The sequence below is a fragment of the Notolepis coatsorum genome (genome assembly GCF_963971535.1).
Source record: "Notolepis coatsorum genome assembly, chromosome: 1".
In the NCBI taxonomy this organism is placed as follows: Eukaryota; Metazoa; Chordata; class Actinopteri; order Aulopiformes; family Paralepididae; genus Notolepis; species Notolepis coatsorum.
Window position 1 is genome coordinate 89,779,382 of NC_140165.1, and position 144,179 is coordinate 89,923,560.

At 42.8% G+C, this 144,179-nt stretch overlaps 2 protein-coding genes across 2 annotated transcripts in view; both read left to right on the forward strand.

Annotated features, from left to right (window-relative positions):
* The first annotated feature begins 400 nt into the window (after positions 1–400).
* Positions 401–75,689, forward strand: LOC311244195 (uncharacterized protein). The gene is made up of 5 exons (XM_084333602.1): positions 401–564; positions 10,001–10,224; positions 16,904–17,038; positions 69,179–69,289; positions 72,472–75,689. Exons 2-5 carry the CDS (start codon positions 10,092–10,094, stop codon positions 73,134–73,136), a joined length of 1,044 nt encoding a protein of 347 aa, XP_084189728.1. The 5' UTR covers positions 401–564; positions 10,001–10,091; the 3' UTR covers positions 73,137–75,689.
* Positions 75,690–94,889: 19,200 nt separating this feature from the next.
* Positions 94,890–144,179, forward strand: part of LOC311241809 (uncharacterized protein) — a gene marked incomplete at both ends in the record, with an annotated part of 69,912 nt that continues 20,622 nt past the window's right edge. The window contains 2 exons of the mRNA XM_084330727.1: positions 94,890–95,004; positions 129,605–129,739. Of these exons, the coding sequence (XP_084186853.1) occupies positions 94,890–95,004; positions 129,605–129,739 (250 nt within the window). The remainder of the gene's footprint in view (positions 95,005–129,604; positions 129,740–144,179) is intronic.

The following is a 144,179-nucleotide window of genomic DNA, read 5'->3' on the forward strand; positions in this document are numbered from 1 at the left end:
TCCTGCCAGAGTCTTCAGGGTATTCTTGTTTATCAGAGAGGAGATCCGGTACAAGAATCGAGTTCGTTGGTTGACTTTTTTTATTACATTGGATGCCATTTTGTCACAGGAGAGATTAGCCTCTAGGATGGAATAACCTAACGTCATAACCTAACGTTTCTCTTAGTGCTCTGGTGTGCATTTTTGCTGACTGCAAAGTTACATAACCACTAAAGGTCAGTTGTTATTCAAAACGTTTATCGTGCCTTTATTTTTAAGGCTAAATCGTTAAACCGGAAGTGATCCCGTGGCCAGGTGTTGCTGCCTTGACGGAGCTCATTGGGGGAAAACAAATGCCGATCAAGTAACCAGGAAGTCCACTATATACGAGCCATTTTGATTTTCTCCGATCGATGTTTTGACACAACATACGGACTGTGGCTTTGTTTTCCAGCTACTTTTACTTGCGGGATTGCTGCAGAAAAACACACTGGCCTACCAGATATCACGGAGAATAGTTATGTTACTGATATTGTTTTGAGATTCTACACCACGTGGCCCTTCTCAAGTGTTGCCGTTGAGTTGGTAAGAAAAGATCAGAGTCTGAAACACAGAAATATATCTACTAACCTCTTTGCTAATGATCACACTCCTACACAGCTGTTCTAGCTGATATCCATAATTATAGATATAAAACAGTAGATGCGACATTACATCATATACATCCTGGGTATTGTTGACAATTTCTGGCGTGGTCAGCGGGTTGTGTCTTAATTGATATCCTTACCTCCATCTCGAAAGTCATGGAAAAAATTGTATACGAACAGGTCGAAAAATACCTTGCGGAAAAAAATCTAATCTACGAATTCCAATCTGGCTTCAGAACATCCCACTCCACTGACACATGCCTTCTCTATTTAAACGACCACATCAAACAAGAGGTGGACGCGGGCAAATACTGCGGCATGGTCATGCTGGACCTACAAAAGGCCTTCGACACTGTCAATCACACCATTCTGATTGACAAGCTAAAAGCAATTGGTTTTGATAGTCTATCAGTGAGCTGGATGCAATCCTACCTGGAGGGGAGAGAGCAGATGGTGGAGGTAAACGGTACCCTATCCCCCCCCCTCACAGTAAACTGTGGTGTTCCACAAGGAAGCATACTAGGTCCGCTACTGTTCCTAATTTATGCAAATGACATGTCGTCAGCTTGTGACTGCAACTTGTTCCTGTTTGCGGACGACTCAGCCCTGCTGGTCTCTGACAAGAACAAATTACAGGTTGAAAAAACCCTCAGCTCAGAACTAAGCAAAATCTGCATATGGCTCGCTGATAACAAACTATCATTACACATGGGCAAAACAGAGTCCATTCTCTTCGGTTCAAATAACAAACTCAGCAAGACCGACGGCTTCTCAGTTACAGTGGGTGACAATATTGTCACAAGGAAAGAAGATATTACCTACCTGGGTTCCATCCTAGAGGCAAATCTTTCCTGTGACAAAATGGCATCCAATGTAATAAAAAAAGTCAACCAACGAACTCGTTTCTTGTACCGGATCTCCTCACTGGTAAACAAGAATACCCTGAAGACTCTAGCAGGAGCACTCATTCAAGGGTACTACGACTATGCTTGCACCTCATGGTACCAAAGCACCTCAAAGGCGCTAAAAACAAAATTACAAACATCTCAAAACAAACTGGTCAGACTACTGCTTGACCTTACTCCTAGAACCCACCTCACCCCTGCCCACTTTGACAACCTAGGATGGCTTAGAGTAGACGACAGAGTACAGCAACTTGCAATGGGCCTGGTCTACAAGATACACTACACGACCAAGGTACCCATGTACATGACTAAATACTTCCCAAAGGTCAGTGAATACCACGATCACAACACCAGAGGGAGCTCCACAAATCATGTTAAACCCAGATTCGGCTCAAACAAGGGACTAAACACGTTTCGCAATTATGCCACATCAATGTGGAACGCCCTACCCAAAGCTGTAAAGGAATGTGAATCACTACCCACTTTCAAAAACACTCTCAAAAAACACCTAAGGGAGACTGCAACTCGAAACTGGCCCCTGTAAATGTCCGAACACAACCCCCGCCAACACCCCCCCCCCCACACTCCTACCCCCCCCCCCCCCCCCCAACCACCTCCAATGTACAGTCCCACCCCCACCTACCCAATCCAATGTACAGTTTCTACGCCTAATGTATATACTCTTTTCTTTCTGGACTCTTTTTGTATCACAAATACAGTACTGTAATTGCAAATCTGGTATGTCATAAATGTATAGATGTAGCAGTACTGTCTATCTGTATGTCATGTATGTCATATATGTTACGATGAATTGGAAATGGGGGACCCTGGTGGAAACAAGACGAAAGTCTTTCTCTGGTCTGCATCCCCTTAACAATTGTATGTATTGAGCTGTACTGCACTGTACCCATTCTGCAATCTGTTAATAAAGTTTTCATTCATTCATTCATTCAATTGTCCAACCAGAACACTCCAGACCTGCATGGTAAAGAAAGAGGACCGATAAAGCGCACATTTCAACTGTTTGTGTGCTTTGTTAACCTCTTCCACCCGGAGCCTAAAATAAATGGAAAAGTAAATGGAATATTGCTCCACTTCTACAAGGTCAATTTACTTATTGAATGAATAAATGAAAACTTTATTTAACAGATTGCAGAATGGGTACAATACAGTATGGCAGGGGATGCAGACCAGAGAAAGACGTTTGTCTTGTTTACATCAGGTTCCCCCATTTTCAATTCATAGTGACATTTATGACATACACAAGTTATACATGACATTTATGGCCTAGGGACATACATGACATACAGGTATTTAGTACTGTTACATTTGTGACATACGATATGCAAATATACAGTACTGTACCCATAGATCCTGACAGTGCGCCTTGCTGCCGCCGGCTTGTCGTCTCACATGACAGCGCGAGATGCATCCAGCTGCAGCCCTGCAGAACCATACTGGGCTCCCCCCACTGCCACACTGCGCCCTGTTCCCGCACGTTACGAAATCTAAGAGGATAGCCTACAGTGGGGGCGGGGCCCCCTAAGCTCCGGGGCCCCAGTGCGGGGGCCTCCGCTACGCCACTGGTTCCACATTGATGTGGCATAATTGGGAAAACGTGTTTAGTCCCTTGTTTGAGCCGAATCTGGGTTTAACATGATTTGTTGAGCTTCCTCTGGTGTTGTGGTCGTGGTATTCACTGACCTTTGGGAAGTATTTTGACATGTACATGGGTACCTTAGTCGTATAGTGTATCTTGTAGACCAGGCCCATTGCAAGTTGCTGTACTCTGTCGTCTACTCTAAGCCATCCTAGGTTGTCAAAGTGGGCAGGGGTGAGGTGGGTTCTAGGGGTAAGGTCAAGTAGAAGTCTGACCAGTTTGTTTTGTGATGTTTGCAATTAGGGCTGTCTTAAATACTTCGAAGCTTCGAAGCTTCGTTCGATGGCACAAGCTTAGAACATTAAAAAAAAATCGAAGTTTAAAAAAAAAACGAAAAAAAAAATAAAAAAGAAAAATAATTTTTTTTTCATTTTTTTTTTTTTTTTTTTTTTAACTTCGGTGTGTGTGTGTGTGTGTGTGTGCATGGAGCCATTGGGTGGGGCCGGGGTACAAATACACTGGAGGAAAGTAACCCAGCTCAGCACTGCCCAAATTATATCATCACTATTGCCTGTTTGAAGGATATCATCCTCAAACACATATACACCACCTACACGCCTATTCTCAGTCCTTGCCCCACAGAACTACCCACCCCAGTTAGGACAGCCGAATCCCATCCAATCTTTCGCCGTCGACTAAAGACGTACTTCTTCAACCATTATCTAAAAAAAAATAAAAGAAATAAAATAAAATAAAATCTAACCCTAACTAACCTTAAGGCGCTCCCATAGTCCAGCAGACTGTACACAGAGCAGACTCCGCGGATGTCCGCGCGGCTCTTTGAGCTTTCATAGTCGAGCAGATCTCAGCGGACGTCCGCGGTCTATTTCCTACATTTCTCGCACCAGTTTTACTACATTTCCCACAATTCTGTCTGTTCTACTGTACTGGCAGATCAGAGGGAACATTATCAGCGGGAGAGAGCGAGAGGGAGAGAGAGAGAGAGAGAGAGAGACAAAGAGAGAGAGAGAGAGAGCGCGCTTCACGGGCTCATCTCTCTCCTCGCGCCACCAATCGCTCGCGCGGCGTCACATTAAATGCAGTTCGATGTCAACCAAAACGCCGAGCAGCGTTTTGTGTGACACCAAGTCAGCGGCGCGGATGTCCGCACCTCAGAAAATAGGAGCGTCGCACCTGTGGGTCTGCTGTCCGCTGAGATCAAAGCTCAAGAGTCCGCGCGGACGTCCGCGGAGTCTGCTCTGTGTACAGTCTGCTGGACTATGGGAGCGCCTTTACTGTCATGCACTTGTCCTAATAAACTAACCTACACTGTAACACGCAACACTTTGATGAATATTGTTACTCAGCTGATGAGTTGTATCCTTCCTGATGACCTGTTGTACAGAACTTGTAAGTCGCTTTGGATAAAAGCGTCAGCTAAATGACTAAATGTAAATGTGAATGTAAATGCATTGTAGAATTCCACACATAAGAAAGAAAGATACTGGGATGAATAAACAAAATAGGAATTAAAATGTAGAAATGCATGCAATACATAAATAAATATGAATCTCCATATATGAAATAGAACATTTAGATAAGGTGCTACTGAGATGTTTTGGTGAGTTCTTTGTTTTTTTGTGGAAGTAGCCCTTCTTCAAAATGCATGAACATTCACTGATAATTGGTCTGTAGTGGAGTCTACAAGGTCTACATTGCCGGACCATGTAGAATCCGGACCTTGTAGACTGACATAATTCTGTGCATAGTTTAGTCTACACAGGCCATATTTCAAATAATCAAAATCTTACTTCATTCATCTTAAACATTCTTTATTTGGGGGATTGGTAGTTCCCATGAAATCTGAAGTTGTTCAAACGACAACAGCGATCCACCTTGAATTAAATCACACAGCCGAGTGAAACCTTGTTGCACAGTCACGAAAGGGGCTACTTAATTCATTAATCCAATCCACTTTATTTATAGAGCACATTTAAAAACAACAAAGTTTACCAAAGTGCTGTACAAGTCCCACAACATAAGATAAAAAAATATATATATATATATATATATATATATATATATATATATATATATATATATATATATAAAAAAGAAAATTAATAAAAAAAAATTTAATTCGAAGCTTTGAATTAAAATCGAAGCTCGGCCCCGAAGCTTCGATTGTCAAAAAAAAATTCGAAGGTCAGCCCTATTTGCAATCTTGTTTTTAGCGCCTTTGAGGTGCTTTGGTACCATGAGGTGCAAGCATAGTCGTAGTACCCTTGAATGAGTGCTCCTGCCAGAGTCTTCAGGGTATTCTTGTTTACCAGAGAGGAGATCCGGTACAAGAATCTAGTTCGTTGGTTTTCTTTTTTTATTACCTTGGATGCCATTTTGTCACAGGAAAGATTTGCCTCTAGGATAGGGCTGCACGATTTTGGGAAATAATCTAATTGCGATTTTTCGGACAGATATTGCGATTGCGATTACATTTGCGATTATAATTAAAAAAAAATTAAGCAGCCCCACAGAGGTTTATTGTAAAATGCGGCTTGCATCTGGCCTACGTGGTGGGTCTTTTCGGGACACCGAGCCTGAAAATGTTTCTTTTTACCTGGGAATCGATACTGGTACCCAACGGTACCCTTTTTTCTGTACTTTACTCTCCCTCTCTGAAGTCTAAACTTCACAACACACAATCTAAAACCCCTTACCTCCCTCTCCCAAACCGATCTAGTATCTCAATGGAACTTCCTGGTTAAACAAAAAAGAAAAAAAGAAAAAAAACGTTATTTTTTCTTTGTTGCGATTTGTGCATCATTTCAAATCGCAAATTCGATTTAAAATCGATTAATCGTGCAGCCCTACTCTAGGATGGAACCTAGGTATGTAATTTCCTCTTTCCTTGTGACAATATTGTCACCCACTGTAACTGAGAAGCCGTCGGTCTTGCTGAGTTTGTTATTTAGATCCGAAGAGAATGGACTCTGTTTTACCCAGGTGTAATGATAGTTTGTTATCAGCGAGCCAGGTGCAGATTCTGCCGAGTACAGAGCTGAGGGTTTTTTCAACCTGTAACTTGTTCTTGTCAGAGACCAGCAGGGCTCAGTCGTCCGCGAACAAGAACAAGTTGCAGTGACAAGCTGACGACATGTAATTTGCATAAATTAGGAACAGTAGCGGCCCAAGTATGCTTCCTTGTGGAACACCACAGCTCACTGTGAGAGGGGGGGATAGAGTACCGTTTACTAGGCTTGGGCGGTATGATGGTATTACGGTATACCAGGGTATTTAGAAATCCAGACGGTATTGAAAATCAATACCATCAAAATCACAGATGCGTTTTGACAGGGACGGCATTGGTTGTAGTGCACACACAGCACGCGCCAGCAGAGGGCGAGACCAGTCCTCACTAGTGGAGCGAGCACACGCAGAGCTGGTTGTCTACACACAGGAGGACGCAATCGATAGGGGAAAACTCGCTTCAGTGGTGGAAATTAAATGAGACACGCTTACCGTTGCTGGTGCTGCGGGCTAACTGGCTACCGTTCTGAGAGCTAACGTTACTAGTACTAGGGTGCTGCGCTGCGGGCTTCTGGTTACCTTCTGAGAGCTAACTATAGTAGCACTAGGATGCTGCAGGCTTCTGGCTACCTTCTGAGAGCTAACGATAGTAGCACTAGGATGCTGCGGGCTTCTGGCTACCTTCTGAGAGCTAACGATAGTAGCACTAGGATGCTGCAGGCTTCTGGCTACCTTCTGAGAGCTAACGATAGTAGCACTAGGACGCTGCAGGCTTCTGGCTACCTTCTGAGAGCTAACGATAGTATCACTAGGATGCTGCAGGCTTCTAGCTACCTTTCTGAGAGCTAACGTTACTAGTACTAGGATGCTGCAGGCTTCTGGCTAGCTTCTGAGAGCTAACGATAGTAGCACTAGGATGCTGCAGGCTTCTGGCTACCTTCTGAGAGCTAACGATAGTAGCACTAGGATGCTGCAGGCTTCTGGCTACCTTCTGAGAGCTAACGATAGTAGCACTAGGATGCTGCGGGCTAACTGGCCATCGTTCCGTGATTTGTTTACTTGGTAACACGGGTTGCCCCCCCCCCCCGCTGATGAAAATGAAAGTCATACCGTCATATACCGTATACCGGGGTATTATGTCAGCAAGGTATGACGGTATGAAAAAAATGATACCGCCCAAGCCGACCGTTTACCTCCACCATCTGTTCTCTCCCCTCAAGGTAGGATTGCATCCAGCTCACTGATAAACTATCAAAACCAATTGCCTTTAGCTTGTCAATCAGAATGGAGTGATTGACAGTGTCGAAGGCCTTTTGTAGGTCCAGCATGATGATGCCACAGTATTTGCCCGCGTCCACCTCTTGTTTGATGTGGTCGTTCAAATAGAGAAGGCATGTGTCAGTGGAGTGGGATGTTCTGAAGCCAGATTGGAATTCGTAGATTCGATTTCTTTCCGCCAGGTACTTTTCGACCTGTTTGTAGACTATTTTCTCCATGACTTTCGAGGTGGAGGTAAGAATAGAAACAGGGCGGTAGTTGCCTGGGTCTAATTTGCTGCCCTTTTTGTGCAGAGGGGTCACTCGCAATTTTGAAGTCCTTGGGGACGTGTCCTTGTTTTATGGAGAGGTTTATTATGTGTGATGACTGGGGTGATGGCGGCTGCTGAGTCTCTGATGAATTTGGAGGGGATGTTGTCATGGCCAGTGGCCTTGTTAGGTTGGAGGGCGCTCAGTTATTTTAGTACCTCATCGGTTGTTACCATTTCTAGTTTGTAGGGCTGTCTTAAATACTTCGAAGCTTCGAAGCTTCGTTCGATGGCACAAGCTTCGAACATAAAAAAATAAATCAAAGTTTAATTATTTTTTTTACATTTTTTTTGCCTCCAAAATCTTGCGCCTCCATTCCAATGAAGCGAAAGTAAGCGGCGCCTTTTTGCCTCCATTCCAATTAAACGAAAGTAAGCGGCACCTCGACTCCAGTTCTCTACAACAAGCATGTGGAGATTATCTGTGTTGAAAACAACAAGGACATGTCGACGAAGAAGCGAAGCAATGCCGTTTGTTATTTAAGACTGTCGGACAGATTTGTGTTCAAAACGTGCTTAATTAAGTCGAATTCTGCCTTTGTCTCTATCAACCACATATAAATATTTATATAATTGTTTGCTTGATAGACGAAGGTTGCAACATAATTATGTAATGTCATGTCGTTGGCTGTGAGAGCAGCCCCACTGCACCCAGGCAGCGTCACAGTCACGAAAGGGGCTACTTAATTAATTAATCCAATCCACTTTATTTATAGAGCACATTTAAAAACAACAAAGTTTACCAAAGTGCTGTACAAGTCCCACAACATAAGATACATTTTTTTTTTTAAATATTATTATTATTTTTTCCCCCCCGAAGCTTCGAATTAAAATCGAAGCTCGGCCCCGAAGCTTCGATTGCCAAAAAAAGCTTTGAAGGTCAGCCCTACTAGTTTGAAGTCGTCTTTGCGGACACCTAGGTTTTTGTAGTATGCTACTATGTGTTCTACCCCATAGTGCCCTGAGTGGGAGGGTAGTTTGTTTACCAGTGTTGTGGCTATGTTTGCGAAGAAGATGTTTAAGTAATTGGCTACATCCAGCTTGTCTGTGATGAGCATGTTGTCCGTCTTTATGTCTATGTTTGAGAATCTGGTTTTAAGTTTTTTACTGCAGCCTAGTTGATTATTGAGTAATTTCCAAAGTTCACATGGTTTGTTTTTGTTTTCCTCAGTTTTGTCATTGATGACATTTTTTTTGCGGTTTTGATAATGGTGTTTACATCATTTCTTAGTCTGTTTCTTTGGAATTTTTTGTTCAACCACGTGGGCTTGGAGTTCACTGTTTGAGCTTTTGATATTCTTGGTATCTAGGGACATCTATGGACCTCAGTGAATGTATTCCCAGTGTCAGAAATATTGTGTCTATTACTAGGCTTGCTTAAATTGTGATGAAACAAAGGAATTATGATTTTTCTTTGCATCTTTGACAGTGAATAACACCATGCTAATAATGACCGAAAATGAAAAACTGATCTTGTTCCGTACCTTCTTGAGATCATGTGTACAAAAAATCGAAGGAAATGAATAAAGGGAAGATGATTAAACAGAAGGTTCTGTAGATACAGTACTGAATTATCCCATCCGGACCAATGCAATTTTTTTTATCTACTTTTTTCCCTAATTTCTGAGGGTCTGCATGGGAGGGACACAGTCGCCCTCGTTGCTTCCTGATTCTGCTGCGCAGGCGCACCAACCGACCTGTAGGAGTCGCTGTCCACAACGTCCGATCCCCACCCACCAGCTTCCCACCCCCTAATACTGCCAATTGTATTAGTATGAACGACCAGCCAAGCTGGTAGTAATGCAGAGAGCTGGGCTCGAACCCAGCATCTCCTGCATTAGTGGCGAGCGCCTTGCCCACTGCACCACTTAGCCGCCCCCGGACCAATGCAATTTGAAACATTATTATAGAATAGCAGGCTTATAAATTACCTTATTATAGCCAATTTGCACATTTATATATACATATATTATCTTTCAAATGCCCGAGTTCAATTTGGATTTAGTATCACCAGGCGTGCATAAGAACAGATAATGAAATCTACTGTAAATACAGTAGCTTTTTTATTTTGATTAGGGTGCAACCGTTTTGAAACTGGGTGTCGGGTGTCAAAGCAGTATGCGGGGGGGGGGGATACAGGGTGGGGGATGCATAGCTTCACAGTCCTATATACACTTAAAGTATAGATACAAATACAATATAATATAAAAAAGTACAAACCTTTACAAAAGTTTACCTTAGTATCCTCTCTCCATAGTTCTCTACCTGAACTCACCTGGTGTAACTCACGCTGACCGGGGGCAGGAAGTCCTACAGGAAGACACTCTGGACTCCAGCTCCAGTAGAAGATGACTTCTTTAGAACCCAGGGACCAAGACGTCCTACTGAACATCAAAAAAGAAGAAACTTTAGACTCTCCAGACCCACCTATGGACATTTATACTGGATTGAAGGAGGAGCCCACAGATTATCAGGATATATGTAAGTTCACATTCCTTCTTTTTCGATAACATCTCTTTCTGCAATCTTGTATAATTGTTTTGTTCATCATTGTATACAAGGCTTTATCTTCCATTTTCAATACGTTTTTTTCATACTTGACTCAAATATGCTCTATGTTTTATGTTGATGCGTGTCCATGTCCAAAATCAGGGACCATGATGGAAATAAATAAGTGCTTGCACTTTCTCATGTTTTTATCCCTTGGATGCTGTCTTTTACTCCACTATAAAAATCAATCAATAAACCAAGACAATCGACTCTCCTGGCCAGTAGTGTAAGATGTGAAGAAAAATATAAACCTTGATAGAATAAAACAAATGGCAACCAGTGTGCATTAGAGAAACAGACGGCTGTTACATCAACAAGCTGATTCTAACAATATATCAGTCAGATCATGACGCAGATGTTTATGCAGTTTGTAGCCTACATTCGTTCTTCATAAACTAAATAACTTCAATACACTGTTAATAGAAAGTGAAAGTATTCCTGCAGGCTGAGAAAGCGTGATTTAGGCTGCTTTCCAACACGACTACCAGGGGCATATTGTGTGGTTACTGGACTTGAGTTATATTAGAAGAATAACAAAAGCTTAAATTAAAAAGATATTTGCCTAATTCTCTTTATTTTTACATTCATCCAGCTCATTAATATCTGTAACAGACTCATGTCTCTGTGTGCATTAATATCTGTAACAGACGCATGTCTCTGTGTGCATTCATATCTAACAGACGCATGTCTCTGTGTGCATTCATATCTGTAACAGACGCATGTCTCTGTGTGCATTAATATCTAACAGACGCATGTCTCTGTGTGCATTAATATCTGTAACAGGACGCATGTCTCTGTGAGAATTAATATCTGTAACAGGACGCATGTCTCTGTGTGCATTCATATCTGTAACAGACGCATGTCTCTGGGTGCATTAATATCTGTAACAGACGCATGTCTCTGTGTGCATTAATATCTAACAGACGCATGTCTCTGTGTGCATTAATATCTAACAGACGCATGTCTGTGTGCATTAATATCTGTAACAGATGCATGTCTCTGTGTGAATTAATATCTGTAACAGACGCATGTCTCTGTGCATTCATATCTAACAGACGCATGTCTCTGTGTGCATTAAGGGTCCGATTGACAGGCACACATGTTTGGATGACTGCTCTTTTTGGTCAATGCATGCAAAATTCACAGAATATTACCTTGAAAATGAAATTAAAATTAAATGTTTTATTTATTTAGGCTGTGCCATTCTCTTACATGGTTCACTAATGAACAAGTCCCTAATCTCGAGTCTTGACTCAAGTCTGAAGTCGCCAGGGTATGAGTTTCGAGTCATGTCAAGTTTATTTGCATGCGAGTCGAGTCCCCATCTCTGTATTTTACCAGAATAAAATCTAGTCAGCTGAACCACAAGTTGGTGAGTTGGGTTTTTCTGGGTGCTCAAGATGATTACTACAGCTCTCCACCCTGCAATTCAATCCAATGAGGCAAACAAAGAATGTTACCAAAAACACATTATAAATAAATAAATAAATAGATAAATATAGATAAATAGATAAATAGATAAATAAATAAATACAAATAATGATGATAATTTATTTATTTTTCTTGACTTGGGCAATTTTGAGATTTTGTTTTTTTAAATTGTTATACTGTTGGAATTCATTTCCATCCAGGAAGTTGCAGGCAACATGAGAACCGATAGACCCTCAACCAGTGTTAATTTTGTTGACTAAATTGATGACGAAAGATGTTCGTCAACGAAGGTTTTTTTCATGACGACAACGAGACGTGACGTCACGTTATTGAATACCATGTGACGCTAACGAGACTAAATAGTTTATTAAATATCGTTGACCACAACTGACGACACAAAAATTTAATTTATAAAAACCAGGACGAAATTTCTCTTCATGTATGTTGATATTGTTGACTAAAACAAGACGAGACAAACTAATTATAACTTTTCTTAATGCCATCGTCCCGACAGAACAGTGTGACGGCTGACGGGAGCTCTGTGTTATTAGCATTAGCTGGAGCTATTTGAAAAGCTAGTTTTAGCTTAACGTTACTTTGGCTAAAGTTGGGACTATTCATAATTCAGCTGCAGACCTGCAAGCAAAGTACAGCAAGTTGGCAAAGGAGTATTCCAAGCTAAATAACTTTTTCACCAGTAATGTTACATTGTTTGTATTTCCATCTAGATCGCGTTAGCTAGTGGCTAAGCTAGCTCACGCTAATGTGGCTAACTGCACACAATTAATGACATAATGCAGACAGCCATACCGGTGACAATGTTTAGCTTTTAGTGCCAAATGATAAGAGTCTGAGGCGGAGTTTCAAAAGAGAATGTTGAATATTTATTTTGCATTAAAAATCACAACAGTGCCTCTGCTAGGAGCTAACTGAACCGGAGCCGACTGGATAGGAAGTGCGCAACAACGTATAATGTCCGTGTGGAACCAATGTGCCAACAACTTTTCCGTGGGTGAAGCATAGTTGAGCATAGTTGTCATTTAATGATACTAATACTAATACAATCACCTGTTGTTGAATAAATACCATTACTTTCTAGTTATTACTAAAAAACAGTATATATAAAACAGTAGCTGTAAAAAAGAAAAGAAAAAAAGTTGTATAATTTATATAATATAATTTTTTTTTATGTATGCACTGGTATCAGATCAGTATAACCAGACCTAGACCACCTCTAACTCTAACCCCTAACCAGACTTAGACCACCTCTAACTTTAACCCCTAAGTTAGGGTTGTGACTTAGAGGTGGTCTAGGTCCGGATAGGGGTTAAGAGTTGGTCTAGCCCTTTACATCCATCTATCTAAATAATAATAATAAATTATAATGAATGCTTAACTACCCCTAAGTTACCCTAACCAGACCTAGACCACCTCTAACTCTAACCACTAACCAGACCTCTTCCATGTGGCACTTTAACACTGACCTCAGAATGTGATTTTATATGTTTTTATGCAAGCAGATTGCAATCAGTGTGTACTACTACTAGTACTACTGTGTGTTCTGTTTACTTAGTTTACAGTATCCTGTTATAGAATAAACCGTTGCCAGACACAGCAGAGAGAGAGAGGACAGACATGACAGAGAGGACAGACACAGCAGAGAGAGGACAGACAATCATGGCAGAGAGAAAGGAAAGACACAGAAGACAGACAGACAGAGTTCAGTGTCGTCTCTCTGGTCAGAAACAACGTCACCACATCCGTAATGCTCTCTTTGATGCATACATTGGACCATGTCTACACCAACATATACTGTAGGTGCAACAATACATTGGACCATGTCTACACCAACATATACTGTAGGAGCAACAATACATTGGACCATGTCTACACCAACATATACTGTAGGAGCAACAATACATTGGACCATGTCTACACCAACATATACTGTAGGAGCAACAATACATTGGACCATGTCTACACCAACATATACTGTAGGAGCAACAATACATTGGACCATGTCTACACCAACATATACTGTAGGAGCAACAATACATTGGACCATGTCTACACCAACATATACTTCCTGTGTATCACTTGTGCCGCCGATTCAGATTCCCCTAGGTTAAAAAATAAATACGCAATTTAAATCAGAAAATGTTCCATGTTGACTATTTCTGACTTCTGACAAGTTTTTTTCCATTAACACTTTGACTGCCGGGAGCCGTCTTTAGACGTCTTTGCTGGCCATGCTAAAGTTGCCGGGGGACGCTGTACGTTGTCTTTATATCAATATTTCAAAAATCTGCGATCGGATTCATAATGTCCCTCCGCTGGCCTGAGATCCACCAGCAGGACCCACTGAGCTCTCTGGCGGTTCAGGAGCGCCATCTGGTGGCCGATCGGCGCAAGCGCTTAACAGGAAGCGCATTAGAGGTTTTGCTAGACGTCCGTATTGCTTCCGGCCACTCGGTACATGTCCCGTGACTCTAGCTCGTCACTCTACATAGCGATCGATTGCCAATAACTCGATAAACAACATGATTTGGACGTATATACCATTATACAAGCTGGAGATGGACCGGGTAATAATATATCCCATAATGATAAAATTTCTACTCGACGATGATCGCCCAACGGCGCGCGGAGACTGGGGTGAGTTTCAGCGTGTAACGTTACCGTCTTCGATAATAACTGATATTATCAACATTTGACCCACATTAGATGATTGGTATAACGCTGCCCACGGAATTATAAACGCCCCCTCGCCCATCCGGTCAACATCAGATGACGTGTAGTAACTTCTAGAAGTACGTCTAGTTGGAATTTTTTATATCGCGCTGATTGCCATCAAACTGTATTTCATCATCAATATAATGCATTTGGGGCTATATATCACGTTCTGGAGAAAGCTGCAGAAAGAGATGAAAACATACTTATACATTAGACCATACTTTACTATGAATATGTGAATGAAAAAGTTTAACGTTGCTACACAATGAACAATACATATAGGACTTTGAATGGGCCCTAATAATGGCAATGTAGCAATAGAATTTAAAAAGTTATAGCCCTGCAAAGAAGGGGACTTTCTCCATAGACAAATAGCGCTGGCAATCTATGGTATATCATTAATTTAACCTTAGGCAACCAAAGTGTTAACTAAAAATAGACAAAAATGTCATCCGTTTTCGTCGACTAAATCTAGACTAAAACAAAAAAGACAAAATTGAGACAAAAACTGACTAAGACTAAAATGCTCAGACATTTAGTTGACTAAAACTGACTAAACGAAAAATAAATGAAGATGACTAAATATGATGAAAACGAAAAAGGAGCACTTGACACATGACTAAGACTAAAACTAAAATAGCTGCAAAAATGAACACTGCCCTCAACACAATCTTTTCCAGAATCGATGGTATGATCAGGGATGCGTTCTTCATGGGATGGGATTGCACTTGCCAACTCGCTATAAGTACCCACCTGGGCTACTTTACATATCAATAGCGCCGGTCGTCAGGTGTGTTAAAGACGTTCTCAGATACATTCACACCTAACTTGTGAATGAAATGTGTTACATTATATTCGTAGAGGCAATTAGGCACTGTCTTTAGTCTGTGCTTAAGCGAGGGAACATTTATGCGCGGGAGCGAGCGAACGCGCCGGGAGCGAGCGTGCACGTGGCGTCATTAGCGTGCGTGCAATCAGAGTTGATATGAGGAACGCACCTCTGGGTATGATACATAGAGATAGAGGGTGTACTCCCGTTCCGTAACACATGACGAACAACTTCCTCAAATTAAATGAGGACAAAACTGAAATCCTACTAGTCGGTCCTATAACAAAAAGAGAAATATTACAGAGCAATATGGGGCAACTTACTCCTTGGATCAAACCCGAAGTTACAAGTCTTGGTGTTATAATAGACTCAGACCTAAGCTTTAAATCACACATCAACAAGGTGACAAAAACATAATTTTTCCACCTTAGAAATATAGCTAAGGTAGGGCCGTTTATGAATAAAAAAGAAGCTGAAAAACAGATCCATGCCTTTACCTCAAGCCGACTTGACTAAATGGTAAATGGCTGCTTTTTTATATAGCGCTTTTATCCAAAGCGCTTTACAATTTGTTACTCACATTTTACCCATTCACTCACACATTCACTCACAAATTCACTCACACATTCACTCACACATTCACACACCGACGGCGGAGGCAACCATGCAAGGTGCCAACCTGCTCATCGGGAGCAATTAGGGGTTAAGTGTCTTGCTCAAGAACAGTGTCTTGCTCAAGTGCTTGCATTTTATCATGTTTTTATCCCTTGGATGCGATGTCTCTCATCCACAATAATGGGTCTGTGTTCCAACCACCACTGAATCACAAATGAAGAAGAATCAGTGTTGTCTTCTGGGTAGAAAACTGGACTTTTCTGAATTTGCCTCTGAAGCTGCTGTCCTTGTGGAGCACATTGGCAGCACTGGGTAGATAGGAACTGGCCTGTCTAGCTTTTCAATCTTTGCTATAATGTCAAATGAGGGGAAAAACTGGAATTATCCTTTAGGTAAACATATGGAAGTATTTGATATTTATGTGGAATAGGCTAATTTGACTATTATATATTCAGTATTATTTATATAGATATTTTTCACTGAGGCGGACAACAGAGTCTTTGATTATGGAATAGAGTTTACTGACAGAATGTTGCAACATGGAGAGACCTGGTTACAGCAACATGAAGAGACCTGGGTTACAGGCCCTGGATCTCTAAAGAACGGTGAGCTAACAAAGTATTTATACAGGAGAGTAGAGAAAACAAGTGGAGCATTCACATACATAATGAATTGTAGATATGATGTGTACAGAGATATCTGTATAATGACATACTTACTGTATGAGACAATTTAATTAATTTATAAAAATAATTTGCTTTTGTATATTTTTCAGCAAAGCAACTACATTATCTTTCATGAATGTACTTTAGACCGTTGCTCTCAGGCACAGAGGACTGGGCTTTTCTGATAGTAAGGATTACACTTTATTTTATTTATTTATATGGAGGCTGCCCGGGAATCGATATATGCAGGAAAAACCCTGGACCACTGGAGTATGAATACATAGTTAATAATACTGGCACAATATAAATACTTAGTGTCTGTCTTCCTCTGTCCCAGATCCACCCAGCGACCTACTGATGATTAAAAAGGAAGAGGCTCAGGACCCGCTAGACCCACCCAAGGAGGAGCCCACAGACCATCAGGATATTTCCACTGTGCTGAAGGAGGAGCCCACAGACCATCAGGATATCAGTATGTTACTTTCTCTTTCATATCTTTATTTTCTCTCATTCTCCTTCCTTTGCTCCAGTATATTTGTATATAACTTTCTCTCCTATAATCTTTTTTGTATCAAACTGTGTTCTCATGCAACAACTTAGCATGCTTACTTACTTAAAAAAAAAAAACGCTGTACCTGCTGTGAGAAAATGTAGGTTTATTGATTGAAATTCCTCTACTGACAACATTGCTTTAAGAAAAACAACAATGGTAGGGCGGCTGGGTGGCGCAGCGGAGATTGCGCTCATCACTAATGCAAGAGACTCCGGTCTCGAATCCAGGTGTCAGCATTGCCTCCGGCTTGGGCCAGCCGTCATACTAACTCGCTTGGCTGAGTTAGCGGGAGGGAAGTCGTGGGTGGTAATCTGGCGTTGTGGACAGCGACTCCTACAGGTCAGGTCTGGCCGCCTGCACAGCAAAAGACAGGAAGTGGTGAAGGCAGCGTGACCTCCCACGCATTACACTTCACCAATGAGAGTCCGCGCTGCCAGGTGAAAAGAGAGCCGCTGGCTGTCTCCGCATGTGTCGGAGGAAGCATGTGGTAGACCTCAGGGCTCCCTAGACCGACCAGTAGGGGGCACATGCGCACAACGACCAGGTAGGGGAGGGGGGAATTGGCATAACGACTCAATTTGAATGAGAGGAAAAAGCACAGAAAAATCAGGCGGAGAAAAAGGGGGTTAAAAAAAAACAACAACAATGAGTTATAATCTCATCCAGAAAAAGCGGAAAATACATATTTGTTGCAGCTTTTATTTTGAAAGATTCTGACCGAAACTCTTTTTGTTGTTGTCACTAGCTTGACACACGCCATTGAGCTCCTGTCCGCTTCAAAGTTTGTTAGACCCTCCACATGGACGGTTGTGTTACTTTTTCATCAAGGGGAAGCATGAGGACAGATTTTCATGAGGGGAAACTGAGTGAGTGAGTGACTGTGGATCTATAAGGTCATGCAATGTCAACTGGCAGCCCGGGCAAAGCTTACCATCTGGCCCACACAATATTAATATATTGCCAATTGGCAAGTCAATTTAGTAAAATGCATAACAATTCTATGATACGAGAATTAAACGTTCTCTGTTTATAGATAGATAGATATAAGTTTCAGTCTTTGTTTTTGTATAATTGAATGTTGGAGAGAGAGAAATTTGACTTTTCAGCACCTCTCCACTGTCCAGTTCAGCACCACGGACAGTAGGGATGGGTACTGTAACTGAGGGGTACAATTCCCTGACTGTATTGAATAAGTATGGTATCATTAAACCACTACTGAGTTATGTACATTACTACTGGCCATACAGTACACATGTATATGAGATGAACACCCACACAATAACACGGCTTAACAAGAAAGTACTGTTTATAATATTTATTAGAAGAGCACCAAGATAAGGCGGTTAGGTGGCCGAGCGGAGATTGCGTTCGTCACCAACCCCGGAGCTGTGAGCTGGATTCGCCTGTTCGAATCCAGCTCACAGCTCCGGGGTTGTCACCAGCTTGGCTGGCCGTCTGCACTAATACAATTGGCTGTATTAGAGGGTGGGAGAAGCTGGCGGGGTGGGTCCGGGTCGTTGTAAACAGCGACTCCTACAGTTCGGTCGGGGCGCCTGCTAAGCGCGGATAGGACTCGAGGGGGATAGTGTGGTCCTCCCACACGCTACGCCCCCTCGATAAGAATCCGCGCTGCCAGGTGAAAAGAAGCGGTGATTGGCTGGACGTGTGTCGGAGGAAGCACGTGGTAGCCTCCACTCTCCCAGGTGATCTGACTGTGGGGGGTAAGTGCGCAGCGACCAGGAAGGGACTGGGAATTGGCATACGACTAACATTGGGATGGGAGAAAATCGGAGGAAAAATGGAGGGGGAAAAAGACCAAAAAAAAAATAAAAAGAAGAGCACCAAGATTATCTTACATTTATTAAGAATGAGAGTTGCGCTTGTAAGGCGAAGAATGTGCATGAATAGGTCAAGAGCGTAAGTCCATGAGCATATTACGAAGGGGATAATTAATACCACCTGTAGCATAAGAATTATATAAGGTACACTCGTAGGTCAGCTGGAGATACTAGGGGGGTTCCCTCCGGTTGTAAGCCAGCAGGGGAGAGGATTTGTCGGTAGCAAAAGTCTGGATCAACGAGGAATAAGGAGACTCCAGGTACAGGAGACGGTGCAATAATCCCTTGATCCGTAGACAAAGCAACAGCTATTCTCCGGTATGCACTGCCGCATGGATGAAAGCTAGCCAGCCTCAGAGTCCTAGAGGCGGGCTCGACGGTGCTCCTCACAGGGTAAATCCCACACGGTAGTGGGGGTAGACGATTCTCTGCTCCAGCAGCCACAGGACCAAAGCAATATAATCCAGCCGAAAAGGGCTCTGTAGTCGTCGGTGTAGGTTATCCAGTGTACATATCCACACGGTTCTCGTCTAGGGCTCCTCGGATGACGGCACAAGGTTAGGCCGCCCAGCCTGGATAAGCACACTAGCTCGGTACGATGAAACGTTGGTAATGCTGGTCACTGTAGAACGGTAGCCGCACGATACACTATACATAATAGACTATTACTTAATAATAGAATAGGTCGAACTCGACGATACAGCGTTAAACTCTGACACTTCAGCTATCAATTCGCACGCGGTCTCAAGGCTCTATTTCGGGGCAAAACGGGCCCACTTCACAGCACGTTGTATCGTGGTGAAGGCTTCTGCTTTTAGTTACCAAGTGCATCTGTATCCACCTGCGCCGTATTTATACGTAAGGTGAATAATCTAGTACCAGCCTTATTTCTGTCTCGTATTACTGCGCAAATCTGGGCATGTTGAGACATGTCTTAGCGGTGACTTTGAACTAGACATTGGGGGTATGGCCGTGGCGCCTAGGGGATCGCTGTCCAATAGGAGAACGAATATTATGGTCTGGCCTGTACTAGGTAAAGGGATATTCCGTGTATATGTACAAAGAATATACAAGGGATATCAGACGATATACAAATACTATACAATATATCTCAAGTAATAAATATATATATTCGGTTTAATCTGACCCTTTGTAACAGGTACCGAATTCGGTACTTTTGAGGCACCGAACCGAAACACGTCGGTACTACCGAGTATCGAATCAAGTGAGAAACCGTTTTTTTTTTTTTTTTTTTAACTTTTTTCTTTTCATGTCAACGTTCACACGCACAATATATGCTTACCTAGGATTTGACTTGATTCAACAACAAAGCAGTCGGAGCAATGACAAGCCGAAAACTGTCGAAATTGTAGTTATTTGAAGTTTGGATTTTTTTTTTACGACTGAGGTAGGTAAATTAAATTTCTTGAGACTAAAGTACCGAAAAAAGGTACCGTTGGGTACCGGTATCGATTCACAGGTACCGGTACCGGTATCGGTTTAAATGTGAAAGGTACCCATCCCTAACGGACAGTGGATTAGACGTTGCCCCTTGAAAACTCCTCTTGTGAGCCACGCGTTGTTAGTGTGTGAGTAGCCAGACAAAGACGGATGTTAAGGACATTGGTAAATGCATTTGAAGAAGAAATCCAAGCCCTACATCTAAAAAAGAAATGCAAGAAAAGCTTTCCAAAGAAATAAAACGTGAAGATAAAACAAGATAAGATGGAAGGCAGAAGTTTACCTCTGGAGAGATTCTGATGGACGACACCTCAGTTAGAGCAGATGGACTGAGCCTGAAAAGGCTACATCCCAATTCAATGTCCAAGCAACAGACCTGTGGACTGAGCCCTCATGGACTTAACAAGACGTATTTTTGAGTTCTCAACAAGGAAACTATAAAAGAAGGAAGGGTGATCACTTCACTGTGTAGTACATGAACGCTCATTTGTGCCAAGTGTGGAAACTTTCACTTCGGCTGACACTGAGTTGAATGGGATCCCCATCTCGCTGTTTTATCCATCACTATCATAGACTAAATGAATGCACCAAAACAACAGATTTAAACGATCCCGGAGAATTATGTCATTCAGCTTGTCTTGTCCATTTGCCAGTAATTGCCATTTCTCACATAAACAGTGTTACACATGAAGCAGTGAAATATGATATACAATGTACTTATTGAGAGTATTGCTTGTTTTTTTTATTATGTTAGTGTGCCAATTAATTTGTGGCATAGCATGAACTTGACAGTTCTCATTCAAATTGTTATACAATGTATTAAAGGAGCTCCCGTCTTATACGGAGCTACTGAGAAATCGTGATCCCGTAGTTAGACTGGCTGACGCGCCGTTATATTCCTGGTCTCATACCAAACAGTCCTTGTCCCAATGACACAATGCATGCAGCTTACTTGGAAAATGATATTTATTTGCTTCACCGTGCAAACAGAATATCCTTGTTTTTGTTCCTTATACTGATTAAATGATAATGAATACGATATCTAATTGGATACAAACATTTCGACCTGAGACCTGCGTCGTACATGCGGTCAAAAACCATTGCCCTTTTCCGGGTCAAAACTCCTCCTACAAATAAAAATAAATAAATAAAAGAAGCGCCACCTTCTGGTCACATAAATCCACTGCACATTAATCCATTTTGGCCGTTACACAATGTGTGCCGTTTCAGTATGCAGCTCTTCAGTTGATTTTACAGGAAAAGGACAAATTATGTTGTGCATTTCTTGTAACTATAATTTCAGTGATTTCTTTTGTTATGTGAAAATAAAAGCTATAATTCAACTATGTAAACCTAGTCTTTCCTGATGTTTTTTAACTCCATAAGCCAATCCTTATTTCCTGGTGACATTGGACCTACATACAGACGGATGGGGAGGGCCAGACGTTTCTAATTAAAAGCTCAGTGGTGGCGAGCCTACAATTGGCCCTTCCCACATTCCTGTACATAGGTCCATCATCACCAGAAAACGAGGATAAGCCATTATCAGCAGCCACAGAAGTTAATATTGTGTGAAAACTAGACTATTAGTCCAAACTAGACTTACTACACAACAATAAAAATATGATAATAATTAGGGATGCACCGAATGGGAAATTTTTGGCCGAAACCGCTACCGAAAATAGGAAACAGTTGGCTGAAAACCGAATGCCGAAAGGCCGAAAATGATTAATATAAATATATATATATAATGTATTTTTGTGCTTTTTTTTGGCTACCTGATTATGGCAAAGGACATGATTATGGCAAAACTTAACTTAAATAATATTAATAATCACTTATGGGCCCATAAAACATTTATTCAGCACTTTTGAATGCATACACTAATTCCAGACTGATTGCTGAAAGATTGTACAATTTAAACATTTTCTCTTTGCATACAACAAAATGTGCATTAAAGTCAAGTGCATTTTCTTTTCTCTGTAGGATAACTACAACAAAGTGCATTCAAAACAAAGCCAAGGTGCTTCAAAACTGCATAAAGATCTGCATAAAGACACACACACGCGAGAGGTGTTGATGTACTTGATGTTTGTTTGTTGTGTTGCATATTTGAAATAAACTTCAATCAAATCAAATCAAACCCCCCCTCTTAAAAACAAAAACCTGTGTTTAACTTAGCCATCTATAAAACATCATGCTAAAACTGTGAAACAAATGTCCTACTCCCCTAAAGAAAGAAATACATAGCAAACATGACTCAGTTATGCAATAGTGCTGCTGCTTTTTATTTTGTTAAAATCTTTTAGTTAACACTTTGACTGCCATGAAACGTGTTTAGACGTCATTGCTGGCCATGCTCAAGTTGCCGGAGGACGCTGTACAGCGTCCTTATATCAATATTTCAAAAATCTGCGATCGGATTCATATGTCCCCTCCGCTGGCCTGAGATCCACCAGCAGGACCCACTGAGCTCTCTGGCGGTTCAGGAGCGCCATCTGGTGGCCGATCGGCGCAATCGCTTAACAGGATGTGCCATAGAGGTTGTGCTAGATGTCCGTAGTACTTCCGGGCACTCGCTATAGGTCCCGGGACTCTGGCTCGTCACGCTACACAGTGATCGATTGCCAATAACTCGATAAACAACATGATTTGGACGTATATATTATATAAGCTGGAGATGGACCGGGTAAATTTACATCCCATAATGATAAGACTTCTACTCTACGATGATCGCCCAACGGCGCGCGGAGACTGGGGTGAGTTTCAGCGTGTAACATTACCGTCTTCGATACTAACTGCTATTATCAACATTTGACCCACATTAGATGATTGGTATAACGCTGCCCACGGAATTATAAACGCCCCCTAGCCCATCCGGTCAACATCAGATGACGTGTAGTAACTTCTAGAAGTACGTCTAGTTGGAATTTTTTATATCGCGCTGATTGCCATAAAACTGTATTGCATCATCAATATAATGCATTTGGGGCTATAGATCACGTTCTGGAGAAAGCTGCAGAAAGAGATGAAAACATACTTATACATTAGACCATACTTTACTATGAATATGTGAATGAAAAAGTTTAACGTTGCTACACAATGAACAATACATATAGGACTTTGAATGGGCCCTAATAATGGCAATGTAGCAATAGAATTTAAAAAGTTATAGCCATGCAAAGAAGGGGTACTTCTCCATAGACAAATAGAGCCGGCAACCTATGGTATATCATGAATTTAACCCAAGGCAACCAAAGTGTTAATAAGACTAAAAGACTACAGAGGGGGCGGAGCTGAGCGATCATGGAGTAGACGTGTTTCACATGAGCTCCCTTCTACCGTGCTGAATATACGTTTCTCCCCATTAGTCTTTATTTTATTTTTATTTGTTTTTTATCTGTTTGCTAGGTCGTCGTATTTAGTATACATTCATCGACTTTTTTCGACTTTCTACGATGACAGGTGGAAACCAGAGCCATGACTGCACCAACCAGCAAACCATCACCGCCAGGCCTGGCCGCACCGTCGCCCGTTGTCGGGGAGTTAAGCGAAGCTGTGCTCTTGGTCATGACCAAGCTACACGCAGACTCTGAGACACGCATCGCTGAAGCACAGAAGAAAGTGTTGGCGGATTTTTGTGTCAGCCTCCGTCGTGAGATATCAGAAGAAATACGGCTGGCGGTAGTACCGCTGACAGACAAGATGGAGACGATGCACGCTGTCTCCTCGGCTAATGCTAACGAACTAGCCACGCTAACGACGGAGGTATCATTACAGTGCGAGAAGATGGCGGGTCTCGAATCCGCCCTGCTGGCTAGGCAGGCTGAAGTCAACAAACTACAGTCGGCAATGGAGGAGATGCAGTCCCGGGATAGACGCCACAACGTCAGGATTGTTGGAGTACCGGAGACCAGCGTCGAAGGCCGTCTCTCTGAGACCGTGCCCGAACTGCTGCAGAAAATACTAGGGACGGACGTCCTCCCTTCGCCCCCTATCTGTGAGTCGGCCTACAGAGCGGGCAGGTTTTCTCCCGGCGTGAACAAAGAGCCGAGGCCCATCATAGTCAAGCTGAACAGACTCCAGCAAAGAGAACTCATCATGCGGTCGGCTCGTACCAGAAGGGGTAATCTGAGGCTTGGCGATCACAAAGTGGCCATTTTCGAAGACTTTACACCGGAGGTTCAAGCACAGAGAGGCGAATACAAGGTGGTCCTGACTAAGCTATGGAAACTAGGCCTGAGGCCCACGTTATTCGCTCCCGCGAAATTATCTGTGTTGGAGAAGGTCGGTGGTCAGCGTTTGTTTTGGTCGTTGGCTAAAGCGAAGGAATATCTCGCGGAGATACCCGAGTCTGTTGCTTGATATCTATGGCGGGTGAGTGACTTGGCGGTTTGGGCCTATATACATTGATTAGGCCGACTATTCACAAATACTTGCTGTCATGCCCAGACATGCTAACTGCCCAATGCCCATCCAACTAGCGGGGCTTCCCAATGACTTCCGTTACTTGCTAAAGCTGACCTCATGGTCATACTTGTGTATCGCCTCTTTGGAAGCTAACGAGCTAGCTGAACAATGTACATAATAGGCTAACGTGCTATCCGGATTCATCACTAGCTTACGCGCTAGCCTCGGGATAGCCAGTGGGCTTCGTCTATAGTCTGCGCTGAGACATTCGAGACCCGTTAATGGTTACGTATTTTGGTTGCTGTTGCTGTTCAAAGGGACATTGGTTTGCACAATTCAAGAGTGATCGAATCCCTAACTAACTTCTGGTATGCTTTTATTTTTATATCCAGGTTGTTTTGAGCTTTGGGATCCATAGTAGAAGCCAAGGTCGGTTGAATATGCATATATACAATATATGATAACAGGTTGGGTCGGGTATGGCTTGCACTTCATGGCTATATGGTTATATGGCCTGCACTTTAGCCATGACCCTCTTTTCCTTTCTTTTTTCTTTCTTATTGTCGCTGTTTTTATGTCATCTGTATGCGCGATTTAAATGTGATCCGATTCTACCTTGGACTAACTGCTGAATTGCCTTAATTTTGTTTTGAATTTTCCGTGATCCATTTATGCTATAACGTTGCGACATTAATATGCAGACTCCAAGGTAGATGGTTACAGGGTTGATGCTGAGTAATTATATAATAATTATTGTCGCTGTTTTAATGGCATTTGAGTGAGCAATTTAACTGTGATTCGATCCTACCTTGGACTAACTGCTCCGACCGATATCTTTATTGAAACAATGTATGATAACAGGTGGTGTCAGGTGTTGCTTATTACCATCCCCGGATTGATTAATTAATGAATGTGTTTAATTCTATTCTTACATAGGTTATGTCATTTCAGCCGTTGTGCCTGATCAGAGGGACAGCTAAAGGGGTGCACTTTGACCATAACCCTTTTTTTCCCTTCCTTCCTTTTTTTTTTTTTTTTTTTTTGTCATTGTTTAATTGACACTGTTCACACAATTTTGCACAATTAACCTGTGACCCGATCCTGCCTTAGACTATCGGCTGGGGTGCTTTAATTTAATTTTGTTTTGAATTTTCCTATACCCTTTTAGGCTATAACAATGCGACGTTGAAGCGCAGATTCGGAAATAGTTGGCTGCAGGTTGATGTGGAGTTATTATTTAATAATGGCTATTTTTACCATTATGGTTGTCTCATGTTGGGGCCAGGGCTCAGGTGGGTTTCGACCGATATCTTTATTGAATTTAATTTTTATTATTATTTGTGTTTATTGGACTAGTGGGGGTTTACTCAGGGGTTTATCTAGAGGGGGGTTGGAGTGGGGAGCGTCTTATTGATCCATGTCTCTAGTGGGAAGTGATAGGAAGATGACCATCCTCAGTGGATGGGGCATAGGGTGGGGATTGGAGAGTGGGTATAGGGGGCCTTATAATAGGACGGGGGGGTTAGGGTTTAGAGTAGAAGGAGGGGGGGTTGTAGCTGGGGTGGTATTTTTATGTGTTTTATGTACTGTTGTCTTATATGTGTGTAATTGTTCCTCTGAACTCCTGGGATTGACCGTCCGGGCCCGCCGGCATCAGCACCTCTGTACTCAGCCTGGCTGCACTGGTATGTTCTCTACGCATTTATACAAGCTCGACCATGGCTAAATTGAATATTTTAATTTGGAACGCAGGAGGGCTTAACGCCCCACACAAGCGTGCCAGTGTCCTTTGGCTATTGAAGAGGAGAAATATTGACCTTGCTCTCCTTAGTGAGACGCATTTATTGGTAGGTGACGTGTCAAGACTGGCAAATCGGCAATATCACGTTATCTCCTCATCCTCAGCCGATGATAAGACGAAAGGAGTAGTCATAGTTACAAGACGTAACCTTGATATCAAAATCTTGGATGTATGGTCGGACACGGAGGGAAGGATTACTATAGCAAAAGTTGAATTCTTGCATAGGAAGATGGCTATAATAGCATTGTATGCTCCTAACACATTTGATTCAGCGTTCTATAATACAATCACGAAGAATATGTTGGAACTTAATGGATACGCTCTCATTGTGGGTGGGATGCGGAGATGGATAGGTCCGGGCCCTCTGAAACGAGCGACCAAAAACGGGCCTCTAAGGCCCTTAGGATGTGGGCCAAAGACACGGGGCTCACAGACCTTTGGCGCTTATGCAACCCCACCCTCAAAGATTACTCTCACCTGTCAGCCAGACACAAAAGCTTCTCTCGAATTGACTATGCATTCGCGTCCCCTAATATGTTTGATAGTTTCGATGTCTCATTGGTTCCCTTGGCTCTCTCAGACCACAAGGGGATTTTCCTTACGGCAACCTTTGGCAGGCTCTCCGCAAGAGCTCCCAGATGGCATTTTAATTCGACCTTGCTAAAGAACGATGACTTCTGTTCTGAGTTCAGGAGTAAACTAGCTGAATTTTTGCAGATCAACGTTGGCACACTAGAAGACCCTAGGGTCCTGTGGAACGCATTGAAAGGATTTATCAGGGGTCATGTCACACTATTTGCCTCCAATTTGCGAAAATCCCGGTCAAAAAAGCTAGAAGGACTGGAATCATTATATGCGGACCTATACGCATCCTTGCAAACTAACTATAATGAACGACTAAACACACAACGTAAGATAGTCAAAAAAGAAATAAACTCCATACTTAAACAACAGTCTGAGTTCTTGATACATAGGACAAGACAAAATTACTATTTTCACGGCTCCAGACCTAGCCATCTATTGGCAATGAAAATACGCTCAAATGATCATTTCTCGGATATCCCCTCGATTAGGACGAGCCAGGGTGCAGTCACTACTGATTCGAAAAAGATCAATGACACTTTTAAAGAGTTTTACTCACAGTTATATAGCTCAGAGGGTAATCTTGATGACTCTAAATTTGAATCGTTCATTGGCGGGCTTGAGATACCCCACATTTCTGAGGAAGAGGCCAAGGAACTGGGGAGACCGATTACTCTCGTAGAATTGAGGGAGACGATTGTTGAAATGCAGAGGGGTAAGGCACCAGGCTGGGATGCTATTCCACCCGAAGTGTATTTAGCTTTCTGGGACCAACTGGGTCCATTGATGCTCGATATGATCAATTACGCTATTGAACAAGGGGAGTTCTCAAGAGATGTCAAAACGGCGTTGATTTCTTTACTTCTCAAGAAGGACAAAGATCCCAATGATTGTGGTAGCTATAGACCCTTGAGTCTTCTCGGGGCCGATTTAAAGGTGTTTGCCAAGGTGCTGGCCCGTCGCCTGCAGAGATTTATGTCTGTATTGGTACACTGCGATCAAACTGGTTTTATCCCGGGGCGTCTGGCTGCAGATAATCTTAGGAGGCTGTTGCATGTAATCGATAACAGTAAAGACAATACAACTCCATCCACAGTTCTGTCTTTGGATGCCATGAAGGCGTTTGACAGACTTGAGTGGTCATACCTGTGGAAGGTACTTGAGGTCATGGGTCTTGGAAAGAGTTTTATTCATATGATTAAAGTCCTGTATGCCTCGCCGTCTGCGATGATACTGACAGGCAAAAACTGTTCCACACTCTTTCCAGTCTCCAGATCTTCTAGACAGGGTTGCCCTCTGAGCCCGGGACTGTTCGCGCTTTCCCTCGAACCTTTGGCCCAATTTATTAGGCAATCGGAGGACATCGTCCCCATAATGGTCAACAATACTCCACACAAAATTGCTCTCTATGCGGATGACCTGCTGATTTTCATGGACGACCCCTCCCGGTCGGCCACAAAATTATTGAGGATAATCGACGACTTTGGTAAATTGTCAGGTTTTAAGATTAACTGGAACAAATCAGCCTGCCTACCTCTTAATGAACTGGCCAAGGCGGTACGACTACCAGCTGATATCCCCATAGTAGAACATTTTAAATACTTGGGCATAGAGATATTCCCCACGCTGAACCAAACTACTAAGTACAACTTCACGGGTACTTATGATAAAATACGCCAGGATCTAGACAGGTGGTCGTCCCTTCCTAACTCCTTACAAGCCCGGGCTTCCATAATCAAAATGAACATCCTGCCTAGGATAAATTTTATTAGCTCAATGCTCCCCCTGCCCCCTCCAATAGACCACTGGCGCAAGGTACAATCGATGGTATCTAAGTTTATCTGGAATAACAAACGCCCGAGAATCAAAAGGGCTACTACTCAACGTAGAAAACAAGATGGGGGCCTCGCAATCCCTGATTTTAAACTTTATTTCTGGTCCTTTTCACTGAGACCTCTGATGTGCTGGCTAGACCCTGTAGAGGCTGTATCGTGGCGCTCCTTAGAAGCGGCGGCGGTATCTCCGCTAAGATTGCAGGATGTAGTGTACTCCACTGTCTCTATTTCGAAATGCCGGCTGAGGTATGGACCGATCATAACTCACGTGATCCAAACGTGGCGTAATGTACAGAGGTCGTGTGGGGTTAAATGCCCTTGGCACCTGGACTCTCCAATTTTTAATAACCAGCAATTACTTGTTGGACACAAGCCGGTTAATATTCCTCAATGGCAAAGGAGGGGAGTGCATACTCTGGAGGATATTTATGATAAGAACGGCCTCCGTGCGTTTCAGGACTTAAGAGAATTTTATGATCTTCCCGGCGAGTCCTTCTTTCTTTACCTTCAACTAAGGTCAGCACTGAGGGCGCATGGCGTACCGTGGGCTCAGGCCTTGCACCCACACCCCTTCCTCAGGCTCATAGTGGACAGGACGACATCCAGAGGGTTTGTCTCCGACTTTTATACGCTCTTAATTCAATCCACGTATAAAAATGTATCATTGGATACAATCTGGCGTGTGGATATCCCGGAGTTGGACCCCGAGTTTGACTGGGATGATGTTTGGGCAAATGTGGCATTATCTTCCCGCAACCCCAATCACCAGCAAATTCATTTTAATTATATTCATAGGACCTATCTTACACCTAGGAAGCTATATGCTATGGGACTGATAACCGACTCTCGGTGCACTTTGTGCTCTCAAAAGGCCACTGGCACTTATATGCATATGTATTGGGATTGCCCACCAGTGGCCCGCTTCTGGAGGTCAATAACGGACAAACTTTCAGATCTGTGTGGCTTAACTATCCCATTCACAGCTGTTACGCTACTCCTGAACGATATAACGACACTACCCGCGTCCGTACAACTGAAAAGGGTTGTCCTAGCGGGCGTCACAGCAGCGAAGAAGCTAATAGCAATGAGATGGAAGGAGCCTGAGAAGCTTACAATGATTAACTGGTCCCTAACTCTATTGGATGTGATTTATCTTGAGATATCCACAGCCCGGGTGATTGGGGTGGGGCAGGCTGGAATTGACCTATGGTTCGCAGCAGCTGAGAAGGTAAAGACCGCAGTGTGCGGCTGAGCGGGGTTGAGGTGTGTGTTCGGGTGAGTCCGGCGGTCTCTTGGGAGGGGGAGGAGGAAATGTTTTGTCTGTCTTGTCTTTTGTCTTGTCATCTTGAGCTTAGCTGGGGATATTATGGGGGGGCAGCTATTTAACTATTTCTTCACTGTTTGGCCACTTTTACACGGTCTCTGTGAGTCTATGGAACACCTCTACAGGTTTTTGTATTTTCATGAAGGTTCATTGCTCTGTTTTCGGGTCGTGTTCTCAAAAAATGGTCCTTGTGGTGGATTGGAGATGTACGTTTTATTAATATAGGGTCACACGGCCGGGAATCGGGGCTGAACACTGGGAAAGACCATTTATTAGATAGTACCCCTTGGAATTAAAATTTAGAAGGTTGAACTCTGTTTTCTTTTCTCTTGTCTGTATAATTGTTAGTCTGTATTATTATTATTGTTTTTGTTATTTTCTTGTGAAGTTCTATGTACTGTGATTGTGGTTAATGTGTTGTCTTGTTTCATGTGAATAATAATAAAAAATTTGATCAAAAAAAAAAAAGACTAAAAGACTACAATATGACTACAACGATTTGATGACGGCGTCCTGTCCTCGCATTTCCATTTCCGGTTTAACGTTAAATTTTCAACAACAGATTGCTGCTAATTAAACACTTCATGGAAACGGAGTAACGTTAACGTTATGTCGAGTTCATACGTGTAGTGTAGTATGAACTTGACATAATGTTAACATTACTCCGTGTCCACTGTTGCTGCCACCGTTGCGTCGCAGATGGATGGTACACTGTTAGCTCCATAGCTAATCCGCTCCTAGAGACTACCGATAGCAGTACCGTTAACGTCGGAGCTTATCAATACTCAGTTTTTTTCTAATTTAGTTTAGAACCGGGTTTCGGGGGGCATCCCTACTCCCAAGAGGAGTTAGTTATCACAGGCTGTAGAATGCAGGAAAAGCTGCCAAGCTGCTCACGTTACACGTTGCCCATGCTATGTCTGTAGTCGCGTTTTGATTACGTCATCACAACAACAAGTTATTTGACATTCGGTCACAAAAGCCGAAAGAGCCTTTTTAACAATTTTCGGTGGCCGAATTTTCGGTGCATCCCTAATAATAATTGAACAGCAAGGTAATTGACCATGGAGCTACCCTTATGAACACTGGGGTGACAGTGTGAAAACTAGACTATTAGTCTTAGGTAGTGTTGTGGAAATTATTCTAAGAGAAGAAACGACGAGCTAAGTAACTCGGATTGAGTCGAGTTGTAAAAAATGAACATAGATTTATTCTCTGATCACAGAAAAAGTGCTCAGTTACTAATCAGAGACCAAGTGTACACAAGCATCTGACCAGGAAATTGCAACGATATTGTGTAATGAAGAAACTCTGTATGATTCCATGTGGCAAATAAAACTCTGAATCTGAATCTGAATTTGAAAGAATCTATATTGTATCGTATCGTGATGAAACTGGTGATTCCCACCCCTACTGGTGAGCTATCGTTAACTAGCAGCTACGCTGTGTGTTCTCTAAAAGTAATGCAGGCTACTGATGAGCTAATGTTAACTAGCAGCTATGCTGTGTGTTCTCTAAAAGTAATGAAGGCTACTGGTGAGCTAACATTAACTAGCAGCTACGCTCTGTGTTTTCAAAGTAATGCAGGTTACTGGTGAGCTGGTTAACTAGCAGCTATGCTATGTGTTCTCTAAAAGTAATGAAGGCTACTGGTGAGCTAATGTTAACTATCAGCTACACTGTGTTCTCTAAAAGTAATGAAAGCTACTGGTGAGCTGGTTAACTAGCAGCTACGCTGTGTGTTCTCTAAAAGTAATGCAGGCTACTGGTGAGCTGGTTAACTAGCAGCTACGCTGTGTGTTCTCTAAAAGTAATGCAGGCTACTGGTGAGCTAACATTAACTAGCAGCTACACTGTTCTCTAAATGTAATGCAGGCTACTGGTGAGCTAACGTTAACTAGCAGCTACACTGTGTGTTCTCTAAAAGTAATGCAGGCTACTGGTGAGCTAACGTTAACTAGCAGCTACACTGTTTTCTCTAAAAGTAATGAAAGCTATTGGTGAGCTAACGTTAACTAGCAGCTACGCTGTGTGTTCTCTAAAAGTAATGCAGGCTACTGGTGAGCTGGTTAAAGGAAAACTCCAACATTTTGGGAAATTAGCTTATTTAACATCTTCCCTGGAGTTAGACAAGAAGATACATACCTTTTTTGTCTCTGTGCATGCATTAGGCTTAGGGAACAGCCGCTCCGTTAGCGTGGCTTAGCTTCATCACTGGAAGTGGGTCAGACTTGTACCCTGACGTTCCCTACAGTGCCCTACAGTCACGAAATACACTCCAAATACAACTCCAAAACGTTCCTGTAAACATGTTGTGACCTGTGTATTTACCACGTGGAGAAATACAAAATAATTGAATTCGACAAGCAAATATACTCAGATTTTTTTTTTGCCTAACCACTCCTCTCTGGGCGCAGTGATTTCAGTGCTACTTTCTAACGTGACGCCGTGTTTGTTTACATTCTCATTTCATTCAAATGATCCGAACCGATTGAAGTTTATGGATACCATGACTAGAGCTGCCGCGGTATTGATGTTTTCCTTACCGCACAAATTTGCTAAATATTTCCTACCGCGGACGGTATTACCGCACAGATTCCTACTCTTTATAGCATATAGCCTGGCTGCCTCTAGTCTAATGGCTACTGCATAGTACCTACTCGACTCGACCCGCTTTAGGTACCTGGTACTTCGTTCCTTTTCCACTGCAGGTACTACTCAATTTGTCTCCGTGTGGGGACGCTTGTGTACACTGAAAGCTCCGTGAGCATAGCTATGTCCGAGGGCTTGCAGCAAGCCAGAGTTTAACACAGTTTCAATCAATCAATCAATCAATCAATCAATCAATCAATCAATCAATCAATCAATCAATCAATAACAACATTAACCAGACTCGTTTTGTCTATTCTGCTAAAGCTAACATCACCTCTCATTGTGTCTATTCTACCAAGCAACCCGGGTTTAACGTTACCTCTCGTGTCTATCTGCTGACGTTAGCAACAACAATAACAAGCTTAACACATCAGCGATATTTTTGTGACACTACTCTCCGCTCTGTGGTAAATTGGGTTGATGTCGGTTTTGTTTCATCAATAAATGAGGCAGAATACACAGTGAATCCATCCTTTTTTGTTTATTGCACTTGGTCCTGTTGCAAACAAATCCTGAATGAATCCTTACTTAGCGAGCCAGTAAAGATGGCGGCTTTCTGCTTTTGTGCAGGACGCTCCAACGTGTGACGCGTCTCTCTTCTGACCAATCAGTGGTCTGCAGTGTTCACGTGACTTTTCTGGTACCACTTCTACCCAATAGGGTAACTTAGAACCTTGACAGAGGAGTAGGGTATATCTGCAGAGCCGCAAGCCCAACGAGAGCAGGGAACTTTATTATTATTATAAAAAACAGCGGTGATGCGGTATTCAGCCTAACTCTGCGGTGGGCGTGATGTAACAGCGATACCGCGGTAATGCGGTTATCGCGGCAGCTCTAACCATGACTTAAAATCCTCTTACCTTGACGATTAAAAGCCTCCCCAATTTAGAAAACAGTATTCCCATGGCTGGTCTTGATATACTGCACGCTAACGGAGCTAACCAGCAACCGGACACTAAAGCAGATAACTAGGGTAACTTCCGGTCGGGGGGTTCCAAAATAAAAGAGCGACGTCTATAGCAGCGTAAATACGTTTATTTTGTACATTATCTAACGTTAACACGAACCTAAACTAACTTTAGGTTAGTTGTAACCAGGCATGCGTTTTTCATGGGACGGGATGCAACCCCAGATAAGTACTCGCTATTTGCATATCAATAGCGCCGGTCGTCAGGTGTGTTAAATACGTTCTCAGATACATTCACACCTAACTTGTTGTGAAGACATGTGTTACATTCCATTCGTAGAGGCAATTAGGCACTGTCTTTAGTCTGTGCTCAAGCGAGGGGACATTAAATGCGCATTCGCGGGAGCGCGCGTGCACGTGGTGCGTGCAACCACAGATGATTTCAATAACGCACCACCGGTTGTAATGTTAGTTTAGGTTCGTGTTAATTAGATAATGTACAAAATAAACGTATTTACGCTGCTATAGACGTCGCTCTTTTATTTTGGAACCCCCCGACCGGAAGTAAACAAACACGGCATCACGTTAGAAAGTAGCACTGAAATCACTGCGCCCAGAGAGGAGTGTTTAGGCAAAAAATTGTTCCGAGTATATTTGCTTAGAAAACTACTACTACTACTAATTATTTTTTATTTCTCCATGTGGTAAATACACAGGTCACAACATGTTTACAGGAATGTTTTGGAGTTGTATTTGGAGTGTATTTCGTGACTGTAGGGCACTGTAGGGAACGTCAGGGTACAAGTCTGACCCACTTCCAGTGATGAAGCTAAGCTACGCTAACGGAGCGGCTGTTCCCTAAGCCTAATGCATGCACAGAGACAAAAAAGGTATGTATCTTCTTGTCTAACTCCAGGGAAGATGTTAAATAAGCTAATTTCCCAAAATGTTGGAGTTTTCCTTTAACTAGCAGCTACGCTGTGTGTTCTCTAAAAGTAATGCAGGCTACTGGTGAGCTAACGTTAATTAGCAGCTACACTGTAGGGTGACCATATTTTGATTTCCAAAAAAGAGGACATGCTGGCTTCAGCCTCAAGATACTTAATGTTACTCAAAGTTTACTCAAAGATGCCTTATTGTCTTAACCTCTTAAGCCCAGAGCCCTATTTTCTGAAAATCCGCCTAAAATACATAAGTAAATGGAATATTGCTCCACTTTTACAAGGTCCATTTGCATGTTCTTGGTATCTAGAGACAGCTATGGACCTCAGTGAATGTATTCCCAGTGTCAGAAAAAAATATTGTGTCTATTACTAGGCTTGCTTAAATTGTGATGAAACAAAGGAGAATATGAATTATGATTTTTCTTTGCATCTTTGACAGTGAATAACACCATGCTAAAAATGTTCAGACATAAGAAACTGCCACTGAGCTCGTTCAGTACCTTGTTGAGATCACGTGTACAAAAACCTAAGGAAATGAATAAAGCGAAGATAATTAAACAGAAGGTTTTGTAGATACAGTACTGAATTCTGCCATCTGGACCCATGCAATTTGAAATATTATTATAGAATATAGAATGAGGCCTATAAATGACCTTATTATAGCCAACTTGCACACTATGGATCGGGCCAAATATCCTCTTACAGTTACATTTGGATTTAGTATCACCAGGCGTGCATGAAGAACAGAATGAAATCTATGTACAGTAGGTTTTTTATTCTTGCGACGGCTCAGCCATTTTTAAACTGATTTCAAATCGGATTGTTGCTAAATGTTCAAAATAGGGGAGACAAACTAACTGCGCTCCAATATATGGCAATAACATTCAGTTTTGTGGTATATAATCATTTTTTTTTAACAAATGTTTTTTATTTTCCCTTTTTTTTTTTTACATGAAACAAGACAAACAATACAGTAACAGTAATAATCAACAATAAATCACAGGACAATAACAGAAATAATAATAACAATGACAGTCCAGTAATTAAATCAGAATGAAAATAGACTAAAAGACATAAAAATAATAAATACAATACCATGTGCTCTCGCCCCCCCCCCCCCCCCCCCCCCCCCTACAGGACCCCCACGTGGGCTATACATCCACTACTTCATTCAACATCAGAAAACTCCAAATGTATATGCGTACCTTTATCCTATCCACCACAGCTACCCAGACTGCTATGCTGGCTTCATTAACACCTAAAATTCGTGCAGTAGATATCTCTAGATAAATCACATCGAGATAGGTGAGAATCCATACCTTCGGGCACATTTTATCCGGTTGAATGCAGCGTGATGCTATCAACTTTTTGGCAGCTCTAAGACCCGCCAAAATGATTCTCTTTACATGTACAGAGGTCAATAACTGAGAAACATCATTCAACAACAGTACAGAAGGCAGTGTCGGTATGGTCAGATATAAAATCTCTGATAATTGAGTGGTGACATTTTCCCAAAAAGTCTCAACAGGAGGGCATTCCCAATACATATGCCTATATGTACCAATAGCATCGTTTGAACACAAGGAGCATCGAGAGTCAGGTCTGAGACCCATTAGGTACAATCGTCTAGGGGTCAGGTAAGTCCTATGAACAAAGTTAAGATTAATCTGTTGGTGATCTGGGTTGCGTGATGATAGCATCCCAATCAAAATCTACTTCCAGCTCTGGGATATCCTTCCTCCAAACCGAGTCTAGGGGAAGGACCTTATATGAGGACGTAAGTAAGTGGCGATAAAAGTCAGAGACGAAGCCTCTCGACGTATCCTTGTTATAAAAGAATTTGTGAAACCTGTGGTGCTCAAGTGGAACATTCCATGGGACGCCGTGAGCCTTCAGAGCTGCTCTTATTTGTAAATAGAAGAAAAAAGAGGAACTAGTGAGGTCAAATTTGTAGGATATATCTCGAAAACTGCGGAGACCATAGTCATCGAAGATATCCCCCAATGTATGTATGCCTTGCTTTTCCCAACCAGGGTATCTGATAGGTTGTTGTTCAATAAGGAGTAAATTGTTATTAAATAGGGGAGAATGCCTGTGCCATTTATGGTGGTTAGTACACGTTTTCTGTGTGTCACGCCACATCCGGATCACATGTGTAATAAGAGGGCCAAATCTTAAGTTGCATTGCTTAATTGATATGTTGGTGTACACTATATCCTGCAATCTATGTGGGGCCACTATCTTCTCCTCTAATGGTCTCCAGGATACCGCTGCTTGAGAATCAAACCAGGTGATCAGTGGTCTTAAAGAGAACGCTTTAAAGTAATATTTGAAGTCTGGAAAGGCTAAACCCCGTCGGTTTTATTTCTCTGTGCAGTGGATCTTTCTAATCGTGGGCGTTTGTTGTTCCAAATGAATTTATATGCAGCAGAGTGCAGTTTTTGCCAGTAACCAACCAGCAGGTGGGAGTAACGGCAACATGGAGCTGATGAAGTTAATTCTGGGCAAAACATTAATCTTAACTGTTGACGCTCGGGCCTGTAATGACTTCACCGTCTGGCTTATAGTGGGGAATATTTCAACTCCAAGACATTTAAAGTGTTCTACCATGGGTATATTTGCTGGGAGGGTGGTAGCCTTCGCAGTCACATTGAGTGGAAGGAAGGCCGATTTTGGCCAGTTGATCTTAAATCCCGATAGATTGCCAAAATCATCTATTACTTTGAGAAGATGAGGTAGGGAGGTGGCGGGGTTCTGCATGAACAAGAGTACATCATCTGCATATAAGCTGATGTGATGCTGTGTGCCCTTAATTGAGATCGGTGCTATGGTCTGGGATTGTCTTATGTACTGTGCTAAGGGTTCAAGGGATAGAGCAAATAGTCCGGGACTAAGAGGACAACCCTGTCTGGACGAGCGCGACATAGGGAAGAGTGGAGAGCAGAGTTTACCTGTTAAAATCATGGCCGATGGACCTGTATAATATAGTACTTTGATCATATGGATGAACCCTTCGCCTAACCCCATCCTTCTAAGTACTGCCCATAAATAAGACCATTCCAACCTGTCAAAGGCCTTTATCGCGTCTAAGGATATGACAGCCGTAGGGGTCGCGGTATCCTTGCTGGCATCTATCACATGCAGTAACCGTCTAATATTATCCGTGATCAGGCGGCCTCTTATGAAGCCTGTCTGATCAGGGTGAACTAGAGATGTCATATGCTTTTGAAGTCTGATGGCTAGTACCTTAGCGTACAGCTTGAGATCGGTTCCAAGGAGGCTTAAGGGTCTATAGCTGCCGCATTCTGTGGGGTCCTTATCTTTCTTAAGTAGGACGGATATGAGTGCCATATTGACATCCCTGGAAAAGTTTCCCTCTTTGATTGAGTGTAAAATCATATCAAGTAATAGGGGTCCAATTACATCCCAGCATGAGAGGTACAGTTCGGGCGGAATACCGTCCCAGCCAGGGGCCTTACCACTTTGCAAGTCAGAAATCGCCTCCCTAAGTTCCTCTAGTGTAATAGGTGCATCTAACCGTTTAGCGTCATCCTCTGAGAGTTGTGGTAAGTTAATTCGATCAAGGAATTCCTCCAGCTTATTATGATCGAAGATCACTTCTGACTCGTACAGGTTGGAATAAAATGAACGAAAAGTCTCGTTGATTTTTTTGGTGTCGGTGGTGACCATCCCCTGTTGGTCCTTGATGGCAGGGATATCCGCAAATTGTTCACTGGCCCGTATCTTCATAGCTAGTAGGTGACTAGGTTTAGAGCCATGAAAGTAATAATGTTGTCTTGTTCTGTGTATTTGAAATTCAGATTGTTGTCTTAAGATGGAGTTAATCTCCTTTTTCAACATTTTAATTTGAAATTCCAGTCGACAAGAGTAGTTGCGTTGTAAAGAGGAGAACAACGTGGAGTGAAGCCCTTCCAGTTCTACCAATTTGGAGAGACGTTCCTTGCAGAGGTTAGAGGCAAAGAGAGTAGTGTTACTCCTGATAAAACCCTTAACCGAGTTCCATAAAATTCTGGGGTCTTTTACCGATCCAGCATTAAACTGCAGGTATTCAATGAGTTTTTCTTTAAATTGCAGGTTGAATTCCTTGTTCTTCAGCAGTGTCGAGTTAAAGCGCCATCTTGGGGCTCGGGATGTCATTCTACTGAGTGAACCCTTTAGAAGTAAATGTTTGTGGTCTGACAATGCAATGGGCCCCAATTCAACGTCAAAGCTATCAAATAGTCTAGGGGACGCAAAAACATAATCTATTCTAGAAAAGGTTTTGTGTCTTGCTGAGAAAAAGGAAAAATCTCGCGCTGTTGGATTGAGCGATTGCCACAAATCAATTACCCCTGTGTCCTTGGACCAGGCCTGTAGTGCCGTAGAGGCCTGTCTCTGGTCATAGGTTGTGGTGTGACTGGATTTATCAATCAAGGGATCCCAGATGGCATTAAAATCCGCACCAATTATAAATGAATACTCAGGGATATCTAGCATCGCTGTAGTGAGTAAAGCATAGAAGTTAGCGTCATAAACATTAGGAGCGTAAGCCGCTACCAGAGCGATTTTCCTGTTAAAGTAATCTATCTTGGCAATAGTAACTCGACCATCTGCATCAGACCATATGTCTAATAATTTAATATTCAACTTCCGTTTAGCTACTATAGCTACACCACGGGCCTTGGTGCCAAAGGAGGAGGAGCTTATGTTATGATAGACTTTATCTGCAAGCTTTGTATTGTCAGCCATTAAAAGATGCGTTTCACTTAAAAGAGCCACATCAACCTGTTGTCTTTTCATCCATGTTAATACGCTTGTGCGTTTATGATGAATATTAAGACCCCCTGTATTCCAAATCAAGATATTTAAATTAGCCATAGTCTAAACAGGTTGCAGTATGCCTGAGTGTAATTCGTCTGGAGTAGCACTCCATAATAGATATATATCCATCTGTTAAGGTCCTGTTGAGATCCGAGCATGAGCATAAAAACAAACATAAAAAACAAAAGAACACACAATCCCCCATTCCCACCCCCCTCCCCCCCTTCAAAATACTTATTCAGTATCCCCATATCGAGCATATCAACCATAACAACCCTATGTAAATTACCATAGGGCCTAAAACTCTCAAACCTACCATAAGTAGATTATTCTCTCAGTGGCTGCTTGCCACACTCCCTTAAAAAAAAGAGATAAAATGCCTCAAAAAGTAGAGTAAATTCACTTAAACCTTATAAGAACATGGCTAAGTTTAAACAAGAAGAAGACAAAAAAACCTAGAATTGGAATTATTGCAAAAGAAGGGGGGGGGGGGGGGGGGGTTATAATACGTGTGCAGTACGTCCACTAGGCCGGAAGAGGGCGATGCTCCGCTGTGAAGTCCGTTGTTTCCTATGATTCACATAGAGTAGAGGTCACAGAATATTCCAGAATTGTCATAGTGCAATTAGACCGCCGAGTCAGAAGAGGCACTGTGCAACAGTTCGTCTGATTTTTTTATCGAACTAGTAGGTCAACAACACATGAATCGCGGATGATGACGCTGGCCGTGAATGCGATTATATTTGAAATTTATTTGAAGGATAAACCCCTTGAGATATGCTATCTCGTTTTCGAGGGGGTCCTTAACATAGGATACAAAACATACAATACAATACATAACAAAACAAAAAACAAGACAACAAATGCACTTATACACTGACAGACGCTCTCCCAAGCTCACTCCCACAATCCACACTGATTCCTCCCAAGAGGATCACCAATATATATTATATATATGTTCCCTTATAAAACACAAACAAAATTATAATTTGATCTGAAAACGACATTTAAGCCCTAACACAGTAAATCAATAACAAGTGCAAGTAGTCTGTAGATGAGTGAACAAAGATATCTTGAATAACCTGTAAGAAGTAAGAGATCTGAGTGAACTAGGCAGTTTGTTCCAATCAGCTGGTGCTTTATATTTAAAGGCAAGTCGACCGATAGCTTTGATGGTTCGAGGTATACTAAAGAAAGGAAGATCCGTGTGTCTTAAATTATAAGTTGAGCTATATGGTGTTAAGAACTGCTTTAGATAGGGGGGATAATTAAAATAAATACATTTGTAAACAAAAAGCAACCAATAAAAATGTCTTCTGAATTGGGGAGAAAGCCAGTTTAACAACTCAAACATAAGACAGTGATGGGTTCTATAAGGACACCTCAATATAAATCTGCAAACACTATTATAAGTAACATTTAAAGGACGGAGATTTGTTAGTGTGGTGTTTTGATAGACTATGTCTGCGTAATCCATTATTGGAAGTACCAGCTGTATAATGATTCTTTTCCTAACCTGAAGAGAAAAACAGTTAATAGAACGATACAATATTCTCAGGCTACAATTTGTTTTCTTCATCACAGCATCAATATGTGACTTGAAGGTGAGTTGAGAATCAAGCCAAAGACCCAGATACTTATATTCATCGACATTTTCAAGAGGAGCATCATCTAAAAACGTAATCGACAACTGATTTGATATTTGCACCAGATTTGATCTAGTACCAAACAGCATACTATAGGACTTCTTCTTATTTAATAAAAGTTTGTTAATAGATAACCATTTCTGGACAGCATCAAAATGAGTCTGTAAAGAGTACTGAATTTGTTGAATATCAGACTTAGAAGAATAAATCACTGTATCGTCAGCATACAATTGAGTAAGACAGTCAGATGGTATCAGGGTGAGATCATTAACAAATATAGAAAATAATAATGGTCCTAAAGATGATCCTTGAGGAACACCTTTATCCATAATCAAACAATCAGACTGTTTACCCTGATATGATACACACTGACGTCTCTGGTGGAGATAGGAATTGAACCAAAGTAAAGAATTATTAGAGACACCAATAGCACACAGTTTGTCAAGAAGAAGATAATGATCAACCAAATCAAAAGCCTTTGTGAGATCTATAAATATTGCACCAGTAACCATGTTATTGTCCATTGCTGAGTGAACATCATTGGTCAACTTCAGAAGGGCTGTAGTTGTGGAGTAGTTTGGCCTGAAACCAGATTGGCATGGTGATAAAATATGAGAATCATTAACATAATGGGATAATTGATTAAAAATTAGTTTTTCAAATACTTTTGCTATACTATTAATAATTGAAATTGGTCTATAATTATTGAGATCAGAGGGATCACCACCTTTATGCAATGGAATGACTTTTGCACATTTCCAGCTTAATGGAGTTTCATTAGTTGTTAAAGATAAATTAAATAAATCAGACAAAGGATATGATAATATATGAGATGCAAGTTTGATGAATTTGATCTCCATCCCATCTGAACCACAGCTAGTACCCAATCTTAATTCATCAATGACCTTCTGAACATCAAGCGGACGGATACTTCTAAAGGAAAAAGAGCTGTTGCATCTGGTGTTATTAAGAGGCACATCGGAATATGAGGAGTCATTAAATTTGAGTCTGCAGACAGAATTAAAGTGCTGATTAAAGGCAAGTGCAATTGAGGAGGGTTCATTGACAACTTCATTATTAATTCTAATATGAGTGGGATTTATAGATGACTTCTTAGTAATGCTGTTGATTCTCTTCCAAAACTGTTTTGGATTGCTAAATTCATTGCTTAAACAATCTTTGAAATAGTTGGATTTAGCATTTCTTGTTTTAGTTGTACATAAGTTCCGTATTTGTTTATATGCAATGAAGTCGGCAGAATCCTTTGTCAGACGATGCTTTTCCCAAGCTTTATCTCTTTGTTTATACAGATTTATAAGTTCACTATTAATCCAGGGCAAGTGTCTACCCTTTACTTTGAGCATCTTCCAGGGAGCATGATGGTCAATAACATTAGTAAGCTCAGTGTAGAAGAAATTCCATGCATCTTCAACAAATGGAATCAATTTAAACCTGTCCCAATTTATAGATGTTATATCTTGAATAAAGTGCTCAATATTCAAATTCCTACATTGTCTTATCCTGATAAATTTTGGTGGTAGACGTGGTAACTTTATCTTCCAAATGCAGAAGATGATAGAATGGTCGCTGAAACTATCAGGTAACACACCAGAGTTTGAAATTCTGTCCGGGTGTGAGACGAGAATCCAATCTAGCAGGGACTTGGATCTAGTATCAACTCTAGTAGGCTCACTAATGAGTTGAGTTAAATTGACACTGCCAAATAGGTTTCGAGCATTACTAGATGATCGATCTAGCCAGTTGATGTTAAAGTCACCCAAGATAATAATTTCATTTGGACGATCTAAAGAGTTAATGGTGGATAATATATCATTTGTAGATTCAGAGGGAGAATCAGGAGGTCTATAAATATTTCCTATGGTCAACTGCTTATTTTCATGAAAAGAAATTTTTATAAATAGACACTCAAAGTTTATAGGGTTTACCCTTGGCCTGAGGAGCTCAGATGTCAGATTTGATTTTACATATGTAGCCACTCCTCCACCTCTAGTACCCCTATCAGCTCTGTACAGAACATAGTTGTCAAGTTCAACTTCATTGTCAGAGATTGCACTATGCAACCATGTCTCAGACACAGTAATTACACTGGGATTATTGTAGACAAGCCAAGCTCTAAGTAGATCGATTTTGGGGTACAGACTCCTTATATTCAGGTGAATAACATTTAAACCTTTAGAAGTATTCATCATACCAGAGTTGTATTAAAAGAAAAAGAAACAAAAACAACAGGATATATAATCATGTGCAAGGAGGAACAATTGATAATGAGCAGGGAGCAGGAGAGCGACATACATTCAAGTACACACACACAACATAACATAAATACATAACACAAAACTAAATCCCAGCATGTCCCAGCAGTACCTGGCATGTCTATGGGAATTCACTATAAACTCAAAGCTCTGTCTGTATTCTTAGAGAAAGAAAAGGAAAAGAAAGTTTGTAGCCTGAAATTTACAGGCGGCATCAAAGACTTTAAATATATGCCGTGTGTGTGACTAGCAGAACGTATCTAAAACATTGATGGATCCCTGAGGTCCAATAAAAATATGTACACACACACAGAACAATAATAAAATAAAATAAAAACGCTACACGGACCCACGGAGGTATTAAGCCAAGTCATGACGAGGCGTAAGTGACATGCATAAAAGTCATAGATCATTTAAATAAAGCTATCGCTTATCTCCCCAGCATATAGTGGACGTATAAAAAACATCATGCAATAGTTATACAAAGAACCAACCGAACCCCCTTATATCAGATGTCGCGAAACAATTAAATAAAGTATCTAGGCGATACACAACGTCACACAGTTAATCTATTTATAAGAACGGATTTATAGAGAATAATATGACGCCGCTCGGTGTTTTAGCCATAACGAAGTGCTAACTGCTCAAAAACAGGCTATCGCCTATTATGGTATGGTGGGGTCGATGTCGTGGCCCCATCCTCCTGTTTCTTCAAGAAGGTTGTGGCATCCTCAGGCGAGGAAATCGGTATTCTCACGGCGTCTTTGGTAATGAACAGCCTCGCAGGGTATTGGAGGGGCGGCTTGAGACCTAGATTGTAGAGTGGGCCCATGACAGCTCTGTAGCGGGAACGTTGCTCCACGACTTCAGGATAGTAGTCTTCAAAGATTTGGACTGGTTTCCCTTCGTATTCCAGCTTTCCCCTCTTCTGTGCCTCCCGAATAATTGTTTCTTTTATTCCATAATGATGTAAGCTAGCAATAACTGCTCTAGGCCTGGAGCTATTTGTTGCTTTGGCACCGGCTCTGTAACACCGGTCCAATTCGGGTGTCGTAGGGAGGATCTCATCCCCCAGAATATCAACCAGTACCTTTGCAAACAAGACATTGGGTTGGTCACTATTCACAGACTCCTCCAGTCCTATTATGCGAATATTGGATCGACGGATACGGGATTCGACGTCGGTTAGTTTAGCCTTTCTAGAGCCATACATCTAGCCCCTATCTCGTCCACCGTGTCAGTCCAAGTATTCAAGCCGGCTTCCACAGAGGTCAGACGCACGGCATGTTCACCAACCGCAGTCCAGAGGCTGTCGAGTTTGGTTTCGATAGAGGCAGCGGACGCTCTGAATTCTTTGGTTAAGTCGTTTGCCTGGTTGGTTAAGGATTGTGTTAAGGATTGCCTGAGCTCTTCAATTAGCCTAGCAATGGCGATCATATCAGAGGGAGCGTCGTCTTTCTTGGATTCACTTCTCGTTGTTTTCTTCGTTGCCATTGTGGTTCTTTCAGTCAAAATAGTTAGTAGGAAACTTAAGGTGATGTATACATAAAGGTTTAACCGAGTTGAGAGTATAAAAAGAGGCTTTTTCTATTTTTATTTTATTTTTTTAAGATTAATTTTTTTAGTGTTTATCGCTTTTCCTGGTCAGACATGACCGACAGATACAGTGAGGGTGGCGCGGGAGAGAGAGCAGGGGAAGACATTCGGCAAATAACGGTGGGTCCGGGAATCGAACTCAGGTCGGCCGATCCGCGACGCAGCGCGGTACATGGTGTGCTACTGGAGCGCCCCTATAAAAAGAGGCTTTTAAAGTTAAATATAAAAAAAAGGGAGTAGCAGCGTAGCAGAGTGTGACTTTTACATCCTCGACCCGGAACCGGCTATCTATCCTGTCTCAAGATGCACAATTGTGGTATATAATCCCAAATAATAAGATAAATGAAGAAATTTAATACACTAGTAATTTGTTTGAAGGCAGCTAGAGGCCGTTGAGAAGTGTAGTTTAAAAAAATTCCAACGCTCATTGAGACCTCTGGATGTCCTCTTCTCAAAATGCCTACATTCAGCGACGGTCGCTTTTTCAAAATGGCGTATCCCAGCGATCACAACACATTTCAAAAACGAAAATCTCACTAATAACACTTTAACCTAAACAAACGTATTGCTAAAAATATACACTATGACTGCTGTTGTGACATGGTTATGATGTTTACTCTTGAATATGTTTGAAAACAAATATGCTAATTATGTCAGACAGTCTGGAGAGCTTGATTTATGACATGTCATTTTGGGACCGGTACCCTCGGTTCTCGAGTTACATGCTGATATGTCTGGTGTGTAACTTTTTCAGCGCACGCGTCAGATTACCCTCCCGGACTCCCGAGGCTCCAGAACTGTCAATCTTCCGCCGATTGCGAAAATGATTGGTCAGCGTTGTAGCGAATTAGTGTAGCTTTCCAATGATATCGCACGTGGGGGTGTGCGAATCAGGGATCTAGGTGAACATTTACGAGCGAATACAGGAACACACAGTGTTCACTAACACAGTCTCTGGAGCGTAACAGTAAGAAGCATTTTGTATAAAAGTATTCTGTACTTCTGTATGACAACTATTAAAGAAACTTGAACTTGAGGAAGTGAAACAAATTTTGAATTAATTGACTTGGATGAGGAAATGGAGAAATAGAGTTTTTTTCTTGGCACACTGTTTACCCGGATCTCTCTAGAATACTAATTTCTGAACGGATTAAAAAAAATATATAATTTCATGGTGGACTAATAGTCGACTATCGGCTAATTCTGGCGACTACAAATCGACTATACAAATCCTTAGTCGGGGACAGCCCTACTATGCCTTTTCTTTTTTTTGAAATTCTTTTTTTATTGATTTTCACCATGGTCCATACAAACAATATCTTGACTTCGCCTTCATTTGTCTCCGCCTTCTGCAGTACAAATTGCATCAATTGTTAATAATAAATAATAAAGAGTTGCGGTGCAGAAGTACCAGTACATACATGATGTCAATAACATCCTATACTTATTTTCTTTTCTTTCTAGACAAATAAAAACAATAACAAAAAATATTAGATAACAAAATAATATGTTATGGTACATCTCCAATACATCTGCATCTACCATAAAGCAAACAAATAACAAAATAATATGTTGGGGTGCATCTTCCTGATACTCTACTCCCTTTACACAAGGTTCACTTAACAATTATCCCGAATGGTCATTTCTATATACCTTAAACAAATGAAGATCGTAATGGTGTAATGTACATTATCCATCTTTCCCATTTCTTCTGAAACTTATCCTGTTGCAACCTAAAAGAAAAAGTAATTCTTTCCATCTTAAAAATATCATAAATAATATCAATCCAATCATCCACTGTAGGAATTTCTGTTCTTAACCACTTTCTAGTAATGGCTTTCCTGCTAGCCGCGCTAAATATCTGAAATATATATCTATCCCCATTTTCTGATGGCCTGGCGCTCAAATATAGACTCTGCAACTTAAATGGGATGTCCCCCTGGAATACTTTTTCAAAAATTGTATGGACCTCCCTCCAGAAAGCCATCAGCAATGGACAAGACCAGAATATGTGGTAATGATTTGCCTCTGAGAGGCCACACTGTCTCCAGCAGTTGGAAGATTTGGTATGGAGACTCCCTTGAGCTGGAGTACTAAAGAACCTAATCAGGGATTTCCAACAAAATTCTCTCCATACTGGTGAACTTGATGTTTTCCATTGTATTTCACATAAATCCTCCCATTCCTCTTCTGTTATATTTAGGTTTCCCTCCCTTTCCCATTTCTGTTTTACATACAATGAATTACCTTTCGTCTGTTGTAATCCCTTATAGAGTCTTGAGATGTTTTTTTGGTTTGAGTTCGAGACAAGCCTCTCTGAAGACTTTTAATAAAATATTTTCAGAAAGTGTTTGTTTACTTTGCTTCAGTAGTTGCTTAACACTTTGATCGCCAGGCTTAAATTCATAATTTACCATCCTCCGCCAGCCCTATTTAATATGGAGAAGGTCCCCTTCTTTGCAGGGCTATAACTTTTTAAATTGTATTACTAAATTGACATTACTATGGCCCATTCAACGTCCTATATCTATTGTTCAGGGTGTAGCAACGTTATACTTTTTCATTCACATATTCATACTAAAATACGGTCTAAAGTATAAGTATGTTTTAATCGTTTTCTGCAGCTTTCTCCAGAACGTGATTTATAGCCCCAAATGTATTATATTGATGATTGTATACAGTTTGATAGCGATCGGCGCGAGATAAAAAATGTCAACTGGACATGCTTCTAGAAGTTACTACGTATGATCTGATGTTGACCGGATTGGGGGGGGGTCGTTTATAATTCCGTGGCCAACGTTATATGATTCATCTAGTGTGGGTGATATGATCATTAGAGCAGTTAGTATCGAACACGTTGAAAAATAACGTTGAATCTTACCGTAGCTTCCTCGCGATGAGCGTGGAACAGAAATGTTCCTATTATGGGATGTAGAAATGTGCGATCCATTTCCAGGTTGTATAATAGTATATACGTCCAAATCATGTTGTTTATCGAGTTATTTGTAACGGATTGCTATCCGTTGTGATCAGCTCGAGTCCTGAGACTATTACCGAGTGATCGGACCGAATTGAAATGAGCACCAGCTTTCATTTCCTGTTTCCGCCCTGGGCGATCCGCCGATCGGCCACCAGATGGCGCTCTTGAACCGTTGGAGAGTTGAGAGGGGCTCAACAGTACATCTCATGTCTCCGGGGGAGAAATATGATTTCGATCACAGATTTTTGTAATATTGATATCAAAGACTTGGTACGGCGTCTTTGGCAGAATGAGCATGGCGAGGAAAGACGTCGTACGGCGGTTTTGGCGACCATAGTGTTAATATAGTGCCGAACTTGAAGATATCTTCATTTTTCAAACCATGCTGCAACTTCAGATCTTGAAAGCTCTTCATTGACCCCTGATGTAAAAAGGTACAATATGCTGTTAGAGTCTCCCACCCTTTAAACCGTACGTCCATTCTTTTGGGTACGAACTCTGGGTCATACGCACACCATCCCAAAACCTTTATGGCTTCTTTAAAAAAAATTGGGGCTGTTACCTTACTCCACAACTTAAGTGGTAAACTAATCCATGGATTTCCCAACTCCCTTAAATCATTCAACAAAGCCTTATCCCCAATTGCCGCTTGAATTGGATACTCTTCTGTTACCGCCATCTCAATCTCCTTCCACCTGGCAAAATATTCTGGATTACACCAACACGTCATTGGACTCTTAACCCTTTCTGCCACGCTTATATCCATCAATGTTTGATCACTGCCAGCTCTATTTGTCTATGGAGATGTTCACCTACTTTGCAGGGCTATAACTTTTTAAATTGTATTGCTAAATTGACATTACTATGGCCCATTCAACATCGATTAGCTATTGTTCAGGGTGTAGGAACGTTTTACTTTTTCATTCACACATTCATACTAAAATACCGTCCAGAGTATAAATATGTTTTTATCGTTTTCTGCAGTAATTCATAGAACGTGAGTTATAGCCATTTATGCATATATTAGATCATCAAATGCAGTTTGATAGCGATTGACGCCAGATTAAAAATTTCAATTGTACAAGGTCCTAAACGTCATGACTCATCATCTGCTGGTGCCCGGAGTGGGGGGGGGGGGGGTGTTATAAGTCCGTGGCCGACGTTAAATCATTTATGTAGTATGGGTGATGTATAGATCAGAGCAGTTGGTATGGATAATAATAATCAAACACGCTGAAACTCACCGAAGCTTCCTCGTAGCAATGGGGGATGCTACTGGAGCAAAAAGATCGTTATTATGGGATGTCGATCTAGTTGGTCCAGTTCCAGGTTGTATAATACTAATATACGTCCAATCATGTTGTTTTTATCGAGTTATGGCAACGGATCCATGTCCAGTGTGTCGAGATGGAGTCCCGTGAGCAATAGCGAGTGGATCGGACGAAATATGGGTGAGCACCACTTCCGGCCGCTCACTTCCGGTTTTGGCAACTCGCCGATCGGCCACCACTGCCACCAGGTGGCGGTCTTGAACCGTTGGAGAGTTGAGAGGAGATCTACAGCACCCGTCAAGTCTCTGTGGGTGAAATATGATTGCCATGACAGAAATTTGAAATTTTGATCTCAAAGACGCTGTAAAACGTCAGATTACGCATGGCGGAGAATGACGTCTTAACACATCATTGGCGATTAAAGGGTTAATTGAGCTGCAATATAATAGTCCTTCAAACATGGAAGTGCAACCCCTCCCCTGCTCTTTGCTAGTTGTAGACTTTTGTATCTAATTCTAGGTCTCCGCCCTTGCCAGATGTACCTTGAAATAAGTTTGTCCCATTCCTGAAATTTTTGGTCAGGTAGGTCTAGAGGGAGGGCCTGGAACAAATAGAGTAATCTCGGCAAAATATTCATTTTTACCGATTCAATTCGCGATCCAAAATTCAGAAGAGGTATTGCATCCCATCTCCTTATGTCTTCTTTAATCTTTTGATTCAAGGGGAGGAAGTTAATGGCGAACAATTTTGACAAATCTTTTGGTATATTTACTCCCAAATATCTCATGGATTCTGCTTCCCATTGTAATAAAAATTTCGTCTTTATATTTCTTGAAGGGCTATATTTAAAACTAAGAATTAGCGTTTTCGTTACATTCAATTTATACCCTGAGAATGACCCATATTGTTCTAAAAGCAAAAATAACTGTTTAAGTGAATGTTATGGGCTTGATAAATACACTAATACATCGTCCGCGAATAAGGACATTTTTTGTTCTCCCCCCTTCATATCTATCCCTTTAATATTTGTATTCTGTATAATCCACTGACTCAGTGGTTCAATAAAAATTGCGAACAATAAGGGACTAATTGGACAACCCTGCCTAGTCCCGCGTTCTAGTCCGAAGGAACTAGACACTGTCCCATTTATCTTAATTCTTGCCCTTGGTTTATCATAAAGAGCCTGTATTGTTTTAATAAAACTGCTATGAAAGCCAAATGTATCCAAAACCCTGTATAAAAATGACCAATTCACACATGCTATGCTTATATACTTGTATGCCTATACCTACTATGTTACTGCTGGAATCCTATACTACTATGTAGGGGTGTAACGGTACACAAAAACCACGGTATGGATATGTGTACCTTTACACCCCTACTACTACAGGGCTCCAGACTAGCTTTTTACATTGGTTGCACCAGTGCACCTAACGTTTTCATTTAGGTGCACCAGCACATAATTTAGGTGCACCCAAATATTTCCACCGTGCCTTTTGCCGCTGCAATAATACATTTTAAGCATTACCTTTACCGTTACCTTTTTTGTCAGTTCCCATACACATTAGTAATTTCTTAACATGTTATGTAAATGATTGTAAACAGGAATAAGACGGGTACAAGCACCGCAACATTTTTCTTTACAAAAAATCTATCTATAGTTCTCTTCATTTTAATTCAATTACAAGTTTGTAGCTACTAAGTGAACTTGTGGTGTTGCTCAATGAGGAGTGAGTGTGAAAACAAAATAAACTTTTTGGCCAAGGTGGCTGGTAGATAAAATAAAAAAATAATAAATACCAGCCAGGCAGATCTTTTACCAGCCAAAAATGATAAATAGCTTTTTAGTATATCGCCATGTGTTATTATTACTATATACTCTCATGCCATTTTCAATTAATATCATAAACAACATAAGGAATATTAGCATAATTTTGAGTGGACTGAAGGAATAAGTCAGCGTTAATAGTTTAAAATGCAGATAATTTATTCAAACATATATATTTAGTGTAGGGCTGTCCCGAATACCATTTTACAGGCTTTGAATACTCCTTGGTGTTTCCAAACACTCTTTCTCAAAAACACTGTTAAAAACAATAAGATTAACATTTAACACTATAATCGCCAAGGACGCCTTAACACGTCATTCCCCGCCATGCTAATTCTGCCAATGACGCCGTAACACGTCATTGAGATCAATATTTCAAAAATCTGTGATCGCAATCATATTTCTCCCGCGGAGACTTGAGATCTACTGTTGATCCCCTCTCAACGGTTCAAGAGCGCCATCTGGTGGCCGATCGGCGGATCGCCCAAACCGGAAACCGGAAACGGAAACTGGTGCTCATCCAAATTCGGTCCGACCACTCGCTATAGGTCCCGGGACTCGAGCGCGACACAATGGATAGCGATCCGTTACCAATAACTCGATAAACAACATGATTTGGACGTATATACTATTATACAACCTGGAGATGGATCGCATATTTCAACATCCCATAATAGGAATCTTTTTGCTCATCGCCCAACGGCCCGAGGAGACTGGGGTAAGTTTCAGCATTTATTTTTACCGTGTTCGATACAAACTGCTGTAGTGGCTAAGTTGTATTGACACACCAGGAGACGTCGTTCCAATTTTAACAGGTGCTTGTAATTTATTCAAGAAATAGAAGTTAACAGAAGATTTTGAAGCATTGGTTTAAGAGTACAGAACAGAATTAATACAGAAGTAATACAGAACAGGAGTAATACAGAACCAAATTGATATGAAACCCGGCGCCGGTCAGAAAGGGAGGAAGAAGAGGAAGGTCCCTCCCCTTACATTGACCTTTATAGACATTCTAGAACAGTTGATCACATGACAGCATGACCGGCGTCTCCTCCCCCGTAACATCACACGATCTCATCTATTCTGACCCAAAACCGGGATGTCATCATGTCCCCCCCCCCGTCCTGGTAAAGATCAATACATCCCACAGAGGTCTGTCAACATACCACCAGAGATCTGTTAATATATTACAGAGCTCCGTGGTAGAGTGCAGATCGATAGCAATGATGTAATTCTGATCTAATATCATATAGAAACGTATACATTTTCCACTACATTCCCCCTGTTGGGGCTGCCACCAGTCCCACCTATAGACAACTAAGAAAATGTAAACGTAAGTAATTTGAGTAAAAGTTAAAAAAAAAATAATAATTATTATAATAATAATACATTAAAATGTTAAATTAAATAAATTTGACCCCAACTAAGAACTTCCTGGAATAGAGTATTATCCTAAAAAAGAAAGAAAATAAATACATAGCATAACCTCACTACCATCCTACTTCCACATTTCCATCTTGATCTTGCTCCCGCCATCTTTTATGACCTATACAAGCCATAATCACTCTGTCCCACCAAGGATCTGTCCCTGGTGGGCTCATAGACACTTACTGAATCTTTCTACACTTCCAGCAGTCTGCTGAAACACTTTCCTTTACCGACTTTGCTCCTCCCCTCACTTACCGTGCACCGAGACACACGTTGTTGATTGAGAGTGAATATCACCGCTTCAGACTAATTCACAGACCCACCAATATGTGCATGTCCGTATCAAGAACGAATGTCTCAGCACCTACAATTGTGTTAAGAAACTTCCCGTCTCATCACATTTATTATATAGATTATTATATATCTATAGGAGAAAAAAAATTAAAACTCCGTGTGAGAAGGGTAAAACTCAACTCATTGTAATCTTGTCGGTAATTCCCACTTCCAACCCACTCTGATTACCTATGGTGTATGACTGAATACATTTCCTGAGTCTAACCATGGTTCAGCCAACATTCAATACACTGGGTTATGTCAAAAGAAAAAAGGGTCATAGAAACATAGTTATCTTATATGAATGCAACGACAACAACCGTGAACACATTATAATCGCCTGACTATAACAACACTTTTTATTAATGTCCCACTCTGTCTCTCGTCCAGTCCACCGTCCACGACTCAGCCTGCCATCTTCTTGCCATGCGCTTTCCTGATGCCCCCCATCCCAGTACCAACCAGGCTCGAATCCTGCCTAGCTTCTGAGATAGGATGAGACCGGGCGTGTCCAGGTTGTTATGGCCGTAAGCCAGTCCTCTGTAAGCGAGAAAAGTCTGTTGGGATCTTCATCCTTCAGCTCCGGGAACCCCCTGCGACGTCCACTGTCATTCCAGCACGTCTCAGCATGGCCCAATGCAACCTCCAAGAGGAAAGTTCAATTCAATTAGAATTTCCCACAATATCTAAATTTGGTTCTTAACCAACACCCATGACAGACAACATTTGACCAGCATCTTCCCCCATTTACTATACCCATACAAACAGTAGTTCTATTAAACCCCCACATGTAGTGTTCTGTCCATATGCCCAGACTATTGTCCTAATGACTTACCCATGGCACTAAGACCTCTGGATGTATAACTAATAGCTCTCATCATGCTCACAGCATGTGTTTATTCAATCAGTGTCACAGGGCTCCCAATTATCTTGGCATGATGATAATGGGAATTATGCTCGATTCTGGACTACATCCCTGTGAATGATTAATTAATATTTTTTTGAAATGGCTATATTAGATTATACAATGCATTTGAAAGAAGAATATTGACCCAAAACTCTTCAAATTGTATATTCCCCGGAACCCATCCAAAACACATGAATTTCACAACTGGCAGATAATGTATATACAGGAATTTGTGGATACTGCCAGTGGAGGCTTTACATATATTATGCACACATTGGATGTAATTTCCTCATATTGCCCCCACAGTACCTGCTAACATCTGCCCACTTCCCCATACTGACTCCATCATATTCCTATATCAGAGCTGTCATGACCATTCTTATCAGTCCTCAGACTGGAGTACCCCAAGGCTGTGTCTTCTGCTCCTCTGTGTACACTAATGACTTAATTAGTCACCAGGACTATTGCAAAATGATCAATTTGTGGATAATGTGGCCCTGATTGGCCCTCTTTCCGAGGACTAAGACTAGTTATAGAGCTGTAATTGACCACCTTTTAACTGATGCTTCTGAAAACTCATCGATTTCTAATACCAAAAATATGGTCATTTCATCCTTGCATCATGGTGCCATTGAAGATCATGCAGTATCACATTTTATGACATCATATCTAGGCTTTTGTTGCTCTTTTGTGCCAAATAACTCCCCTCGAGGAACAAATACATTTACATCTCATCATTTACATACATAGTGATATGTTCATGTGGTGAACATGCTAGCAAAGTTGCCCTAAATGGGTTGGCACAGGTGTTATCGCATTGCACTTAGCTTCAAGGTGCTGGCCTTCGTGTCAACGGCAGACGACTCAAACTACCGTCCATCTCATTCCCCCTGTTGGGGCCCCTCAGAACCTCCACAGTCTCTGTCTCCTCCCTTCTGCTTGTCCTGCTCCATCTTCCTGACAGGCTGACACAGAACAAATATGCTTATACCATTGGCTTACACCCCACAGGGTAATCTTGTTGACCAATAACTCTTATAACAACAACTGCCCTTGTCTCTGTCTCGAAACGTCCGTTGGTGATGCTGAGTCGTGGTTCCTGTGGCCTGGACTGTCGTCAGAGCAGGTTGCATCACTGGCCTCCATACTTTTTATGTCACTCACTCCTTCAAAAGGTTGACAGAATGACAGTCATTAAAAATCAATCAAGACTCAAGAGGTTTTGTCCTAGTGACTCATTCTGGGCTCGCTTTGCAATTGCTCATGCAAAAGTCCTTTGCAGCGCGGACCTTAAGCTGCGATGCTGTGTTAAATTAGCGTTTTTGTTAGTTTGCTGGGATATCTTATAGCCAGTAGTAAGCATTTTAGTAAGCATTTACAGGTTAGTTTATTTGTTTGCACCGGTTTTTCTTGGTCCTAGCATGACCCATTTCCTAATTATTACTAATTCTTACGGGGTACCCCTCTTTACAGTGTTTTCAGCCCTGTACAACCTGTGAAGTAAGACATGGTTAATAAATTACAGATGCCAGAATAATCTCTGCTTTCTCCACCGCCCATCAACTCATTGGGAGAAAACAATTAACTTCTCATGGCCCATTCATTCCGTCTGTCATGGTCAGTCAAATACACTTTTGTCAGTCTATTAATTAATTAATCACACTCCTGGTCATCTCTGGTTCACCTGAAATAGATATAAACAGTAGTTAATCAAATGTTCCATATTCCTTCAGCCTCACCTACTGTATATTCATAACATTATATCCATTCACATTCTCCCCCCCACAAAATGACCCCATCAATAGGTCAAATTGTGTAATGTGACAAGTCCCTCTGACGCTTCTAATCCCAATTTGGAAAATCGACTCCCCCCAACACACCCTCATCAAACTAACTGCATATGGATTCAGAACTACAGCTAGATAAAAACTATCTATGTAATAGACAGCAATGTATTGTGTTCAATGGTACCCTGTGGTACAACTCTAGGAATTAATGAATGACCTTTATTTATATAGCACCCTTCACAGCACGAATGCACAGGGTGCTTTACACTACAGCCTAATATAAAAAACACAATAAAACAAAATCAGAAATAAATGACAACAACAGACAGCCGTTAAAAACAGTGAAACCAGATAGAAAAAGTAGAATAAAAGAATTTGGATAAAATCATGAGTCACTAATTAAAACACAACTAGGAACAGCGAGGACAAGAAGAAATGCCTATGTGTGACCAAAAGCCTGTCTGAACAAATGTGTTTTCAGTTGTTTTCTAAAAGAGTTTTCAGAGGGGGCCGTTCACCGGTCCAGGGGGAGAGCGTTCCAGAGCCTTGGTGCTGTCACCTCGAAGGCTCGAACACCCCTTGTTTTCAGCCTGGACCTGGGGACCACCAGGAGGTGCTTAACCCCGACAGTGTGGAATTCCACAGGGAAACTACCTGGGGCCAGTCTTCTGCGTCATTTATACAAATGCTTTGCCATGGGTATTTAGAAAATACATGTATGGTTTTGTACGCCGATGATACTACAACGTATGCATCATCATACAAGACAGAATAACTTAATGAAGTCCTTCAGAGATAATTGAACTTAGTGTCCACTTGGGTGTCTGAAAACAGGCTGAAGTTAAACATTCTCAAAAACAAAGAGCCTAATATTGGGATCCAAGCATGCTATAAGAAAAACGTGAAGCCAAATATATCTTTAGACGGAACTGCTATTGAGCAAGTTAGTTCTTTCTCACCTTGACTACTGTCCAGCTGTCCGGTCTAACACCTCAAGATAAGAGCTCAATAAAATCCAGCTCACTCAGAACAGAGCGGCCCGTCTGGCCCTAAACTGCTCAATGAGAAACAGTGTGGAGGTAATGCACACCAAGCTGTTGTGGTTGAAGGTGGAAGACAGACTGGATTGCAGCCTGATCTTGTTCATGAGGAATATATATCTTGCAAGGGAACCTATCTAATACTAGGCATGCCTACAGGGAAACGTTCACACTGCTACTACCAAACCCCAATGCAGCAAAGAAAACTGTGTTATATAGAGCCATGTCATATTGGAATAAACTGCCAGTACACCAGTAAGATAAGCTTTTAAAAATAATCTGAAAAGAGCATTTGAGAGAAAACTAAATTATTTTACATTAAAGAAAAACACAGATACAAATACAGTAAATTACCTACTATCAAAATATTAACCATTACATAAAGGTTGTAATCTGTAAATGTAATTGATTTTACTGTAACTTGACCATACGCATTTGTCAATCATTGATGCCAGACATTCACCGCCTTCATGCAGCTTTTCCTACAGCGCTCTGCATCTGTCAACAAGTTCTCAACCAGTCAATCAATCATTCATGAGCCAAGTTTGCCAGTTAGTGGGAGGGGGGGGTTCCAATTCTGGTCAATGGGCCAATCCCACGTTGCACTATGGTTCTGCAAAATGGTAACTCTATTTGATCTGTCCCCCTGATAACCGATAACTGTTTGTTTGTGTACTTCCAGATCCATCATAAGATGATTCATCGTTAGGTGTGTTCGTTGACGCGTCTGTGCCTCGTGAAGGCTACTCGTCCGATCCAAAAATAGAGTTGTCCTTTAATGTTTCTTCAAATATATATTTTATTAAATAATCTCATCTACCTATGTCAACACAGTCCCTCCAACCCCTGAATACTATAAGGCTTGGTATTCCCGGTATTTTTTGTTGATCGGCCCTTTAATACAAATAGAGAGAGAGAGAGAGAGAGAGAGAGAGAGAGAGAGAGAGAGAGAGAGAGAGAGAGAGAGAGAGAGAGAGAGAGAGAGAGAGAGAGAGAGAGAGAGAGAGAGAGAGAGAGAGAGAGAGAGAGAGAGAGAGAGAGAGAGAGAGAGAGAGAGAGAGAGAGAGAGAGAGAGACGGGGGGACGGACGCTGGCCTGCCATAATCAGAGCCAGGTCGATAAAACGACCTACACTCAAACTGTCTGTGACCCGTCCCTCCACAGTTCCAACAGTGGTGACGGGAAAATGGTTGACCCCTCCTCGTATCCCACGAACCAGACTGCCTATTTGGTATCTGTGGCCTCACATGGGCACCGGGCCCTTGCTGTCGCCCAAAGTCGGAACCAGATTGGTAGAGCGCTCCACAGACAGATTCCCTATGCCCTTGCTTCCCGCAGTTCCAACAGTGGAAACGGGAAAATGGTTGACCCCTCCCCTTTCCCTGTGTACCCTGCGAGCCATAGGTCATCTGTCGCCCGGGGGCCTGAGACCGTGGATTATTCATTATTGGTGGCCGACCAGCTACGTGGTTGTGAATAATAGCGTCATCACACGGGCAAAGGTCAGAGGCGCCCATGGGAGGCAAACCTATGTCACAATTCCCAGCGCGCTTCTGCCAGTGTTCAATTATTGACAGAATCAAATCCCCTAAAATTCGTTTCAACTCCATAAACATCACATCTACAAATTCAGCAGCCACCTTGTCTGGTTCCTGCCGTACCTGCATGCGCTCGTCCCAGCGGACACCTATTGAAATAATTAGATCTCTCAACAAAGGGTTAAATTCAGTCAACATGTCCTCTGCCGTGAACTTAGCCGCCATCTTGTTTATTTCAGCTGGTGGGCCGGCCCTATTCAGCTCAAACAGTTATGACAAGTTTGTGTGTGTGTGTGTAGTTACTACTATATTTGTGTTGTATCAGTTCTTTGTGTGTATGTTGTTATCAATGTATGGTGCGAACTTGTGTGTGTCTGTGTTGTATTAGTTCTTTGTGTGTATGCTGTTAAATGTGGTGTGTGTCTAGTTACCTTTGTGTGTGTGTCATCAATGTATGTGTCTAACCACCAGGTGTCAGTGAGACCCAGTTAGCACCCGACCTCTAGCTTACAAACAAAACAAACAAAAAACTTCTGATCAGCAGAAGTCCTGTCAATTATTGGCCCGACTAGGGTCGTATCCTTATCACAATATTGTTGGACTTTACCGCTTTGAGTAAACATAAGATTTGAAATTGGCAGAACGCCCAGAATTGTGTCGGTGGTGGGGTTAATGGTTTACAGAAGCGCCGGAAGGTCGCTGGTTCGATTCCTGCCGCTAAAGTGCCCTTGTGCAAAGCACTTGACCCCCAATTGATCCAGTGGAGTTGCTCAGTGACCAACGGTGTCAGACTGTGGTTGTACTGGGCAGCTCCCAGGTGTGAATGGAAAAATATCAAATGTCTTCAAGAATATATCTCAATGTAACTGTAACTATATCCTATTGGGGTGTATAACAGGGGTCCTTTTAAGCAATGTACAATTATTTAATACAGCAGAGAGCAGGGGCCTGCTCTTTTCCCAATCCTGTTTATTTATGAACAGATTACCTGTTGTTGACTTGAATTTCGACTTTGCTGAGTGGTGGTGGTGAGATCAATCCAGTTTTTGTCTTTTTAGACAAACAGAGGAGAAAGGATAGCCACGTTGTTTATTTCACACAAATTATCAAGACCACATTGCGTATCTCATATCATAGCTCAAATTGGCTCAGTCTACTGTACTTGTAACAATGTACACCGGCAGTTTAAGATATGTAATATAGGTCACAGACGGCTCCTAATAGCCCGCCTTCCGTATGTGTGGTGAAGTTCACAGACTGCTCAAAAATAGCTTCGTCTATCATACAATATATAGAAAGGTCACAGACTGCTCTAAATAGCCCGCCTGTCATACAATATATATAAAAGTCACAGACTGCTCTCAATAGCCCGCCCGCCGTGTAGTAAAGTTTACAGACTGCTCAAAAATAGCTTCGCCTGTCATACAATATATGAAAAGGTCACAGACTGCTCTAAATAGCCCGCCTGTCATACAATATATATAAAAGTCACAGACTGCTCTCAATAGCCCGCCCGCCGTGTAGTAAAGTTTACAGACTGTTCAAAAATAGCTTCGCCTGTCATACAATATATAAAAAGGTCACAGACTGCTCTACAAATAGCTTCGCCTGCCGTGTAGTAAAGTTTACAGACTGCTCCAAAATAGCTTCGCCTGTCATACAATATATAAAAAGGTCACAGACTGCTCTACAAATAGCTTCGCCTGCCATGTAGTAAAGTTTACAGACTGCTCCAAAATAGCTTCGCCTGTCATACAATATATTACAGACAATCCATCATGATTGATCTATCATAACCAAGTGATGCTAAAGAAAAGGGAAATGGGAAGGGGGGGGGGGTAAAAATGGTGCGAGAGTGTTTGTAAAGGGTGTCGGAGAAAGTATGACAAAAAGGTGGAAAACATACACAGGGAAAAAAGGTGTTGAATTAAGATTAATTAGCTTTCAAAATGCGCATTATAGCCTGTTAAAAAGGATACGCCTCGTGTCACTTCCACTCGTGTTCGTTTTTAGTCGTCCGTCCAGACTTTGTCACACAGCCAGCTCAGCTTTCTCTCCTCGCAGGATTTCTAACGGACTTTTTACTAAAAGCAAAAATGCTTACCTTATCTTGTCGATCGACCGTCAGAATTTCTACGGGAGGTCCGCGAGCTGGCTGCCGAGGAGCCTGGCCGGGCAATCTACAAGTCAGGGGTCACCAAATGTAGTGGCTAAGTTGTATTGACACACCAGGAGACGTCGTTCCAATTTTAACAGGTGCTTGTAATTTATTCAAGAAATAGAAGTTAACAGAAGATTTTGAAGCATTGGTTTAAGAGTACAGAACAGAATTAATACAGAAGTAATACAGAACAGGAGTAATACAGAACCAAATTGATATGAAACCCGGCGCCGGTCAGAAAGGGAGGAAGAAGAAGAAGAGGAAGGTCCCTCCCCTTACATTGACCTTTATAGACATTCTAGAACAGTTGATCACATGACAGCATGACCGGCGTCTCCTCCCCCGTAACATCACACAATCTCATCTATTCTGACCCAAAACCGGGATGTCATCATGTCCCCCCCCCCCGTCCTGGTAAAGATCAATACATCCCACAGAGGTCTGTCAACATACCACCAGAGATCTGTTCATATATTACAGAGCTCCGTGGTAGAGTGCAGATCGATAGCAATGATGTAATTCTGATCTAATATCATATAGAAACTTATACATTTTCCACTACACTGCTCTAATCATATCACCCACACCACATGAATCATCTAACGTTGGCCACGGAATTATAAATGACCCCCCTCCCATCCGGTCAACATCAGATGATAAGTAGTAACTTCTAGAAGCACGTCCATTTGACATTTTTTATCCGGCGCCGATCGCTATCAAACTGTATTTGATCATCAATATAATGCATTTAGGGCTATAAATCACTTTCTGCAGAATGCTGCAGAAAACGATATAAACATATTTATACTTTAGACCGTATTTTAGTATGAATATGTGAATGAAAAAGTAAAACGTTCCTACATCCTGAACGATAGATAATTGATGTTGAATGGGCCATAGTAATGTCAATTTAGCAATACGATTTAAAATTATAGCCCTGCAAAGAAGGGGAACTTCTCCATAGACAAATAGAGCTGGCAGAGGATGGTATAAGGATGTACATAAGCGTGGCAGTGAAAGGGTTAATAATTAACGAAACAATCACAAATCATGAGTGTTGGCTACCATTCTGTTCTATCCAGTAGCAACCCGAGACCGTCACTGTCAAATTTCGTTGGCAACATGCATTCTGAATCACCGTTGTAGGAGACTAGAAGTGGGGTCGAGAGACACACACACAGACAGACAGACAGACAGACAGACAGACGACAGACAGACAGACAGAGACACACAGAGAGAAAAGGCTCCTCGACTTCTAGAGCATTGTTCTGCACTAGCTAGCTAACGTTAACATCCAGGCTTTACAAACATAACGTAAAGTGAAAGCGACACACCTATATAAACATGCGGAACTATAACAAAAACACAATCAACTTACTCGCACATCCAAGCGAAGTCCTTGTAGGGTCTTGATTTATTCGCTATTGCGTGTGCATTACGGAAGAGTATCCTCATTTTAGTAAGTAATTAAGTGAAGTAAGAGGTGTGCGCATGGACACACACACACGGACGACAGACACACGCGCGGCACGGTTTCAGGTTTCACAGATGCACATGGCTTTGTTTACCCAATCAGAGCCAATAAAAGTCAGAGCTGAGCGGGTGCACGTGGCCATGGGGGGGGGATGCTACACACATACAGACGGACCTGCTGGAATGTGAGGAAATGCCTGCCTACCACCGCAGAGACTCTGGTATCAAATCCAGTCGTCCATACTAGATATCATAAACACCTCCCTTAGAACCGGTACTTTCCCAGATGCCTTTAAAACAGCAGTTGTAAAGCCACAACTAAAAAAAACCTAACTTGGATAGTAATGTAATGGCAAATTATCGTCCAATATCGAACCTACCATTCATTAGTAAAGTACAGTTTCAGTTCAAATTAATTCATTTCTTGAAGAAAACAACATTTCAATCGGGATTCAGAAAATACTATAGCACTGAAACTGCCCTCACCAAAATAATCAGTGACCTCAGGCTAAACTGTGACGAGAGTAAGATCTCCATCCGTATCCTGTTAGATCTCAGTGCAGCATTTGATACAATTGATCACGATATTCTAATTGATCGTCTTGAAAACCTTGTCGGTTTCTCAGACCATGTACTAAGCTGGTTTAAAACATACATCAGAGGGAGGAAATTCTATGTTAAACTAGAGACCACATATCTGAGATATATGACAACAACTATGGAGTTGCACAAGGGAGTTGCTTAGGTCCTTTACTCTTCTCCCTTTACATGTTACCGCTGGGTGATATCATCAGAGAACATAATGTAGGTTTCCATAGCTATGCGGATGATACACAATTGTACATATCTGCTGAACCAAATGATACAGCGATTAACTCAATTACAGACTGCTTACTGGCAATAAATAAATGGATGAGTAAGAACTTCCTGAAACTAAACGAGAACAAAACTGAAATTCTAATTATCGGCCCCAAAACAAAAAAAGAAACGTTAATAAAGAACCTGGGAGGACTAACCCCTTGGATCAAATCTGAGGTCACTAGTCTCAGGGTTATCATAGATTCAGAACTGAACTTCAATTCTCATATTAACAAGGTGACAAAAACATTGTTCTTCCATCTCAGAAATATAGCAAAAGTACGACCATTTATTAATCAAAACGATGCTGAGAAGCTAATTCATGCATTCATATCTAGCCGGTTAGACTACTGTAATGCACTTTTCACGGGTCTCCCTAAGAAAACCACAGGGAGGCTTCAGCTTATCCAAAACTCTGCAGCCCGACTGCTAACTAGAACCAAAAGGAGAGAGCACATTAGCCCAGTTTTAGCTGCTTTACACTGGCTTCCTGTAACATTTAGAATTGACTTTAAGGTCCTTCTCCTTACCTACAAAGCTCTAAATGGACAAGGACCTAGCTACATCACAAACACTCTAATAAATTACAGGCCAGCAAGAACACTGCGATCATCAACTGCTGGACTACTAGAGGCTCCCAGAAACAGTCAAAAAAGGATCGGTAATGCAGCCTTTATCAACTATGCCCCAAAACTATGGAATAAACTACCCCAAAACATCAGAGAAGCAAACTCACTAGATATCTTCAAAAGACAGCTTAAAACCTACTTCTTTGCTCAGGCATTTAAATGAAAATTCCTATCAAATTCATGTGTCGATTCTATGCAAATTTTATCTCGCTATCTCCTCCCTCCTCTCTGCCGAGACAACTCACATATCCACTCCCCAGACTGTCGAGGTCGTTCCTATCACCAGCCCTCACTGCCTCCCTATAACCGGTTTAGACGTGTCGATTATACCTTCTTCAACGGACTTGACTCCCTACTCAAACTACAATATGGACCAACTAGCAATCGCTATCGGGATCTGGATCTGTACAAGATTAATTCGGAAACACGATAACCGTATGGAGATAGCTATGGACAGACTGGAAGCCCTCCACATGGAACTTGTAAAGAGACTTGCTGCCCATCAATCCGACGCTGCCCGATGCACCATCAATCCGACGCTGACCGATGCACCCCCCCCCCCCCCACTCTCAAGTGTGCTGGAGCCTTTAGAACTCACAAGGTCATGCCGGGGAGTCGAGAGAGATAAGAACAGAACATAGCGTTCCTCCTACGCGTGTTGCACTCGCCCCCACCCCCCTCACCCCCGGCCCTGCTGATGAATTTAAGACTGTGTTCCATTATTACTACCAAATGTAATAATTGTGAAAGCCCCTTGAATATTGAAGAGCACTGCTCTGTTGTAATCCGAAATTGAACTATTTTATCACTGTTCTATGTTAAATACCCTATTGTATGTCTGTTCCATTTTATAATTCTTAGTTTATTTCTAAACCGACATTTTAAACTATTTTTGTACTGAATGAAACTGTAAACAGAGAACCTATTGGGATACTAGGTCCTAATGTGAAACACTGTGATTTACCTTACCTTGCTCATGCTAGCTTATGCCTATATTTTTTACTGTTGTGAAGCACTTTGAACTGCAACTTCTGTATGAAAAGTGCTATACAAATAAAGTATTATTATTATTAATAACACAATTTGCAGTGTTAGCGGGTGGGAAGCCGGTGGGGTGTGTATCCTGGTAGTTCGTAAACAGCAACTCCTACTGGTCGGTCGGGGCGCCTGTTCAGCAGGGAAAGAATCTGGGGGAGGTAAAAAAGGGGGAGAAAAATTTGTATTAAAAAAAGGGTACTACGACTATGCTTGCACCTCATGCAGGGCTGTACAGTGCGAGATATATATTGCACATGCTACGGCAACAGCGGTCTGTGCGATGAATGGATTTACTTCAGTAGCACTGGTGCGATAGGCATTCGGTTCATATCGATACTCTTATTTTGAAAATCCTGTTGCGGGTCTCATTTCCGCCTTTCGCAGCTCCAGCTATAATAACTATGGCTCCGGCAGCTAGCAACGCTCAGTTCATATCGATACTCTTATTTTGAAAATCCGTGGTGTCGTGACTCATATCCGCTCCACAGCACACAACAGTACTCGTCTCAGTAGCATCTGGAACGCGGACATTGCAACATAGGCTAGCAAGGCTAGTGTGCTTATTTCGCGTGTGTGCGTTTGAAAAGATATGATGAAGTCAGACGAGTATATTATATTGATAGTAAATGTACTGAGGGTGGACAGATGATGTTGATATTTAAACATAAAAAATACAATACATAATAAATGTATGCATGATCATCATGCAACATAAAACAATTGCAGGAACGGTTTGGGAGAGGAAGTTTAAAGCTCAATATATCAAAACGTGGCACTTTATAGTGAACAGGAGGTCTATTTGTATTAAAAACAATAAATAGTTTTTCATTTAAATGTCCGGAAGAGCTAAACAATTTTTTTCCAAATTATATTTGTTACCTTTTGAGTTGATCTAAATGGAAATGGGCTTATGATATCATCTCATCGATTGCAGGCACCTGCATTGTATCGTGGCAGATATCGGCAAATATTGTATCGTTGTCCAAAGAATCGATATCGTATCGTGATGAAACTGGTCATTCCCACCCCTAGTAGAGTCCATACACCCAACACCAAATCCCATAATTCCTTACACGTAACGTGTCTGGCTGTGTGACGTCAACTTGTCAGCATGAAAATGACAGCCAAACATGGCACTGCAACTAAATAACACAAATACAATAGGCACATTTGTGACTGTTAAAAAAATATCACACGTTTTATACTTGTGCTACAAGATATTGGCCTGTGCTACAAAACTATCAACCTCTGTAGCACCAGTGCTATGTGCAAAAAAAGTTAACGTACAGCCCTGTCATGGTACCAAAGCACCTCAAAGGCGCTAAAAACAAAATTACAAACATCACAAAACAAACTGGTCAGACTACTGCTTGACCTTACTGCTAGAACCCACCTCACCCCTGCCCACTTTGACAACCTAGGATGGCTTAGAGTAGACGACAGAGTACAGCAACTTGCAATGGGCCTGGTCTACAAGATACACTACACCACTAAGGTACCCATGTACATGTCAAAATACTTCCCAAAGGTCAGTGAATACCACGTCCACAACACCAGAGGGAGCTCCACAAATCATGTTAAACCCAGATTCGGCTCAAACAAGGGACTAAACACGTTTCGCAATTATGCCACAACAATGTGGAACGCCCTACCCAAAGCTGTAAAGGAATGTGAATCACTACCCACCTTCAAAACCTCTCTAAAAGAGCACCTACGGGAGACTGCAATTCGAAACTGGCCCCTGTAAATGTCCAAACCCAACCCCCTCCAATGTACAGTTCCCCTCCCCCACCCAACCTCCTCCAATGTACAGTTTCTTCCCCCTCAAATGTATATATCCACGTCTCTGAGCGGATCTCGGCCTGTCTGTCCGACATCTCCGCCTGGATGACGACCAACCACCTCAAACTGAACCTAAGCTAAACAGAATTGCTCCACCTGCCGGCCAAATCCTCCCCCCTGACCCTGACCGACCTTTCCATCACAGTCGAGAATGCAGCTGTGACCGCGTCCCCGACCGCCAAGAACCTTGGTGTTGTCCTCGACGACCAGTTGAACTTCTCTGCTCACATCGCAGCGACAACCAGAACCTGCCGATTCCTCCTGAGCAACGTCAGAAGGATCCGCCCCTTCCTGACAAAAGAAGCCACCCAACTCCTCGTCCAATCAACAGTCATCTCCCGCCTTGACTACTGCAACGCACTGCTCGCTGGCCTCCCGGCCACTGCCATTAAGCCTCTTCAACTCATTCAGAACGCAGCGGCCCGCCTGATCTCAAACCTACCGAAGTCGGCCCATGTCACCCCACTTCTTAGGGACTTGCACTGGCTCCCCATTGCTGCACGAATCCACTTCAAGGCCCTCGACCTAGCATACCGTGCGGCAAAGGGAACCGCTCCCGCCTACCTCCGGTCAATGGTCTCTAACTACACACCCTCAAGACCCCTACGCTCTGCATCTTCTGGCCGCCTCAGACCTACTCCTATCCAAGCTCCGGGAGGGTCATCAAAGAGAAGTCGCCTATTCTCAGTCCTTGCCCCACAATGGTGGAATGAACTACCCACCCCAGTTAGGACAGCCGAAACACGTCCAATCTTTCGCCGTCGACTAAAGACGCACTTCTTCAACCATTATCTGAATTAAAAAAATAAAATAAAAAATCGAACCCTAACTAACCGTACTGTCATGCACTTGTCCTAATAAACTAACCTACACTATAGCACTCAACACTTTGATGAACATTGTTGCTCAGCTGATAGAGTTGTGCCCTTCCTGATGGCTTGTCGTACAGAACTTGTAAGTCGCTTTGGATAAAAGCATCAGCTAAATGACTAAATGTAAATGTAAATGTATATACTCTCTTTTTAGACTATTTTTGTACTCACAAACAGTACTGTATATTTGTAGATCTGGTATGTCGTAAATGTCTAGATGTAACAGTACTGTCTATCTGTATGTCATGTATGTCATATGATGAATTGAAAATGGGGGACCCTGATGTAAACAAGACGAAAGTCTTTCTCTGGTCTGCATCCCCTTAACAATCTACTTTTTCACCCATTTTCTATTTTTCTCCCATCCCAATTTCGTATTGTCCAATTCTACCCTCCCCTGTCTCGAACGCTGTTAGGCCATGCCTCCCACAGGTCGGCTGCAATGTGGACCAAGCCTTGCATCACGTGTCCCCTCCGGTACACGAGGAGGCAGCTGTCGCATCTTTTCACCTGAACTGCGTGATCTCTCAGCGGCGAGGGTCTGCGTGGGAGGGACACGCTGCCCTTGTTGCTTCCTGATTCTGCTGCACAGGCGCACCAACCGACCTGTAGGAGTCGCTGTCCACAACGTCCGATCCCCACCCACCAGCTTCCCACCCCCTAATACTGCCAATTGTATTAGTATGAACGACCAGCCAAGCTGGTAGCAATGCCGAGAGCTGGGCTCGAACCCAGCATCTCCTGCATTAGTGGCGAGCGCCTTGCCCACTGCGCCACTTAACAATTGTGTGTATTGAGCTGTACTGTATTGTACCCATTCTGCAATCTGTTAATAAAATGTTCAATCAATCAGTCCAATCTATAAGAGGAAGTTGACTAGATTCATTATGACAACATGCTGCCTTTAGGCTAAATGTGATGCGAGTCCTCTTGTTTGTAATATTCCCAAAATACTTCATTGTTGTTTTGCAAAGCTTGCATATTGTGTGAGTCTTATCAAGCTGCTCCTTCCAAGAAATTGGTAATGCCGTTTTAGATAGATTATTTTCTTTTTGGTTTTAAAATGCTTTACAAAGTACTGGACTATACATACTAGGGGTGTAACGGTGCGTGTATTCGTCCCGCGAATTTACGGTACGGCGTCACGGTGCGGTAGGTGCAGCCATATGAAGGATACGCCTCGGCGCCTTCCCTCGTGCGGCACAGAGGAGCCTTCCCTCGCGCGGCTCGGAGGAGCCTTCCCTCTTTACAGCGCAAACACACATGCAGGCACTCGCGCGGTCCGTGCGAGAACAGCGCGCGTGGCCGGGCACACCGAGGCACATTTACATTGGAACAGCTGCAGGGTCATTACAATTTTACAGTTTTCTTTCGTTTTCTTGTTCGCTCAATAATGTTAACCAAATGAAACCAATGGAAAGAAACGCACCAACATTCTCCCCCGCCGGACTCGAGTAGGGTAAATCTGCAGTGCCGCAGCCCCATACATTGCACTCACAGGCACAGCTGATCAAATAAAAAAAATAAACATACTTTTCCTATAGAAAATGATTCTATTTAATTATAATAATTATCATAAATATAATATATATATATTTGTTTTTAATTATTATAAAAAAAAAATCTGTTGTCCCGAACCGTGACCCCAATACCGAGGTAGGTACCGAACTGTGGCTTCTGTGTACCGTTACACCCCTAATACATACTATAAATTAGGACTGGGCGATTCTTGCTAAAATGTGAATCACGATTTTTCTCTCTAAGAATTGAGATCACGATTATCTCACGATTCTTATTCTTTCAATAAAATCATTTAAAAAGTAAAGTAAAACGTTTTTTTTCTTTTTTTTTTATAACTTTTTTTTTTATATATAAAAAAATCTTCATAACTTAGAAATGAGATTGCATAGGTCTATGAATCGAGATCGTGATTTCTTTTTGATTAATTGCCCAGCCCTACTATAAATGTCTCCCTTTGCCCCAGGTTCAGCCAGCGACCTACTGATTATTAAAACAGAAGAGGAGGAGGACACACTTGACCCACCCGGGGATATTTCCTTTGAGATGAAGGAGGGCGACACAGACCAGGATATCGGTATGTTACTTTCTCTTTCTACTAGGGAGGTTATCAATTAATCAAAGATCGATTGATTGTTGTTAAGGATTTACTCGAACACATGACATTTACTCAATCTACTATCAAACAATGATATGTTACAATGTTGTCTGTCTCTTATTACATTGTAGCCATCAGTAGAATGGTGTATTTTCAAAGCATGTTTCAATGAACAGATAGAGGGTGCAATATAACTATGACGAGGAGGCAACTACATCCGTGTCTGGAAAATAAGCGAGGGAAAAAACAAGAGCAACAGCAACTTGCAAAATTAAGCAGGCTAAGAGAAGCGTTGATTTTGAAAAAAGTAACCCAAGTCAGTCTGCATTTATCAAAAACGACATGATCGATATGGTTGACTGCAAAGGATTTCAGCAAATGATACAACTGCTTGAGCCAGCGTACAATATCCCATCCTGAGGCACAACCACCTTGCGCATCAAGGAGAGCTACACCGATGCAAAGTTCGGAGTTGCTCGCGCAGCTAGCTAACGTTACCGCTGCTCGCAAGGTTGCAATGACGACAGACAGCTGGACTGCCATGACGACCGAACGCTATGTTACTGTCACTTGCCACTACATCACAGAGGACAATTAAACCAATACAATTATAATATACATTTAAATATTTTGAAACAGCTGCAGACTGACAGAATTAGTAGTGTTCAAATATCTAAACTGACCAATGGATACCAGTGTATTGAGTTTCAGTGTGAATTGTAAGATGTTCCATGTGTTGGAGGCAGAGAAGATAAAGAGTTAACTTAGGTAACTGAAGTACAAGCCAGTCACTGGAACGAGTAAAATCCACAGGACCATTTCATCAGTGTGGAGATATCGGATGGAAGATCACCAATAATGGCCTTTTATACAAACTCATGCCAGTGAAAATGACTTCTCTCCACCAGGGAGGACCAACTTGCCATTGACCAGGGCCTTCTAACAAATGCTAACATGTTCTGTTTACGATATACTGATAACACTGACCACAGAAAAGCTTAAACGCAACAGTTTCTAAATGAATGTCTATCTTTTGTTTGTAAACATCGGAGTACAAAATAATTGTATTTTGAGTTATGATGAACTAACCACAAAGCTTATTTTCCATCTAAAAGTAAAGTGCTTACATTTTGTGGATTTAACAAAACTTTGATTGTACCTTTTTAGTCATCCCTGTTTATGCTTGACCCTCAAGTTCAAGTTTCTTTATTAGTTGCGTGCGGCTGAGTGGCGCAGTGGGCAAGGCGCTCGCCACTAACGCAGGAGATGCTGGTATCGAGCCCAGCTCTCTGCGTTGCTACCGGCTTGACCGGCCGTCATACTAACACAATTGGCAGTGTTAGAGGGTGGGAAAGCCGGTGGGTGGGGATTGGACGTTGTGGACAGCGACTCCTACAGGTCGGTTGGGTAACGCCGGTGCGGCGGAAACAGGAAGTATCGGGGACAGCGTGAGCCTCCCGCGCGTTACTCCTCACCACAGAGTACGAGCTGCTGCAGTGAAAAGATGCGACAGGCTGCCTCCTCGTGTACCGGAGGGGACACGTGATGCAAGGCTTCTATCCTCACTACAGCCGACCAGTGGGAGGCATAGTCTAGCAACGTTCATATATATACAGTATATACAATGCAGAGTAGAGAAGGTAACTGAGTTACAGCAATATACAGTACAGTGTAGAAATGGTGAGGTATAGCTTAGCTTGTGGTGCCACCTTGTGGTGGTGAGGTGCAATGTGGTATGAGATGATGTGCAAATCTCCTTACCAATGAATATAAAGTGTGTTAACTGTCTAAAGTGGGTAAAGTGGGTGCTACAGTGAGTTGATTATTTAAAGTGAGTGTGTGCGTGTGGATGTGTGTGCTTGATTGATTGATTGATTGATTGAAAATTTTATTAACAGATTGCAGAATGGGTACAGTACAGCTCAATACACACAATTGTTAAGGGGATGCAGACCAGAGAAAGACTTTCGTCTTGTTTACATCAGGGTCCCCCATTTTCAATTCATCATAACATATGACACAAGACTCCATCTTGACACACTGGATAATCGATCGGTTGCCATAACTCAATAAACAACGTTATTTGGACGTATATATTATTATACAACCCGGAAATGGTTCATCTAGATCAACATCCCATAATAGCGAACTTTTTGCTCCACTCTCATCACCCAACGGTAAGAGGAGACTGGGGTGAGTTTCAGCGTTTTTCTTTACCATTTTCGATACAAACTGCTCTGATCTATATATCACCCATACTACATAAATGATTTAACGTTGGCCACGGAATTATAAACGACCCCCCCCCCCCCCTCCGGTCAACATCAGATGATGAGTCATGACGTTTAGGACCTTGTACAATTGAAATTTTTAATCTGACGTCAATCGCTAGCAAACTGCATTTGATGATGTAATATATGCATAAATGGCTATATCTCACGTTCTAGGAATTACTGCAGAAAACGATAAAAACATATTTATACTAGTCTAGACAGTATTTTTATATGAATGTGTGAATGAAAAAGTAAAACGTTCCTACACCCTGAACAATAGCTAATCGATGTTGAATGGGCCATAGTAATGTCAATTTAGCAATACAATTTAAAAAGTTATAGCCCTGCAAAGTAGGTGAACATCTCCATAGACAAATAGAGCTGGCAGTGATCAAACATTGATGGATATAAGCGTGGCAGAGAAAGGGTTAAGGGGATGCAGACCAGAGAAAGACTTTCGTCTTGTTTACATCAGGGTCCCCCATTTTCAATTCATCATAACATATATGACACACGCATATAGATAGACCGTACTGCTAGATCTATACATTTATGACATACCAGATTTGCAAATACAGTACTGTTTGTGATACAAAAAGAGTCCAGAAAAGAGCGTATATACATTTGACGTAGAAACTGTACATTGGAGGAGGTTGGGTAGGTGGGGTGGGGTTGGGGGGGTGGGGGGGAACTGTACATTGGAGGTGGTTGGGTGGGTGGGGTGCTGTGGGTGTATTTGATGGTTTGTTGCATAGTGTTATTGTTCATTGAGCATCCTGATTGCCATGAGACTACGGTATTGCTTGCCTGACCGCAGCTGACCCGCTCTATGTTCTCTTAGTTATTTGAGTTAAATATCTTTTTTCTTCCCTCTTTTCTCCAACACAGATATCTTCCCTGGCCTTCCCTCCACTAACAAACAGAAGAACATTGACAAACCAAGGCAATGGTTTGACCAATATGGGACAAACGTTACTACAAAGAGAAATCTCATACCTGAGAAGCGCTTTAGGAAACTGTCTACTCTGAAAACGCACCAGAGAATTCGCACAGGAGAGAAGCCCTACTGTTGTGACCAGTGTGGGAAGAGCTTTAGTAATCAGAGTAAACTGAAAAGACACCAGATAATTCACCAGATATTTTACACACGAGAGAAGTCCTACTCCTGTGACCAGTGTGGGAAGAGCTTTTGTAATCTGAATAATCTGCAATCACACCAGAGAATTCACACAGGAGAAAATCCCTACTCCTGTGACCAGTGTGAGAAGAGTTTTAGTCGACTGGATAGTCTGAAATTACACCAGAGAATTCACACAGGAGATAAACCCTACTCCTGTGACCAGTGTGAGAAGAGTTTTAGGCTCTGCGCTGCGGTCCCTCTCTCTCTACCAGGGAGAAGCACCGCGCCTCAAATGCATTTGTATTTCACACACTCCTGCCCCGCGGTCCCTCTCTCTCTCTCTCTCTACCAGGGAGAAGCCCCGTGCGTCAGGTTGTGTGTAAAATGTGTGTGTGTTTCTGTTTCCCCACGCGCGGCGTCAGGTTGTGTGTAAAATGCGTGTGTGTTTGTTTCCCCGACAGAAGCTCCTCTATCTCTCCCTCTCAGACCCTGTCCACACGAGAGTTTGGATTTAATATGACCGAAGTTTGAAAAAATAAAACTCCGTCCACACGGTGAACACAGGTGGACAACCGTGTATAACTGCGTACTCACGGCAGAGCTGGAACCCAGCAACCGATACATTTAGTACAATGTAATACAATGCCAAAGCAGTAGGCGGCGATGTTGTTCAGACATGAAGGCCATTTCAACCAATCAGAAAAGACTGAACGCTCACTAAACTTCCTGTTGGGTCGCGATCTGCCATTAATTAACTGAAGAAGAAGAAGAAGTAACGTTACCGATATGAAATGGATGTAAACGTTATTTAACAGATTGCAGAATGGGTACAATACAATACGGCTCAATACAAACAATTGTTAAGGGGATGCAGTCTGGACTGGGTTCCTTATAACAATAACTTGACAACACATGAGTTTAGTTTAGCTGCAGCTACATGTTTACTCTGAGCGTCAACAGACATCAGTCGATCACAACACTCTTCAACACAGACGATACGTTTTGAACAAAAGTTTGTTACAATCATTTTCATATAACGCTACTTGGGACAGCTCTGCTGTAAACACTGGTGTAGTTGGCTCTGCTATAATCTCTCTACCCCGCGGTCTGCCGTGAACATGGGGAATAATTGCGACAGCTCTGCTGTAAACACTGGGAATAACCTCGGTTGCTATGCCCACACGCAACTGCAAAACCGCACAACTCCACCCTGGCCACCGGTTTCAAAAGACCGCTGTTGCAGTGTAGCAAATCCCCGGTTGTGTGTGGCCGAACAGTGCAACTGCGCACATACAATCACGGTTACATTAAACCCAGCGTTCGTGTGGACGGGGCCTCACTCGCTCGCTCGTTCTCTCTCTGCCTCGCTCTGTTTGAGGAAGTGAAGATAGGATGGAAAAAATGTAAATTAAGATATTTCCACTCGCTCTGCTGTCGCTGTCAACCACAGAGCCAATCAGATCACAATCAGCTCCACCAGCTCCTTGTTACATCACCTTGCGAGTCAAATCAGAATGACCTAATTCAATGGAGGAGGAAATGGTCTCAACTGAATTAGAGGAATCCGCCAATATGGTAATTAGAGACACAGATCCATTGATACTAACCCCTATTGCTATAAAACAATGCTAAACACTGAAAAAGCCATTTATAATGCATGTCCCCTTTAGTTAACTAATGTCACACATATTGTCAACATTCCTAGTAGGACATGTTTTTTACTTTCACAAGAAGAAGTGTTTATTTTACAATATAATATGCATGTCTAAACCACGGAAAAGTTTAGGAAAACGTGTGGAAGCTGCTAAAACTTACAGAGAAGCACCTAGTCAGCAGGAAAGGGCATGATATTTTGATAAAAAAAGATTAATTGGTGGTGAAGATTCGTACAAGCTGGCTCCTTCTCTTGGAATTACGACCCGACAATTCGGCCTTCTATTGCCTATCCCAACATAGTGAACAATCTACTTTTTTCACACAGCCGAAGACCTTAACCTCTTAAGCCCGACGGGTCCGGTACCAGACCCAAAATAACATCACGTCATAAATCAATGTCTACAGTCTGTATGAATATAAGTAAAAAAAAATTCAAATGTATCCAAGAGTAAAGACCCTGGAGACCCTAACCATGTAACAGCAGTCATAGTGTATATTTTCAACAATAAGTTTGTTTACCTATAGTCTAAAGTGTTATTATTGAGATTTTTATTCATGGAATGTCTTCATAATTTAGCGAATATCCGCCATTTTGAATTTGCGTCGCAGATTGTAGTCATATGAGGAGAGGGCATTGAATTTGATTTTTTTAACTACATTACCCAGCTGATTCTAGCTTCCTGCAAGCAAATTACTTGTATATGAATTTATTTTATTTCTCTGGATTATCTATCACAAAACTGAACGTTATTGGCATAGATTGGAGCACAGTTAGTGTGTACCTTCTGTGAACGTTTAGCAACAATCCGAGTTGCAATCCGATCCAAAATGGCAAAAAATATCGGTTATAAGAATGGAACTGTACATACAGTAGATTTCATTCACGCTTCTTGCTCCACGCCTGGAGATACTAAATCCAAATTGAACTGTGGCATTTGAAAGAGGAGATATGGCCCGATCCATAGATGTGCGAGTTGGCTATAATAAGGTAATTTATAGGCCTGGTATTCTATATTCTATAATAATATTTCAAATTGCATGTGTCTGGATGGCAGAATTCAGTACTGTATCTACAAAACATTCTGTTTAATCATCTTCCCTTTATTCCTTTGCTTAGATTTTTTGTATACATGTCTGTTCCATTTTATAATTCTTAGACTATTTCTAAACCGAATCATTTTAAACTATTTTTGTCATTTGTATTACTGAATGAAACTGTAAACAGAGAACCTATTGGGATACTAGGTCCCAATGTGAAACACTGTGATTTACCTTACCTTGCTCATGCTCGCTTATGCCTATATTTTTACTGTTGTGAAGCACTTTGAACTGCAACTTCTGTATGAAAAGTGCTATACAAATAAAGTATTATTATTATTATACATGATCTCAAGAAGCTGCTGAGTCAGTGAGGGATTGGTCACGTGACTACGCGGTATGGCACGGTAGTTCGCTCTCGTAAGTGACCAATTAAGTTATTATTTCACCTCTAAAGAAAGAAAAATCCGTGCAACTTCAGGAAAAGGTTTCAATACACTAGATGTGTGAATGACAGGTCCTGGCAACCGTGCAGAGACAAGATTGTTGTCTAAGAAACGTGAAATCGATTGGCGTACTGCCAAACAAATTATGGCAGACAAAGACACCCCTGCTTGGGCGTCGCACCTAATTGCGGAGGTTTCGATCATCAAAGATTCATTCCAGCTAAGGTTTGATGAGCTCAGTGAATCGATCAACGGAGTAAAGAAGGACACACGGGCTATTCTGCAAAGAATATCCACCGCGGAGAACCGTATTGGAGCGGTAGAAGACCAGATGGCCGTAGACGGCAAAACTTTGAAAGACCTGACTGCAGACGTGGACTATTTGAAAACCAAATGAACCTACATGGAAGCGCAGAGCAAGAGAAATAACATCGTATTTGTTACGAAGGATCAGATTAAACCGAATATATATATTTACTAGTTGATATATATTGCATAATATTTGTATATCGTCTGATATCCCTTGTGTATTCTTTGTACATATACACGGAATATCCCTTTACCTAGTACAGACCATAATATTTCGTTCTCCTATTGGACAGCGGTCCCTTAGGTGCCACTGCCATACCCCCAAGGTCTAGTTCAAAGTCACAGCCAAAGACATGCCTGGACATGAACGGCTCTGCGCAAGAATACGAGACAGGAATAAGGCTGGTACTAGTTTGTTCACCTAACGTATAAATATGGCGCAGGTGAATACAGAAGTAGTTTGAGTTACCCAAGTGAAGCCTCACCCCACGATACAACGTGCGGTGAAGTAGGGCCCGTTTGGCCCCAAATAGAGCATTGAGACCGCATGCGAATTGATAGCTGAAGTATCAGAGTTTAACGCTGTACCGTCGAGTTCGACCTATTCTATTAATTCAGTAATAGTCTATTTATGTATAGTGTATCGTGCGGCTACCGTTCTACAGTGACCAGCATTACCAACGTTTCCTCGTACCAGCTAGTGTGCTTATCCAGGCTGGGCAGCTTAACCTGGCGCCTTCATCCGAGGAGCCCTAGACGAGGACCGTGTGGACATGTACACTGGATAACCTACCCGACGACTACATAGCCCTTTTCGGCTGGATTATATTTGCTTTGGTCCTGTAGCTGATGGAGCGGAGAATCGTCTACACCCACAATTGTGTGGGATTTACCCTGTGAGGAGCAACGTCGAGCCCGCCTCTAAGACGCCTGAGGCTGGCTAGCTTTCTTCCATGCGGAGCTGCATGCCGGAGAATAGCTGTTATTCGTCTGCGGATCAAGAGATTATTGCACTATCTCCTGTACCTGGAGTCTCCCTATTCTTCGTTGACCCAGACTTTGCTACCGACAAATCCTCTCCCCTTGCTGGCCTACAACCGGAGGGACCCTACTAGTATCTCCCGCTGCCCTACTAGTGTACCATAGATATAATTCCTAAGATACAGGTGGTATTCATTATCTCCTGCGTAATATTATAATGGACTTACGCTCTTGACTTACTCACGCACATTCTTCGCCTTACAAGCGCGACTCTAAGTAAAGTAATGTAATCTACTATTATTGCTGCTAATAAATATTATTCTAACCAAGATTTGTGTGGAACCGTGTCATTGTGGAAGTGTTCATCTCATATACCTGTGTACTGTATGGCCAGTAGTAATGTACATAAGACAGTAGTGGTTTAATGATACCATACTTATTTAATACAGTCAGGGAATTGTACCCCTCAGTTACAGTATTGGTTGGCCTGAAAGAAGGAGAGGAAGCCGGTGACCCGAACAATATGATTAATGGCATCCTGAGATACATCCTGGATTTAAAGGACACTGACCAGGTACCAGAGGTAGAAAGGCGCCATCGGACTCTCCGACCCAGACCGGACCCATCGGCACCTCCTCGCCCGTACATTATACGGCTGCTGAGATGGAACGACAGGCAGGACATCTTGAGAGCCGCGGGGAAGAAAAATAAGCTGACATGGGGAGGAAGGCCGCTTCACGCATTCCAGGATTTACCTGTGGAAATTAAAAAGCAGCGCGCCGGTTATACCGACATCAAGAAGAACTTGTGCGACGCGGATGCCCGAAATGGCATACTGTATCCCACGAGGCTGATAGTCACCATCGATGGCGAAACATGCATCTATAATAACCCCACGGATGCAGCGAAAGGTTTGAAGATCAAGCTTCCTAATATTTTTGGCTAATGGACAGAGCATAGAGGTATGACATGCCCACCACTCACTGACAGTTGAGACAGTTGACATGACAACTGAGTTATTTAGTGTGGGTGATGAGCAAGATCCCGTGCAAGGTATGCAATGAACATTAAGTGCAGCCTCTTTCGTTATACTGTTTATTATTATAATACATTTTGTATGTAGTGTATGTGTATGTATGTATATGTATATATATATATGTATGTATGTGTATATATATATATATATTATTTGTTTTCTGCTGCCCTTATCATAATTTCGGATGCACGGATCATGCATTAAATTAAGGACATGGTCTGATCACTGCGTGCGGATAACTGTTTATCAGTTTGTTCATGGACGGGATGGACATGGGTTCTATCTCCCTTATATTATGTGTGTGCCCTTTTATTGGCACTTGTATGGTTTGTTATGTGTTTTGTGTGTATTTTCCCTTGTTGAAGCAGACCATTGATAACTTCAACATATATTCAGTATTTTCCTTTTTATCCAACCTTTTCAACGAGCTAAAGCGCAGTATAATTTGATGGCCACAATTAACATGATTAGTTGGAATGTAAACAGGGTTTCAAATAAAACAGAGATATAAAGTCATTAGTCATTTGAAATCCCTGGACTGTGATGTTGCAATGTTACAGGAGACACATTTGAAGGATGAGGATTCTATTAAGTTGAGACAGATGGGTAGGCCAGGCCTACTCAGCGCCAGGTACCGGGGCATCTAGGGGCGTCAGTCTAAACGTCAGTCGTTTTGCTATTAAAATACTATCTCAAAAAAGTATTGACAAGGATGGCAGGTTCATCATTCTATCAGGTTTTTTACAAAATACTAAATGCACGTTAGTAAATGTCTATGCACCCAATATTGGTCAGGCCGAATTTCTATCCAAATTGAGTGTGGCATTATCTCATTTTGCGGCAGACCAGATCTATTTAGGAGGTGATCTCAACCTAGTTAGTGACCCGGGAGTGGATAGATCGGGCCACCCACTCATATCAGATGGTGCATTGTCAGCAGCGCTCAATGAGTTGCAGGTATCTCTGGCTTTGACAGACATATGGCGGGTAGTAAACTCTCTTGCCCGAGAATATACTTTCTATTCACACGCTCATAATTCGTACTCAAGGATTGATTACTTTCTTTTTTCACAATGTACAGTTGAGAATGTGATAGAGTGCAACATCCATAATATTATAATCTCAGATCATGCCCCCATGTCAGTGCGCTTAGCTCTCTCTGTAAACAATCACAAAAGTAAACAATGGAGATTTAACAACTCTTTGCTAAAAGATCAAGAGTTTGTATCTTTGATAAATGAGAGAATAACTGAATTTATAAATATTTATCTAAAATCTGTCCCTTCAATACAAATGGTGTGGGAAGCATTCAAAGCAACATGCAGAGGTTGGATTATTAGCTATTCTACAGCCAGAAAGAAGAAAATGATAATGAAGAAAAACAACTTAATATTAGAACTTAAGGCCGTAGAAACACAACACATGCTTAACCCTGGAAATATACAACTGAAAAATACTATGTTGATTCTTAAGACAGAGTTGCAATCAATTATACATGAGGAGACAGCGTTAGCTCTTTTCAGACTCGGCAGGAAATATTTTGAATCAGGAGATAAAGCCGGTAAGATGCTAGCACTAAGATTAAAACAATTAGAAAATCGCCAATCAAAACCATTTATATGTGATAGTACAGGTGCAGTTATTTATGAACAAACAGAAATTAATAAAGCTTTCAGTGATTTTTATAGTAAACTATCAGTCAGAAGGATCTAAAAAACAGGAAGACATGGATATATTTTTTAAGGACATATCCTTACCTACATTACAAGAGGTAGAAAGGGAGCATTTAGAGGGTCCTATCAGAGAATCAGAAATCATATCTGCCATGAACCTCCTTTCAACAGGGAAAGCACCAGGGAATGATGGATACGCCTTAGAGTTTTACAAACAGTTTCAACACAGGCTAACCCCACTGCTTACACTAGTATTCAATGACATAATAGTTCATTAATCCATGCCTCAGAGTATGTGCCAGGCTACTATCTCTTTGTTACCTAAACCTGATAAAGATCACTCACAAATGGGTAATTATCGTCCCTTAAGTTTATTGAACAGCGATTATAAGCTATTTTTTAAGATCCTGGCCATGCGCATAGAGACAGTCATGCCTTCACTGATCCACCTTGATCAAGTAGGGTTTATTAAAGGCCGCCACGTTTCTAATAATATGAGGAGACTATTTCATGTCATGTCAAAAGCAAGCAACCTACAACAACCAGCCGTAGCTTTATCCTTGGATGCTGAGAAAGCTTTCGACAGAATAGAATGGCACTATCTGTTTTATGTTCTTACCAGATTCGGTTTTGGACCCACGGTCATACATTGGGTGATGGCGCTCTACAACAAACTACTAGCTTCAATCAAAACAAATGGCATTATATCTCAACCATTTCAGCTATTCAGGTCCACCCGACAGGGTTGTCCGGTTTCTCCATCACTCTTCATCCTCGCCCTCGAACCGCTGGCATGTGCCATACGAGCAGAGGAGAAAATCACGGGTATCAATATTGGGGGGCATGACTTTAAAGCTAATCTGTACACAGATGATGTACTATTAACACTAACACAACACTGTCAGTCAATCCCACAGGTGATGAAGCTGATTAAAGCATTTGGGGAGTTTTCAGGATATAAGGTGAACTTTAATAAGAGTGAAGCTATTCCTCTGAATAACCTGACCCATCCTTCACATATTGGTTCTGCTCCCTTACAGTGGAGATCACAAGGTATGAGATACCTCGGAATAAACATCCGGACACCTATAGACACGATTTTTTATTCTAATGGTCCACACCTCGAGACAATTAGGGAGGATATTAAAACAGCGCACCTCCCAGCTGCTTCTATAGAAAGTAGGTACAAAACAAAAAAATATTATAATTTGCAATCAATCAATCAATTCGCGCGATTTTTATTTTGTTCCACAATGACTCATGACCCATCAATTACATCATCCAACATTGTTTAAGCAACTACGACATTCGCCGTGACAGAATCGTTTTTCATTGAGTCTTTATGACCCTATCACCATTATCCTTTCGTAATGTTTCCTGTCCGGTTTGTCCGCCATCTTGCTTTAATTCCTAAAACCACGAACGCGCATTGATAGTGATGCAGTTGTGGGCGGGTCCTGGGACCAAGAGCGTGGGTTATGAAAAATACCCACGTGTAAGTTGACTGTTTCAGCCAATCAGAATCGAGAAATGTGCATGCCGTTGTATAACAACAGTTACAGTGAACATTTCTACCTTCCCTGTGTGTGTGGGAGACAAAGACAGTTAAAATGAGTCTGACGGATACTGACATTCAAGAACAAATTAGGGCCTTGACTGAGCTTGTTAAACAGCTGCAGGCAGAAAATACTCCGCTTCGAGACAGGGAAAATACATCATCCCCTGAAGCATCAGGCCAAGCAGGACCCTCTGGGCCTCTAGCCCAGACAGTGAGTAATAATGTCACAAGAATTAACCCAGCACCTGAGAGAGTGTATATTTATGCACCCAGGGAGAGGGAGTGTCCACGTTCTTCCGGCGTTATGGCCCAGGATCATATGACAGTGGAGGACTGGGTGGCATTCCTCTGTGATCTTTTATATGGAGAGGCTATGAGGGAGGTTAAGTTTAGCTCCGCTACAGATGGAGCTAACCCGGAGGCAATCTTTACTATGCTGTTGGATAATTTTGGCTGTGATCAGACATATGTGACACTACAAAAACAGTTCTTTCAGCGGCAGCAACGAGGAAATTAATCCATTCGTGAATTTGCCCAGGCACTGTTGGAGTTATTGGATTTGCTTAAAAGCAAAGATCCACGGGGTGTTCCAAACCCAGACATGGTTATTCATGACCAGTGATGCCACTAACGCGTTACTAAGTAACGCGTTATTGTAATCTGATTACTTTTCCCCGAAAATAGTAATCTAATGCGTTAATCTTTACAAGCCAGTAATCTGATTGCAGTTACTTGTCCAAGTGGCTGTGCGTTACTATTTCGTTACTATCTCATCATAATGCAGGCGGAATGCAGTATTTTCTTTCGTATTCGACAGTCAAATATACGTTTGGAAAGCTTTTCCTTGTATTGGGGAGTGACGTCACAGCACGCAACCTCGCGTGTTGAGCCATGCTGGTGGGCGCGGCTGTTATTGTTATTATCAGGCTGACCTGCGAGCTAGCAGGGAGACGCTCGCGCTCATAACGCTTTCTTGCACTGGAAGTTCACTAGTCTACTTAACGTTTGTGTAAGCTAAGCCGGGTGAAAAAAACATTCACTTTGCGGAGGAAACAAAATACTGTCTACCGCATATGGAATATACAGCACGGCACGACCATCGACTTCTACAGGACTCGGAGTCGGAGCTGCACCAGCCAAACAGTATGTTCCACCTTTGAGTTAAACATCTTTTGCATTGCACTATTCATGAACATGGAACACCATACTGCAGTATGTAGGTTGTCAGTAGCACACTGACAACACTGCAGTATATATATTCCCTCCCCGCCGTATGTATATTTCCCTCCCACCCACCCACCCCCTCCTAATGTACAGTCCCCTCCCCATCATATGTATATACTCTGTCAGGATCTAGGGGTAACAGTACTGTATATTTGAATACCGCTTATGTCACAAATGTATCAGTACTAAATACCTATATGTCCCTATGCCATAAATGTCATGTATGTTGTGTATGTCATAAATGTCTATATGAATTGAAAATGGGGGACCCTGATGGAAACAAGACAAACGTCTTTCTCAGGTCTGCATCCCCTTAACAATTGTATGTATTGAGCCGTACTGTATTGTACCCATTCTGCAATCTGTTAAATAAAGTTTTCATTCATTCATTCACACAATAATAAATAATAATAACGTAGAACCATATCTGAATGGGGCAGGCCTCAAAGGTAGGCTACATATCAGCCTACATGTGGTGTTATTGATATATTATTGTTATTGTTATTTTTTTGTCATTCTTATGTTGTGGCAGCAGCAGGGGGGACGACTTCGTAACCTAGTTACTTTCAAAGTAACTAGGTTACTCTGATAATCAAGTAATCAGTAAAGTAACTAAGATTACTTTTTAAAGGAGTAATCAGTAATCAGATTACTTTTACAAGTAATCTGTGGCATCACTGTTCATGACACCTTTGTTGAGAATGTACGGGATGCTAAATTACAGCGTGAATTGACACATTTAGTCCAGCAGCACCCCACCCATTCATTTAAAGCTCTATATCTATCCACTCGTTTATAGTTAACCGGTACGTTAAATCAAACGTAACGTTGTCCGTGGAGTAGGTCATGTTTTGGCTGTTTTAATCCGTCATAAAAACACCTTATGGCGGAAAGCCCGTTCCTCTCAGTCCCCTGCCGACTGGCTTGCCTTTAGGCAGTGTAGAAACAAATCTACCCAGGCTATCAGGAAAGCCAAAATCAATTATTTCTTGGATACATTTTCTTCCTGCGGGTCTGATGCCAAGAAGTTTTGGAAAACTGTAAAATCCATGGAGAATAAGCTTGCTTCTCCTCATCTTCCTAATGTGATGACTTTCGATGACACTGTTGTCACTGATAAATCTCGCATGGCATCACTTTTCAATCATCATTTTGTCAACTCTGCCGATGTCTTCTCTGCTATGCCCCCCATCACTGCCTCACCTCAGCCTCCTTCCTCTCCCAGCTCTGGCGTTTTTCCCTTTAAACCCTTCCTGAGCTCTGATGTTTTTGAGGAGCTCACCAAGCTGGATTCAAACAAGTCTGCTGGCTCTGATGGTCTCGAACCTATGTTTTTAGAAGCTGCTGCCCATATCATTGCCGCCCCCATCACGCGGCTATTCAACTTGTCTCTTGAGCTATCTGTCTTTCCTCCTGATTGGAAAACTGCCCTAGTCTTCCCACTCTTTAAAGGTGGTTCTGGCTCTGACCCCAACTGCTACAGGCCTATTTCCATCTTGCCCTGCTTGGCTAAGGTCTTAGAGAAGCTGGTTCAGAAACAGCTCAGTCACTTCATGGCCTCAAACAACATCCTGTCTAATCTGCAGTCTGGGTTCCGGCCAGGCCACGGGTGCATCACAGCTACCCTTAAGGTCCTGAATGACATCATCACCTCCTTGGACTCTAAGCTGGTTTGCATCGCCACCTTTATTGATTTAGCTAAAGCCTTTGACTCAGTCAACCATTCCATCCTCCTACAGAGGCTCTCCAGCATTGGCCTTTCTTCAAAATCCTGCAGTTGGTTTGCCAGCTACCTTGCGTGTTCAGCAGGTGAAGACGGAGAACATCTTGTCTGACCCTCTCAACATCTTTAAAGGGGTGCCTCAGGGCTCAAGTTCAAGTTCAAGTTCAAGTTCTTTAATAGTTGTCATACAGAAGTACAGAATACTTTCATACAAAATGCTTCTTACTGTTACGCTCCAGAGACTGTGCTAGACAAGATAGTATCAAATAACATAATAACATAATATAGCATGAATTTAGAAGAAGAAAATGAGGTCACAGTGTTCGGTATAGACATATGTACAATGTTCTGAGTTACCATATAATATACAATACACAATACTATGCAGTGTACTAATGTACAGTACTATCTAGTGCAAAGCAGAAATGGGATGAGGTACAATTTTAGGTACAATTTACAGTAAGGTGTACGAGTTGTAGTGCAATCCTTCATCCATAAATATAAAGTGTGGGGAGTGGGTGCTACAGTGTGTTTGTTTAAAGTGGGTGTGTGCTATAAGTGTGTGGAGTGGGTGCTACAGTGTGTTTGTTTAAAGTGAGTGTGTGCGTGTGGATGTGTGTGCTATGTGCGTTTGGTGGTTGTTGTTGTGTAGTGTTCATTCATTGTTCGTTTAGCAGCCTGATGGCCTGGGGATAGAAGCTTCTTCTGAGTCTTTCTGTGCTCGCCTTGAGACTCCTGTATCGCTTGCCTGACCGCAGCAGTTCAAAGAGGCAGTTGTTCGGGTGACTGGAGTCTTTAATGATTCTCTTAGCCTTGCCCTTGCAACGCTTGTAGTAAATGTTCTGGAGGGTGGGGAGCCCCCCTCCAATTGTGCGTTCGGCTGAACGTGTCACTCTTTGTAGTCTGCTTTGGTCTTGTGCAGTGCTATTCCCAAACCAGGAGGTGATGTTGCCGGTCAAGATGCTCTCTATTGTACATGAGTAGAAGTTCTTAAGGATCTTCTGGCTGACTTGGAACTTCCTTAGGCGCCTGAGGAAGTAGAGGCGTTGTCGTGCCTTCTTCACAACACTGTTGATGTGTGTGGTCCATGTCAAGTCCTCGGATATGTAGGCTCCGAGGTACTTAAAGCTGTTGACTCTCTCAACCGGTGCCCCGTCGATGCTGAGGGGGCTGTAGTCCTTGACCCCCGACCTCCTGAAGTCCACAATCATCTCCTTTGTTTTGCTGACGTTCAGGGAGAGGCTGTTTTCCTGGCACCATCCCGCCAGGACCTTGACCTCTTCCAGGTAGGCCCTCTCGTCGTTGGCAGAGATCAGGCCCACCACCACTGTGTCGTCAGCAAATTTGACGATTGTATTGCTACTCCGCTGAGCCACACAGTCGTGTGTGTACAGGGAGTAGAGGAGGGGACTCAGAACACAGCCCTGGGGGGGCCCTATGTTGAGGGTGATGGATGAGGAGGTGCAGTTGCCTGCTCTCACCACCTGGGGTCTGCCAGTCAGGAAGTCCAAGACCCACTGGCAGAGGTCATAGCCCAAGCCCAGGTCCCTGAGCTTGGCTATGAGTATGGAGGGGACTATGGTATTGAATGCCGAGCTGTAGTCGATGAATAGCATTCTCACATAGTTCCCCTGCCTCTTGTCCAGGTGTGATGCTGCTGTGTGCAGCACATGGGATATGGCGTCCTCCGTGGACCTGTTGGGGCGGTATGCAAATTGCAGGGGGTCCATGTTGATGGGGAGGGAGGAGCAGATGTAGCCCTTTACTAGCTTCTCAAAGCACTTCATGGCTATGGAGGTGAGAGCTACAGGGCGGTAGTCGTTGAGGCAAGCAGGCTTGGATTTTTTGGGTACAGGGATAATAGTGGACTTCTTCAGGCAGGTGGGGATGACAGCCTGTTCTAAGGACAGGTTAAATATGTCAGTGAATACTGGGGCCAGTTGGTCGGCACAGACTTTTAGGACGCGGCCGGGGATGCCGTCTGGACCTGCTGCCTTCCTGATATTCACTTTTTTAAAGGTCCGCCTCACCTCATGCTCTGTTACCCTGAACACTGCGCCTCCATCAGCAGCCGACCCCCCCCCCCCCATTGCCGAGGCTTGTGAGCTGGTGTTGTTATTACCAGCATCAAACCTCGCATAGAAGGTATTGAGGTCATTTGCTAAGGAGATGTCACTGTTCAGTTTGAGGGAGGCGCCTTTGTAGTCTGTCATCGTTTTGAGCCCCTGCCACATAGCTCTAGAGTCAGCTTGTTCAAACTGGAGTTCAATTTTATCCCTGTAGCGTCGTTTGGCCTCTGACACTGTCCTCCTTACGTTGTATCGCGCCACCTTGTGGTCATTCATGTTGCCTGCCTCTAGGCCGTCGTTGTATGCTTTGGTGCGCTCTCTCAGAGCTTCACGGACGGATTTGTCTACCCAGGGTTTTTGATTTGGGTAAACTTTCATTTTGGTAGTGGGGATTGTTTCTTTCACCCTAGTACAAACATAGTCCAGCACTGTCTCCGTGTAGACATTAATGTTATCTGTGTCGCGGAACACATTCCAGTCTGTGTGGTGAAACACTGACCGGATCGGCTCCATCTTGGGTCCCTTGCTGTTCTCTATCTACATCAACGATGTAGCCAAGGCTGCTGGAAATTCACAGATCCATCTATACGCTGACGACACCATCTTGTCCTCAGCAGGCCCTTCACTCCACTCTGCGGCATCCACTCTTCAAATTAGCCTTACCTCTATTGAACAGTCCTTTCACAGTCTCCACCTTCTTCTCAACTCCAAGAAGACTAAATGTATGCTCTTTAACAGAAAGCATGACACTGCTAGCACCCCTAAAATCACCTGTGCCGACGGCTCAGAGCTGGAGTTTGTTACCTCTTATAAATACCTTGGCCTCTGGCTAGACCCATCCCTTTCCTTCTCTACTCACATAAAACACTTGCAGGCCAAAGTCAAAGCTCGTCTGAGCTTCCTGTACCGCAACAAAGCTTCCTTCACCCGCTCGGCCAAACACACTCTTGTCAAGATGACCATCCTCCCTATATGTGATTATGGTGACACCATCTATAGAATGTAGGGATGGACCGAAATTTCTGCACCGAAAGTTTTCGGCCGAAAATGGCAAAAAATGGCCTTTCGGCTTTCGGCCGAAAGAGTTTTTTCACCGAAAATATGTCACCGAAACAGAAACAACCTAACAACCTCGCGTGTTGTTGTGATGATGTCGCGCTGTCGGGAGTCGCACTGTTTCTATGTAAACTCTGCGCGCAACGCGTCCAATAAATGCGTCTTTAACATGCTTTATATCCTTATTTACTATTATGCCCATCGCGGTTAATCACTGTCTAGTGATCTAATATGCATATTATTCAGAGCGAGAGGGGGGGGGGGATTGTGTTTCTCACATTGACGCTGTCTGTCTGTCGCGCGTCTACGGTGCCGAGTCAAGCGAGCACATACAGCTGGGGACTAGAAAGGTGCGCTCAGTAGAGCACAGATGTCCGCTGCGCAGCCAGAGAAAAGATGGAATTAATGTACTGTATGCATTCAGAAGTGCTGAATAAATGTTTTATGGACCCACAATAGTGATTATTTATTATTTAAGTTAAGTTTTGCCATAATTATATATTTTTCCATAATCATAATGTTCCACAACATTGGTAAAAAGAAATCTATTCTATGAATCATTTTCGGCCTTTCGGCTTTCGGTTTTCGGCCAACTGTTTTCTATTTTCGGTATCGGTTTCGGCCAAGAATTTCCCATTCGGTGCATCCCTAATAGAATGGCATCCCAGCGTGCCCTCAGAAAACTCTACATACTCCATCATTCCGCCATCCGTTTTGCCACTAGTGCACCCTTCACCACTCACCATTGTGACCTTCATAAAAAAAATAAAAAATTTACAAAACCATACTTGGTAAAACACCTCTACCTCTCCTCCTTTTTGCACGTCTCCACTTCTAACTACAGCCTAAGGTCCAGCAACTTCATCAAACTCACCATCCCCAAAGCCTGCACGGTTTCTGGACGCAACGCCTTCCGATTTGCTGCTGCATCTGACTGGAATACATTACAAAACACCCTTAAACTCACTGCCCTCACATCGCTCACTGCTTTTAAACAAAATCTGCAACAGATCTTAACCGACTGTTGCACCTGCTGACTGCCTCCCAATCGCACGCATAACCCTCAGACTATTCTCTCCTCCCCCTAAACCCCCTCACCTACCTCCCTCCCTCTCCCCCTTTCTTCTCTCTCTCCCTCTGGTTCTCGCTCTTCCTCTGGTTCTGATTGATTGATTGATTGAAAAGTTTATTAACAGATTGCAGAATGGGTACAGTACAGTACAGCTCAATACATACAATTGTTAAGGGGATGCAGACCAGAGAAAGACTTTCGTCTTGTTTACATCAGGGTCTCCCATTTTCAATTCATCATAACATATATGACATGATACATGACATACAGATAGACAGTACTGCTACATCTATACATTTATGACATATCAGATTTGCAAATACAGTACTGTTTGTGATACAAAAAGTGTCCAGAAAAAGAGTGTATATACATTTGACGTAGAAACTGTACATTGGAGGAGGTTGGGTGGGTGGGGGCTGTACATTGGAGGGGGGGGGGGGGGTTGTGGTAGGGGGGGGGGGACACTGTACACTGTACATTGGAATACTGACAAAGCCATACTTGGTAATTTACTGTACAACTGGGTTAAGACATTTGTAGGGGCCAGTTTCAAATTGCAGTCTCCCGTAGGTGTTCTTTGAGTGTTTTTGAAGCTCATTCTCATTCCTTTACAGCTTTGGGTAGGGCGTTCCACATTGATGTGGCATAATTGCGAAGCGTGTTTAGTCCCTTGTTTGAGCCGAATCTGGGTTTAACATGATTTGTGGAGCTCCCTCTGGTGTTGTGATCGTGGTATTCACTGACCTTTGGGAAGTATTTTGACATGTACATGGGTACCTTGGTCGCGTAGTGTATCTTGTAGACCAGGCCCATTGCAAGTTGCTGTACTCTGTCGTCTACTCTAAGCCATCCTAGGTTGTCAAAGTGGGCCGGGTGAGGTGGGTTCTAGGAGTCAGGTCAAGCAGTAGTCTGACTAGCTTGTTTTGAGATGTTTGTAATTTGTTTTTTAGTGCCTTTGAGGTGCTTTGGTACCATGAGGTGCAAGCATAGTCATTGTAACTGAGGGGTACAATTCCCTGACTGTATTAATAAGTATGGTATCATTAAACCACTACCGTCTTATGTACATTACTACTGGCCATACAGTACACGAGTATATGATGAGAACACCTCCACAATGATACGGTTTCCACACAAATCTGGATTAAGAATATTTATTAGCAGCAAGAATACATAATATACTTTACTTTCAATGCGCTTATAAGGCAAAGGAATGTGCATAGGTAAATCAATAACGAATGTCCATTCTCATATTACGCATGAGATAATAATACAACCTGAATATTAGGAATTATATCTATGGTACTCTGGGGAGGCAGCGGGATATTCTGGTAGGGGGTTCCCACCGGTTGTAAGCCAGCAGGGGGAGGAAATGTTCGAATGCAAAGTCTGGATCCACGGGGACTCAATAAGCTCCTGCTAGGGGAGGCGGTATATTACTCCCTGATCGGCAGACGAAAGCAACAGCTGTAATCACAGTATGCGTGCAGCACAGGTGAAAGCCGGCCAGCCTCTCCTTGAGACGGGCTCGAGTGATGTTCCTCACGTCACGGGTAAATCCCACAGTAGTGGGTGTAGACGATTCTTCTCCGCTCCAACAGCCTGGTCCAAAGCAATAATAATAATAATCCAGCCGGAAAGGGGCTCTGCATTCACCGGTGTAGATTCTCCGGTGCGCGGTACTTCACATTAACTAGGTTGAACTTGACGTTATTCCACTAAGCTCTGACACTTTACTATCCTATTCGCACGCAGCTATAAGTGCTCTATTTAGACGCACGGTTGCTCACTTCACTTGGTCGTTGACTCGTGATGAAGGCTTTACTAGTAAGGAGCGAACGATACGTTGAACAAACGTATTAGGATAAGACAAGACTCTATTTTGGGGCAAAACTGGCCCACTTCACCGCACGTCGTATCGTGGGTGAGGCTTCACTTGGGTAACTCGAACTACTTCTGTATTCACCTGCGCCATATTTATATGTTAGGCGAATAAACTAGTACCAGCCTTATTCCTGTCTCGTAGTCTTGGGCAGAACCAGGCATGTTGAGACAAGCCTTGACGGTGGCTTTGAACTCGACTCTGGGGGTATGGCAATGGCGCTGGTGGAACGCTATCCAATAAGAGAACGAAATATTATGGTCTGTACTAGGTTAAAGGGATATTCCGTGTATATGTACAAAGAATACACAAGGGATATCAAACGATATACAAATATTATGCAATATATATCAATCAATAAATACATATATTCGGTTTAATCTGACCCTTTGTAACAGCCGCCTCCTAATTAGTCCCACCTAATTAGATAAGCAGAGACAGATTAACCGCACTGTCCATTACTCAATGTCCGTTGTGAGGGTAGGGCAGTTCACAAAGTCAGGGGTCATGGTCGTCATTAAGCGAGTCGGGGAGCCTTGGCGACTCTATCAGCCTCGCCACGGGTCGGTTGTAGGTCCGCCCTTGGACGAGCAATTCTGCCGCTCTGACCTTTCCGTCGGCACCAGTGGTCACTTTGCTTACGCGGCCGGCCGGCCACGCAGCTCGGGGTAGTGACTGGTCTATGGTCATGACGACTGGACGGGATGAAGGGGGGCTTAGGAGGAAGCGGGCCTGAGACTGCTTTGATCTGTGCTTGGCTGTGCCTCCTCCTCCTCCGTTGGTCTCTCTTGTTTGCTCTGTACCCCGTCTGAGGAGGGGCCGGTGCCGGCCGCCCCGTCAAGGAGTCGCTTGGGGTGCTGGGTTCGAGGTCAGCTACGTCTGGAGCGCAGCTGAGGGGGGTGGAGTTCCGAACTCCCTCTGGTGCCCACGGTTCTCTCACGGGCCTCTCGCTTAATGTCAATAGCCTCTGCTGTACGAGGGAGTGGCCGGTGTCGCTCGCCTTTGTGTGTAGGCAGCGTGTAGACGTGGGTTGACTGTCAAGTCCGTAGAGGGGGCCCTGGAGCGTCCATCCCAGTCGGGTCTGAACCGCGACTGGGCATCCTTTGGGTCCGATGTGGGCCACCTCAATTGGGAGAATGAGGTCCGCGTGGTCGGAGCCGATGAGCAGGGTCGGTGTGGCGCCGTCGATAAGCGGTATAGGTAGTTGACGTAGGTGCACATACTTAGCCATCAGCTGTGGGATGGGGTAGGTGTACTGAGACAGGCCTATGTCGTGGCTGGTGAAGACGTTGGTTATACTATACTGCTTCTCGGGCTGGTCCACCGCTGCCATCTTGAAGGAGACCTTTTCACCTTTTATGGTCTTCTGGTCCCTTCTGATGGTGCGTATGGGCATGGTATCTTTGACACCCCGCAGGCCCAACTGGGCTGCTGCGGAAGCGAGGAGGAGAGTCTTTTCAGACCCATCGTCCAGGACGGCGTAAGTGTCCAGGACCTTGTCCTCGTAGCTCAGGAGCACTCTGACCACTTTGATGAGCACTCGGGGGGGTTCCGCTCTGCTTGGGGTCTATGTGGAGCACTCCTGTTGGTCGGTTGCCTCGTCGGGCTATTCTTATCATGTTATCCTCGCACAAGAATCGGCGGTGACTGGCTTATGGGGGGTCAGACGCAATCCACTGCTCCATTTCGGCGATGGTCAGTTCCGGGAACACGTCGCACTGGTCCAGCCAGTGTCCTCCGCGGCAGTACGTACAGTCGATCTTCCATACCTCCTTTGCCGGGGGGTTGTCACCTGTCTGTGGTGACACAGAATCTATATGGTGCGAGTCGCACCGTGACTCCCAGTGTCTGCTGTAGCAGTCGGGACACCAGGGAGCGGTCTGGTGGAACTTTGGTGCTGGTGCCACCGCCTCGGCATGGTACATTACCGCGACGGGCCCACTCTGTTGTCCTGGCTGACGCCTGTTGATGTCATGCAGGACCTCCAAGTGGGTGCCACCGCACCTGCTGCACTTCTTCTTCAAGCGGCACTCAGCTGCTAGGTGGCTGCGCGCGCAGCGGAAGCAGCGGCGGTGGTCCTTGATCCACTGACTCACCTCGTCCGTGGTCAGTTTCCCGAAAGTGTCGCATTGGTACAGCCGATGTTCTCCCTCACAGTACTGGCACTCAATCTTCCACTGGTCCTCTTTCATCGAGGGGGTGTTGTGGTTCTTGTGCTGCGGTACTGATTCGGCTTGGTGCATAACGGTCACCAACCGGCGGTTATCTGTTGATCCCCGAGGTCCTGGTCTTGGGCTTGGTCCACTCCATACGAACGTGTCGAGTCGTAGGCTACTGACCTCCCTGGCGAGGAACTCAGATAGGTCTAGGAGGGATGCCTCTGGGCCGTTGGGGTCGCGGTGGTCTCTCTGCCGCCTGAAGCGCTCTTGTCGGGCGGGAGGGAGCTTCTCTAGTATCCTCTCTACATTAGAGTTAGCGTACAGTTCATAGATCCCCTTTTCCTTTTGGGACCCCAGCATCCCTACCAGGGACTGTACCTTGATAGAGAGGTCATCTAATGCTCTGTTGTCTCTGGCTGGGGGGAGACGGTCAATGTCTCTTATCTCCTGTATCACATAGTCCCATATGCGTCCATAACGTTGGTCGAGGGCTACTAGAGCCGCGGTGTATGGGGTAGTAGAGCTGGAATATGCCAGCGCTATATTGTGCGCTCTGGGCACCTTCAGGTGCTTGAGTAGGATAGCATACTTGTACGGTTCATCTGGTACGTCGGACAGCATAGTCTCTAAGCACATTCGTAGCTCTGTGTACTGTGCTCTGTTCTCGTGTGTGAAGTCCGGGAACGTCGGTGTGCCAAGGTACGATGCCATGGATGACTGGCACATCGGTGAGCGTTGGGGGAGAGGCCTCCTGGGCGAGTCTCCCTGTGCGTGTCGTCTTGGGCTGGTGCTTGGTGGGTACCGAAGGTCGGGTACCCAGGTGCTGTTCCTCGGGGCTGGCGGTGCGTCAAACTCACCCGTGAGTTGAGTCGGGGGTTTGTAGCGTAGTGCCTCGGGGCTGACGTCTGGGCTGTACTGGACCTCCTGGTCCAGAGTACTTTGCTGCTGGTCGGCTTGACATTCCTCCTCTTCCTCCTCCTCTTCCTCTGCTAGGACCTGGAGTCTTCGGTTCAGTCTCTCGGCGTGGTCCGGTTCTTCCCGGTTGCTGGGTCTCGTATGGACCGGCCGGGGAGGGGGTTCGGAGTCGTGGACAGGATCCTCCTGTTGGTGGGGTCCCGGGTCGCTTGGTCGGGTAGGGGAATGTGTCCTAGACCCTTGTCGTGACGATCTCCGGGAGCTCCGTGCGGAGAGAGGGGGTGTCGCCATGGCAACCAGTTTGTCCATCAGCTCCGCCTGCAGCCGGTCGCGCTCTGCCTCGCGCTGGGCATGGGCTGCGTCACGCGCTGCTTCGCGCTGGGCATTGGCGGCGTCGCGCTGCGCATAGGCGCTGGCCTGGGCAGCGTCGCGCTGTGCGTTGGCGGCGTTGCGCTGGGCATTGGCGCTGGCATGGGCGGCGTGGAGCTGTGCATTTGCGACGTCGCGCTGTGCATTGGCGGCGGCGTGCTGTGCATCGGCGCGGCTTCTTTCAATGTTCTCTTCCGTCTGAAGGCGTCTGGTCTCCAGTCTTATGCGGTCGTCTTCACTCCTTTGTTGCGCCTGGAAGCGCTCTCGCTCGGCTGCAGAATGTTCGCGCTCGCGCGTCTGTTGCGCTTGAAGTCGATCGCGTTCGGTGGAGGCTGCCAGGGTGGCGATGAGTGCCTGCGCCAGCATCTTGTCCGCCTCGCTGGGGGAAGACGCTGGTCGAGGTGATCGGCTTCCGGCAGTGCTCGTTGGAGATCTGTTCTCCGGGCGCGCCCCGAGGTCCGTCTCCTGGGCGCGCTTCTCTTCTGGTAGTGGGTCGGGTTCCGTCCCTGGAGCGCTTTCTTTATCCTGGAGCTCTCCGGGGACTGTCCCGTTGGCGTTGTCTGGGGGTAAAGTCATGTCATGTCCCTCCTGGTCCCCCCCGTGAGCTTGGTCAGTTACGTTAGAACCCACTAGGGTCTCTACTGGCGGGGTAGCCTGGTCGGTAGGGTTGGACATAATTTTACTATCCGCTTTAGTTACTTTATCCGTATTTAACTTCCTTTTAAAGCTAGGTATTGGACTGACAACGTAGTCCTCTAGGTGAAGAGGTGGCTGCCGTCTGCGCTCCGGGCGATCTAGCTTAGGAGAACCGTTTGTGGAGTGTTCATCATCGGCCATGTTAATATTATATTAATATTACGCTAATTCTTATCCGGGGCTCGAAGGACCAATTGTAACTGAGGGGTACAATTCCCTGACTGTATTAATAAGTATGGTATCATTAAACCACTACCGTCTTATGTACATTACTAGTGGCAAAGACCGCCCTCAGACACCGGGATATAGTGGGGCATGTCCAACATGGCAGAGGGGGCCTTGGATTGGAAGCAACTACACCCACATGGCAAAAGGCTACTCCAACCGAACGGCGGCACATGGTGGTGGAGGAAGTGCGCCACCAGGAGGAAGCAGCCAGGTGTGCCAAGGCAGTCTCTCAAGCCCAGCAAGGCCGGTGGATGAAGTGGGAGGGCGTGGAGAGGAGGAAAATCACGTGGAACGAACTGTGGAGCATGGAGTCTAATAGGCTAAGCTTCATCATCAGAGCCACATATGATGTCCTGCCCTCACCAACCAACCTACATCTCTGGTATGGAGAGGACCCAGCCTGTCTCCAGTGTGCAGCCCCAGCAACCCTCAAACACATCTTAGTGGGTTGCAAGACCAGTCTAACTCAAGGAAGATACACCTGGCGCCATAACCAGGTACTGAAGTGCTTGGCTGCCGAACTTGAGAACAAGAGAGTAACCACCAACGCCATGCCTCTAAATGCCCAAACTACCTTCCCACGGAAAACAACCTTCATCCGGGAAGGGGAGAAACGGCGGACCAAGCCGTCACCTCCGAACTCAGGCCCACTGAACGCAGCCCGGGATTGGGAAATGCGGGTAGACCTCAGCCAGAGGCTTACCTTCCCATCTGAAATTGCAGCGACCAACCTGCGCCCAGACCTGGTCCTCTGGTCCAAATCTTGCCGGCGTGTCTTCATCGTTGAGCTGACGGTCCCATGGGAGGAAGCCATCGATGAGGCATTTGAACGGAAGAGGCTGCGATATGCCAACTTAGCAGCTGAAGCAGAGGGGCGGGGCTGGAACGTGAAGGTGTGGCCAGTGGAGGTGGGCTGCAGAGGCTTTGTAGCCAGTTCCACCACAAGGCTCCTGAAGGAAGTAGGGATCAGAGGACAGGCCCAACGAAAGGCAATTAAAGAACTTGCCACTGCAGCAGAACGGAGCAGTCACTGGTTGTGGCTGAAACGTAGAGACGCATCATGGGCTGCTAAATGAACACGTGGTGCCACTGTGCGACACACACCCAGGCCTGATCAGCCTGTGGTGGGCCAACCTCGGCAGAGGGTGTATTGTGATAAATGGCCGAAACACCCAATGAGGTCGGGGAACACAACTGAAGATGTGTCGTACTGGTGATCATCACGTGATCATTGCCAAATTCCACCCCACTCCAACCTCATTCAATTGTTGTGCTGAATATTTAGGGATCTTTAACAACTAGTCCTATTAAGAATCCCAATACTGGCCATACAGTACACGAGTATATGATGAGAACACCTCCACAATGATACGGTTTCCACACAAATCTGGATTAAGAATATTTATTAGCAGCAAGAATACATAATATACTTTACTTTCAATGCGCTTATAAGGCAAAGGAATGTGCGTAGGTAAATCAATAACGAATGTCCATTCTCATATTACGCATGAGATAATAATACAACCTGAATATTAGGAATTATATCTATGGTACTCTGGGGAGGCAGCGGGATATTCTGGTAGGGGGTTCCCACCGGTTGTAAGCCAGCAGGGGGAGGAAATGTTCGAATGCAAAGTCTGGATCCACAGGGACTCAATAAGCTCCTGCTAGGGGAGGCGGTATATTACTCCCTGATCGGCAGACGAAAGCAACAGCTGTAATCACAGTATGCGTGCAGCACAGGTGAAAGCCGGCCAGCCTCTCCTTGAGACGGGCTCGAGTGATGTTCCTCACGTCACGGGTAAATCCCACAGTAGTGGGTGTAGACGATTCTTCTCCGCTCCAACAGCCTGGTCCAAAGCAATAATAATAATAATCCAGCCGGAAAGGGGCTCTGCATTCACCGGTGTAGATTCTCCGGTGCGCGGTACTTCACATTAACTAGGTTGAACTTGACGTTATTCCACTAAGCTCTGACACTTTACTATCCTATTCGCACGCGGCTATAAGTGCTCTATTTAGACGCACGGTTGCTCACTTCACTTGGTCGTTGACTCGTGATGAAGGCTTTACTAGTAAGGAGCGAACGATACGTTGAACAAACGTATTAGGATAAGACAAGACTCTATTTTGGGGCAAAACGGGCCCACTTCACCGCACGTCGTATCGTGGGTGAGGCTTCACTTGGGTAACTCGAACTACTTCTGTATTCACCTGCGCCATATTTATATGTTAGGCGAATAAACTAGTACCAGCCTTATTCCTGTCTCGTAGTCTTGGGCAGAACCGGGCATGTTGAGACAAGCCTTGACGGTGGCTTTGAACTCGACTCTGGGGGTATGGCGCTGGTGGAACGCTATCCAATAAGAGAACGAAATATTATGGTCTGTACTAGGTTAAAGGGATATTCCGTGTATATGTACAAAGAATACACAAGGGATATCAAACGATATACAAATATTATGCAATATATATCAATCAATAAATACATATATTCGGTTTAATCTGACCCTTTGTAACAGTCATAGTACCCCTGAATGAGTGCTCCTGCCAGAGTCTTCAGGGTATTCTTGTTTACTAGAGAGGAGATCCGGTACAAGAATCGAGTTCGTTGGTTGACTTTTTTTTATTACATTGGATGCCATTTTGTCACAGGAAAGATTAGCCTCTAGGATGGAACCTAGGTAGGTAATTTCATCTTTCCTTGTGACAATATTGTCACCCACTGTAACCGAGAAGCCGTCGGTCTTGCTGAGTTTGTTATTTGAACCGAAGAGTATGGACTCTGTTTTGACCATGTGTAATGATAGTTTGTTGTCGGCGAGCCATATGCAGATTTTGCCTAGTTCCGAGCTGAGGGCTTTTTCAACCTGTAACTTGTTCTTGTCAGAGACCAGCAGGGCTGAGTCGTCCGCAAACAGGAACAAGTTGCAGTCACAAGCTGACGACATGTCATTTGCATAAATTAGGAATAGTAGCGGTCCTAGTATGCTTCCTTGTGGAACACCACAGCTCACTGTGAGGGGGGGGGATAGGGTACCGTTTACCGCCACCATCTGTTCTCTCCCCTCCAGGTAGGATTGTATCCAGCTCACTGATAAACTATCAAAACCTATTGCTTTTAGCTTGTCAATCAGAATGGTGTGATTGACAGTGTCGAAGGCCTTTTGTAGGTCCAGCATGACCATGCCACAGTATTTGCCCGCATCCACCTCTTGTTTGATGTGGTCGTTCAAATAGAGAAGGCATGTGTCAGTGGAGTGGGATGTTCTGAAGCCAGATTGGAATTCGTAGATTAGATTTTTTTCCGCGAGGTACTTTTCGATCTGTTCGTATACTATTTTTTCCATGACTTTCGAGATGGATGTAAGGATAGAAACAGGGCGGTAGTTGCCTGGGTCTAGTTTGCTGCCCTTTTTGTGCAGGGGTGTTACTCTCGCAATTTTGAAGTCCTTGGGGACGTGTCCCTGTTTTATGGAGAGGTTTATTATGTGTGTGATGACTGGGGTGATGGCGGCTGCTGAGTCTCTGAGGAATTTGGAGGGGATGTTGTCATGGCCAGTGGCCTTGTTCGGTTGGAGGGCGCTCAGTTTTTTGAGTACCTCATCTGTAGTTACCATTTCCAGTTTGAAGTCGTCTTTGTGGACGCCTAGGTTCTTGTAGTATGCTACTATGTGTTCTACCCCATACTGCCCTGAGTGGGAGGGTAGTTTGTTTACCAGTGTTGTGGCTATGTTTGTGAAGAAAGTGTTTAAGTAATTGGCTACATCCAGTTTGTCTGTGATGAGCGTGTTGTCCGTCTTTATGTTTATGTTTGAGAACCTGGTTTTAAGTTTTTTACTGCAGCCTAGTTGATTGTTGAGTAATTTCCAAAGTTCACGTGGTTTATTTTTGTTTTCCTCAGTTTTGTCATTGATGACATTTTTTTTAGCAGTTTTGATCATGGAGTTTACGTCATTTCTTAGTCTGTTTCTTTCTAGTTTGAGTTCAGTCACGTGGTCTTGGAGTTCCCTGCTCGTGCTTTTGGCAAGCTTTGACTGACTTTTACGAAACTCAGAGCATTCTTTGTCTCTGGCTTTCATAGCGGTCAGTATTTCAGTGTGCATCCATGGCTCAGCACGATTTTTTACCCTGGTGGTTCTTAGGGGGGCCATGTTGTTTAGTATTGATGAAAATTTGGTTTTGAAGCCAAGCCAGGTTTCTTCAACCAGTGTACCATTGAGTTCATCTGACCAGTCCAGACTCTCCAGTTCAAGGTTAAAGGCCTCGCTAGAGTAGGTTTTGAGGTCTCTAGATGTGACTGTTTTGTGACAGCCAGCCTTTTGTTTTAGCTTTTTGCGGGTACAGAATATCATATAATGATCACTTAACCCGCATGCTATAACCCCTTTATTAGAGATCTTGGACTTGTCAGAGGTCAGGATGAGGTCAATGGTAGTCTGAGTTGATTCACATACCCTTGTGGGTTGTGTGATTAGCTGGCTGAGGCCGTGCAGATCACAAAACCTATTGAAGGATTTGAAGGCGGATGCATCTTTTTGTTGCATATCCGTGTTCCAATCCCCAATAAGAATCTTTTCAGCATCCTCAACTCCAGCTAAGCACACATCCAGAGTATCATAAAAGCCAGTTTGATCTGGTGGTCTGTAGATTGTGCCGACTATAACAGATTTAGCCCTTTCAAATAGAATTCTCACTCTTCCTTTCTCTTTTTCCCTTTCTCTTTTTCCCTCTCTCCCTTTCATTCTCTCTCCCTTATTTATTGTTGTCCTTGTATACTATTGCTACTGTCATTTTGTATTTTATTTACTTGTATGCATGTACATAACCTTGTTTTTGTTACAGCCTCCCACCCCCCCTTCCCACAAAAGGCCTTTGCTTTTTGGACAGGCTGCTTTTGTATATAAGAATTTGTTCTTAATTGCTTGCCTGGATAAATAAAGGTTGAAAAATAAATAATAATAATTTGGTTGCACAGGTAGCAATTTGCTTCAGTGACTTGTTCATTTCAGTTATTACAGTGCAAATGTCGGGTCAGCTTGTAATTTATTTCTGTCAATGTGCTGGGTCTGTATAGGACTGCGTCAGTCAACACCCTTAGATGCTCCTTCCTCCTGGGTGTCCACTGGAATGGACAACTTCATAGGATTTATTTATTTTTAAAAATATTTAAAATCATACGATTAAGGCAGTTGAGTGGCGCAGTGGGCAAGGCGCTCGCCACTAACGCAGGATATGCTGGTATCGAGCCCAGTTCTCGGCGTTGCTACCGGCTTGGCCGGCCGTCATACTAACACAATTGGCAGTGTTAGAGGGTGGGAAAGCCAGTGGGTGGGGATTGGACGTTGTGGACAGCGACTCCTACAGGTCGGTTGGGTGACGCCTGTACAGCAGAAACAGGAAGTATCGGGGGCAGCGTGAGCCTCCCACGCGTTACTCCTCGCCACTGAGAGATCGAGCTGTCTGGTGAAAAGATGCGACAGGCTGCCTCCTCGTGTACCGGAGGGGACACGTGATGCAAGGCTTCTATCCTCACTACAGCCGACCAGTGGGAGGCATAGTCTAGCAACGTTCAAGACAGGGGAGGGAAGAATTGGAAATACGAAATTGGGAGAAAAAGTGGATAAAAAAAGAAAATCATACGATTAAATATTGTTTTTTAAGAAAAGTGGAATATTATTTTGTGTCATGTTTCCAAATAAGATTGTTCACAACTAAATGCTTTCTACCTTCAATTTGTTCATTAGATGATCTCTGTGATCAATCTCGCTCTCAGTGAAGTTTATCTTTATAGTTCGCTTATAGCCATTATTCCACATTCCACAAACAGGCATGGTCCCATGGGGGTATTTAATTACCATATACTGTATGGTTGATTAGGGGTGGTTCTGTATGCAAATACTTATAATCGTTGAATAAAAGGATTTTATCTTGTATCTATATTAAGGTATCGATAAGGTCACTTTATAATATCATACAATACGTAAATATGATATGGACATGTAGCCTACCAAACCACTTGTTTTAATATGAAGGGTGCTACATAATCATTTGCCTCATCTGACATGTCTTGGACTCTCATTACAATATGATTATAGCATACTGTTGAATGAAGTTGGGTTCAGGTTGAGGGAAACTGGTGCATCACGCATAAAGCTCTACAAGTTTTATCTGTTTTATTTTCTCTCATCCTCATGCTCCTTGGCATTCCTAGCATTCTTAGGTAGTGGAATGACTTGTTCCTTCCAGGTTTGAGGGCAGAGATTACATTGAATGTAATGTGTGCCCTCAACCAGGGGTGTAAAAAGTACCCAGAAAGTATGGGTACCGTCTCAAAATCGTACTCAAGTAAAAGTCAGAGTATCTGGCTAAAAACACACTTAAAATTAAAAAAGTTTCTACTTTTAAATGTACTTAAGTACTAAAAAGTAAAAGTAAAACATAAATAGTTTTCGTCCTCTTCATAACTCGTACTATCGTTTGCGGCCATCTTCTGTAGCTTGTCACTCTGACTGTATTCTTCTGATAGCAGGTGTTTAATCAAAGATACCCGCTTTCTAGTCTTGCACAAGGACCAATCAGCATGGGTATGGGCGGGTTCATTTTCCTTTGATGTGGATTTGATTGGCTGTTTTTAAATAAAGAGCGACCGCAGGATTAATAACGTTAACGTTAGTTCGGCCAAAGAAACAAATATTAAAAAAATATTAAAATAGTTGGACCTGCGAGTTTTGTACTTTGTAGGTCTGCATTTTAAATGTAAGGAGTAAAAAGTATGTTTTTCTTTCTCTGAAATGTAATTGAGTAAAAGTACAAGTATATTAATACTTGAGTAAAGTACAAATCCCCCAAAACAGTACTTTATTGTATGTATTGTATTACATGTATTGTAACGAAGTACAATTACTCAAGTACTTTACACCCCTGCCCTCAACCTGGAAATAAGCTAAAGTCATCCCACTACCTAAGGATGCTAGGAATGCCTTTACTGGCCCTAACAGCCGACCAATAAGCTTGCCACCTGACAAGTGACCACTCCAACACGCAACGTTCAAGACAGGGGAGGGGAGAATTGGATACACGAAATTGGGATGGGAGAAAATAAGGACGCTCGAATGAATGTGGACCGTTCTATCAGAGGGGGGAGCTTCGATGGTCATGTAAGTGGCTACAGACCGCTGCACTTAAATATAAACATTAGTCTACCTGGAGACTCAATGAGGTAATTGTAGATGTCGCCATAAGACACGTCTGGCCATTTAGTGGGATAATTTGTTCATTATCCTGTTCGGCTGGCCACCGAAGCTCCCCCCTCTGATAGAACGGTCCACATTCATTCGAGCGTCATCTCGCGTCGTCCAGACTCCATGGGCACTCTGCGCATGTCCAAGCGGAATAGGTGCTTTAAAATGGGCTTTTTCTCTGCCGATTTAGTTCTGATCGATTAGTTATGGGTCACGCCGTGTTCAGGAGAGCGAGGCGAATAAACGTCTATTCGATCATGTCTCTAGCACCCCCACAGCCGTATCGGCAACCACTTCCATCACGGCTCTCGTCCACATCCATTCATTTGACCCCCCCCGCAATCTCCTCCTTGATTTCAATGTAACGCGGAAGTGTAGTGGTCTATTCCAGCCATTTTGATTTTCACCGATCGATGTTTTGACACAACATACGGACTGTGGCTTTGTTTTCCAGCTACTTTTACTTGCGGGATTGCTGCAGAAAAACACACTGGCCTACAAGATATCACGGAGAATAGTTATGTTACTGATATTGTTTTGAGATTCTACACCACGTGGCCCTTCTCAAGTGTTGCCGTTGAGTTGGTAAGAAAAGATCAGAGGCTGAAACACAGAAATATATCTACTAACCTCTTTGCTAATGATGAATGAATGAATGAATGAAAACTTTATTTAACAGATTGCAGAATGGGTACAATACAGTACGGCTCAATACATACAATTGTTAAGGGGATGCAGACCTGAGAAAGACGTTTGTCTTGTTTCCATCAGGGTCCCCCATTTTCAATTCATATAGACATATATGACATACATGACATACAGATAGTCAGTACTGCTACATCTATACATTTATGACATACCAGATTTGCAAATACAGTACTGTTTGTGATACAGAAGGAGTCAAGAAAAGGGAGTATATACATTTGACGTAGAAACTGTACATTGGAGGTTGGGTGGGGGGGGTTGGGTACATTGGGATATTGACAACCATACTGGGTAATTTACATTGGAGGTGGTTGGGGGGGGGGGGGGGCGGGGGGCACACTGTATAAACAAGTAACACTGTACATTGAGGGGGGGGGGGGAGGAGACACTGTACAAACAAACACAATTGTACATTGAACTATTGACAAAACCATACTAGGTAAATGACTGTACATTGGAGGGGGTTGGAATGATTGGGTTAGGATATTTACAGGGGCCAGTGTTGAATTGCAGTCTCCCGTAGGTGTCCCTTGAGAGAGGTTTTGAAAGTGGGTAGTGATCCACATTCCTTTACAGCTTTGGGTAGGGCGTTCCACATTGATGTGGCATAATTGCGAAACGTGTTTAGTCCCTTATTTGAGCCGAATCTGGGTTTGACATGATTTGTGGAGCTCCCTCTGGTGTTGTGATCGTGGTATTCACTGACCTTTGGGAAGTATTTTGACATGTACATGGGTACCTTGGTCGTGTAGTGTATCTTGTAGACCAGGCCCATTGCAAGTTGTTGTACTCTGTCGTCTACTCTAAGCCATCCTAGGTTGTCGAAGTGGGCAGGGGTGAGGTGGGTTCTAGGAGTAAGGTCAAGCAGTAGTCTGACCAGTTTGTTTTGAGATGTTTGTAATTTTGTTTTTAGCGCCTTTGAGGTGCTTTGGTACCATGAGGTGCAAGCATAGTCGTAGTACCCCTGAATGAGTGCTCCTGCCAGAGTCTTCAGGGTGTTCTTGTTTACCAGAGAGGAGATCCGGTACAAGAATCGAGTTCGTTGGTTGACTTTTTTTATTACATTGGATGCCATTTTGTCACAGGAGAGATTAGCCTCTAGGATGGACCCCAGGTAGGTAATTTCATCTTTCCTTGTGACAATATTGTCACCCACTGTAACTGAGAAGCCGTCGGTCTTGCTGAGTTTGTTATTTGAACCGAAGAGAATGGACTCTGTTTTGCCCATGTGTAATGATAGTTTGTTATCAGCGAGCCATATGCAGATTCTGCCTAGTTCCGAGCTGAGGGTTTTTTCAACCTGTAACTTGTTCTTGTCAGAGACCAGCAGGGCTGAGTCGTCCGCAAACAGGAACAAGTTGCAGTCACAAGCTGACGACATGTCATTTGCATAAATTAGGAACAGTAGCGGTCCTAGTATGCTTCCTTGTGGAACACCACAGCTCACTGTGAGGGGGGGGGATAGGGTACCGTTTACCTCCACCATCTGTTCCCTCCCCTCAAGGTAGGATTGCATCCAGCTCACTGATAGACTATCAAAACCAATTGCTTTTAGCTTGTCAATCAGAATGGAGTGATTGACCGTGTCAAAGGCCTTTTGTAGGTCCAGCATGACCATGCCGCAGTATTTGCCTGCGTCCACCTCTTGTTTGATGTGGTCATTCAAATAGAGAAGGCATGTGTCAGTGGAGTGGGATGTTCTGAAGCCAGATTGGAATTCGTAGATTAGATTTTTTTCCGCTAGGTACTTTTCGACCTGTTCGTAGACTATTTTTTCCATGACTTTCGAGATGGAGGTGAGAATAGAAACAGGGCGGTAGTTGCCTGGGTCTAATTTGCTGCCCTTTTTGTGCAGAGGGGTCACCCTCGCAATTTTGAAGTCCTTGGGGACGTGTCCCTGTTTTATGGAGAGGTTTATTATGTGTGTGATGATTGGTGTGATGGCGGCTGCTGAGTCTCTGAGGAATTTGGAGGGGATGTTGTCATGGCCAGTGGCCTTGTTAGGTTGGAGGGCGCTCAGTTTATTGAGTACCTCATCTGTTGTTACCATTTCCAGCTTGAAGTCGTCCTTGCGGACCCCTAGGTTTTTGTAGAAAGCTACTATGTGTTCTACCCCATAAAGCCCTGAGTGGGAGGGTAGTTTGTTTACCAGTGTTGTGGCTATGTTTGTGAAGAAAATGTTTAAGTAATTGGCTACATCCAGCTTGTCTGTGATGAGCGTGTTGTCAGTTTTTATGTTTATGTTTGAGAATCTGGTTTTAAGTTTTTTACTGCATCCTAGTTGATTATTGAGTAATTTCCAAAGTTCACGTGGTTTGTTTTTGTTTTCCTCAGTTTTGTCATTGATGAAATTCTTTTTTGCAGTTTTGATCATGGAGTTTACGTCGTTTCTTAGTCTGTTTCTTTCTAGTTTGAGTTCAGTCACGTGGGCTTGGAGTTCACTGCTCGTGCTTTTAGTAAGCTTTGACTGACTTTTACGAAACTCAGAGCATTTTTTGTCTCTGGTTTTCATAGCGGCCAGTATCACACTCCTACACAGCTGTTCTAGCTGATATCCATAATTATAGATATAAAACAGTAGTCGATGCGACATTACATCATATACATCCTGGGTATTGTTGGCAATTTCTGGGGTGGTCAGCGGGTTGTGTCTTAATTGTCCAACCAGAACACTCCAGACCTGCATGGTAAAGAAAGAGGAACCATATAGCGCACATTTCAACTGTTTGTTTGCTTCTTTGTTAATAAGAAACCGGGCCTCCCAGTGTCCTAACAAAGGATTTCTCTTGACCATTTCCAAGGCGTCAGGGTGAAATGTGGCGGCTACCACCACCATCCAGCTTGCACGGCATTCTTTCACATTCAATTTATTTTAGATTTGTAACTTTATTTGTATTTTCTTTTACTTTTACATAAATATATAATGATATATGTTTTGTAATGCTTGCCTACGGCGTTCTCTTCAGCAGGATTTAAAGCTATAGATTCAATTCATTTGAATAATTGTTGCAGCCCTACATATTTTAACTACGATCTTGAGACATTGGGGACATGAGGTAATCCAAACAGCAAGAGCATGTCATTCATGGTCTCATGAAGGAGGAAACAAACTATTTGGCTTACCAGCCATAAATAAATCACTAATTGGGATAATTACTTCTTTGTATGTCTTCGTCTAAATTGATTTTCAATCATAGTAATAATCACACCGTGTCTCTACTCTTTAAAATATTTATTACCATAAAACATTAAGTGTCTCTACTCTTCACAATATTAGCATAAAACATATATTAATCACACCATCTCTACTCTTCAAAATATTAGGATATCGCATATTAACATGAAAGAGGGACCTATTCTGGACTGGGTTGGGCTGAACTGGGCAGTGAAAGATGCTGGGTTGGGCAGGGAAAGTCTGGCTGGTCTAGGTTGGACTGTGCTGGGCAGTGAAAGAACCAAGCATTTCACTGTAATGTAATAGCTAAATAAAACACAACTTGAACTTGACTTGTTACATTTGCACTCTGGTTGGATGCCAAACATATTCTGGTTGTACTGTACTTGTGCTGATGACAATACATTGGAATCGAATCTCATGTCAACGCTAGGGGTTCAGCAGGTGTATTCTGAATGACAAGTATAACAACATCACCGTTGTGAAGGGCATATGGGCGATAGTGGTGATATGGGGGGAAACCCGATAATAATAAAATGTCACTCGGCTGCATTGAAAGCTTGGCGTTGCTAATAAACACTTAAAATCATTTCTATAAAAGAGTAAAAAAATCACTGAGCTAGCCTTGGCTAAAATGGCTGCTTCCGCATTTTCATGCAGGACAGCTGTGATTGCTGGCTGCTTTGTCACGTGCCTGGTGCGCCCAGCAATCACAGCGCTCCTGCGTGAAAATGCGGAAGCAGCCATTCTAGCCAAGGCTAGCTCAGTGGTTTTTTTTGCTCGTTTATAAAAATGATTTTAAATGTTTATTAGCAACGCCGAGCTTTCAAACCCCGCTGCGTGTGAAACCCTAATGCAACGGTGAGTACATTTGAAATGTATATCCGATATATTTTGGACCCACCGCACGTCTTTAACCAGTGCTTGATGTGTTTAGCTTACATCCGGCGCAGTCATGAGCAGTCGCATTACAGAGAGCTCTCACCATCGATCCAAAACAACAAGGTTTTGTGCACATTTTCTCCTCCTCATAATATGGATTACGGATTTATACCTCAATTCATCAATGAAGCAACATCTAACAGAAGTGGAGAGAAGTGAAAACGGATTTAACGAGACCCACAGTGACTTCTACCTTCTCAATGGCTCTGAAAAGAAACATCTACACGTCGGAACGGCGGCTATACACACGCTACTAACAGCGAGCCCGGCACGTAAGAACTTACCCCCGAATGGCAGATTGGACCGTAGGACCATGATCATCCTGGTTCTACTACTTTCGGGAGACATTCATTTAAACCCAGGCCCGGTCTTGACCAGAACTCAGGCGAGAAGACTTGGTCTGGCAGCGCAAGAAGCGAAGGTGGTTTCCATCGCGACCAACAGCAACATCAACAACACGACCCGTGGCAACATCCACTGCGCGGACGGCAACTGTTCCCCAATGACGCCGCAGCAGACGAGCACACGTGAGGCAGAGACGAGAGGAGGTGAACCGAGGGTCGAAACCATGACGACCAACTCGACGCGGGATTTAAACATCTCGACGCCCGATAGCCGGCTAGCTAGCAGAGCTAACAACGGAAACATCCAGGAACGAGTCCTTTGTTGTTCCAGCACGGCGCGGGACCCGACCCCCCCCCTCCCCCCTTCTTTGTTGTTCCAGCACGGAGCGGGACCCGACCACCCCCTCCCCCCTTCCCACCCTCAACAACAAAGCCCCCCAGCCCCACACAGAGGAACAGATCACAAACGAACAATACTTCGAACCTGCCAACATCAATGAAATAACCAACGCCAATGGACTGAACATTTTTCACATTAACATTAACAGCTTAAAAAACAAATTGGATGAAATCAAACAATTATTCATAAATGGTAAGGCAAACATACTGTGCTTCTCAGAAACTAAGCTTGACGATTCTGTAAAAGATCCAGAGATAGAGATTGAGAACTACTCAATAATTAGGAATGATAGGAACAAACATGGAGGTGGTGTCTGTATGTACATACACAAGGACACCAAATTCATCAACAGAAATGACCTGAATCATAAATCAATTGAAACTGTATGGGTGGAAATCCTATTCGAAAGGGCGAAATCCCTACTGGTTGGCACAGTCTACAGGCCGCCAGATCATAGTGACTTTTATGATACACTGGATGGGTGTTTAGCTGGAGTTGAGGATGTAGACAAAATTCTTATTGGAGACTGGAACACGGATATGCAACGAAAAGATGCACCCGTCTTCAAGTCATTCAGTAGGTTTTGTGATCTGCACGGCCTCAGCCAGCTAATCACCCAACCCACACGTGTATGTGAATCAACTCAGACTACCATTGACCTCATTCTGACCTCCGACAAGTCCAAGATCTCCAAGAAAGGGGTTATAGCATGCGGGTTAAGTGATCATTATATGATATTCTGTACCCGCAAAAAACTAAAACAAAAGGCTGGCTGCCACAAAACAGTCACATCTAGAGACCTCAAAACCTACTCTAGCGAGGCCTTTAACCTTGAACTGGAGAGCCTGGACTGGTCAGATGAACTCAATGGTACACTGGTTGAAGAAACATGGCTTGGTTTCAAAACCAAATTCTCAACAATACTAAACGACATGGCCCCCCTAAGAACCACCAGGGTAAAAAATCGCGCTGAGCCGTGGATGCACTCCGAAATACTGGCCGCTATGAAAACCAGAGACAAAAAATGCTCTGAGTTTCGTAAAAGTCAGTCAAAGCTTACTAAAAGCACGAGCAGAGAACTCCAAGCCCACGTGACTGAACTCAAACTAAAAAGAAACAGACTAAGAAACGACGTAAACTCCATGATCAAAACTGCAAAAAAGAATTTCATCAATGACAAAACTGAGGAAAACAAAAACAAACCACGTGAACTTTGGAAATTACTCAATAATCAACTAGGATGCAGTAAAAAACTTAAAACCAGATTCTCAAACATAAACATAAAAACGGACAACACGCTCATCACAGACAAGCTGGATGTAGCCAATTACTTAAACATTTTCTTCACAAACATAGCCACAACACTGGTAAACAAACTACCCTCCCACTCAGGGCTTTATGGGGTAGAACACATAGTAGCTTACTACAAAAACCTAGGGGTCTGCAAGGACGACTTCAAGCTGGAAATGGTAACAACAGATGAGGTACTCAATAAACTGAGCGCCCTCCAACCTAACAAGGCCACTGGCCATGACAACATCCCCTCCAAATTCCTCAGAGACTCAGCAGCCGCCATCACCCCAATCATCACACACATAATAAACCTCTCCATAAAACAGGGACACGTCCCCAAGGACTTCAAAATTGCGAGGGTGACCCCTCTGCACAAAAAGGGCAGCAAATTAGACCCAGGCAACTACCGCCCTGTTTCTATTCTCACCTCCATCTCGAAAGTCATGGAAAAAATAGTCTACGAACAGGTCGAAAAGTACCTAGCGGAAAAAAATCTAATCTACGAATTCCAATCTGGCTTCAGAACATCCCACTCCACTGACACATGCCTTCTCTATTTGAATGACCACATCAAACAAGAGGTGGACGCAGGCAAATACTGCGGCATGGTCATGCTGGACCTACAAAAGGCCTTTGACACGGTCAATCACTCCATTCTGATTGACAAGCTAAAAGCAATTGGTTTTGATAGTCTATCAGTGAGCTGGATGCAATCCTACCTTGAGGGGAGGGAACAGATGGTGGAGGTAAACGGTACCCTATCCCCCCCCCTCACAGTGAGCTGTGGTGTTCCACAAGGAAGCATACTAGGACCGCTACTGTTCCTAATTTATGCAAATGACATGTCGTCAGCTTGTGACTGCAACTTGTTCCTGTTTGCGGACGACTCAGCCCTGCTGGTCTCTGACAAGAACAAGTTACAGGTTGAAAAAACCCTCAGCTCGGAACTAGGCAGAATCTGCATATGGCTCGCTGATAACAAACTATCATTACACATGGGCAAAACAGAGTCCATTCTCTTCGGTTCAAATAACAAACTCAGCAAGACCGACGGCTTCTCAGTTACAGTGGGTGACAATATTGTCACAAGGAAAGATGAAATTACCTACCTGGGTTCCATCCTAGAGGCTAATCTCTCCTGTGACAAAATGGCATCCAATGTAATAAAAAAAGTCAACCAACGAACTCGATTCTTGTACCGGATCTCCTCTCTGGTAAACAAGAATACCCTGAAGACTCTGGCAGGAGCACTCATTCAGGGGTACTACGACTATGCTTGCACCTCATGGTACCAAAGCACCTCAAAGGCGCTAAAAACAAAATTACAAACATCTCAAAACAAACTGGTCAGACTACTGCTTGACCTTACTCCTAGAACCCACCTCACCCCTGCCCACTTTGACAACCTAGGATGGCTTAGAGTAGATGACAGAGTACAGCAACTTGCAATGGGCCTGGTCTACAAGATACACTACACGACCAAGGTACCCATGTACATGGCAAAATACTTCCCAAAGGTCAGTGAATACCACGATCACAACACCAGAGGGAGCTCCACAAATCATGTTAAACCCAGATTCGGCTCAAATAAGGGACTAAACACGTTTCGCAATTATGCCACATCAATGTGGAACGCCCTACCCAAAGCTGTAAAGGAATGTGGATCACTACCCACTTTCAAAACCTCTCTCAAGAGACACCTACGGGAGACTGCAATTCAACACTGGCCCCTGTAAATATCCTAACCCAACCCCCTCCAATGTACAGTCATTTACCTAGTATGGTTTTATCAATAGTCCAATGTACAATTTTGTTTGTTTGTACAGAGTCTCCCCCCCTCAATGTACAGTTTTGCTTGCTTATACAGTGTGCCCCCCCCCCCCCAACCACCTCCAATGTAAATTACCCAGTATGGTTGTCAATATCCCAGTGTACCCAACCCCCCCCACCCAACCTCCTCCAATGTACAGTTTCTACGTCAAATGTATATACTCCCTTTTCTTGACTCCTTCTGTATCACAAACAGTACTGTATTTGCAAATCTGGTATGTCATAAATGTATAGATGTAGCAGTACTGACTATCTGTATGTCATGTATGTCATATATGTCCTGATGAATTGAAAATGGGGGACCCTGGTGTAAACAAGACGAAAGTCTTTCTCTGGTCTGCATCCCCTTAACAATTGTGTGTATTGAGCTGTACTGTATTGTACCCATTCTGCAATCTGTTAATAAAGTTTTCAATCAATCAATCAATCAATCAATGTGCACATTAACACGGCTAGTAACGTGGGAGCCAGTGACTGGAAAGGGGCTATGGAATCGTTAGCCTCACGCCCACTTGTCATTCTCATCCGACTCGAAGGAGACGCGTCGCGTGCTGTTGTTCGCCCCCATGTCAGACCACACTGATATCCGAAAGCGACGACTCTACATGCAATTATTTTCATCCACTGATTTTTTTTGTCTAAGTTTGTCTACGTTGTCAAGCCGGTGACAGGAGTCTGTAGGGCCGCACACAGTGGTCTGTCCACTTCCCCTAGATGTGCGGCATCTTCTAGAAAACAAGTGTTCATTGGAGGAGCTTAGAGCGCAACGATGATGTTCATTGGTTATGGATTATTATGAGGCGCAAATGGGAGGAATCATAAGGGGGGAATCAGAGTTCGGCTTGTGCCGGTGAGCGAATCAGCAGATTGCAGAATGATTTTTTTTGTTTTGTTTACTACTCGCCAGTGTGGCGACTGGCGAGTGCTCCTCATGAATCACTCGCCAAACATAAATAATACTCGCATTTGGCGAGTAAAATGGCCTAATTTCCTCCCCTGCATATATACATAGTTATATTCATAAGGTCTGTTCTCCTGATAAGCCAATCATTTCCAAGTCAGAATCTCCACATTTTGCTTTCAGTCTGACAAATAGACTGGATAGCCTAGCCTGTTGGTTTAAGACAAGATAATCCTTTATTGATCCCCTTGGGGAAATTCGGGTGTCAAAGCAGTATGGGGGGATACAGGGTGGGGGATGCATAGCTTCACAGTCCTATATACACTTAAAGTATAGATACAAATACAATATAATATAAAAAAAAGTACAAACCTTTACAAAAGTTTACCTTAGTATTGATAGTATTAAAAAGCTGAGTTCTTTTGATTGATATGTATGAGCCGGCTGAAGAGAGATTCAGGAGACAACGGTGAATTCAATCAGTGGTTTTTATTGGCTGGAACACACAGAGAAGAGAAACAGTCCTGGAGACCAGCCCTCCACGGGCTAAGAGCCTCTAGAATGATACATGACAGTGATTTATATACTCTTTATATAGTTCCCAATTTAGCGAGGTTGATGTCTGGTTAATAATGGATGATCCGACAGGCATTGGCATACATGGTCTGGTTTGGGGATATATTATGTTCAGGTTTGCTCCTTCTCACTGGCCTGTGGCCAGAGGCCCGATACAGCTGCCATGCATGCACCGGTCATCAGGTCAAAGTATTTCTGGGTGCATGGCCTGAGCTTGGTCACAGATGCACATTCCAGAGTGGGGGAGATTATGCTCTCACCAGAGGAGCTGGATGTAAGGATCTGTAATCCTTCAGTGGAATATTAATGAATAAATATATTACAGTATCCTCTCTCCATAGTTCTCTACCTGAACTCACCTGGTGTAACTCACTCTGACCGGGGGCAGGACGTCCTACAGGAAGACACTCTGGACTCCAGCTCCAGTAGAAGATGACTTCTTTAGAACCCAGGGACCAAGACGTCCTACTGAACATCAACAAAGAAGAAACTTTAGACTCTCCAGACCCACCTATGGACATTTATACTGGATTGAAGGAGGAGCCCACAGATTATCAGGATATATGTAAGTTCACATTCCTTCTTTTTCGATAACATCTCTTTCTGCAATCTTGTATAATTGTTTTGTTCATCATTGTATACAAGGCTTTATCTTACATTTTCAATACGTTTTTTCATACTTGACTCAAATATGCTCTATGTTTTATGTTGATGTGTGTCCATGTCCAAAATCAGGGACCATAATGGAAATAAGTGCTTGCACTGTCTCATGTTTTTATCCCTTGGATGCTGTCTTTTACTCCACTATAAAAATCAATCAATAAACCAAGACAATTGACTCTCCTGGCCAGTAGTGTAAGATGTGAAGAAAAATACAAACCTTGATAGAATAAAACAAATGGCAACCAGTGTGCATTAGAGAAACAGACGGCTGTTGCATCAACAAGCTGATTCTAACAATATATCAGTAAATCCAGTCCAGTGTCAGATCATGACGCAGATGTTTATGCAGTTTGTAGCCTACATTCGTTCTTCATAAACTAAATAACTTCAATATGTCATAATATATGTCATATTATGAATAGATGTTTGGATGTGGGCCTATTTCCAAAGATGTGGAAGGAGGCTAAGGTTTTTCCTTTACCTAAGGATACCAAAGCTGCTTTTAATGAGGGAAATTCTAGACCTATAAGTATTTTACCTGTCTTGAGCAAAATCATGGAAAAGTTGGTGCATTCACAAATTCAAGAGTATTTTGTTTCAAACAAGCTTGCAACAGATTCTCAACATGCCTATAGAGCTGGTCACTCTACTTCTACTGCCTTGATACAGATGACTGATGACTGGCTTAAAGCTATAGATAACACTATGTTGGTGGGAGCTGTGCTGTTAGATTTTAGTGCTGCATTTGATGTGCTGGACCATTCTCTACTGGTTGAGAAACTTAAATGTTATGGTTTTAACTCTTCTGCTTTAAAGTGGATACTAAGTTATTTGTCCTCTAGATCACAGGTGGTGTATCTAAATGGCAGCCTGTCCAGTAGCAGAGGTCTAGAGTGTGGCGTTCCGCAAGGAAGTTGCCTAGGACCTTTGCTCTTCTCTGTATTTACTAATGACCTATCTTGGGCTACCAAATGTGCTACAACAGTTATTTATGCAGATGATTCAACATTGTATTACGCTGCACCATCATGCAATGTACTTAATGAAGTTTTGAGCAGAGAACTTTTTTTTTTTTTTTTTTTTTAGCAGAGAACTTAAAGTTGTGCATGACTGGGTAGTATGTAATAGACTTGTCCTTAATATCTCCAAGACTAAATGTATTGTGCTGGGAACAAGGCACAGGTTATCTACAAATCCAAAGCTTCATTTAAACTTGTGTAATTCGGCAGTTCAACAAGTTGAAAGTACTAAACTCCTTGGAGTGATGCTGGATTGCACTCTGTCTTGGTCTCAGCATATTAATTATATTGTTTTAAAAATGGGAAGAGCAATTGGTATTTCCAGGAAATGTGCTTCTTTTGTTGCCCGTCCCCTTTTATGTCAGATAGTGCAAAGTTTAGTTTTATGTCATCTTGACTATTGCTCTGCGATGTGGTCATCTGCTGCCAGTGGTGACCTCAGGAAGCTCCAGGTGGTCCAGAACAGGGCAGCACGGTTGGTACTGGGCTGCTCACTAAGGTCTAATGTGAGCCGTATGCATGCCCGCCTCTCTTGGCTTAACGTTGAAAATAGATTGTCTTTTAATATACTTGTGCTGTTCAAGTTGGTCATGAGCAGTAAAACACCTGTTTTTATACATAATCAGATTGTTTTTAGTAATACTGTGCATGAGCATTACACTAGAGGTTCCAGTAGTGGGCAGCTTGAATTGCCAGGTCCTAGAACCAGCGCTTTGGGGAGATCTTTTATTTTTAGAGCATTAACTCTTTGGAATGGCCTGCCTCGGAACCTCTGCTGCATTTACAGTAGATTCACTTTTAAAAATAATCTTAAATAGTTTTGTTAAATTGGTTTTAACACTGTAAAGTAATTTTTTGTTTTTGTTTTACACTAATGTAATTTTAGCTATCTTAATTGTTACAGTAGTTTCATTATGCATTGTGTGTACTGACTTTTATTAATTTTGTTTTTGCAATAGTGATTGTTTTTGTATGTTTTTTTTTGTGTGTGGACCCCAGGAAGACTAGCTGGTTGCTATCGCACCAGCTAATGGGGATCCCTAATAAAATAAAATCAAATCAAATCAAATACACTGTTAATAGAAAGTGAAAGTATTAGCGGCTACGTGGCGTAGTGGGCAAGACGCTCGCCACGAATGACGGAGACGCTGGGCTAGGGCTGGGCGATAAAACGATAACGATAACTATCGCGATAAATTATTTCCTCGAAATAAACATGAAACGTGGTCGCAAAGTTTCGATATATCGATTTTCCAAGCTTGGCTCCGTTCAGCCTCGGCTCAGCACACTCACTAACAACAACCAACGTTACGTCAGGGCTCGAGACTAACGATGTCCCGTCGTCCCGGGGACGATCAAATATTGATTTGGGACGAACAGAAATCATTGCCGGGACACAAACGGGACGAAGAGGATTTTTTCTTTTTTTCACAGGAAATGTCAATTAGCCGAATGTCAGTGCGCGCACATATTGCTGTCAAACGGTGCGTGTCTCGTGCCGACTTAGTTGACAGAGAGACGGCAACATTATCATGTGGGGTTCACTGAAGTCTAAACGTTGCGTGATTTGCCGAATCCAATGACTATCTCCGCCGTCCCAACGCAGCTATACGCTAATCCAGCATCAAGCTCCCGCCCACCATTCTGATCAGCAAACCACAGGTCGCGCTGCAGCAGCCCCAAATTTATCTCGACATCGAAAAAGAAAGAGGTTAAAAAATGCCAGGAACTGGTGATACTTGCTGTGTGCGTGAACATAATCCCTTGGACATGAACTGACGGTACGTTTTTATTGATATATCATTGGGATCCCCCTCCGAAATTGGTCAACACGTCACCATGCATTTTGGCCGGAGCTTTAAAAAAAGCACAGTGGACACGGTGGACGCGCGGTGGACACCTTACGTCTGTGTTTATAATGAATGAATGGTAAAACTGATTATATTGAAACATAGTGCGAGCACTCACAACAACTATTCACACAATTTATAACAGCCCATATTTATTATAGTTGACAGTCGCACGAGACCACTATACAAGAACCGTGAAAATATCAGAATGTTATAAAAATAAAAATAAACGCTATACTGGCATCCTCTCAGTGAAGAGAGCACCGCAAATCTGCTGCGCTATTTGAAGAGGATAAACACAGCAGAAGAAGATGGAGAACAGACACACACTGACCAACAGGGAACTGCATCCAACAATACAACCCCTGACTCTAACGTAAGGACACATAATTTAAATAACAGAAGTGTAATGTTATCCGCAACGCCCCAACCCTGGACACCTTCAAAACTGCTCTAAAAACACACCTTTTGACCAAGACTTTTCCCCATCAGTTAGTTTAGATTAGATTAGGTCCATTATCCATTATCCCTAACCTTCCCTCATCCCCTTTTTCCCCCCTATTTCCCTAGCCCTATTTTTTGTCCTGATTGTGAAGCGACCTTGGGTTCTATGAAAGGCGCTATATAAATTTGATCTATTATTATTATTATTATTGGAACTGTATATTATCGACACGTTCTAGTTATAGCTGCTTATTATCTTTGTGCTTACAATAATCAAAAGGTACGGTACACAGTTGGTCTCACCCTCTGTGCCATTATCAGCACAATATATGTCCCCATATGATCAAATTGACGTTGATATATTATATATATAAAAAAAAATTGGGACGGTTTACATTCACTTTGGGACGGTTAAAACTGTATTTCGGGACGGTTCTGGGACGGTGGTGAAAAAAGTTAGTCTGGAGCCCTGCGTTACGTGATGACGTGCTTACGCACAACAGCTAACAACCAATCAGTGAAGGAGATGGCCGAGAGCGAAGTAGACCCGGAAGGAGGTAGGACTCACTCAACAACAAGGCTTGCTAGGCTAATTAGCTTGCACGGCGATGTTTTATATATTTACGTGCCGAGTATGTGTGTGGCGTGAATTCTGAGGCCACGTTTATAGTAGTGGGGGTATACAGTGGACGTCGTTTCAATATATTGTGGCGGAAGAGAGTATTTTAGTGTCATATTTAGCACATTGTCATGGAATACACCGCTTAGATACAACAGGCTGGCTAGGATAACTAGCTTGCACGGCACTGTTTTATATATTTACGTGCCGAGTATGTGTGTGTTTTGAATTCTGAGGCCACGTTTATAGTAGTGTGGTGTATACAGTTCGTTTCAATATATTGTGGCGGAAGAGAGTATTTTAGTGTCATATTTATTGTCATGAGATACTCCGCTTGTCGGCTAACTGCTAACGTGCGCGGACTGATGACGACATCAACTCGACTTGAGACATTCGCAGCAGCATAAGAAGTTAATTAAACTTGACAGACATTATATCGACGATATTATCGATATCGAATTATATGAAAATAATTTTATAATTTTATCGCGATTAACGCTTTTGGTCATATCGCCCAGCCCTACGCTGGGCTTGCCTGTTCGAGCCCAGCGTTCCACATTGCTTTCAGTTTAGCTGGTCGTTCATACTAATACACATTGGCCGTATTAGGGGGTGGGAAACTGATGGGTGGGGATCGGGCGTTGTGGACAGCCACTCCTACAGGTCGGTTGGTGCGCCTGCGCAGTAGAATCAGGAAGTGTCGGGGGCAGCGTGAGCCTCCCACGCGTTACTCCTCGCCACTGAGAGATCGAGCTGCGCAGGTGAAAAGATGCGACTGCTGTTACCTCAAGTACCAGAGGGGACTTGTGCTATGTATGACTTAGTCCACATTGCAGCTGGCTTGTGGGAGGCAAGAAACAGCGTTCGTGACAGGGGAGGGTTGAATTGGATGATACGAAATTGGGATGGGAGAAAATATAGAAAAATGGGAGAAAAAGTGGATAAAAAAAAAAGAAAGTGAAAGTATTCCTGCGGGCTGAGGGAGCGTAATTTAGGCTGCTTTCTTTCCAACACGACTACCAGGGGCATATTGTGTGGTTACTGGACTAGAGTTATATTATGACAGAATGACCTCCTAGACCCTCCTAGACCCTAATCAGTCAGGCTTCAGGACTGGTCACTCCACAGAGACAGCCCTCATTGCGGTCACAGAGGCACTTCACTTAGCAAAAGCGAAAGGCCTCTCCTCTGTCCTGATTCTCCTAGATCTATCTGCAGCCTTCGACACAGTCAACCACCAGATCCTCCTTGCGGCCCTCGCAGGAATGGGAGTGGCTGGCTCTGCGCTGACATGGCTGTCATCATACCTCAATGACCGCTCCTACCAAGTGTCATGGAGAGGGACCCTGTCGGCCACCCGCCCCCTGCGGACGGGTGTCCCCCAGGGCTCGGTTTTAGGACCCCTTCTCTTCTCCCTCTACACTAAATCACTGGGTAACATTATCACGTCTCATGGCTTCTCCTACCATTGTTATGCCGACGATACTCAACTCTTCCTCTCCTTCCCTCCCTCAGATATCCACGTCTCTGTGCGGATCTCGGCCTGTCTGTCCGACATCTCAGCCTGGATGACGTCCAACCACCTCAAACTGAACCTAAGCAAAACAGAATTGCTCCACCTGCCGGCCAAATCCTCCCCCCTAACCGACCTTTCAATCACAGTCGAGAATGCAGCTGTGACTGCGTCCCCGACCGCCAAGAACCTTGGTGTTGTCCTCGACGACCAGTTGAACTTCTCTGCTCACATCGCAGCGACGACCAGAACCTGCCGATTCCTCCTGAGCAACGTCAGAAGGATACGCCCCTTCCTGACAAAAGAAGCCACCCAACTCCTCGTCCAATCAACAGTCATCTCCCGCCTCGACTACTGCAATGCACTGCTCGCTGGCCTCCCGGCCACTGCCACTAAGCCTCTTCAACTCATTCAGAACGCAGCGGCCCGCCTGATCTCAAACCTACCGAAGTCGGCCCATGTCACCCCACTTCTTAGGGACCTGCACTGGCTCCCCATTGCTGCACGAATCCGCTTCAAGGCCCTCGACCTAGCATACCGTGCGGCAAAGGGAACCGCTCCCGCCTACCTCCGGTCAATGGTCTCTAACTACACACCCTCAAGACCCCTACGCTCTGCATCTTCTGGCCGCCTCAGACCTACTCCTATCCAAGCTCCGGGAGGGTCATCAAAGAGAAGTCGCCTATTCTCAGTCCTTGCCCCACAATGGTGGAATGAACTACCCACCCCAGTTAGGACAGCCGAATCACGTCCAATCTTTCGCCGTCGACTAAAGACGCACTTCTTCAACCATTATCTGAATTAAAAAAAAAAAAAAAAAAAAAAAAAAAAATCTAACCCTAACTAACCGTACTGTCATGCACTTGTCCTAATAAACTAACCTACACTGTAGCACTCAACACTTTGATGAACATTGTTGCTCAGCTGATAGAGTTGTGCCCTTCCTGATGGCTTGTCGTACAGAACTTGTAAGTCGCTTTGGATAAAAGCGTCAGCTAAATGACTAAATGTAAATGTAAATGATATTAGAAGAATAACGAGCTTAAATTAAAAAGATATTTGCCTAATTCGCTTTATTTTTACATTCATCCAGCTCATTAATATATGTAATAGACGCATGTCTCTGTGTGCAATGCATTAATATCTGTAACAGACGCATGTCTCTGTGTACATTAATATCTTAACAGACACATGTCTCTGTGTGCATTAATATCTGTAACAGGACGCATGTCTCTGTGTGCATTAATATCTAACAGACGTATGTCTCTTTGTGCATTCATATCTGTAACAGACGCATGTCTCTGTGTGCATTAATATCTGTAACAGACGCATGTCTCTGTGCATTCATATCTAACAGTCGCATGTCTCTGTGTGCATTAACACTATCAGTGCCACTTGTTAACATGGTAAAGCATGGTTGAATGCCACCACCCACTTCAATGATAGCGTTGTGAACGCATAATCTCTCTCTTAAATTATGGCTATGTGTCTAATCTGCCCGTAATGACTTGTTTGCAGTCAACATTGTCGAGACGGATTGTTTTTTAATCGGTTCTTTTCCGTTTTATAGCATTTTGAAAAGCCCTTGTTTTTCAGGAAAATATATAGATTCCGTGATAAACGCCCTTTACTGGAATATTCTGGCATACACAAAAAACTTTGTAATTTTTCGGCCTATTTATGAATAGTTTTCAAATAAACGCTAGATTATCTATAGTATATGTGTACTTATGCACGCTATAGAAGCGATCTGAAAAATATATTCTCATTTACTGATCAGCGAGCACACACACACACACACACACACACACACACACACACACACACACACACACACACACACATGGGGCACACGCTGATATATAGGTCAAAATAGATCCGATTACCCCAAGACTGGTAAAATAAATTGCTTACCTCAGATCAGATGTTATCCAAAAAGATTATTCCAATTCCTGATCGCCATTCCAAATATCGATCGCATTTATTGATTCAGCGTTGGGTACTGTAAATTATGTATTCCACGCGTTTTCCGGCTCGGCGAATCACTTGGGTCTCTTCAGATGCCTCGTCGGAGAAGTAACATGATGAAATTGCCCCCCCCCCCCCCCCCCCCCCCCCTTCATCAGTCTAAACCAGTGGTCACCAACCTTTTTAAGCCCAAGATCACTTTTTTTTTGGTGAAGGCAAGATCTACCTATTGAAGCGTTGAGAGAAAAAGACAGCCAAGATTGTACTTTAAACTAAATTACTTTTATTTGCCTGTATTCTAATTACATGCAATGCTTTGGTCCAACATTAAAACGTCAAAGTAGAACATTTATGTACTTTCTCAGTCAGTGCTAAGTGCAGTCATCTTATGCAGCATCACTTTTCACATCAAAACAAAAGTAGAACTGTAATGTGGACTCTCATATTATTAACATTGACAAACATATTTACAATTAGCATTTTATAAAGTAGAACTGTAATGTGTACTTTCTCAGTCAGTGCTAAGTGCAGTCATCTTATGCAGCATCACTTTTCACATCAAAACAAAAGTAGAACTGTAATGTGGACCTTCTCCTATTAACATTGCCAAACATATTTACAATTAGCATTTTATAAAGTAGAACTGTAATATGTACTTTCTCAGTCAGTGCTAAGTGCAGTCCTCTTATGTAGCATCACTTTTCACATCAAAACAAAAGTAGAACTGTAATGTGGATTCTCATATTATTAACATTAGAAAATGCTAATTGTAAATATGTTTGTCAAAGTAGAACTGTAATATGTACTTTCTCAGTCAGTGCTAAGTGCAGTAATCTTATGCAGCATCACTTTTCACATCAAAACAAAAGTAGAACTGTAATGTGGACTCGCAGGGAAAGATACACTTTTTTCAGGGAAAGATCTACAGCAGGGGTGGGCAACTTTGTATATGGTGAGGGCCACAAAATGTCCACAATCAATCTGGGGGGCCGCATTGTTTATCGGCAGTCCCGCCAGTAGTACCCCATCACTCAAATAGCCCATAATAGTCACAGATGTGATAAATAAGGTATATAAACAATTATAATTTGTTGTAACTTTGTTTTTATTCCATTTCAAATGCATTTAGTAATGCAATTTCAACTTTATGAATTTATAAACAGCTGAATTTAAAAGTATTGCTGTAACCCCAAATATATACAAAAATGATCAATTATCTTTGTATATCTTCTAATAAAATAAATGTATGAACTTAAAGCCCACTGCTCAACAAACACAAAGCAGCATTCCTGCTGCATTTCACTACAACAGTAAATCAAAAGTGCAATAATAAATGATTTTGTTAAATGTATAAACTTTTATCCTGCTACTAAACAAAACATTATAACACTGAAATGCATGTTATGGATATGAAGCACTCAGGAATGTTTTGTTTAGTAGCAGGATACAAGTTTATACATTTAACAAAATCATTTATTATTGCACTTTTGATTTACTGTTGTAGTGAAATGCAGCAGGAATGCTGCTTTGTGTTTGTGTTATTAGTGTTATCTGAACACTACAAAAGTAAACAAGTAAAGTGCAAGTAAAGTAAAGTGCAATACTACATGCCTCCCATTGACCCTTAATCAAACTGGCATGATATTCACCCTCGCCCCACAGTGGGTCAATAATGGTTATAATAATAATAATAATGGTCCCCTCTCTACACCTCTCCATCATCCCCCCCCCCTCTCTACACCTCTTCATCATCTCTCCCCCCCTCTCTACACCTCTTCATCATCTCCTTCCCCCCCTCTACACCTCTTCATCATCTCCTCCCCCCCCTGTCTTTAATGAGACACTTGTGGTCTCTCCATTTGGCGCACAATAGCAGGAATGTCAACTTCAATGTTTGTGCATGCAATCTGTATCAGATGAAATAATGTTTCATCCGACAGCCTGTTTCTCTCCTTTGACTTGATGTGCTTCATGTTTGAGAAATTGCTCTCACGTATGTATGTGCTCCCAAACATACTGGCCATAGAGAGGGCAAAGTCCCTGAGGAGTGGGAAGCGGGGCTCAGGTAGCAGTTTCCAAAACGAAATTCCCCTCTCATTTCTCTTTGCTTGAAAAAAAGGATCTGACTGTAGCTCGCACAGTTCATAGCTCGCACAGTTCAAGCTGCAACGGTGGGGGCTGCTCTGACACCGTAGCGGTGAGGGGGCCGGCAAACAGCGCTATCCGTGACTGCATGCCGTTGAAATCTTCAAACCGATCATTGAATTGCATTTGCAGTGTTTCAATGTCGCTCCTGTACTTTCCGACGGCTCAGCCATCGGATTTCTGTGTGTAGCTGCAAGTCGCCATAATCAGTGTCCATCTCTTCCAAAAAGGAGACAAACTTTCTATGGTTTAGTGACCTGTTGCCTCCACGAATTAGATTGGTAACCTTGGTAACCAAATCCATAACATGGCTGTATTCAAGCTTCTTGGCACAGAGAGCCTCCTATATCAGATAAAAAAAAAGAAAAACGATTTAACGACTCTCGCATATAATTTGACTACACTCGACTCGCATTGGTCATTATAGTGACGCACAATAGATGGAAATTATGTTAGCGAACTTACCTGATGTATAATGCAGTGCAGCATTGGACACTCAACGCCACTCTGCCTTAGAAGCCCGGCGAATCCATCGGTAACAACAGCCGACAGTTTATCAAAACCCCCATATTGCTGCACGGCACTTTCAACAGCGTTGAATATGTGCACACTAGGGCTGACCCCTATTAGTCAAATAGTCGACTAATCGATCGAAAGGAGTCATAGTTGACTGCCAACTCTTCTTAGTCGAATACAATACAAAAAAATAAAAAAATATTATAATTTTTTTTTTTTTTTTTTTTTTTTTTTTATATTGGCCTGGGGCCGCATGGAACGTCGGTGAGGGCCGCATGCGGCCCGCGGGCCGCCAGTTGCCCCTCCCTGATCTACAGGGAAGGTCTCAAAGATCGACCACTGGTCTAAACCAATGTGGTGCAGTTACACAGGGAGAGACGATAGGGGGCGGTATTTTCCCAATTGAGCTCAGAGAGAGTCTGCAACACTAGCGTGAGGCTCGATTGATGAAATATGAATTCAAATAGCTAATAAAAAAAAATACGACAAACAAATGCTATATAGCGTTGGTGGCACTCAACTGGCGGCATGAACTAACGACAACGCGTCCCTGGCACTCAAAGTTGTTAAGGGTCCGATTGACAGGCACACATATGTTTGGATGACTGCTCTTTTTGGTCAATGCAGGCACAATTCACAGAATATTACCTTGAAAATGAAATAAAAATAAAATGTTTTATTTATTTAGGCTGTGCCATTCTCTTACATGGTTCACTAATGAACAAGTCCCTAATCTTGAGTCTTGACTCAAGTCTGAAGTCGCCAGGGTATGAGTTTCAAGTCATGTCAAGTTGATTTGCATGCGACTTAAACTCGAGTCCCCATTTCTGTATCTTACCATCAATTCTGAATAAAATCTAGTCCAACCACAAGTTGGTGAGTTGGGTTTTTCTGGGTGCTCAAGATTATTACTACAGCTCTGCACCCTGCAATTCAATCCAATGAGGCAAACAAAGAATGTTACTAAAAACACATTATAAATAAATACAAATAATGATGATAATTTTTTTTTCTTATCCACTTTTTCTCAATTGTTTCTATTTTTCTCCCATCCCAATTTCATATTTCCAATTCTCCCCTCCCCTGTCTTGAACGTTGCTCGACTATGCCCCCCACTGGTCGGTTGTAGGGAGGATAGAAGCCTTGCATCACGTGTCCCTTCCGGTACACAAGGAGGCAGCCTGTCACATCTTTTCACCTGCCAGCGCGGACTCTCAGTGGCGAGGTGTAACGCATGGGAGGCTCACACTACCCCTGCTACTTCCTGTCTCTGCTGTGCAGGCGTCACCCAACCGACCCGTAGGAGTCGCTGTCCACAACGTCCAAATCCCCACCCATCGACTTTCACCCTCTAACTCTGCCAATTGAGTTAGTATGACGGCTGGCCCAAGACGGAGGCAATGCTGACAACCGGATTCGAGACCGGAGTCTCTTGCATTGGTGACGAGCGCAATCTCCGCTGCGCCATCCAGCCACCCCCATTTATTTATTTTTCTTGACTTGGGCAATTTTGAGATTTCATTTTTTTTTATTGTTATACTGTTTGAATTAATTTCCATCCAGGAAGTTGCAGGCAACATGAGAACCGATAGAACCTCAACACAATATTTTACAGAATCGATGATACAATAGAGATAAAGTGTGTACTCCCGTTCCGTAACACATGACGAACAACTTCCTCAAATTAAATGAGGACAAAACTGAAATCCCAGTAGTCGGTCCTATAACAAAAAGAGAAATATTACAGAGCAATATGGGGCAACTTACTCCTTGGATCAAACCCGAAGTTACAAGTCTTGGTGTTATAATAGACTCAGACCTAAGCTTTAAATCACACATCAACAAGGTGACAAAAACATAATTTTTCCACCTTAGAAACATAGCTAAGGTAGGGCTGTTTATGAATAAAAAAAGATGCTGAAAAACAGATCCATGCCTTTATCTCAAGCCGACTTGACTACTGTAATGCACTCCTCACTGGCCTCCCAAAGAAAACCACAGAACGACTCCAACTCATTAAAAATTCGGCAGCTAGGCTACTAACTAGAACCAAGAGGAGAGACTACATCAGTCCAGTATTAGCTAACCTACACTGGCTTCCGGTAACATTTAGAATCGATTTCAAGGTGGTCCTCCTTATGTACAAAGCACTAAATGGCACAGGACCAAGCTACATTGCTAATTCTCTAGACAACTACCGTAATTCCTCTAATAGTAACCCCGGCTTGTATTTGTTTCAACTGTAGCGGGTACCAGGCTTGTATTAGGAGGAGGCCTGTATAAGAGGGAGGCCTATATTTCAAATTTTCAAACGGATCATAATGAATAAATCAACATTTTGTGTCAGTTTGAACCCAGTAAAATGTACTGGGTTCATTTATTGAAACCAAGTACTGTATGAAATAGTAAACAGTGCAATTACAGGTGGTCACTGGTCATTTCAACGTTTTCAAAGTGAAATCAAGTAACTAGCTCAGTATGCAGCTCAGTATATTAGTAACCCGGCTTGTATTAGGAGGCCGGCTTATAATTGCTTAGCTCAAGAGCGCACCCGGCCGTTAATAGAGACCCGGTTTGTATTTGAGACCCGGTTACTATTAGAGGAATTACGGTATGTGCCTTCTAGAACATTGTGATCATCTACTACTGGTCTATTGAAGGTTCCAAACCACAGCCTAAAGAGAATCGGGGATGCAGCCTTTGCAAACTATGCACCAAAGTTATGGAACACACTACCTATGGACATTAGGGAAGCTAGATCTCTTAATATTTAAAAGAATAAGCTAAAAACTTACCTCTTCACCATAGCCTTTTAATACACTCCGCTGTTGATTGTACTGTAGCACGATAGTATTTTACTCTGTCCATTCTATTTTATTGCACTGCACTTCACTTTGCATCATTTTACTTAACATTTTATTGCACTGCACTGTTGCATAATATTACTATCTACTCTATTATACTATTTTATTGCACTGTACTATTTTACTCTTTTTATTACAGGTTCAAAACTGTCAGGTATTAAACTGTGTGGGTATCAAACAAGAAAGACTGTCAGGCTTTAAAACTGTGTAGGACCCAGGCCCAGAACTGCATCCTGAGAGAGGGAACTGCGCCCTGAGAGGGAGGTTTGCCCTGAGTGGGATGTTCGAAGGGTCAAAGTGGCTATCAAACAGGAGGGAAGACTGTCAAGTTTTAAACTGTGGATACCAAACAGAGAAGGTAAAGACGACTTTAAACAGTAATTCAGACATTTTTTATTGCACTGTAAAAAATTGTGACTTTATATGTCTGCACTTTATGTGCACTATTTTACTCTGTCTATTTTATATTACTCTTTTTTTTGTCTATTTAAAACTGAATCAAACCATAAACAAGGTGGCCTGTTGGGATGTTAGATCCTAATGTGAAAAACTGTGATTTTATATGTCTAGACTTTATGTGCTCATTTTATACCCGTCTTTTTTTCTGTTGTGAAGCACTTTGAGTTGCAGTTTCTGTATGAAAGGTGCTATACAAATAAAGTTTATTATTATTATTACGCCATTTGGGGCCGATGGTCTACTACGACACGCATAAGGGCAATTGACCGTACTCTTTATGTATACTGTCACCTAATGGCTCCCGATTTATTCTGTAATGGGGTTACTGATCCCCATCAAACAGGCCCCCGGGTTAACTGGTTTCAAAAAGTATGTACGATCATGGTTATCGGCATAGGAAAGAGAGGGTAGCATATTTATTTATTATTCTTTTATCTTCAACTGTATATGCATATTGTATCTTAATGTTTTATGATGTTTTATGTTGATGTATATCCTGTTTTTTAATACCAGGGACCATGATGGAAATAAGTGCTTGCATTTTTATCATGTTTTTTTTATCCCTTGGATGATGTCTCTAATCCACAATAAAATCAATCAATCAATCACTCTTTCCACTAGGTGGCAGTAATGTACGGTTCTGTGTTCTAACCACCACTGAATCACAAATGAAGAAGCAGTGTTGTCTTCTGGGTAGATGATGGAGAGACCTGGTTGCGTGAATACTTTCGGCAGTCCACTTGTCCTTCCGCATTGCTCTGATTGGCCAAGCGCGCGCATGAGCCGCGACGCGCTCCTCAGCCGAGATGCATCCAGATCAGCCAGGCAGGAATACTGCGCTCTGCTTAACCCAATTTATACAAATGGAAGTATTGATTACGCCGTAACGAATCATTAAAAAAATATACCGTTAACTGGAATATGTTGTTTCTTTACACATATGTTGGATTATGTAATTGGTTTGTTATGACAAACCAATAAAAAATCGCATCGCCGGCTTCGCGGCTGCGGCGCGGGTCCACGACCCTCCGTGCTCCGATCGCCAGCGGGGAGAATATGCTGCCGCGAGCGGCATCGCTGAGCTCTGGTGTCCGCTGGACGAAGCCAGAGACGGTCTTATTATGGGGCTTATGCCGAGAAGGCGTAACACAACAGTGAACACATAGGCATTGCCTATGCGCACGCTCGGCCAATCAGAGCAATGCGGAAGGACAAGTGGGCTGCCGAGAGTATTGGTTGCCTTTAATATTCACGCGACCTGCGTTGCCTGTTACTGTTCCGCAACTGTAAGTTACTTCCGGGGTAGGCCTGATTGGCCCCGACAGGCACGTGACAGGCGCGGCCACGCCCCGCGGCAGCCCCAGGAGTAAGCGCGCTACTGCTGGAGTTCGCTTCGCCTTTCACATCGCTGCCGTTGGCGAAAGCAGGATGAGAGGCGAGAGCGTAGATTTCGCTGTGTATCATTTAATCATTTAACATTTGAAAGGCATACATTGTTGTCATACAGAAGTACAGAATACTTTTATCCAAAATGCTTCTTACTGTTACACTGTTAGAGACTGTGCAGTGCACGGCTTTAGTCTCACTCGAGTGAGGAAGACCGCTGGTTCTCCAACATACAGCGGTGTGCTCTTCAGAATGTACCGGGAGAAACGTTTACTGTACCCCGCAGACATAAGCGTCTCACAGGGCTGAGCTGTGCACGGCTTTAGTCTCACTCGAGTGAGGAAGACCGCTGGTTCTCCAACATACAGCGGTGTGCTCTTCAGAATGTACCTGGAGAAACGTTTAAAGTACATAATAGTTCTACTTTGACGTTTTAATGTTTGACCAAAGCAGCGCATGTAATTAGAATACAGGCAAATAAAAGTCATTTAGTTTAAAATACAATCTTGGCTGTCTTTTTCTCTCAACGCTTCAATGCGTAGATCTTGCCTTCAACAATGTATGCCTTTCAAATGTTAAATGATAAATGATTGCATCATGACTGCGGCGCGATTATTATGACTGATGACTGCGATCGCGACGCTGTACATATGTCTCTATACTATTTTATTTCATACAACAATGTATGCCTTTCAAATGTTAAATGATAAATGATTGCATGACTGCGGCGCGATTATTATTATTAAGGCGACTGCGATGTGAAAGGCGCCGCGAACTCCTGCCTCCTTCCTCTGCGGCGGGCGGCGGTGAAGGCGGAAAGGTGAAGCCTCGTTGCGCGTCCTGAGGCTGCCGCGGGGCGTGGCCGCGCCTGTCACGTGCCTGTCGGGGCCAATCAGGCCTACCCCGGAAGTAACTTACAGTTGCGGAACAGTAACAGGCGACCTGGTTACAGCAACATGGAGAGACCTGGGTTACAGGCCCTAGATCTCTAAAGAACGGTGAGCTAAGTATTTATACAGAAGAGTAGACAAAACAAGTGGAGCATTTACATACATAATATGAATTGTAGATATGATGTGTACAGAGATATCTGTATAATGACATACTTATGAGAGCTTTGTGTGTGCATATGTGTAGAGAGAGAGAGCGAGGGGGGGGTAGTGTGTGTACTGTAGTGTGTACATAGTGAAGGCTATGTGTATGCAATTGTGCGTGTGTGTGTGATGGCAAGAGAGAAGGAGAGGGACAAATGGTGTGTTTGTGCATGTGTGTTAGAAAGAGAGAAAGAAAGTATTGTATAAGGGCTTGTGTCCATAGCGGACGTTTTCTGAGTTGTCAACTCCTTTCTGTCATTCATTTCTATGCTACAGGCGCGCTCCTTTTCCCAGCCCCGTGCCTCGCGTTTATGAGCTCTCGGCGGCAGCGTTTTTGGGCGGAGCGCTCTCAGCGCATAGAGTTGAAACTAGTTCAACTTTTGGAAAGGAGCGCGCTCATCAAGGTAACTCATCGAGGAAGGGGCGGAGCCGCGGCAGTCACGAGCCTCAGGAAAATGCTCTGAGCTTTTCCTTTTCTTTTTTCAAAGTGGTCCGCCTTGAAAAAAAGGCTTTTAGTAGACACATAGCCTAAATCTCCACAAAATGCAAGTTTTAACATGATATATATATATAAACTTGCCTCATTTGAAGTTTTATTTATTTCTTATAATTTGCTTTTGTATATCTTTCATCAAAGCAACTACATTGTCTTTCATGAATGTACATTAGACCGTTGCTCTCAGGCACTGAGGACTGGGCTTTTCTGATAGTAAGGATTACACTTTATTTTATAAATTTTTATGGAGGCTGCCCGGGAATTGATTTATGCAGGAAAAACCCTGGACCACTGGAGTATGAATATACATGGTTAATAATACTGGCACAATATAAATACTTAGTGTCTGTCTTCCTCTGTCCCAGATCCACCCAGCGACCTACTGATGATTAAAAAGGAAGAGGCTCAGGACCCGCTAGACCCACCCAAGGAGGAGCCCACAGACCATCAGGATATTTCCACTGTGCTGAAGGAGGAGCCCACAGACCATCAGGATATCAGTATGTTACTTTCTCTTTCATATCTTTATTTTCCTTCATATCTTTCTCCTTCCTTTGCTCCAGTACATTTGTATATAACCTTCTCTCCTATAATCTTTTTTGTATCAAACTGTGTTCTCATGCAACAACTTAGCATGCTTACTTACTTAAAAATAATTCCCTGTACCCGCTGTGAGAAAATGTAGATTTATTGATTGAAATTCCTCTACGGACAACATTGCTTTAAGAAAAACAACAATGAATTATATTATCATCCAGAAAAAGCGGAAAATACATATTTGTTGCAGCTTTTATTTTGAAAGATTCTGACCGGAACTCATTTTGTTGTTGTCGCTAGCTTGACACACACCATTGAGCTCCTGTCCGCTTCAAAGTTTGTTAGACCCTCCACATGGACGGTTGTGTTACTTTTTCATTGAGGACCCATAGTGTTAGAGGGGAAGCATGAGGACAGATTTTCATGAGGGGAAACTGAGTGAGTGAGTGACTATTAGGTCATGCAATGTCAACTGGCAGCCCCGGCAAAGCTTACCATCTGGCCCACACAATATTAATATATTGCCAATTGGCAAGTAAATTTAGTAAAATGCATAACAATTCTATGATACTAGAATTAAACATTCTGTTAGATAGATATCAGTTTCAGTCTTTGTTTTTGTATAATTGAATGTTGGAGAGAGAGAAATTAGACTTTTCAGTTCAGCACCTCTCCACTGTCCAGTTCAGCACCACGGACAGTGGATTAGACATTGCCCCTTGAAAACTCCTCTTGTGAGTCACGCGTTGTTAGTGTGTGAGTAGCCAGCCAAAGACTGATCTTAAGGACATTGGTAAACTCATTTGAAGAAGAAATCCAAGCCCTACACCTAAAAAAGAAATGCAAGAAAAGCTTTCCAAAGAAATAAAAGGTGAATATAAAACAAGATAAGATGGAAGGCAGAAGTTTACCTCTGGAGAGATTCTGATGGAGGATACCTCAGTTAGAGCAGATGGACTGAGCCTGAAAAGGCTACATCCCAATTCAATGTCCAAGCAACAGACCTGTGGACTGAGCCCTCATGGACTTAACAAGACGTATTTTTGAGTTCTCAACAAGGAAACTATAAAAGAAGGAAGGGTGATCACTAGTACATGAACGCTCATTGGTGCCAAGTGTGGAAACGTTCACTTCGGCTGACACTGAGTTGAATGGGATCGCCATCTCGCTGTTTTATCCATCACTATCATAGACTAAATTAATGCATCAAAACAACAGATTTAAACGATCCCGGAGAATTATGTCATTCAGCTTGTCTTGTCCATTTGCCAGTAATTGCCATTTCTCACATAAACAGCGTTACACATGAAGCAGTGAAATATGATATACAATGTACTTATTGAGAGTATTGCTTGTTTTTTTATTATGTTAGTGTGCCAATTAATTTGTGGCATAGCATGGACTTGACAGTTCTCTCATTACAATTTGTATATAATGTGTGCCGTTTCAGTATGCAACTCTTCAGTTGATTTTACAGGAAAAGGACAAATTATGTTGTGCATTTCTTGTAACTATAATTTCAGTGATTTCTTTTGTTATGTGAAAATAAAAGCTATAATTCAACTATGTAAACCTAGTCTTTCCTGATAGAAATGTTTGTTAACTCCATAAGATTTATAAGCCTTATTTCCTGGTGATATTGGACCTACATACAGACGCATGGGGAGGGCCAGACGTTTCTAATTAAAAGCTCAGTGGTGGCGAGCCTACAATTGGCCCTTCCCACATTCCTGTACATAGGTCCATCATCACCAGAAAACGAGGATAAGCCATTATCAGCAGCCACAGATGTTAATATTGTGTGAAAACTAGACTATTAGTCCAAACTAGACTTATTACACAACAATAAAAATATGATAATAATTAGGGATGCACCGAATGGGAAATTCTTGGCCGAAACCGATACCGAAAATAGGAAACAGTTGGCCGAAAACCGAATGCCGAAAGGCCGAAAATGATTAATATAAATATATATATATATATATTTTTGCTACCTGATTATGGCAAAATACATGATTATGGCAACTTAAATAATATTAATAATCACTTATGGGCCCATAAAACATTTATTCAGCACTTTTGAATGCATACATTAATTCCAGACTGACTGCTGAAAGATTGTACAATTTAAACATTTTCTCTTTGCATACAACAAAATGTGCATTAAAGTCAAGTGCATTTTCTTTTCTCTGTAGGATAACTACAACAAAGTGCATTCAGAACAAAGCCAAGGTGCTTTAAAACTGCATAAAGATCTGCATAAAGACACACACACACGAGAGGTGTTGATGTACTTGATGTTTGTTTGTTGTGTTGCATATTTGAAATAAACTTCAATCAAATCAAACCCCCCCTCTTAAAAACAAAAACCCGTGTTTAACCTAGCCATCTATAAAACATCATGCTGGCTTCCGGTTTAGCTATAGAATGGAGTAAGTCACATGTGACACAGCAGCTCACCCTTTTTTTTTTTTTTTTTTTCTTTTAAACATATTTATATACCACCAATGCGTTTAAAACTTGACGCATATATCAACTGAGATTACCAACTAACTATATTGACTGAAAGATTCTAGATGCCATTAACAAGGAAAGATAAAACGATTGCAAAACCAAGCGCACCAACCAAGCTATGGTCGCGGGATACGTGCGCAAAATAGCAGAGGATATTGACGAGATGGCATCCTCCTCAACCCCTATAAACACCTCCGCAGATACAGAATATATCATCCGGGAAATGAAAAAAATGGAGAAGACAATAACCGAAAAAGTAGATGCTATCAAAGAATCTATCGAATGCAAAATAGAAGCGCTAAGTGTTACAAAGGATCAGATTAAACCGAATATATATATTTATTGATTGATATATATTGCATAGTATTTGTATATCGTTTTGATATCCCTTGTATATTCCTTGTACATATACACGGAATATCCCTTTAGCCTAGTACAGACCATAATATTTCATTCTCCTATTGGACAGCGGTCCACAGGCGCCAGGGCCATGCCTCCAGAGTCAGGTTCAAAGCCACCGTCAAGACATGTCTGTACATGCCCGGCCTTGCCCAAGAATACGAGACAGAAATGAGGTTGGCACTAGATTGTTCGCCGTGCATATAAATATGGCGCAGGTGAATACAGAAGCACTTAGTCAGAAACTTAGCCGTTAGTCTTAGAGAAACAGAGTTACCCAATAAGTTGGAGCCTCACCCACGATACTACGTGCGGTGAAGTATGGCCTGTTTTGGCCCCAAATAGAGCATTGAGACCGCGTGCGAATTAATAACTGAAGTGTCAGAGTTTGGCGCTATACCGTCGAGTGCGACATATTTCTATTAAGTCAGTAATAGTCTATTTGTGTATAGTGTATCGTGCGGCTAAAGTTCTACAGTGACCAGCATCACCAACGCTTCCTCGTACCAGCTAGAGTGCTTATCCAGGCTGGGCTGCTTTCATGGCGCTTTCACCCGAGGAGACCTAGACGAGGATCGTGTGGACATGTACACTGGATTAATCTACCCGACGACTGCATAGCCATTTACGGCTGGATTATATTTGTTTTGGTCCTGTGATTTATGGAGCGGAGAATCGCCGACGCCTACACGTGTGTGGGATTTACCCTGTGAGGAGCCACGTCGAGTCTGCGCCTCAGAGAGCCTGAGGCAGGCTAGCTTTCTTCACTGTGGAGCTACAGTCTACGGAGAACAGCTGTATTCGTCTGTGGATCAAGAGACTATTGCACCGTCTCCTGTACTTGGAGTCTCCTTAGTCATCGTTGACCAGACTCTCTACTACCGACAGATCCTCTACCCCTGCTGGCTTACAACCGGGGGGACCCTTCAGTATCTCCCGCTATATATTACCAGTGCACCATAGATATAATTCCCTAAGATTCAGGTCGTATAATTACCTCCTGCGTAACCAGAGAATGGACATTCATTATTGATTTGCCTACGCACATTCCTTTGCCTTACAAGTGCATTCAAAGTATAATGGAGAAGTATATTATGTACCTTTTGCTGCAATAAATACTTAATTATAACTTTGTGTGGAACCGATTTATTGTGGGAAGTGTTCATCATATTTATATATCATGTACTGTATGGCCAGTAATTAAAGTACATAAAGCGGTAGTGGTTTAATGATACCATACTTATCAATACAGTCAGGGAATTGTACCCCTCAGTTACACTAAGGGTGGATGCCGACGCACATATTAAGCGCACCATAGCACTGGAAACTGGTTTAGAACAACACCAACAGAATTTCAGTTGGATCTACAAAGACGTAGCTGATATCAACGATAAACTAACGGCTGAGATGAAGGGAAACTACAAAGAACTCAAGACGGAGCTCAACGATATAACGGCTGAGCTTAAGCGAATCAATGAAGGACAAAAAGCTAAAATATTCGAGATGGAATATCAAAATCGCAAGTTGAATATTCGTATAGTCGGACTGGACGAGTCGGTGAGCTGCACACATCCTGAAGCGTTTGCGACAGAATTACAGAAAATCCTGGGACCAACAATCCTTCCTACGGTACCTGAGGTGGAGCAGTGTTACAGATTGGGCACCCGATCCAACGACAATAACGTCAGACCCAGAGTGATCATGGCTGTCCTGCGTCAAGTCAGAATAAAAGAAATTATCATTCGGGAGACTCGCAGGATGAAAGGCAATCTGAAACACAAGGATATGTCAATACACTTCTTTGAAGATTATTGTCGGATGTGGTGATCTTGCGGGCCAAGTACAAGATGGTGATGTCTCAACTCTATCTGGAGAAATACAAACCCATATTAATATACCCTGCAAGACTTCGTATCGTCGATAAACAAGGAGAAAGGGTTTTCCTCAACTCGCCTGAAGATGCAGTCAAATATATGGCAGCACAAAATGCAGGATAGTAAACAGCCTTTTAATCTTTGTTAGGCATGGACACCATATCGTATAAACTTTAATGAACAGCTGATTTGGGACAGAGAGACCCACGAGCTCTGAGTTATTGAATGTTTTCCCCGTTGGACTTTTATTATTGCGGACATATTGGATTTAAAATTGGAACGATACAGAGAAGATGAGCATGACGTTGAAGCGGTCCTTATTTTAAGAGTATGGAATTCTAACAACATTCCGGAACATACTGGAACATTCTAACACTGTAAAAACGACATATTGGAATAATCTAGAACATTTAAAACATTCTTTGATATATGGAACATTCTGGAATAACAGCAATATGTGGCCAGACATACAGCCAGAAGACCTTCGGGGGAATAACCAATAGCATCTAGCTGCAGAACCACAGAACCATCACAGCAGCGGCTGGCTGAGGACCGGTGGGCCCATCTCGGAATAACATTCTTCACAACGGATCATCGCCCACCCCTGGCCAGGGGAAATGCTGCATATACGTATTTAAAAACAGCTTTTTATTAATTGGAAATATTTCCACTACTTCTCCAATTTATACTCTAGGTGTTTAAGCATAGCAAAGCTCTTTCAAGATCTAAGTTAATGTTTTTTTTTTCTCATTTATTGAGGTTCAATACCTCTATATTATTCTTGGGTTATTATAAATTACACAAGTTCTTATAAAATGTAAGTGATTATGGTATGATAATTGAAGCTTATTTTTGGTCTTTATTTTTAGTTTTATCTTTTAATTTTTATTTAACGGGAGAGTGGCCAAGCCACAGTTGACATTCTACTTATGGTAGAATTTAGAATGTTAGATCCTATGGTATACATAGGAAAGTTAAGGATAATTGGATCATTCTGGGATATCCGGTGGTTTAACGGAGGGAGTTATACGCGAAGGTTGTGTTCATGGAACACAGTCCTGTACGATTCTCGGTGGGAGGGGGGAATAGGGGATTTTTATTTGTATATATGTATGTTTTTAAGCTCGGCTCTCAACGGGACCTCAATAGTTGGATGTACATCTATTGTTGCTTCGCACTCCAGAAGCATTACCAACAACTACACAACAACATGTATAGATTATGGCTAGTTTGAATATAATGATCTGGAACACTGGTGGAATAAATAATCAACACAAACGCAAAAGTGTGCTCACACTGATGAAAAAAGAACAGGTGGACGTGGCTCTGCTAAGCGAAACGCACATTTTAGAGAAAGACATAGATACGTTAGCGGACAACACATATCATAACATTAGTCACTCTTCCTTTGGAACGAGAACTTGGGGAGTAGCCATAGTCGTTAGACGGAAGTTGAATATTGAATTGAAGGGAGTATGGTCTGATGCAGATGGTCGGATAACTATAGCAAACATTTTACACAAGAACAGGAAAATAGCGTTGGTAGCGGTATACGCCCCAAATTTATACGAAGTTAGTTTCTTCACTACACTTACCAGAGCAATGTTAGACCTTCCCGAATACTCATTTATAATTGGTGCGGATTTTAATGCCATTTGGAATCCAAGGATGGACAAATCAAACCCCTCCTTTTCCAACGAACAAAAAAATTCATCTAATGCATTAAAGGATTGGTCGAAGATTACAGGTGTAAATGACTTATGGCGATCACTCAACCCCACGACCCGGAAGTACTCTTGTCGATCTGCGAGACATAACACATTATCCAGAATAGATTACGTTTTTACATCCCCGAGACTATTTGATAACTACGATGTGGAAATGATACCCAATGCATTATCAGATCACTGTTATTTACTCCTAAAAGGAACATTTGGTATACTATCATCCCGAGCCCCAAGATGGCGATTTAACACGATGCTGCATAATAACAAGGAATTCATTACACAAATCAAAGAAGCTCTTACGGTATTCCTACGGATGAATGCGAATTCGGTGCAGGACCCCAGAATATTATGGATGTCGGCAAAGGGAATGATCAAGGATTTCACTGATAGCTTTTCCTCCCAAATACGCAAGAATCGATGCTCAAAACTGGCTGAACTGGAAACGCTTTACTCAACGTTATTTAACTCTTTACAATAAAACAACTCGGTTCGACTGGAAAATCAAGTCAATATACTAAAAGAGATTAACGCCATATACAGACAACAATCTGAAATGCAAATACGTAGCACAAGACAACAGCAGTACTCCCAAGGTTCCAAACCAAGTCACCTATTAGCTATGCGATTAAGAGTCAACGCAAAATTTGCAGATATAACTACCATTAGAGCACAACAAGGACTTGTTACAGAACCCAAAGAAATAAACACGACATTCAAAGAATTCTACTCCAACTTATACAAATCAGAAACGACCTTTGATCAAAACAAAATGGACACATATCTTAATCAAATTAACCTCCCTAAACTTTCAGAGGATGACGCTAGAAGAAACACCGATCACACTAGATGAACTTAGGGAGGCCATATCTGAAATGCAAAGTGGTAGGGCTCCTGGAAGAGACGGTATCCCACCAGAAATGTACCTCTCATGCTGGGATGTAATTGGACCCCTATTACTTAATATGATTTTATACTCAGTCAAGGAGGGGAACTTCCATAAGAATGACAATATTGCACTCATAACAGTCCTCCTTAAAAAAGACAAAGACCCCACCGAGTGCGGTAGTTATAGACCTTTAAGCCTCCTCGGAACCGATATTAAACTGTACTCTAAGGTATTAGCCATCAGACTACAAAAACATATGACGTCTTTAATTCATCCGGACCAAACTGGCTTCATAAGAGGCCGCTTGATCACTGATAACATAAGATGATTACTACACGTACTAGATGCTAACAAGGAAGACAACACACCTAAGGCGATGCTGTCCCTGGATGCAATGAAAGCTTTTGACAGGTTGGAATGGTCGTATCTATGGGCAGTATTAGAAAGGATGGGGTTAGGAAAAGGATTCATTGATATGATTAAAGTATTATACAAAGACCCATCGGCCATGATTACAACAGGCACAATCACCTCCGAAATCTTTCCGGTATCACGTTCTTCCAGACAGGGTTGCCCTCTTAGTCCCGGACTATTCGATCTATCATTAGAGCCTTTAGCACAATATATAAGACAATCCCAATCCATAGAACCAATCGTAATCAAGGGCACACAACACAAAATTAGTTTATATGCGGACAACGTAATACTGTTCATGCAAAACCCCAACACCGCATTGCCTCATCTTCTTAAGTTGATTGAGGACTTTGGAGATTTATCGGGATTTAGGATAAATTGGCCGAAGTCGGCCTTCCTCCCACTTAACACCCCTGCAAAAAGAAATATAACCCTCCCAGTAGAGATACCTATGGTAAAACACTTTAGATGCTTGGGAGTTGAAATATTTCCTACCATAAGCCAAACGGTGAAGCACAATTACATAAAAATCCAAAACAAAATCAAATACGACCTTGTCAGGTGGTCAAAACTTAAAAACTCAGTACAGGCACGGATATCAATAGTTAAGATGGACGTCCTACCTAGAATCAACTTCTTCAGCTCAATGCTACCGTTACCCCCTCCAAAGGGTTACTGGAAAGAATTACACTCCTCCACATACAAATTTATTTGGAATAACAAACCACCACGTATAAAAAGATCCACCGCACAGAGAAACAAAGCAGACGGTGGTATGGCATTTCCAGATTTCTACCACAATTTTAAGGCGTACACTTTAAGACCACTGACAACATGGTTTGATCCCCAAGCATCAGTATCCTGGAGAAATTTAGAAGAAAATATAGTAGCTCCATATAGGCTGAAGGACATAGTATACACCAAATGATCAATTAAGCAATGCGAACGGAAATTTGGCCCCATAATCACTCATGCGATCCGGATATGGCGTGAAACACAAAAAAAAGATTCTATCCCACATAAATGGCATAATCATACTCCCTTATTCAATAACAATGCACTCTTGATTGGAAAACAACCTATAAGATTCCCTAGATGGGAAAAGCAAGGCATACACTCATTAGGAGACGTTTTCAACAAACAGGGTTTTTGTAGTTTCGATGAAATACGCAAAAAAATTTATCTCACCAAGTCCACATATTATTTTTACGCACAGTTATTGGCATGTTTGAAGGCTCACGGTGTTCCATTAACGATACCAATTGCACACCACAGATACCACACATTTTTCTATGAAAGAGAGACATCGAGAGGTTTTGTATCAGATTTTTATCATCAATTACTAACTGCCTCGTATGAGTTTTATTTGCACCAACTGTTGGTGCATTATATGTGTATGACCGTCAGTCAATCATTGACATTGGACTAAGGAAAACTTACTGATTGGATTGCTCTCTGGATCGGATTGCTGAACAACAACAGTGGCCCGCTGAGATCCTTTGTTGTGGCCATGGCCAAAGCCAGGAGAAGCCGCGACGACGAGGGAAGAGAGCCGGGGTCCGGAACAGACTGAGGTCCAAACGACACAGAACCACATTGCCCAGCATATTGTTGGCCAATGTGCAATCGATAGGAAACAAACTGGACGACATCAGAGCACGGATCCAATTCCAGAGGGACATTCGGGACTGTAATGTCCTCTGTTTCACAGAAACTTGGCTGTCTCCAGATGTCCCGAATCATGCAATAGAACCGGCAGACCACTTCTTTGTCCTCCGCAAGGACCGGACGACAGAGTCACTAAAGACGAAAGGAGGCGGCATTGCCTTCATGATAAACAAGGAGTGGTGCGATATAGGCAACGCAAAGGAATTGTCTAACCACTGCTCCCCAGACCTGGAGTTCATCACGATCAAATGTCGACCCTTCTTTCTTCCGAGAGAGTTAACGTCCATCATCCTCATCGGAGTGTACATCCCACCACACTCGAACACTGGGGCCGCACTTTCAAAACTGCACGACGAGGTAAACAAACAACAGATAGCTAGCGTTGACGCTGCCATTCTGGTTCTGGGCGATTTCAACAGCGCGCGTCTTAAAAAGGTGTTGCCGAATTTCTATCAGCATGTGACCTGTCCCACCAGAGGCGAGAACATATTAGACCATGTATACTCGCAATTTAAGAATGGGTACAAGTCACAGGCTCTTAGCCCATTCGGTAAGTCCGATCACGCCGCCATTTTTCTTTTGCCAAAGTATAAACAAAGTCTCAAGCGAACGCCGGTGGTCTCGCGAGAGGTTAAGTGTTGGACCGTGACGTCAGAGGAGACACTCCAAGCTGCACTTGAATGCACAGACTGGAGTGTATTCCGTGATAACACAGCCAATATTAACGAATACACTGAAACGGTGCTTGACTTTGTCTGTACTCTGGTAGAAGAAACAATCCCCTCTACCACAATTAGAATCTACCCAAATCAAAAGCCCTGGGTAGATAAATCCGTCCGTGAGGCTCTGAAAGTGCACACATCAGCCTACAACTCCGGCCTGGTGACAGGCAACATGGAAGAACACAAGACGGCAAGATACAACGTCAGGAGAGCAGTAATAGAGGCAAAACGGCGTTACAGGGATAAAGTTGAACTTCAGTTTGAACAGGCTGACTCTAGAGGCATGTGGCAGGGCCTCGGAACAATGACAGATTACAAAGGCACCTCCCTCAAGCTGAACAGTGACATATCCTTAGCAAATGATCTCAACTCCTTCTATGCGAGGTTTGAGGCTGTGAATAACAACACCAGCCTACAAACCACGGCAATGGGGGGGGGGGGGGTCTGCTGATGGAGACTCAGTGTTCAGGGTAACAGAGCATGAGGTGAGACGGATCTTTAAAAAAGTGAATATCAGCAGATCCCACATGCGACCGGTGTCACCAAGCCCCTGGCTCACTTATTCATATGTTCTGGCATTGTCCAGTACTGGCCCCTTTCTGGACTTCCATTTTTAAATCTTATTCAGACATATTTTTTATGAATATTGACCCATGCCCTCTTATTGCACTATTTGGCTTGACACCGGAAAACGCTGCAATATCTATTGGGCAATCCAATGCCATGGCCTTTGCCTCACTCATTGCCAGACGCCTCATCCTATTCAACTGGAAGGCAGCCACTCCCCCTTCACACTTACACTGGATGAGGGATGTCATGTCTCTTATACATATAGAGAAAATCAGATTTACTACACAAGGCCACACGGATATCTTCCACATAACATGGCAGCCCTTCCTATCTCATTTCAAAACCCATATGACTCCATCCAAACTTGGGACCCCATGGCCATAGTCGTTAGACGGAAGTTGAATATTGAATTGAAGGGAGTATGGTCTGATGCAGATGGTCGGATAACTATAGCAAACATTTTACACAAGAACAGGAAAATAGCGTTGGTAGCGGTATACGCCCCAAATTTATACGAAGTTAGTTTCTTCACTACACTTACCAGAGCAATGTTAGACCTTCCCGAATACTCATTTATAATTGGTGCGGATTTTAATGCCATTTGGAATCCAAGGATGGACAAATCAAACCCCTCCTTTTCCAACGAACAAAAAAATTCATCTAATGCATTAAAGGATTGGTCGAAGATTACAGGTGTAAATGACTTATGGCGATCACTCAACCCCACGACCCGGAAGTACTCTTGTCGATCTGCGAGACATAACACATTATCCAGAATAGATTACGTTTTTACATCCCCGAGACTATTTGATAACTACGATGTGGAAATGATACCCAATGCATTATCAGATCACTGTTATTTACTCCTAAAAGGAACATTTGGTATACTATCATCCCGAGCCCCAAGATGGCGATTTAACACGATGCTGCATAATAACAAGGAATTCATTACACAAATCAAAGAAGCTCTTACGGTATTCCTACGGATGAATGCGAATTCGGTGCAGGACCCCAGAATATTATGGATGTCGGCAAAGGGAATGATCAAGGATTTCACTGATAGCTTTTCCTCCCAAATACGCAAGAATCGATGCTCAAAACTGGCTGAACTGGAAACGCTTTACTCAACGTTATTTAACTCTTTACAATAAAACAACTCGGTTCGACTGGAAAATCAAGTCAATATACTAAAAGAGATTAACGCCATATACAGACAACAATCTGAAATGCAAATACGTAGCACAAGACAACAGCAGTACTCCCAAGGTTCCAAACCAAGTCACCTATTAGCTATGCGATTAAGAGTCAACGCAAAATTTGCAGATATAACTACCATTAGAGCACAACAAGGACTTGTTACAGAACCCAAAGAAATAAACACGACATTCAAAGAATTCTACTCCAACTTATACAAATCAGAAACGACCTTTGATCAAAACAAAATGGACACATATCTTAATCAAATTAACCTCCCTAAACTTTCAGAGGATGACGCTAGAAGAAACACCGATCACACTAGATGAACTTAGGGAGGCCATATCTGAAATGCAAAGTGGTAGGGCTCCTGGAAGAGACGGTATCCCACCAGAAATGTACCTCTCATGCTGGGATGTAATTGGACCCCTATTACTTAATATGATTTTATACTCAGTCAAGGAGGGGAACTTCCATAAGAATGACAATATTGCACTCATAACAGTCCTCCTTAAAAAAGACAAAGACCCCACCGAGTGCGGTAGTTATAGACCTTTAAGCCTCCTCGGAACCGATATTAAACTGTACTCTAAGGTATTAGCCATCAGACTACAAAAACATATGACGTCTTTAATTCATCCGGACCAAACTGGCTTCATAAGAGGCCGCTTGATCACTGATAACATAAGATGATTACTACACGTACTAGATGCTAACAAGGAAGACAACACACCTAAGGCGATGCTGTCCCTGGATGCAATGAAAGCTTTTGACAGGTTGGAATGGTCGTATCTATGGGCAGTATTAGAAAGGATGGGGTTAGGAAAAGGATTCATTGATATGATTAAAGTATTATACAAAGACCCATCGGCCATGATTACAACAGGCACAATCACCTCCGAAATCTTTCCGGTATCACGTTCTTCCAGACAGGGTTGCCCTCTTAGTCCCGGACTATTCGATCTATCATTAGAGCCTTTAGCACAATATATAAGACAATCCCAATCCATAGAACCAATCGTAATCAAGGGCACACAACACAAAATTAGTTTATATGCGGACAACGTAATACTGTTCATGCAAAACCCCAACACCGCATTGCCTCATCTTCTTAAGTTGATTGAGGACTTTGGAGATTTATCGGGATTTAGGATAAATTGGCCGAAGTCGGCCTTCCTCCCACTTAACACCCCTGCAAAAAGAAATATAACCCTCCCAGTAGAGATACCTATGGTAAAACACTTTAGATGCTTGGGAGTTGAAATATTTCCTACCATAAGCCAAACGGTGAAGCACAATTACATAAAAATCCAAAACAAAATCAAATACGACCTTGTCAGGTGGTCAAAACTTAAAAACTCAGTACAGGCACGGATATCAATAGTTAAGATGGACGTCCTACCTAGAATCAACTTCTTCAGCTCAATGCTACCGTTACCCCCTCCAAAGGGTTACTGGAAAGAATTACACTCCTCCACATACAAATTTATTTGGAATAACAAACCACCACGTATAAAAAGATCCACCGCACAGAGAAACAAAGCAGACGGTGGTATGGCATTTCCAGATTTCTACCACAATTTTAAGGCGTACACTTTAAGACCACTGACAACATGGTTTGATCCCCAAGCATCAGTATCCTGGAGAAATTTAGAAGAAAATATAGTAGCTCCATATAGGCTGAAGGACATAGTATACACCAAATGATCAATTAAGCAATGCGAACGGAAATTTGGCCCCATAATCACTCATGCGATCCGGATATGGCGTGAAACACAAAAAAAAGATTCTATCCCACATAAATGGCATAATCATACTCCCTTATTCAATAACAATGCACTCTTGATTGGAAAACAACCTATAAGATTCCCTAGATGGGAAAAGCAAGGCATACACTCATTAGGAGACGTTTTCAACAAACAGGGTTTTTGTAGTTTCGATGAAATACGCAAAAAAATTTATCTCACCAAGTCCACATATTATTTTTACGCACAGTTATTGGCATGTTTGAAGGCTCACGGTGTTCCATTAACGATACCAATTGCACACCACAGATACCACACATTTTTCTATGAAAGAGAGACATCGAGAGGTTTTGTATCAGATTTTTATCATCAATTACTAACTGCCTCGTATGAGTTTTATTTGCACCAACTGTTGGTGCATTATATGTGTATGACCGTCAGTCAATCATTGACATTGGACTAAGGAAAACTTACTGATTGGATTGCTCTCTGGATCGGATTGCTGAACAACAACAGTGGCCCGCTGAGATCCTTTGTTGTGGCCATGGCCAAAGCCAGGAGAAGCCGCGACGACGAGGGAAGAGAGCCGGGGTCCGGAACAGACTGAGGTCCAAACGACACAGAACCACATTGCCCAGCATATTGTTGGCCAATGTGCAATCGATAGGAAACAAACTGGACGACATCAGA

Bases quoted from the DNA above. Each gene is read 5' to 3' on its own strand.
- LOC311244195 (XM_084333602.1), top strand. From the start codon at position 10,092: ATGACTTCTTTAGAACCCAGGGACCAAGACGTCCTACTGAACATCAAA. The intron at 10,225-16,903 runs GTAAGTTCACAT...CCTCTGTCCCAG, and splicing joins CACAGATTATCAGGATATAT to ATCCACCCAGCGACCTACTG. The intron at 69,290-72,471 runs GTATGTTACTTT...TCTCCAACACAG, and splicing joins CGACACAGACCAGGATATCG to ATATCTTCCCTGGCCTTCCC.